The 144,179-nt window shown below is 39.8% G+C and overlaps 3 protein-coding genes, 1 long non-coding RNA gene and 1 pseudogene across 6 annotated transcripts; 2 read left to right on the top strand and 3 right to left on the bottom strand.

Moving 5' to 3' along the window:
• Window positions 1-6,314: 6,314 nt before the first annotated feature.
• On the bottom strand, window positions 6,315-26,728 carry C1D (C1D nuclear receptor corepressor). 2 transcript variants are annotated; one of them, XM_015112509.3, is made up of 6 exons: window positions 26,674-26,728; window positions 16,665-16,741; window positions 10,985-11,131; window positions 10,148-10,214; window positions 9,790-9,845; window positions 6,315-7,167 (listed from the first exon to the last, which is right to left on the bottom strand). In XM_015112509.3, the coding sequence occupies exons 3-6, from the start codon at window positions 11,120-11,122 to the stop codon at window positions 7,003-7,005; spliced, it is 426 nt and encodes a 141-aa protein (XP_014967995.1). In that variant the 5' UTR covers window positions 11,123-11,131; window positions 16,665-16,741; window positions 26,674-26,728; the 3' UTR covers window positions 6,315-7,002.
• A 27,048-nt stretch (window positions 26,729-53,776) lies between these two features.
• On the bottom strand, window positions 53,777-60,948 carry LOC106992995 (uncharacterized). Its single transcript, XR_003722136.2, has 2 exons — window positions 60,784-60,948; window positions 53,777-59,868 (listed from the first exon to the last, which is right to left on the bottom strand). It is a non-coding gene; the product is annotated as an uncharacterized LOC106992995 (long non-coding RNA).
• Window positions 60,949-82,313: 21,365 nt separating this feature from the next.
• On the top strand, window positions 82,314-82,634 carry LOC114671948 (small integral membrane protein 30 pseudogene; annotated as a pseudogene).
• Window positions 82,635-96,106: 13,472 nt separating this feature from the next.
• Window positions 96,107-123,710, bottom strand: DNAAF10 (dynein axonemal assembly factor 10). 2 transcript variants are annotated; one of them, XM_077958433.1, is made up of 8 exons: window positions 123,669-123,710; window positions 113,888-113,988; window positions 111,091-111,221; window positions 107,896-107,997; window positions 104,980-105,095; window positions 103,556-103,690; window positions 100,950-101,047; window positions 96,107-97,378 (listed from the first exon to the last, which is right to left on the bottom strand). In XM_077958433.1, the coding sequence occupies exons 3-8, from the start codon at window positions 111,200-111,202 to the stop codon at window positions 97,171-97,173; spliced, it is 771 nt and encodes a 256-aa protein (XP_077814559.1). In that variant the 5' UTR covers window positions 111,203-111,221; window positions 113,888-113,988; window positions 123,669-123,710; the 3' UTR covers window positions 96,107-97,170.
• A 118-nt stretch (window positions 123,711-123,828) lies between these two features.
• On the top strand, window positions 123,829-140,925 carry PNO1 (partner of NOB1 homolog). The gene is given in 7 exon segments (NM_001172108.1): window positions 123,829-124,043; window positions 124,282-124,431; window positions 126,708-126,791; window positions 127,300-127,360; window positions 127,584-127,701; window positions 139,443-139,513; window positions 140,818-140,925. Coding segments are annotated over 7 exon segments (759 nt in total). The 5' UTR covers window positions 123,829-123,836; the 3' UTR covers window positions 140,886-140,925.
• Window positions 140,926-144,179: the final 3,254 nt, after the last annotated feature.

The following is a 144,179-nucleotide window of genomic DNA, read 5'->3' as shown; positions in this document are numbered from 1 at the left end:
CTTAAAATTTCAGTAACTAAATAACTCTTATTCACGGGAGTACCTCATTGTCATGCTGCTGCTTTGAATGAATTTTGTTGCTGGTCAGTACAACTTTTTTTCTCTTTCGTTTTATCAAAGAAATTATGTTTATGACAAAAACAAAAACATCCACCATGAGAATCTGATGGGGGATAAAAATAGAAACAGAAAAAAATAGAAAAAAAACGACCTACTTCACTCCTGCTGGTGTGAGGGACTCTCACTTGTAAACCTTTCCTGTCTTTAGTTCTGGTGATAACCTTCCTGACGCTCACCTACATTTGCTGTATCACTAGGATATCCTCTACTAGCTCCCCAGCCTGAAAACTCAGGATTTAATTTATACTCCTTTCTCCCAACTCCTTCCAATTTTTGATAGAAGAATTAAAAAGCATAAATCACCATTACCTTTGAAACTTAAAGAAACGTAAGACCGTATTCATCCACCGGTTTTGTACAGCATCTGTATTTCTCACCACATAAGGATGCCCCTCTAATCTATTCCCTATTTCTAACTCACTTCTGCCTATTCTACCTTCACTTCTATACTGGCAAGGTCAATTTCATTTACTTTCTTGTTTTACCTATAATTTGATTCTAAACGCTGAAAACCAATAAAGCAACATTTACAATTTAAAAAAAAAATAAAACTTAAACTGGGCCCAAACTATTAAGAGTATGAACCCACTTTGACCCTAAATCATTAAGGTTAAGAGTCCACCTCTGAGTTCTCGCTCTTTTTTTTAATAGAGATGGAGTCTCCCTATGTTGCCCAGGCTGGTCTCAAACTCCTAAACTCAAGCAATCCTCCCGCCTTGGCCACCCACAGTGCTGGGATTACAGACATGAGCCACCGCGCCCAGCCTCTGAGTTCTCTAATACCTAACTTACTTTTTTTTTATTTTTTAAGACAGAGTTTTGCTCTTGTTGCCCAGGCTGGAGTGCAATGGCGCAATCTCAGCTCACCGCAACCTCCGCCTCCTGGGTTCAAGCGATTCTCCTGCCTCAGCCTCCCGAGTAGCTGGGATTACGGGCATGCGCCACCATGCCAGGCTACTAATTTTGTCTAATACCTAACTTTAAAGAAAGAAAACTGGGACAGGCGCCGTGGCTCACGCCTCTAATCCCAGCACTTTGGGAAGCTGAGGTGGGTGTATCACTTGAGGTCAGGAGTTTGAGACAAGCCTGGCCAACATGGTGAAACCCCATCTCTACTAAAAATACAAAAATTATAGCTGGACGCGGTGACATGCCTGTAATCCCAGCTACTCAGGAGGCTGAGGCAGGAGAATCGCTTGAACCCGGAAGGCGGAGGTTGCAGCGAGCTGAGATCCCACCGCTGCACTCCAGCTTGGGTGACAGAGTGAGACTCCGTCTTAAAAACCAAAAAAATAAAAAATAAAGAAAACTGAATGCCACACTATACAGTTAAGAATTTATATACACATACAATTTTTTTAAGAAATCTCTTATCTGGATGAATCCAATACGAGATTTTTTAAGTGGTGTGTGCTCATCCAAGAGGACAAATTATACACAACTTCTGGCTGATTTTTTTCAGGATTTTCATTATTTGAACCTGACTGTTGCATTACATTAGGGAAAGATCACATGGCAGATGATGATAATAGGCTTGGTGAAAATCTCCTCTCCATGGAAACCTGACAGGATTTTCTTTAAGTAAATTTCTTCAAGCACGATAAAGATTAAGAGATGGCATACTCAACACTCAATCATAACTGACAATATCTGTCAGAAAGGTCTGAACATTTTGGCTTCAGAAAGAGTATAACAGACCCTTGACATTTCAAGGTGTAAGTTCTAAGATCTTTGCCCAAATTAAAAAGTATTCTTCAATAACTTTACCCAGGTGCCTGGTTTTCTTCAGAATTACACGTTCATCTTGGGCCAAAGATTTTTACACATATTTTCACACCCAGGTTATTAATCTTCTCAATAGTGTCAACTCATCTAATGGCCATTGTGTGTTTCCTAGGGCTGCCGTAACAAAGTATCAATAAGTGGGTGGCTTACACAACAGAAATGTGTGTCTGGCAGTTCTGAAGGCTAGCAGTCCAAAGTCACAGGATCAGCAAAGTTGGTTCCGTCCGAGGATTATGAGAATCTGCTCCAGGCCTCTCACCTAGCTTCTGGTGATTGCTGGCAATCTCTGGTGTTCCTTGGCTTACAGAAGCATAATCCCAACCTCTGCCTTAACCTTCACAGGGTGTTCTCCCTGTGTGCATGTTATTTGTGTCCTAATTTCCCAGTTTTATAAAGGCATATTGGATTAAGATCCACCCTAATGACCTCATCTTTACTAATAACATCTACTATGGCCCTATTTCTAAATAAGGATACATTACGAGGTATTGAGGCTTAGGACTTCCATGTATGAATTTTAGGGGAACACAATTCAAGCCATAGAAGCCATTTATCACATGATAAAAAGTTTGACAACTCCCAACCACTTCAACCATGTTTGGATAACTGCCGAAATCTCCTATACCTAAAACAGAACGTGGTACACAGGAGGAGTTCAATAAATATTTGTTGAATGAATGAGTGAATAAGTGAATCAGGGAAAAAACCACTGTGGATGCTAAGAGGTTAGCCAAGCTAAATCATCAGCTAATGCCTTCCTGCATGGAATTTAGCAGGAATTAAGATTGTGTCTTGGCAAAATTACAAAATAACTGTATACTCCATGGACCTCTAAAAGTCACTCACAAATAGTAAAAATCACAAGTGTTAAAAGTCACAAATGTCAAAACCCACAAAATCCAGCAACTTTTAAATAATTATCTCTTTCTTAAGGGAAAAACAATAAAGTATCAAAACTAGGGAATGCAAATTATTTCTATTTAAATAAGTCAAGGAATTATTAGTGAAATTAAAGGCCACCAAATGAAAAAAATACCAGACACACATTAGAACATGGTCTATAGGCAATCCACTGCTCTAGCACTAAATCAGAGGTGATTCCTTGTTATAATTTTGCTATTTTAATAACTAAAGTTTTTTGAATAAGGTCCAAGACAAATTGTACTCTATAGCAAATTGGGTATAACAAGCTTCTATTCTTTCTACAGTAACACTTTTCAACATAGCATCTCAATAGATAATACCTACATAACAAGAAATTGAAGGCATTCTTTCCTATTCCTCCTAATAATCTCATTCAAATCATATCACTATGACTTGCCTGGGTACTTGGCTTTAAAATATTGTATTACAATAAACTTGAAATTCAAGCTCTGGATAGGTCTACATTCATTTCAGCAGAAACATCTTGAAATGCTGAATTATCATCTTCAATTTTCTTGTCATTTATTGCAGCTGCCAAACTGAAATGGTACACCTTAAAGGCAACACTAAACTGAAAAGCAAATAATAAAAAAGAGTCTCTTAAATGTTTCATTTATAAAAGCTTATTCTTCCCACCATCAAATTTTGTATACTGTCTGAAATGTATCGCTTTACAAAATTGACATCTTGCATGCAGTTATTCTGCTATGATAGATTTGCTAAACTTCAAGGCTTATTGTGGGGAGGGGGAGTAAAAACTAGCATCTCGTTTCAACCTTTTAAGAACAGATTACTAACACAGAGCTGGTTGCTTTAGGTTTCTAGCTGGGCAGGGAGTAGGGAGATATGAAGTTAAAAATTAAACCTCAATTGCCAATAGCTATCACTATAGCTCTCTTTTCTGAACACTTTACTAATCTTTCTGGCTGTGTTAAAAATTACGCCATAATCTCAGACTTCTTGAGGGAATAATAAAAAGTTATGCCATAAATAAGCACTTTAAAAAGGCACATCAAGTCAGAGGGTGGCTATTCCAAAGAGTAGTCTATGGCTGTACCCCCACTTTGATAGGAAAATCAACCTGCAAACCAAAAAACATTCAAACCATTTTCTTGAAATCCCGCTAACAGGTAATATAATAGCAAATTATTCAAATGAAACGTATCTACAGAATTCCATCATAAAATTCTGTATACTTTCCGCCAACATAATTGTTAATGACAACCATAAAATGCTAATATATAAAATAAACAAAATATGGCTTGTATTTCCAAAACTGGAGAGTTTTAGATCAGAATATAGGGAAAGGTAAATGTTTATATTTGTAAATTATATTCACATCACATTGATATAAAATAGGTTGCTACCAAGATCATTCAGGAAAAGAGTCACTGAATTTATCTGAGCAGGTTTTCTAACTATGCTATGAAGGGAGAAAATGAGATGTCAGTGTTTTTTCTTCCCTTTATATACCAAATTTAACTATTACATGAGGCTCAGAGTCACTGTTCACATCTTTCTCAGTTAATGTCACTTTGCAAAGCCAGAATTTCTGGTTATTGAATAAAATTATAATTTTACTGTAAGATAAACTGAGTGATTCCTAAATTCCTATCTTTTTCTCCAGTGACCTACTTAAGAAAAACGTATTTACATTCAATACACTGTCCATTTTTGAAGTCTTTCCTACACTTCTGGTCAATTTTAAATACCTTATTTAGAAATAATGCCAATCCATTTCTAATCGCTAAGTAGAAGGATTCTTTAATCTACAGGGCGTCTTAAAAACTAATCAACCTGACATAACCTCCTAATTCCAGGAATGTAACATAATTCAAGCTTCAATTTTTCACTTAACATACTCTGTTTTACTAAAACGATTTCCCACCTTACAACTATGAACAAGAAAAAAATTGTACTTAAAATAATCTTAAAATGCAAGATCTCATTATTTAGTACAAGATTAATAGACTATAATTCTAATCTTAAAAATATCTATAGATGCAACTTCTCCAACTTGTTAATTCCCAAAGAGATTAATAAAAGATGTAATTAACACCTAAACTTAGAGCAGACTATCATGTGGAACAAACTGTTAACAATAACTGCACCATAGTCAAATAGATCAACCACACACATCATCCTTTATGGTTCTGAATAAGGTTAATGAGCACAATTTGTCATAAAATTTTCCATAACTCTGAAAAACTGAATTGAATAAAAAGACTATTTTTTTCTTAACACCTTATAAAAACAGGATAAAGCCTGTAGTTACCGTCTTTGGAACCTTGCACCTAGCACTGTATCCGGCAATATAAATGTCATTAAGTAGCACTGTATCTGGCAATATAAATGTCATTAAGTATATATGTCAAAAGAATGAACAAACGACAAGCAAATAAGCAACCCAATGCACTACAGCCATTCAGCTCCTTACTATGTGCTAAGTATTTAAAATTATACATAATAAAATGGAATATACTCAAACTTTCATTTCTACTAATAATGAAAGAATTGCTCACTTAAGAATACACAATTTAATAGAATGTAGAGTTGGACTTTCATAAACCAATAACTCAGCTAAAACCAATAACAATTTTCTGCAATTGTATAACATTTTTCATTTAAGCTGTTTTTCTTTTACAAAATTAGAAAATATACAGAAATCCAAATACATTTCTTTGCAGTAACACAAAGACATGTACACTACACTTGATCTTAACAGTAACACATTTCTCATGTAGAAGTTATTTTTTAAAATAGCTAGAAATTTGGAGACAAAGGCAAAAAAAGGAGTAAAATAACTATAAATGTTCATTAATGTTCTTCCACTTCAAAAACTGTCTGACATCAGAGCTAGAAAAGACTTTCTGCGTCTATCAGTGACTTCCTCTTCATGTGTCATAGAAAGAGTTCAACATGCTTTACAAAATCCATTACATTTTAAGACCATTTCCAATATCTGCTATCATAAATCAAGGAATCCATTTATTCAAAGTTACTTATGGAGAATTAATCACACAGAAAATTTTAACAACTCCTTTTTCAAAAATTAAAGTACTTTACTATACTTGGCATTCCTACATATAATGATATGGATTCAAACACTGAAAGCATTAAGGGCATGTAATTAAAATTCATGCACTTAGACATTTAAAAAGAGCTTTACTATGTAGTACTCTCTGTAACTAATACTCCAGAAAAATAAACCACAATATAAACACGATGTAATCTCCTTTGGACTTCTCATCTGCTTAAGTGGCATTATGTAACACAAGACGTTGTTCCAAAACACTTGTATGTACTTGATACAGCCTCAAAAACATGAAATTAAAAAATCTGAAAAAAATGAGATGAAAAAGAACTGTGGACACCATGCATCAGGAACAAAAACTCATGAATTTCTCTATTTGTGGTGACTTCTAAAACCTATCTTCCTAATTTGGAAGGCAAATTTACTCAAAAGATAAAAATACACAGGTCAGTTATACAACATTTTCAGCCTTTATTGAGAGAGTATGGTCATCATGCCAAAACTCATCCATCAACATACAACCTTATTTCCCATCTAAAGTTAATGAGAATGTATTTTATTTTAAATGGGACATAGAGGCAACATGCCAAGAATTAAAGTACAACCATAAAGTTTTAGTTTCACACTTTGAATATCAACAAAGCAGTAATTCCTAAAATCATGAAAACATGATAAAATAACTACAGAAAAAAATGAACATTTAAGTCATTTCATGCTTTCTTAATGTCATATAGTGAAAACAGATGTACCTATAATTTTGGCCTACAGACAGCATACATCATAAGGTCATTATTCATTTAAAATAGTACAAATATTTACAACGAACATTTCACTTAAATTTCACAGCTGCTTATAAAATGGTACTTGCAAGATTGACCTATATAAAGAAATAAGAGTCTCATCAAAAGAGATGGTAAATTATAAATATATAATATATCACAATGTTAAAATCCTCAGTGCAAATCAATAAAGATAACAATCTTTGGAAAGGAAAGTATTTAGCTTTACATATTTACTGTAAATTTACATATTAATTCAATAAGAAATACATTTAAACCTTGTCCTGCCACAGAATTATTTTGTGGAGGGGGAAAAAAAAAGATGTACTTTTTGAATATGTGTACATCAAAACCAAAAAGTTAACTTTTACTTTTTCCTTTATTGGCAACTTTTGATGCATTTCTTGGTTTTGGTTCCCAGAGGGCATTTTTTACAAATCTTGAAGCTGCACCTCTGTCCAGCTTGCCAGCCTTTTTCTTGTCTGTTATTTCCTTGACTCTGTTCATATATACTCTGATTCTTTCCTTAAAGATAAAAAAGAAAGGCAATAGATTTACTAAGCTGTTCACCACCACTAGATTTTACTATGCTGTACACCTCGGTTAAATTCAACATATATGTATTTATTGCCTATTACAGTGCGTGGTGCTAGGAAATGCAAATGAATAGGATAAATATGCTCCCTGCTTGCCTGGAGTTCACAGTTGGAGGGTGGGGAAAGACAGATGTTAAAAAGTCATTTCAGAAGTCTTCTGTTTCCAAAGAGGAAGAATCACACTAAGACATTACTCCACAAATAAACATTGAATTGAAAGCTTCTAGGTGGTTATACATTTTTTAAAATCACCATTAACACAAATCTATATATTAACTGTTTTGAATCTAAAGAAAAAAACCGGAGCTTTCATATACTTGCAAAATACAAACTAAACTATCCTGAAATTTTTCTAAACAGGAAATACATAAGGTAGTACTTAACTATCTTTTCATGCTACCATCTAGTGTAACAATTAGGAAGAATGAAAATACAAATTATTCAATTTTATAATTTTGATTGGTAAACACACGAAATTTTCTACTAAAATACACAGTTGTAATCAGACTTTACAAGATGAGAAACATAATCTGTTGCTGTTCCACTGAATCTTCTGAGACCATTAATCAGCATAAATGGCTCTTATGCTTCAAATGGAGAAATAAAGTTGAGGAGAGCCATAAAATAGCAAAGTAAAAAACTGATCACTGCTTAAAAACAAGCATCATTAAAATAATCAACAGTTACATAAACATATACAGAAAAATGCAGAATCTTATAATGTTTTCATTGTGAAAGACTGGCAACTCGGCTCCACACTCTCTAGTGACGCCCCATTTCTGTCTGAATAAAGGCACAGTGCTTACAATGGTAGATACTAGCTGCAGCACACACACATCAACCCTGCCTTGGGGTCTTTGCCCTGCTTATTCCTCTGCCTAGAAGGATATTTCCTCAATTACCCACACAGTCACTCCCTCTCTTCCTTCTAGTCTACTCAAATGTTAACCTTGTCTTTGAGGCCCTGACTTCAGCATTTAAAACTGCAGTCCTATTAAAGCACTCCAGTCCCCCTTACCCTACTCTTTTTCTTTGTTCCCATAACTTTCCAACATACTACATATTCATATATATTTCTTATTTGTTTATTATGTTTATTGTTTTTCTCCATTAGATACAGTCTGTTGTCTGCCACAAGGGCAGGGATCAGCATTATTCACAGAGGAATCATCTCACTTGGAAATAATGCCTACCTCCCAGTAAGCCCTCAAATATTTGTTGAATGAGTAAACTGACTTTTCCCATTTGTGATATATACGGTAAATAAGTTTCCTATCACACACTAAGTCTGTGATCAATTAGTATCATCTACATAAGGTCAGAAAAGGGGAACAGGTTTATGCATGCTTTTTATTCACCAACCCTTATCTAGAATATTAACGTACTACTTCGTAAAGTAGATTCTGAGGCAGAAAGAAAACAAATGACCTTGTCCTTTCACAAAGACAGTATCAAGTACTCCAAATAACTTCATATTAATGGAAAAAAGAGAAACTGCATGTAAAGTCCATATTATGAAGTTGAAAACAGATACAAGCCATTATTTTCAGATCTGTATATCATATTGCTTTACACTTTTGCTTTAAATATTTTTTCACAATTGTTTTATTTAAAAATAAATTTATTTCCCCCCTGCAAAAACTTTAAAAGAAGGAAATGTCTTAGACTACATGTTGAAAAACTGAACACAACAGATCTGGCTTACTCATTTTTAAAAAATAAATGACCAAGTGCTTTACTAAGTTGTAAATAACATACATATCAATTACCCTAAGACTTGAGAACAAGAATACAATGTCAAGTGTATTTCATATCTATATCTGCCTTATATTTTATAAACACAAAGAATCAATTTATTAATATTCTTATTCATAAAACCAAGTCAAGAAGGTAACCGTAAGTTTGATTTCTAATTTTTCTCTTCAAATTGAATGATTTGATTTAATTTTTGAAGTCAGCAAAAACTCCAAGATACCAGACCTTATATACTGTACTTATACATCTAAATGGAATACAAAGACAAACCTAGAAGATTTATTACAGGTTGTAAATATGTCTAATGCAGAATTACTGGACAGTACACATACAGCTGGTGCCAAAAAAGCTTTTAGCTTTGTTGCTGAACTGGATTCTTTACTGCTGAGAAAATGAATTAATGGAGGAATTGAAAAGGTGGGGGGAGAAACTTTCCCGTCTTTGCTAGTAAATCAACTAGAATATACTTTTAAGAACTGTATAGAAGTTTTTTTCTTTTTTAAAAAGTAGTTCTAGAGATAAACAGGATTTCAAGAATTTATACGAAAAATAATATGTAAGTTATAAATAATTACTAGAATCATAACATTTTCCCATTCTGAGATTTATATAATATATGGAATACCAATTATCTGAAAAAGGTAAGAGAAAAAAAACCTCAAAGATAGTAAGGTCTGGCTCACTTTCATAATTTCAACTCAAATTCTGTTCTCCCTAATTTGTGTGACAAAGGTAGTGTGACAAACTTCAGAAATACAACAGCAAACACATAAAATAAAAAGAAATAAAATCTTACCAATTCCTGTTTTACTGGATGTTCCTTAGGATTAACTCCTTGAGTTGCCAAATAAACTAAAATAGAAAAATTTCATGGAATAAAATGGTGAATGTATTAATTTAAAACATTCCAATTAAAGAAACTAGTTGTTCACAAAAAAAAGGAAAGTCCTACAAACAATTAAACTTTAAATTATTCAATCTCCATGTAATACTAAATCTATGTGTGGCTCACTGGCATCCAGATTTAAAAATAAATATCTATTAAAATTGTTATTAAGTATAATTGTATGTAAATTGTTAGCATTTTAAAAATAAATCATCTTTCACACAATAAGTAATTTGCTTTCTAATGAATTCCAAAGTAACACACATACCCCAAAACATTGAATTTAATGTGTATGCAGAAACCAAATCCACTTTTGCTTGTTCAAGTGGGTCCAACTGTTAAAAAAGAAAAAGAGAGAGGGGGGAAGAGAGAAAGTGAGACAGAAAAAAAATACACAAACTTGGAACACCATCTGATAACATTTTAAACTTTTACCAAGTACAAGGTATCAAAGAATTTTTTTCAATTCATATAATCCAATAACCAAATGATCTGAAAATAATTTGTAAAAAGAAGTTTTCTTAATGAGTGACTTTTGTCCACAAATTTTCACCTTAGGGTATCATCTTTAGTTAGACAAGGAAAGTGTACAACCCAAGAAAAATTCTTTTGAATTATTTTAATTTCGAGAGTTACGATCTGGGTTTTGTATGTCAAAAGTAATTTATCAATATAAACATTGTACATGATGCATTTATGTATAAGAAGCAGGCTAAGATGCTTAGGCAATACCAAAGACAGAAGAAACATAATGAGATTTGTTTTAGACTGTCAAAGTCAATTTACTGTTTTTGTCCTATAGGGTTTCCAGAAACCCTGATCACATCATTGTAATACTTAAAAGGTCAAAGATAGAGTCTGTCAAAAAGAATACTGTGAGTGCTCCTTTTTTTTCCAAAACCAAGTTAAAAACACAGTTAGGAGGTTATTTCCTAAGGCTGGAGTTGTGTTTTGTTTCCCCCCTAAAAATACCCAAACACTAATAAAATTGAAATAAAGGGGAAAAGGGGCATAGGTCATTAATCTGTTTCTTCTTCCACATGTTTCATAAAATAGCATTCTGTTTTATGAAATTCATTTTTAGGAAATTACATTTTTAAAATACCTTCTGCAACAACTCATTTCTAGAAACAGACATCATGGTCTTCAGCATCTCATCCACAGCACCAATGGAATTCTCAAACGCTGACAAATACTCATGAATTTCTACTGGATAGTCTTCATTAATTTCTTCACCTGCCATTATGGCTGACTAGAAAAAATTAAATTCTTTGAGTTCATATTAGAGACAGAGCTTGTTCTTTAGTTTACAAAAAAAAAAAAAAAAATCAATAGGTCATATCATGTATTTCAAAGACACTAAGAGTTAAAACCTGAAGATAAACAAATCTTTTTAGAATTTAATTCTAGATTAAATACATTCCAATTTGTCCCCTTCTTAAGTTTCCTGGGGGGCTGTGGAAGAAGAACCAACCGAAGCCCACTAATGCTATGCACACCAAACTCTCAACATTTTTGTTTTGTTTTGTTTTGAGATGGGGTCTCTCTCTGTCGCCCAGGATAATGCAATCACCACTCAATGCAACTTCTGCCTGCTGGGCCCAAGGGATCCCCCCACCTCAGCCTCCCAGGTTGCTGGACTACAGGCCCATTGCCACCATGCCCAGCTAATTTTTTTGTATTTTTAAAGAACTTTTAAAGAACTAAAGACATGATTACCAAATATGAGATAGCAATAATCAAAATCCTACATTTTAAAAACTGTTGAATTAGCAAAGCAATTAAAGTTTGATAAATAGATCTCCTAATGATTGCTAAAGAAATGGTAAGCAAAGCACTTTTTTAAGAAAAATATGTATTTCAGTCCTTCTAAATATAGGTGTCGATCTGAGAGCATGTTATATTAAACAAAAAAAGTAAAAATATCAGGTCTAAAATATGTATCACAGAAATCATTTTTCATATAATGATTAATATATAAATCATATATATTTATATTCCTTAAGCTTATTTAAAATATTAATAAGAAATCCAAAGAGTCCATAAATCATATAAAGCCCATAAGCAGAAAAGAGGAAACTTGGGGCAAATAAACAATATGGTTTTCATTCGTGCCAGTGCATACTCTGACAGCCCATACTTTAAAAATTCACCTATATCAATGTATTATTAAAGTATCTAAGTCCAAATTTTAGAAGCAATTCTAAGCCATAGGTAACATCTTTAGAATAAAAAAAAAAATTGTATTAACAGAAATACCTCTTTATCACATAGGTAAGGAGAACAGCATGAATGTGTATGACAGCAAATAGCATAGCAGAATGGAAGTAAAGAGACTCGGGCTTTCCGTCTTGATCACCAACTTTGTCACCTGAGATAAATCATCTCTCTCGGCCTCAAATTCCTCATCCATAAAATAAGGCAGTTGGTCTAATGATCTGTAAAGTCCCTTACAGTTCTAAATGTTATGATTACTTTTAAGTTTGAAAAGTACTATTTGAATATTTAGTGACAACATATCAACATTTCTTCTGAATGAGTATATTCCACTAAGACATCTGGTTTCATTAAAAAAATAAAGTGAAGTCTATCTATTACTACTTGAGTTGTGAAGTTACTATCTAACTATTGTGCAACCAGCAATTAAACAAGGCAATAAGAAAACTACACAGAAAAGAATTGATTTCCAATTTCAAAAGGTTAACTGAAAATATGCATTTGCCTCTCATCCCTCCCCAAATCCCTACAATATGACAGAAGAAATATAAAAACATGAAAATAAAAATGCTGGAAACAACAAAAGCACAGATCTACCAGCAGACTTTAACAGTAGAAACTGTGTAAGCTAAAGAGCAAACTGGGCTGGACATGGTGGCTCACGCTGTAATCCCAGCACTTTGGGAGGCTGAGGCGGGCAGATCACCTGAGGTCAGGAGTTCGAGACCAGCCTGGCCAACATGGTGAAATCCCGTCTCTACTAAAAATACAAAAATTAGCCAGGCATGGTGGCGCATGCCTGTACTCCCAGCTACTTGGGAGTCTGAGGCAGGAGAATTGCTTGAACCTTGGAGGCGGAGGTCGCAGTGAGCCAAGACTGTGCCACTACACTCCAGCCTGGGCAACAGAGTTAGACTGTCTCTCAAACCAAAAAAAAAAAAAGAGCAAATGGGATCAGACTGGAAACAGGAAACAAAGCCAAGAAACCTTACAAACAAAAGAGAATGAGAATTTAGAAATATCCCCAAGAACAGAGCCATTAAGAGCTGAAAATAGCTAACCTAATCTCCAGATCTGTGAAAGGACAGCTCCAGCATTTATTGCCTAGATAAAGGTGTAAGTATAGGGATATACTGTAAAGAAGACTTGGTATTTCCTCACTTTATGTAGAATTTTGAGCCAATAAATTTGAAAATGTAAATGAAAAGAATGACATTCTTGGGAAGATATCAATTACCAAAACTAAAAAGAAGTACGTAAAAACCATACAGATCATTAACCACAGAAAAAGAATTACACAGTAGTCAAAGACCTACCCTCCAAAGAGGCTCTAGTCCTAGAAGATTTTATAGGTAATTTCTTTCAAACCTTCAAGAAACAGTTAACTCCTACGGTATTTAGCTGTTTAAGAATATAGAGAAAGATGGAAAACTTTTTTCTTAACATATACAAAAATAAACTCCAAATGAATTAAAAATGTAAATGTATAAACATATTAGATTATATCAAATATTTATATCTAAATGAAACCCAAATGCTATAAAAGGAAATGGCTGACAAACTTAACTACATAAAAACTTTTTTGAAAAGTCATACATGGTAAAAGGATACCATAAGCAAAGTTAAAAGGCAAGAGACAGCTAGGAGAAAGTATCTGACAAAATATCACAAAGAATTAGATAGACTAAATAAACAGTTCCTAGAAAGCAATAAAACAAATTAAAATAATGAAGATATCATCACCTATCAGATTGGCAATAATTTTAAAGATTAAGAATGTTCAGTGTTAGAAAGGTTATACACTGAAAGTGGAATATAAATTGGTACCGGTTTTTAAAATGCACATACCCTTTGACTCAGGAAATCCTTTTAAGAATCTAGCCTATAAAAATCCTTGCACATATGCATATAAATTAAAATGTCCTCCTTAAACTTGTCTCTGAACTTCCTCCAGTTTGTCTTGTATCAAATTGTCCCTTTGCTGGACTACTACCTGTAAGTTTAAATGTTTTATTTCTCCATCTAAGAAAGAAACTAAAAAAAAAGAAAAAAAAGATCTTGACTTTGAGGTGCTTATACTAAGTCTCTAATTCCTCTCCTTCCATCCTTTCTCAAATCTCTTACAAACATATGACCTTACTTTTCTCTCAAAATTATACTTAGCAAGGTCACCCACACTGCCACATGGTTAAATTCAATGGTCAATTCTCAGTTCTCCTTGAGTGACACTGTTGACTCCCTTCTCTTGGTTTCCTTGGTTTCCTTGGTTTCCTTGGTTTCCTTTCTATCTCACTGGCTCCCTTCTTGGTCTCTTAGATGCAGCTTTCTCACATTCTCAGCCCCTTAACCAAGCTTGAAGTGCCCAGAGGCTGTTCCTGACTTTCTTCTCTGATTTACTCCTAGGTGAGCTGAGGGTTTTAAATTGCTTTAGTAAACTGAAGACTCCAACATTTCTTTCTCCAACCCTGACCTCTCCATTGAAATTCATATTTACATTTCCAGCTGCAGAGATACTCAGCTGAATGTAAATATGAAATTCATACAGAGATACTGAGTATCTCTGGTAGGATGTCTAATAAATTCTCGAATGGAACCTGCCCAAAGCCAGATTCCTAACCTTGCCTACTGCGGTTTTCATCATTTCATTTCATGGCAACTCTAACTTTCCAATTGTTCAGTCCCAAAATTTCAGAGTGATCCTTGACTACTCTCTCTCACTTCATCTTTAATACACACCCAGAATCTAACCATGTCCTACCACCTCTACTGCTACTATCCTGGTCCAAACCACCATCAAACCATGCCTGAATGCCCTCCTAAATAGCTTTCTTGCTTCTGGCCAAAGTCTATTATCAAGAATATAGAGAGATCATTCAAAATGTAAATCAGACTATGCCATGCTTCTGCTCAGAAATTTCCAAAGGCTTGTCACCTCATTCGAAATAAGACAAAAATCCTTACAGTGGGCCCGACAAGGTGGCTCATGCCTGTAAACCCAGCACTTTGGGAGGCCGAGGCAGGAGGATAGCTTGAGCCCAGGAGTTCGAGACCAACCTGGGCAACACAGCGAGACCCCAACTCTATTTTTTAAATCAAAAAAAAATAAATATTTACCTTTTAAAAATCCTTACAGTGGGTTCAAAAAGCTCAACACAATTTGCCCTGACTCCCCATCACCTTCTGTGACTTCATCTCCCACTCTCCCTTGCTTATTTCACTCCAGCCACAATAGCCTCATTGTTCTTCCCCCATGACAACAGGCACATGCCTACCTCCCTTTGGACTTCTCTCCTTCCTAGAATACTCTATCCTCTCTTCCTCCCTTACCAACATCTTCAGAGCTTATTATGTTACCTTCACCAGATCTCCACTCAAATGTTACCTATTGGTATCTCTCTCCTAACCACCCCATTTTAAAATGCACACCACTCCTCCTCACTCCCTATCTCCTTCCCCACCTTACATTCCTCTATATCAACTAACATGTATTTATTTGTTGCCAGTCTACCTCCAAAAGGCAACTACATGAGAGCAGGAATTTTTGTGATTTGTTCACAAGCACTGCCTGACAGTCAATAAACATTTGTTGAAATAAACTATAACAAAATATTGGAAATAATCTAGATATTCATCGACAGGGAAACAGTTAAATGAATTACAGCATATTCATCCTTGAGAATATTACATGTCTCATAAAAATAAAGAAGTAAATCTATATATAGTGACACACAATAAGAAGGAAAAAGAGAACAGAGAACATTGTATATAACACATAATGTGCCTAATATATGCCATTTGGCTTTAAAAAAAAAAAAAAAGCTATATACATACATGTAGAAAAAAGTCTGGAGGGAGCATACAAAAAACAGACATTTTCTCTGAAAAGAGACAAGGATTAGGGAATAGGTTCAAAGCAGACTCATTTTTTTTAACTCTTCATTCTTCATTGTTTATATTTTATTTCAAAAAGCACATATTAAATTTTTAATAAAAAACATTTAAATAAAGGCACAATAAAGTATTTTGGCTTTTAACAAATACTGTATGTATTTTTTAAAAACACAAAAGGTCTTTATTTAAATGTGAATTTTTTCATCAAATTTTCCTATTAGAAAACATTTCCTTTCTTCAGAAGAACACAGTAGAGATTTTTCCTGCAATTATTCCCTGTCCCTAAGCCCCAATAAACAAGCAGATATTTGTTGTTAGAAAAGGCAAGGGGGACTAAAAAATAAAGGCTCTTCTATTATGAGAAATTCCTCCTAATTCAAGTGATTTCTACTAACATTTTATATAGGCAGTTGCTGAATATTTATTCCTTCCAAAGAAAAAGCGCAGAAATTTCCCTCCATCCCCTTAGCTACTCTGACCCCAGGATCAAGCAATGACTCTATGGTATCAGCAGCAAACACCTGAATAGCACTGATTATGTGCCAGGCACTATTCTAAGCATTCCACATGCACTTGTTCATCCAAACCTCACAGATGAAGAAACTGAGCCACAATGAAGTTAAAGAACATGCCTAAGGTTGTACATGTTAAAATTTCCAAAGAAGAAAATAACTCACCCAGCTCTGCTCCTCACCCTCCTCCCGGGTTCTATAGGTACTCCTCGCCCTTCCACACACTCCTTCTAAAACACTGGCTGCAGAGGTAGAGACAGACGGAGAGGGCGTGAGAAAACTTGCTTCTCTTCACCACTCAGTAGGGTGTGGCTGAGACTAAGGACCTGGGTTGGGGGGATGCCGCCCAGTAACCCTAACAGCCGTTACTGCCACTCAGTCCCTCTTCTCACTGGTTATACAGAAGCCAAAGTACCGATAGCAGAAAAGAAGAGTGCATAGCATCACATACAGAACTGAAGTCATCAGCTACCTCTTTTCTTCAATTCTCTACTTCAGGGTGGCCAATCCAGGCAGAAACCTGGGAGGCACCCCAAATCCAATCAGTCATGGCAATATGGCTTCCTTAATCTCCTCACACCACAAGCTTTCCTCCATTCTCACTGGCTAGATTATTTCAACAGCCTTTGAGTAGTGTCCCTATTATCAATTTTTCTCCACTCCCAGTTTTAGAATATTACAAAATATGCTTTAAACAGTCTGGTCATGGTACTCCTCTGTTTAAAATTCTGCAACAGTTCCCTACCACATGGAAGATAGTTCCAAACCTCTCAGCATAGATGCAAGGCCCATTATGATGTGGCCCTTGCTTGTCTGCCTAACCTCATCTTTCATGGCTCCCCTCTTTGAATCCTAGAGCTGTGGCCATGATGGCAGTTTTCCAAATGTGCCATGCTCTCTCACTCTCAACTTTGACCTGTGTGACGCTCTAAGCCTGAAACGCCCTTCCAACTCCACTTTGTTCAAATCCTGCTTATCTTTGGAGGTAAAAAATAGGTTTCAGTTTGGCCAATGAAGACTTCTCTGCATGCTCTCCTTCTATGCTCTCTGTCTGGACAAATATAACAACTATAAGCTGTCATGTCACATAAAACACTATCTCTTAATGTATTTTTATTTACTTGACTTCCCTTTTGACTACAAGTTCCTTGAGGGGGGGCTGTGTCATGTTCATGTTGTATCCCCAATGGCTGACACACAAGGTGACTGTATCTCTCAATTTGCCCAAGACAGTTCCACCTTATGCCTGTTGTTTCAGCTTGCCACCAACTCAGCTCCTTTCTTTCTTGTCCCAGTTTGAACAAAAAATTATATGGTTACCCTAAACAACGTAGGTTCTCTGACCCTTATTACCACTTCCCACCCCATTTAGCTAGAGAACAGGAGCATCAGAGGAGTTACCCTTTGCACCAGTCAGGTTTCAACTAGAGAAGCAGAACCAGTAGGAGATACGTATTAACACAGTTATGGCAAGAAACTGGTTTACATACGGCAAGCTATCAAGGAAGGAACTCATGCTGGACCTCTTGGCTACTAGCTGAAACTGCTGTCTACAAGTGGAATTTCTTCTTTTGGGTCAGGGAAACCTCGGCTCTGCTTCTAAAGCCTTTCAACTCATTGAATCAGGCCCACCCAGATTATTTAGAATAATCTCCCTTACTCAATAGATTATGGATTTTAATCATGGCTTCGAAATACTTTCACAGCAACACCTACATTCATGTTTGACTGAGTATCTGTGGGCTACAGCCAAACCAACTTGAAACATTAAAAAGACAATCACAGCCAGGCACCATGGCTCACACCTGTAATTCCAACACTTTGGGAGACTGACAGGAGGATCACTTGAGCCCAAGAGTTCAAGACCCACCTGGGAAACACAGACAGATCCATCTCTAAAACAGAAAATATTTTTAATTAGCTGGGCATGATGGCATGCACCTGTAGTCCTAGCTACTCAGGAGGCTGAGGTGAGAGAATCACTTGAGTCCAGGAGTTCGAGGCTGCAGTAAGCTATAATTACACTACTGCACTCCAGCCTGGGCAACGGAGCAACGCCTGCAGCCCTTTAAAAAAAAAAAAAAAAAAAAAAAAAAAAAAAAAAAAAGACTATTACACTAAGATGTATTCCTGGCATCACAAATATTATTGCTCTGACAATACTTTTCCACAACAAGCTTGTTATTTTGATTATCAGGCTCCCAAGTAACAGAACTAGACTTCAAATTCTAGCTAACAAATGTAGAAGAAATGACAACTTAAAAAAGAATCACGACTTTGCAACCCCTAATGAAATTATAGGTTTAGGCAATGACCACCAATAGATCACTAAAAGTAGGTGAAACACACATATTATGAACCTCCTGATGCAAGCCAATATAACATACACAGCACCATCTGCAAAGCATTTCCAACTCCCAAAAAAGCTGAATCTGAACAATTAGGCCTACAGAGCTAACTTCCATTTTACAGGAAATATAAAGGATAGAGGAACAAATTACCACCACAAGAAAGCAAACAAATATGGAGTGAGAAACACAGTACTCTACAGGACAACTGATCAGGTTTCTATAACAAGTCAATGGCATGAAGCAAAAAAAAATGGGGGAAGAAAGAGGAAGAAGAGATTGAAGAGATTTAAGAGACATAACAACCAAATGAAATACATAGACCTTGTTTGGATCTTGATTCAAATAAACCAAGCATAAAAAGATAGTTCTGTGAGAAAGAAATCTGAACATGGACCAAGTATTAGATGACACCAACAGATTATTGATAATTCTGTCATGTATGATAACAGCAATACAGTTATATAAGAAAATTTCCCCGTCTTTTGAGGATGCACACTGAAGTATAGAGGGGTAAAATTATGTAACATTTTGAATTTGCTTTAAAAAAAAAAAAGTAGCCTCCACGAATTATTACAACTTTGAGAGAAAAGAACCTTATGTGCATTATTTCTATAGTGAAATTAGATGGCTAACCACAAACTAGCTTTTAGAATACAACTCAGTTCATATATAGGGGAATAACTAAAGAGAAGGTGTCATCTAGAATATTTAAGCAGCTCCATTATATCTCATTTCAATTCCAGATATAACTGGGGTGAGGAAGAGGAAGGTTACTGGGTGCTCACTACATCTGTGATAGTTGCTGAACATATAGTCTCAAATGAGGTTTGTATGACTAACACTTCCAACAAAAGGCTGACATTCTGAAGTGTCTATTTATTTCAAGAGTATCACAAATTCCTTTTTTTTTTTTTTTTTTTTGAGGTAGAGTCTTGCTCTCTTGCCCAGGCAGTGGCTCAATCTCAGTTCACTGCGACCTCTGCCTCCCAAGTTCAAGCAATTCTCCTGCCTCAGCCTCCCGAGTAGCTGGGATTACAGGTGCACACCACCATGCCCAGCTAATTTTTGTACTTTTTTAGGAGAGACAGGGTTTCACCATGTTGGCCAGGCTGTCTCGAAATCCCGACCTTGTGATCCGCCCACCTCAGCCTCCCAAACTGCTGGGATTACAGGTGTGAGACACTGATCCCAGCAAATTCCCTTCTTTAAAAAAAAAAAAAAAAAAATCCTAATTTCTTGTATTTTTACCTGTCCCTTAAAAATGTAGGCAAAATAAACAAATAAATAAACACCCAAGAGTAATGCCAAATAAAAAACTAAAAAAAGACATATGCAACACAAAGATTTTTTCAAGCCTCTATGAATCAATTTAACAACAACAAAAAAAAGTACACACAATCGAAAAGAAAAATGGGCAAAGAAAATCAACAGTTCACAAATAATCCAGATGACCAATAAGCATAAAGAAAGCTACTCAACCTTACTGATAATTAAGGAAACATAAATTGCTAGAATATGATGCCATTTTAAAAATTAAAGAGATTAATAGTACTAAAATGGACAAAGGTGAGCTGAGAACAGCCTCCCATTCACTATTAGTCAGGGTATAAATTAGTTTAGCATTTTTGTGGGGCAATCTGCACCATGCTTCAAAATCACCTATGTACACCTCCTTTGACCTAGTAATTTTACTTCTCAAAGTATATTTTAACACAAGATAATGTTTAAGGACTTCCACTGCAATGATCTTTAAAACAGTAAACTTTAAAACAGAACAACCAACACATCCATTATTAGAACCTGGTTAAATAAATTATGGTATGCCCACCTATTAAAATACTCTGCAGTAGTGAAAAGGTACGAGGTACAGCTTAGAAAGATTCCTAAGATATATTAAATGAACAAAAGTTGAAGAACAGCATGTATAATACATCCTATTTATTTATTTATTTGAGATGAAGTTTCGTTTCTGTTGCCCAGGCTGGAGTTCAGTGGTGCGATCTCAACTCACTGCAACCTCCCCTACTGGGTTCAGGTGATTCTCCTGCCTCAGCCTCCCAAGTAGGTGGGATTTCAGGCATCCACCACCATGCCTGGCTACTTTTTTCTTTTTTTTTTTTTTTTGGTATTTTTAGTAGAGATGAGGTTTCACCACGTTGGCCAGGCTGGTCTCAAACTCCTGACCTCAGGTGATCTGCCCGCCTCAGCCTCCCACAGTGCTGGGATTAGAGGTGTGAGCCACCATACCCAGGCCATCCTATTTATTTTGAAGAAAATAAGATATATGAGTATGGAGGCATATTTGTATGGTATATGCATATAAGTTTTCTTAAAGGATCCAAAAGAAGCTGTTAACTGTGGTCACTTCTGGGAAACAAAACGCAAGAAAGTGAGGAAGTACATTTTGTTACACTCTCTGAATTACAAGATATGTAACATAACACTTAAGCTTATAAAAACTTCAATCATCTCAAATTTTGAAATTTACTTTATTCTCAAACATACCAGATAAAAATGTCATTTCCCTCTACTTAGCAGCAACAATTAAACCTACGTTCTTTACCACTATTACATTCAAAGAACCATATAAATGTTTTTTCTACCCCTAAATTGTCTAGCCACCAAGTGGCTATTTTCCTCTATTCTCATGGTAAAAAAGCCTCCTCTGGCCTGCTTGCTACATGGCTAAACATCCCAGTCAACTGGTTTAAAGATGCTTTTGCAAGTTCTCATCTTCTCTTCCTGCCCCCTAGCCAAACATTCTAGCTCTAGGCCTAGTGAACATTCATTCCTAACGAAATTCACAAAAGACATAAATTAATGCTACCCAACCTCAACAGGTCCTCTGTCAGTTGCCTGACAGTTCCTTTATTTATCCCTGATACCTCCTCAGCACTTACTGCACAATGTCATGTAAATGAATAATATTTACTGAGCATTTACCACATGCCAGTCTCTAAGGACTCTCTTATTCAATAGATATTTAATTAGCCTCTATGATAGGCAGCCCTGATGCTTGGAAGATAATAGTAAGCAAAAACTTGCCTGCTCTGTACTTACTGTTTAGTGTGGATGATAGACACTAATCAAAGAATCACGGAAATATAAAATTACAACAGTAATATGAAGAAATAAATTGTGCTATGAGATAGTGGACATGACTTAATCTGAGGGAAGACAGAATGCTTCCTCAAGAAAGCACTCGATGACAGAGACGAGTTAAGCAGACAAAAACTGTAGTGCGGGCGAGGAGAGTTCTCACAACTCTACGACTGGGCACTAAAATTAGCTTCACTTTACAGATGGCACAACAGAAACAGGTCACAGGGCTGGTAAGTGGTAAAGCTCGGCAGAATGGAACTCAAATCGAATGGAGGAGGAGCATCCCCCACAAATCCCATCAGTGGATTTGTGTAGGATGCTCTCTGGACAAAATCTTTTATACAATGTAAAAGGTTTGTTCCTCCCTGAAAGTCTATTCCCGTAACCCTTCCAGCCTTAACTCCCATCTTTACCCTATTCCCCAACGTCACACTCAACTTCTGTTCCTGTCACTAATCCACGTGACCAGAATCTCCAATTTCCTTAGCAATGTTCAGTAGGCCTGGAGCAACGTTACACTCAACTTCTGTTCCTGTCACTACTCCACATGACTAGAATCTCCAACTTCCTTAGCAATGTTCAGTAGGCCTGGAGCTACTGAACATGGGGCATTAGCAAATGGCCACAGAGGAAAGAGGACTGGCAAAAGCATCTTTAAAACAGCTAACTGGGAGATGTGACCATGAAGGAAGGGAACTGAGGTGCTATCATAGCCCTTTCCCTCTACTTGGAATACCCGTGTTCCTCCGTTTTGCATTGCTATGCAGGAATACCTGAGGTTGGGTAATTTAATAACGAAAAGAGGTTAGATTTGGCTCCCAGTTCTGCAGGCTACACAACAAGCACGGTACCAGCATCTGCTTTTGGTGAGATAAAGGGGGAGCAGACATGTGACATGGCGGGAGAAGCGGCAAGAGACAGAAGAGGAGCTTCCATGCTCTTTTAAACAACCAGCACTAGGAGTGAACTAACAGAGTGAGAACTCAACTCATTACCTCAAGGACAAAACCAAGACATTGTCTGCCTCCATGACCCAAATATCTCCCACCGGGCCTACCTCCAACACTGGAAGTCACATTTCAACAAGAGATCTGGAGGAGACACACACCCAAATCATATCAACCTCCTCTTCATAACTGTCTCCATTTTCTTGGCCTATCAATCCTTTAAAACCCACATCAAATGCTCCCTCCTCTATAAAGGTGTCCATACCTCCCAAACAAAGGTAGTCTCTTCTTCCTCTTTGCTCCCAAGTTTCTCTGAATATAACTGTAATACAGTTATCACACTGCTGTGCAACTATATGCTTGACTTAACGTAATGACATATCTATCAATAACACTCCTCAAGTTCTTGATAAATCCAAAGGTGTCAATCCTCACTTCACCCGATCCATCAGCTGCACTACTCTACTCTAAATTCCACAACACCAGACTCAAAATTGTCCTTGTCCCTCACTGGCTGCTCAGGCTGTCTCATTTGGTGGTTATTCCTCATTTTCCTAACTTGTTAATGTTAAAATGCCTAAGGACTCAGGCCTTGTGCCCCTTCTCTTTTCTGCCTACATTTACTCTTTTAACGACTGTCTCTGGTCTCACAACTTTAAATACCATCTGTTCACTGACAACTCTCAAATGTCTGTTTCCAGCAATGACCACTCTGAAGTCCGGAATGAACATACTTAACTGCCTACTCAACATCTCCGCTTAGATGACTAACAGACATTACAAACTTATCACCTCCTTAACTGAACTCCGAATCTTCCCACAAACCTGCCCCTCCCACAGTTTTCTATTTCTCAGTTAACGGCAATTTCATTCTTCTAGTTGCTCAAGCCCCAAACTTTGACAATAACCTTATTCTTACAATTCACTTTCAATCTGTAAGCAATTCTATTGGCTTTTCCTAGAAAATACATCTAAAATTAAACTGCTTCTCCATCTTCACTTCTTTCCAATTAAGATGTTATCATCTCATCTGAACTACAACACCTCCATGATTAGTCTCATGGTTTTCACCTACCCCACCCCACAACAAACTATTCTTAACACAGAAGCCACAGAAGATTCTATTAAAACCTAAGTCAGGCCAGGCGCAGTGGCTGACGCCTGTAATCCCAGCACTTTGGGAGGCCAAGACAGGCAGATCACCTGAGGTCAGAAGTTTAAGACCAGCCTGGCCAACATGGTGAAACCCCATTTCTACTAAAAATACAAAAAAAATTAGCCGGGCGTGGTGACACGTGCCTGTAATCCCAGCTACTTAGGAGGCTGAGGCAGGAGAATCGTTGGAACCCAGGAGGCGGAGGTTGCAGTGAGCTGAGATTGCACCACTGCACTCCAGCCTGGGCAACAGAGCCAGACTCCGAAAGAAAAGAAGTGGGGGGGGTGAGGTGGGGTGGGGCGGGGCGGGGCAGGGCAGGGCAGGAAAGGAAACAAAAGAAAACAAAAGAACAGACAATAAAGTAAAGTAAAACAAAATAAAACATAAAGTAAAATAAAATAAACCTAAGTCAGATCATGTCACTCCTCTGCTCTTACCTTTCCATTGGTTATTTACTCACTGGGCTATTCCTCAAGGTAAGATTCATGTCGAGGTACATTTTGAACACATCACTAACATAATGTCTTGTCATGTATTAGGTATTTAGCAACTATTTGTTAACTAACTAAAACCAACCAAAGTAACCTAAGACCTAATTTTGGAAACTCTTAATATCAGATTACAGTTTGAGCTTACAGATAATAGAAAGTCACCACATGGATCCAAACAAACATATGATCATGTACGTTCTGGGGCTCTTCCCATCTCTACACCAAATAATTATACACAGTTATGAACTAAGCTTGAGAATAAATCCAACATGATTGTGTTTTGGAACTTGAGAGCCACTTGCTGTTGCTGCACCAGAATTCTATCACTCGTAATGAATTACTGGAATGGCTTTTTTGCACTGCATTATCTCAGGAGAAAATAACAATGAAATGTACACACAAGTTCTCAATAAATATTGCTGTCTTGGGCAAACAGTGACTCCATGTTAGTATTGTCTGTGACTCTCCTTCAGTCTCACAGTACAATTCCTGAGTACATACAGACTTCTTCCTTTTCTAAAAAAGATATTAACATCTAAAAATAAATGTATCCAGAAGTCTAATAATAGAGGAGTATATAAATTATGAGGATATTGCTCAAGATTGAGATGAATAACTACATTAGATTAAATTTACTTCTATTCAGTGTTTAATTCAAAGCATTTCCAAAATTACAGCGATCAAGCAGCAAAATTACCTTCCAAAACATATGGAAGTGGCTTATTACAATCACCTCATTTCTTAAATAACAGTATATGGGGTTGCTGCATAGATTAAATAAATAATATAGATAAAAGCCATCAGAACAGGGCCTGGCTCAGCCCTCAATACATTAGATAGTATTTTACCAAAAGTGAAAGTTATCAAATACTCTAATCCATTGTGGACTATGTAGAGCTATGCTTGAAGGGTCAACTGTTTGGAAACAGTAGCTGAGATAATACATATGAAGAGCCATTTGAAAAGGTAAAAGCAGTTAAGAAAAAAAATTGCATTACTTCTGAACTGTGATACATACAACACAGCTAACTGAAGGCAGCTGTAGTATCTTTTGACTGAGAATTTTGTTTTATTTTGAAAAACCATTATTCACACTTATCATTATCTTTCAACAAAACAATGAGTTCTATCATTTCCACTAAACGCAAATACTTCTCTGTACTTCGACAGGGCTAATCTGTTAATTTTGAATCAAAAATACAGGGTTAAATAACTAAAAGTATAATTGGATTGTTTGTAACACAAAGGGTAAGTGCCTGAAGGGATGGATGCCCCATTTTCCATGTGATTATTACACATTGCCTGCCTGTATCAAAACATCTCGTGTACCCCATAAATATATACACCTACTATGTAACCACAAAAATTTTAAATTTAATTTTTTTAAAAATCACGGTTAAGTCTTGGTTCTGTCTACCATCAGACAGTACCAATGGGTTAATAAGTGGATAGCAGACATCTCATTGCGACAAATAAGTCTGTATCAAGCCAAAACTGAATTGTATTCAGCAAACATGAAGACATTAAAGGTATTTTCAAGCAAGTTTTAGTTACACTGAACTTTCCCGGGTCATCAAGAAAAACTGCTCTCTTGGATTACCCACCACAGATTTCAGCTAAAGGTCGAAATTAGCCCACTATCTCAGACGGGCTAATACTGCAGCGGCAGGCAGTCTGTGAATGTGAATGATAAACGGAGCTAACACAGTAAAGTGACTCCCCTAGACGTCCCACTTTAGCCTCTCTCCTTACGCAAGATTTGAAGACAGCTGAAAATTGTGAAGTCATGTTTTTTTTGTTGTTGTTGTTTTTAATTTTTTCGTCTTCCAAGAGTTGAGAAGGGGGTGGTTAACAAACGAAGAAAAAGAGAAAGACCGGAGCAAGAGAGAGAAATGAGGGGCCGGGGTAAGCCAAAGCCTGCAAGCAGCCCCAAAACAAGCGGAAGTGGGGGACCTGCAGCAATGCTGCCCCAGCGAAGAGCTGTGAGACACTGCATTCCTGGAAGGCTATGCAGCCAAACTCCGATTCTCTCAGTCTGCCCAGAGGATTACAGGGGAATCCCAGGAGAGGAAAAGCGGAGTTAAACAGGAGGAGGAGAAAAACTGAAAGTACAACTTTGAAAAATACCTCAGGGCCTTCGACTACAGTCTCCGGAAAGCGGTCGGGCAACGATGACGACAATGACGCGCCGGCTGTGCCCGCGCCGAGGGGCGCTTTCCGATTATCTCACGCTGCTCGCCACGCCCCCGCTCCTTCGCTCTTCTCTAAAGGCAAATCTCGAAATGAGTAGCTCGGGGCCATGTTGTGGGAGAGGATTGCGGCGGCACTCTGGGAACCTTTGTCTACATTTGTACCCGGCCAACACTCAGCCCAAATACAGGTTGAGTGTATTTAACCAGGAAAGAAATCTTAGTTACTGAAACTTTGTATTTTTACTTTCCCGGGAGCTTTTCCAGGGCCCTCACTGTTACTACGCTTTTATTGTCTGCCTCAAGATCAGCGTCTTAGAGCAGCTTCCCAGATTATCCGTGGGGAAGAATGGGTTGTTTTTCCAATCTGTCAGTAAAAGATACTTCTATAATACAGTAAAAATGAATTAGTAGAAAAATGGGGAAAATATGTGCAAAATACAAGCCCAAATTTTTTATTATTAGTTTCAGTAAATGTAAAATTGCATTTCAACGTATGCAATCAGAAGAAACATAATAGAAAATAAAGGCATTAACAGAAACTGTACATATTGTTCGTTGAAAGTTTAGTATAAGCGATTGAGCATTGTCTTAACATTTGTAACTTGTCATTCCATGATCATAATTTGATAAAAATTTATGCCTGAGTTGTCCATATATTAAATGCATGTAAAAGCATTTTGAACAAGCACCATGTATGTAATATTTAAAGTTTGGGGGAGGTCACAAGATGGCCGAATAGGAACAGCTCCAATCTGCAGCTCCCAGTGTGAGTGAGGCAGAAGACAGGTGATTTCTGCATTTCCAACTGAGGTACCAAGTTCATCTCACTAGGGCTTCTCAGACAGTGGGTGGAGCCCACAGAGCAGGGCGGGGCATGACCTCACCTGGGAAGCACAAGGGGTCCGGGAATTCCCTTTCCTGGCAAAGGGAAACCGTGATAGACCATAACTGGAAAATCAGTACACTCCCACCCTAATACTGCATTTTTCCAGCGGTCTTAGCAAACGGCACACCAGGAGATTATATCCCGTGCCAGGATCGGAGGGTCCCACACCCACAGAGCCTTGCTCACTGCTAGCACAGCAGTCTGAGATCGAACTGCAAGGCAGCAGCGAGGCTCAGGGAGGGACATCTGCCATTACTGTGGCTTGAGTAGGTAAACAAAGTGGCTGGGAAGCTGGAACTGGGTGGAGCCCACCGCAGCTCAAGGAAGCCTGCCTGCCTCTGTAGACTCCACCTCTGGGGGTGGGGCATAACTGAAAAAAAGACAGCAGAAACTTCTGCAGACTTAAACGTCCCTATCTGACAGCTTTGAAGAGAGTACTGCTTCTCCCAGCGCGGAGTTTGAGATCTGAGAACGGACAGACTGCCTCCTCAAGTGGGTCCCTGACCCCTGAGTAGCCTAACTGGAGACACCTCTCTGTAGGGGCCAACTAACAATTCATACAGGTGGGTGCCCCTCTGAGATGAAGCTTCCAGGGGAAGGATCAGGCAGCAACATTTGCTGTTCTGCAGCCTCTGCTGGTGATTCCCAGGTAAACAAGGTCTGGAGTGGACCTCCAGCAAACTCCAGCAGACCTGCAGCTGAGGGTCCTGGCTGTTAGAAGGAAAACTAACAAACAGGAAGGACATCCACACCAAAACCCCATCTGTATGTCACCATCATCAAAGACCAAAGGTAGATAAAACCACAAAGATGGGGAGAAATCAGAGCAGAAAAGCTGAAAATTCTAAAAATCAGAGTGTCTCTTCTCCTCCAAAGGAACACAGCTCCTCGCCAGCAATGGAACAAAGCTGGATGGCGAATGACTTTGAAAAGTTGAGAGAAGAAGGCTTCAGATGATCAGTAGTAACAAACTTCTCCGAGCTAAAGGAGGATGTTCAAACCCATCGCAAAGAGCTAAAAACCTGAAGAAAGATTAAACGAATGACTAACTAGAAAAAACAGTGTAGAGAAGTCCTTAAATGACCTGATGGAGCTGAAAACCATGGCACAAGAACTATGTGACACATGCACAAGCTTCAGTAGCCGATTTGATCAAGTGGAAGAAACAGTATCAGTGATTGAAGATCAAATGAATGAAATGAAATGAGAAGTTTAGAGAAAAAAGAATAAAAAGAAATGAACAAAGCCTCCAAGAAATATGGGACTATGTGAAACGACCAAATCTACATCTGATTTGTGTACCTGAAAGTGACGGGGAGAATGGAACCAAGTTGGAAAACACTCTTCAGGACATTATTCAGGAGAACTTCCCCAATCTAGCAAAGCTGGCCAGCATGCAAATTCAGGAAATACAGAGAACACCACAAAGATACTCCTTGAGAAGAGCAACTCCAAGACACATCACTATCAGATTCACCGAAGTTGAAATGAAGGAAAAAATGTTAAGGGCAGCCAGAGAGAAAGGTTGGGTTACCCACAAAGGGAAGCCCATCAGACTAATAGCAGATCTCTCGGCAGAAACTCTACAAACCAGAAGAGAGTGGGGGCCAATATTCAACATTCTTAAAGAAAAGAATTTTCAACCCAGAATATCATATCCACCCAAACTAAGCTTCATAAAGGAAGGAGAAATAAAATCCTTTACAAACAAACAAATGCTGAGAGATTTTGTCACCGCCAGGCCTGCCTTACAAGAGCTCCTGAAGGAAGCACTAAACACAGAAAGGAACAACTGGAACCAGCCACTGCAAAAACATGCCAAATTGTAAAGACCATCAATGCTAGGAAGAAACTGCATCAACTAACAAGCAGAATAACCAGCTAACATCATAATGACAAGATTAAGTTCACACATAACAATATTAGCCTTAAATGTAAACGGGCTAAATGCTCCAATTAAAAGACACAGACTGGCAGTTTGGATAAAGAGTCAGGACCCATCAGGTGCGGTATTCAGGAGACCCATCTCATGTGCAGAGACACACATAGGCTCAAAATAAAGGGATGGAGGAAGATCTACCAAGCAAATGGAAAACAAAAAAAAAGCAGGGGTTGCAATCCTAATCTCTGATAAAACAGACTTTAAACCAACAAAGATCAAAAGAGACAAAGAAGGCCACTACATAATGGTAAATAGATCAGTTCAAATAGAAGAGCTAACTATCCTAAATATATAGGCACCCAATACAGGAGCACCCAGATTCATAAAGCAAGTCCTTAGAGACCTATAAAGAGACTTAGACTCCCACACAATAATACTGGGAAACTTTAACACCCCACTGTCAATATTAGACAGGTCAATGAGACAGAAAGTTAACAAGGATATCCAGGAATTGAACTCAGCTCTGCACCAAGCAGACCTAATAGACATCTACAGAACTCTCCACCCCAAATCAACAGAATATACATTCTTCTCAGCACCACATCACACTTTTTCCAAAACTGACCACATAGTTGGAAGTAAAGCACTCCTCAGCAAATGTAAAAGAACAGAAATTATAACAAACTGTCTCTCAGACCACAGTGCAATCAAACTAGAACTCAGGATTAAGAAACTCACTCAAAACCACACAACTACATGGAAACTGAAAAACCTGCTCCTGGATGACTACTGGGTACATAACAAAATGAAGGCAGAAATAAAGATGTTCTTTGAAACCAATGAGAACAAAGACACAACATATCAGAATCTCTGGGACACATTTAAAGCAGGGTGTAGAGGGAAATTTATAGCACTAAATGCCCACAAGAGAAAGCAGTAATGATCCAAAACTGACCCCCTAACTTCACACTTAAAAGAACTAGTGAAGCAAGAGCAAACAAATTCAAAAGCTAGCAGAAGGTAAGAAATACCTAAGATCAGAGCAGAAATGAAGGAGATAGAGACACAAAAAAACCCTTCAAAAAATCAGTGAATCCAGGAGCTGGGTTTTTGAAAAGATCAACAAAATGGATAGACCGCTATCAAGACTTATAAATAAAAACACAGAGAACAATCAAATAGACGCAATAAAAGATGATAAAGGGGATATCACCACCGATCCCACAGAAATACAAACTACCATCAGAGAATACTATAAACACCTCTATGCAAATAAACTAGAAAGTCTAGAAGAAATGAATAAATTCCTGGACACATACACCCTCTCAAGACTAAACCAGGAAGAAGCTGAATCCCTGAATAGACCAATAACATGTTCTGAAGTTGAGGCAATAATTAATAGCCTACCAACCAAAAAAAAATCCAGGACCAGACGGTTAACAGCCGGATTCTACCAGAGGTACAAAGAGGAGCTGGTACCATTCCTTCTGAAACTATTCCCATCAATAGAAAAAGAGGGAATCCTCCCTAATGCATTTTATGAGGCCAATATCATTCTGACACCAAAGCCTGGCAGAGACACAGCAAAAAAAAAAAAAGAGAATTTTAGACCAATATCCCCGATGAACAATTGATGTTAAAATCCTCAATAAAATACTGGCAAACCAAATCCAACAGCACGTCAAAAAGCTTATCCACCACGATCAAGTTGGCTTGATCCCTGGGATGCAAAGCTGGTTCAACATACAGAAATCAATAAACGTAATTCATCATATAAACAGAACCAAAGACAAAGACCACATGATTATCTCAATAGATGCAGAAAAGGCCTTGGCAAAATTCAACAGCCCTTCATGCTAAAAACTCTCAATAAACTAGGTATTGATGGGATGTATCTCAAAATAATAAGAGCTGTTTATGACAAACCCTCAGCCAATATCATACTGAATGGGCAAAAACTGGAAGCATTCCCTTTGAAAACTGGCACAAGACAGGGATGCCCTTTCTCACCACTCCTATTCAACATAGTGTTGGAAGTTCTGGCCAGGGCAATCAGGCAAGAGAAAGAAATAAAGGGTATTCAATTAGGAAAAGAAGAAGTCAAATTGTCTCTGTTTGCAGATGACATGATTGCATACTTAGAAAACCCCATCGTCTCAGCCCAAAATCTCCTTAAGCTGATAAGCAACTTAAGCAAAGTCTCCAGATACAAAATCAATGTGCAAAAATCACAAGCATTCCTACACACAAATAGCAGACAAACAGACAGCCGAATCATGAGTGAACTCCCATTCACAATTGCTTCAAAGAGAATAAAATACTTAGGAATCCAACTAACAAGGAATGCGAAGGACCGCTTCAAGAAGAATTACAAACCACTGCTCGATGAAATAAAAGAGGACACACAAAAAAGGAAGAACATTCCATGCTCATGGATAGGAAGAATCAATATTGTGAAAATGGCCATACTGCCCAAGGTAATTTATGGATTCAATGCCATCCCCATCAAGCTACCAATGACTTTCTTCACAGAATTGGAAAAAACTACTTTAAAGTTCATATGGCACCAAAAAAGCGCCTGCATTGCCAAGACAATCCTAAGCCAAAAGAACAAAGCTGGAGGCATCACACTACCTGACTTCAAACTATACTACAAGGCTACAGTAACCAAAATAGCATGGTACTGGTACCAAAACAGAGATATGGACCAATGGAACAGAATAGAGCCCCCAGAAATAATACCACACATCTACAACCATCTGATCTTTGACAAACCTGACAAAAACAAGAAATGGGGAAAGGATTCCCTATTTAATAAATGGTGCTGGGAAAACTGGCTAGCCATATGTGGAAAGCTGAAACTGAATCCCTTCCTTACACCTTATACAAAAATTAATTCAAGATGGATTAGAGACTTAAATATTAGACCTAAAACCATAAAAACCCTAGAAGAAAACCTAGGCAATACCATTCAGGCCATAGGCATGGGCAAGGACATCATGACTAAAACACCAAAAGCAATGGCAACAAAAGTAAAAATTGACAAATGGGATCTAATTAAACTAAAGAGCTTCTGAACAGCAAAAGAAATTACCATCAGAGTGAACAGGCAACCTACAGAATGGGAGAAAATTTTTACAATCTAACCGTCTGGCAAAGGGCTAATATCCAGAATCTACAAATAACTTAAACAAATTTACAAGAAAAAATCAACCTCATCAAAAAGTGGGCAAAGGATATGAACAGACACCTCTCAAAAGAAGACATTTATACAGCCAACAGACACATGAAAAAATGCTCATCATCACTAGCCATCAGAGAAATGCAAATCAAAACCACAATGAGATACCATCTCACACCAGTTACAATGGTGATCGTTAAAAAGTCAGGAAACAACACGTGGGAGAGGATGTGGAGAAATAGGAATGCTTTTACACTGTTGGTGGGACTGTAAACTAGTTCAACCATTGTGGAAGACACTGTGGTGATTCCTCAAGGATCTAGAACTAGAAATACCATTTGACCCAGTCATTCCATTACTGGGTATATACCCAAAGGATTATAAATCATGCTGCTATAAAGACACATGCACTTGTATGTTTATTGCAGCACTATTCACAATAGCAAAGACTTGGAACCAACCCAAATGTCCATCAATGATAGACTGGATTAAGAAAATGTGGCACATATACACCATGGAATACTATGCAGCCATAAAAAGTGATGAGTTCATGTCCTTTGTAGGGACATGGACGAAGCTGGAAACCATCATTCTGAGCAAACTGTCACAAGGACAGAAAACCAAACACTGCATGTTCTCACTCATAGGTGGGAACTGAACAATGAAAACACTTATACAAAAGGTGGGGAACATCACACACTGGGGCCTGTTGTGGGGTGGCGGGAGTGGGGAGGGATAGCATTAGGAGATATACCTAATGTAAATGAGGAGTTAATGGGTGCAGCACATCAACATGACACATGTATACATATGTAACAAACTTGCACATTGTGCACATGTACCCTAGAACTTAAAGTATAATAATAAAAAATAAAATAAAATAAAAAATGAAAGAAAGAAGGAAAGAAGAAAGAAAGAAAGAAAGAAAGAAAGAAAGAAAGAAAGAAAGAAAGAAAGAAAGAAAGAAAGAAAGAAAAAGAAAGAAAGAAAGAAGAAAAGAAAAGAAGAAAAAATGGTCATATCTGTAGATCTTCTGATTGGACTTAGAGAAATATAGATTAAAAACAAAAATTAAAAATATGCCCAAGATTTAAACTCAAAGTTATCAATTGTGGTTTTATTGATTAGGTATAAAAATAGAGTTAAGTGCAGTTTAATGATATATAGAGTGGATGCCTTAATAAGCTATGGTTTCATTGATGAGAATCTGTGCAGCCATTCATAATTATTAAAATAAAATAGAACAGCATAAAAGAAAAATCCTATAGTATATTGTTAAAGAAAAGCAAGTTATAAAATACAATGATTTCATTTTGTTTTTTTAAGTATAAATATATCAATGTAAAAAGGTATTTATATTTTATCCTTATCAATATGGTAAATTCCTGGTACTCTAATGAATGACAAAACTATAATTATATCAAGTGTTCACAGAAAATAAGGATTTGCTGGAAAATAATAAAATGTACTACACTTGAAAAAAAAAAAAGAAAGGCAAAGAGCTTTAAATTGCTAATTTACTGGGAAAAATAATTAAGTTTTCACATTCATACCACCATAAAAGAGAAAATATACTTCATGATTTTGTTGAATAATACCTTTCATTTGTATGGTAACTAAACTATTTATTATATATTAAAATCAAGACTGTTATTTGGGCTATTTACTTTTCAATTCTTAAAGTCAGATAATAAAATGAAATATAAACTTCACAATAAAATTTCTAAAAGGCAAAAAAAATAAAGTTTTTAAGTAGCAAATAAGCTCGTTCCTGATGATTGTATAGTTGGATTAAAGACAGTGCTTCTTGCAGAGCTTACAGAGGATAGCATATATTTTAAACATCTCCTCCGTTTTAACACTGTGGTGGGCACCAGTCTCCCATCACTACATTGATAGAAATGAAAGGGAACATTTTAAAGCTGTTTTAGCAAACCAAGGATGTTCATTTTTAACTACAATAAAACAAATCATGTCATATTTTCAGAATTCATATTTAGTCCTTCATCAGTTGCCATTTCCAACAATTTATCCTTTAAAGTTGTCATTATGTTTAAATTGTATTTTGATAAAATAAATCAATTCCAGATTTTAGACATTGTTAGGATCACGATTACTAAACTAAGCTGAAAATATCACAAATTTTAATGTGGTCGTACTGCACATGACTAGTACACAGTTCATATGACATGGGACTCACCATATGAGTTCAGCAACATCCAAACTAATTTATGTCGTATTCAAGATAACCGGTTCACTGATCACCATCGTTTCAGCAATGTACAATTCCTATACAATTCTCTAAGTGATTCTTCTCAATTTCTGCACTCATCTTCTGGAGAGGTAATAACAAATAACTCATGGACACACTTATCCATAGACCATATTTTGAGCAGTGCTGTCCTAAAGAGTTAGGTACAAACTTCACCACAAAGACTAAAGACCTGGGAAGACTTAAATATCACTCAAAATAACTCAGAATCTGACAGCTTATCCTGATAATGAGGCTTTAATGCAAATTGTCACACCTTGTGTCATTTGAGTCCTTCAGGAAGAAAACACTGAAATGGTGTTAGGAGTACAAGAGGTTAGGGGCAGGGGGCACGTCTCTGAAAAATAAAATGTTACTTCTCTGATCCTCAGTTTCCCCTTCTGGAAAATAAAACCAATAATGGTATCTATTTCTTAGGTACTATGAGGATAAAATGAGACAATGTGTTTCAATGTTAATCCTAGTGCAAGGCACAAAGTAAACACTTAATAAACGTTAATAAACATTATGAGTAACAGCAGTAGTGGTATTGTGTTATCACTATAACGGAGGAAATTAGAAACTTCTGATGTCGAATTTCGGAAGTTTGTTAAACCTTAGTGTTCAAATTATGAGCAATGAAATTGACTCCCAAACAATATCAGAGTAAAATATTAGAATTCTTTCTATTTTCTGAGTGATAGCATAAGAAAATCACCATCGTACAGATGTCATAACAATAATTTACTTAGGTGAGACTCATCAATAGATTCTGAAATTATTGTGTTTGATGGGGAACAGGATATTTATACCACCTTAAATCATCACTTTTTTTTTTTTTTTTTTTTTTTTTTTGAGACGGAGTCTTGCTCTGTGGCCCAGGCTGGAGTGCAGTGGCCGGATCTCAGCTCACTGCAAGCTCCGCCTCCCAGGTTTACGCCATTCTCCTGCCTCAGCCTCCCGAGTAGCTGGGACTACAGGCGCCCGCCACCTCGCCCGGCTAGTTTTTTTGTATTTTTTTTTTTTAGTAGAGACGGGGTTTCACCGTGTTAGCCAGGATGGTCTCGATCTCCTGACCTCGTGATCCACCCGTCTCGGCCTCCCAAAGTGCTGGGATTACAGGCTTGAGCCACCGCGCCCGGCCCACATATTATTTTTGAATTAACTTTATAGTAGATAAATCTGCTAGACCTAGAACCAAGTTAACATAGACATAGAACCAAGTTCTAACACAGACATAGAACCAATGAGACATAGAACCAAGTTCTATGTTAACATCACTCATAATGGGGCAAACTGAAGTCATGTGCCTCCTTTTGTGATATGCCAGGAAAGCCTGCAACATTGCTTCCAAACAGCTTCCAAACAGCTACTACCTGAATCTGATCCTCAGGAAATATCAAACACACTCAAATTAAGGAATGATACTTTGTTGTTGTTGTTGTTTTTACAGATGAATCTCACTCTGTCACCCAGGCTGGAGAGCAGTGGCATGATCATAGATCATTACAGCTTACAACTCCTTGACTAAAGCGCTCCTCCATTTTCAGCCTCCCGAGGAGCTGGGACCACAGGGGTGTGCCACCATGCCCAGCTTTTTAAAAAAATTTTTGTTTTTGTTTTTGATTTTTAGAGAGCCGAAGTCTCACTATGTTGCCCAGGCTAGTCTTGAACTCCTGGTACTATGAGTGATCCTCCTGCCTCAGCCTCTCAAAGTGCTGGAACTGCAGGTGTATGCCATCATGGCCAGTTGAATATTCTTTAGACAACAACAACAACAACAACAAAAAAAAAAACTGGAATATATCTCAGAATGTTAATGTCATGAAAGAAAAAAAAAAGGGCTGGAGAACTAGATTTAAAAAGTAAGAGACATGACAGCTAAAGACAATGTGTGGTCCTGGATTGGATCCCAAATCAATAAAAAGAAACTTAATAAATCATATTATTGGAGCAATTGGAGAAAATTGTAGATAGATTGCATATTGAATAATAGTTTCAAATCAGTATTTTCTGAATTTTATCACTGTACTGTGGTATGTTAGAGAATAGTCTTGCTCCTAGGAGATGCAAACTGAAGTATTTAGATTGGTGATAGAGAAGTATTGTCTGCAATTTACTCCCAAGTGGTTCAGAAAAATGTTTAATAGCAATATTAATAATAGTAATAATATGTGGAGAGAGATATCAAATGTGGCAAAATGTTTGGTTCATAATTGGCAAATCTAGGTCAAGAGTATGTCAGAGTTCATTATATTAGGTTGCCATTAAAATGGCCAAAATCTCAATTACTTTTGCGCCAACCTATTATTCTTGCAACTTATCTATAAATTTGAAATACAAAATTAAAAATAAAAAGCATGAGGAGTCAGGAGACGAGAGGCAGAGCGAGCCTCTGCTGACAGGCAGTTGTTTAGCTTTATGGATAGTTTGCGTACAAGACTTCTTCTGGTCTTGGTTTTTTGACTTTGAGGACCTGGGGTGAAAAAAGTGCCACAGGTTACAGCCTGTGCATTCAAAATATTACTTTGCAGAATATTTTCCATGGTCACTCTCCATAATCCTCCCCAATTTTAAAAAAGAAAAGCACAGGCCATACTAATGTTAAGAATTCCAATATCAAGCTTTGTTTCTATATAACATGAATTCAAAGATAACTCTGAATTGGTCTGCATGACCCTGTTGGAAGCATGTACTCATTAACTAATTTCATTTATTAATTGTTGAGCCAAAGCCAAATGTAGCTGAATCACTCTCCCCCACCCTTCTCTGGTTGAGCATTAAGAGTAAATAGGCAAGTGAAAGCTGGTTTAACACTCAACCTCACCTCACCCCATTCCATCTTCTATCCTTGCAGGAGAGCAGGCTTTTCTCACACAGGCAGGAGCTGAGGGATGGAAATCCCTGTATGAAGCCTTAGCCCCACTGAGTGTTATGACCTGCTTATTCAGAAGACAATTGGAAATCCACTCTATCTGATTTGACTTTTCCTCTAAGAAATAGCAAAGTTCCAGAGAACAACAGTTTGGTAGCAAATAAGTTCAACAGAAGTGATTAAAGTTCCATGATATCCTTAGGAAGATAGCCCAATAATGAGAATTGTCTATCTTGAAACCGAGAATGAGAGGAGCAATTGATGCTGTTCCCTCTCTTTGGTTTGTCTAAATAATCTCAATAAAGAGAATGAATGAGTGATATGGTTTGGCTGTGTCCCCACCCAGATCTCATCTTGAATTGTAGCTCCCACAATTCCTACATGTTATGGAAGGTAATTGAATCATGAGGTGGGTCTTTCCCATGCTGTTCTCATGATAGTGAATAAGTCTTATGAGATATGATGGTTTTATAAGGATGAGTTTCCCTGCACAAGCTCTCTCTTTGTCTACTGCCATCCATGTAAGACATGCCTTTTGCCTTCTGCAATGATTGTGGGGCCTCCGCAGCCACGTGGAACTTTGAGTCGATGAAACCTCTTTTTCTTTATAAATCACCCACTCTCAGGTATGTCTTTATCAGCAACATGAAAACAGGCTAATACAATGAGCTTCTTCCTCTTTTTCCTACTTTTTGTTTGTTTGTTTGTTAGTCTGGGTGTTCATGACTATTTGATTCATTTGAAACATTCTGGTGAAGTAGGAAAATTTAAGATAGGTTGTCAGCTCAAAAATTATTCTAAAAACTCTGCAAAGTTGTATTTGTTCACTCATCTTCAACTCTCTGTGCTTTATTTTCCCAAATGGTTTACATCAAAAAGTGGACTAAAGACAAGGTTTCAAAACCTTGCTAGAATTCGCCATTTCAAAAGATAATTGTGAAGAGGCAATGCTTATTTAAGAAATTGGTTTGCCATACTCCTTTAAAAACCCCTTGAAACCTTGCCACATAATAACATCCTTAAAAAAAATCAATGTTTATATGCATAATGAAAATAAATATATTTATTTATTACTCCAAGTAAACTCTTCCTGTAAACTGCATGCAGCTGTGTGCTGTAATTCCAAAACTACCTCCTACCATTCCCACATCAAGAATAACCTGAAGGCCTGGCATGGTGCCTCACACTTGTAATTCCAGCACTTTGGGAGGCCAAGGCAGGCAGATCACCTGAGCTCAGGACATTAAGATCAGCCTGGGCAACATGGCAGAACTCCATCTCTACAAAAAATACAAAAATTAGCAGGGCAGGGTGGCACACACCTGCAGTCCCAGCTACTTGGGCGGGGCATGGGGAGGTGCCTGAAGCAGAAGGATCACTTGAGCTTGGGATGTCAAAGCTGCAATGAACCGTGTTCATGCTACTGCACTCCAAGCCCTGGGCGACAAAGTGAGACCCTGTCTCAAAAAACAAAAACAAACAAACAAGCAAAAAACACCCGAGTTTTCTGGACTGACTCTTAAGGGTATTCAGGGAAAGAGCCTTGATCCAGTTGATCCAGGGTCCAGAGATTGGATCTTACCAAAAGTGTGGGTGTGTGTGATTCAATGAAGTACACTGAACCTATATCAATCTATAAAATCATTGATTCCTGACCTACTAATTATAAGGAAAAGTGAGACTTTTGTTTCTTGTTAGTGAGGAGAGCACCTGGTGGCCATCAAGCTGAACATTATCTGAGGAATTTAGAAGTAATTAGACTTCCCCATTATCTAAAGCAGGCATCTGGTTCCAGGCTTATTTCCCAGAAATTTATAACTAACTAGATTTTCTGTACATCTCCAGAATGTATGCATATAGAAACTCATTGTGCAACCCTTGCTGACATTAAGGCACCAAAATATCTGCAAATGTAATCATTTATCATGACTTACATGGCTAACGTGGTCCCAATTACCCTTATGCTCCCACTTTAAGGTCCATAGGTACCCCTAAGGAAAAATCCACCATGGCGCTCTCAGTCCTCTCTTGCTCAGACAGGCTACTCCACCCTTCTACAGCATTCTTTCTATTTAATAAAACTCCTTTTCAAACCTATACTGTTGTCGATAAATCCTTTATACCAACCTGTGAGTCAACCACTTTCTGATGCCAGGCCTCTGACACCTCGCCTAGCAATTGGGAGAATTGTTAGAGGAAAAAAGAAAAGGAATGTAGTAGTATACCAAAAAGTATAAAAAGGTAAGGTGTTTTAACACTCTCAGTTGATCCTTAGCTACTGCATGTTGCTAAAGATCATTTGGACAATAACTCTTTCTTTCAAACTATTCAACCTGGAAATGTTCCGGAAGTCCTCGGCATATATGAATTTAATTTTCAAATGCTTGAATCTTGTAAATTATTATTATTATTATTATTTAGCAGAGTCTTGCTCTGTCGCCCATGCTGGAGTGCAATGGCGCAATCTCGGCTCCTGCAACCCCTGTCTCCTGGGTTCAGGTGATTCTCCTGCCTCAGCCTCCCGAGGAGTTGGGATTACAGGCATGTGCCACCATACCCAGCAAATTCTTGTATTTTTAGTAGAGAGAGGGTTTCACCATGTTGGCCAGGCTGGTCTCAAACTGTTGACCTCAAGTGATTCACCCACCTTGGCCTCCCAGAGTGCTGTGAGTACAGGTATGAGCCAAATATGTACTATTTCTAAAATATGAATAGAAAACTGTCTTTCAGAGCTACTTAGAAACCTAGATTGCCAACTGGCATCTCCTTTTTATCAGGTTTCTGTTCTTCTCTATGCATCTCATATGTTGTAGCTCTAGAAAAATATACATATTGTTTTGTGTGTGTGTGTGTGTGTGTGTGTGTGTGTGTGTTTGTGTGTGTGTGAACAATGACCCCAAAAAGAAATCTAGCTGCTGGTGCAAGTAATAAAAGTGAAGAGATCAAATGGAAAATGTAATTAAAGGATAAATCTTAGTATGAAAACATGATCTGTAGATAAATCAGAAGATGTAATGTAGAATTCCATATTGGCTAAATGTAAGACATAAATGAGTTCACATATACAGAAGAATTATCTACTGATGATTCTAGCTAGTGCCAAAATGGTTTACCAAATGAATAATTTAACAAAAAAGTTAGTACAATTCTAAATTGCTGTTGAATCCTTTCTAAAATGTCGTGTGTTTCCTATGCAAATTTTCACACCACATATTAACCTTTTTTTTAAAACTCCCACCAGTGTAGGAGTTATAAAACAAATAAAAGGCTGAAGTCAGGGTGGAGGGATTACATTTCTCAGTAGTGTTTTTCCTAAATTTTATGCCAATAATTAGGTGATATATTTTACAAACTTAAAGATTTGAAAATGTTTTCATATGATTTCTTATAAGGCCAGGCTCTACTGAATTTTCAGCATTGTAGGTAAGCTAGGCCACTGTTATGAAAAAGCTAAATAGTTTAAACAAACAGCTCATTGACTGATGGGCTTTCAGCCCTCTCTGTGACTATGTCTTTTGCCATATGACTTTGTCATTCCTTCCATCAGCGGGAAGAGTATATTTTCCCACCCCTTGATTCCAAGTTTGATCATTTCACTTGTTCTGGCCTGTGGGGTAATAGTGGATGTGATATAAGAAAAGGCTTAAAAATGTGGACTTGCCATGTTGTGCTTCTGCCATCCCAGTAAGAAGGATAAGCCCAGCTAGCCCAATGTCCCAGGAGGAGGATGAGGGACCCATGGAACAAACCTGAGTTGTCCAGCCAAGACGAGCCTCAACTCACAGCTGACTCATGGCCCATTCCCTAGGTACATGAGTGAACCCAGCCAAGATCAGCAGGTAGTACAACTTAGCTGAACCCTTCAGGCTCCTGAGAAATAAACATATATTGCTGTATTCACCTGTTCAGGCTGCCATAACAGAATACCACAGGCTGGGTGGTTTAAACGACAGAAATTTGTTTTCTCACAGTTCTCTAGGATAGAAGTTCAAGATCTAGTTTCCATCATGTTGGTTTCTGGTGAGGACTCTTCCTGGCTTGCAGATGGCCACCTTCTCACCATGTCCTTCTCACATGGCCTCTCCTCTGCACATGCACAGAGGAAGTGAGATCTCGGTGCTTCTCTTCCTCTTCTCATAAGGACACCAGTCCTGCTGGATAAGGGCCCCAGCTTTATATCCCATATAACCTCAATTACTTCCTAAAGGCCCTGTCTCCAAATGCAGTCACAATGAGGGTTAGGGTCTCAACATAGGAATTTTGGGGGCACTCAATTCAATCCATAACAATTGTGCACCACACAACAATTTAGTGGTACTAACTGCCACATTCAGTAAAAATATATAATGGAGAAGTGAGTTTGGCTTCTTGGAAAATGTTAATTCTTTAAGACATAATGAGAATATTTTATCAAAGTAAAAAATTTAGATTTGCCTTACTTCCAATATATAAGCTACATATCCACTGGAGCACGTTTCAGAACAGTCTAAAAGTGACATTGTTGAAGTACAAGGAATTATTTCTATAGGATAAGTTTGTTTTCCTTTTTTGAGTATATGTAAGTCCTACTGTGGAATTTATCTTTAAATAATATTATAGATCCTGTATAAAATGAATTTTTTAAATTCTGAAAATAACTGCATTTAGAAGACACAAATATAAAGAAAAAATATCTTACTCAAACTACTCAAGGAACAATATAATATTAATCTTGGTCCAAAAGAACATAAGAATATAATCTTATTAAAATGTCAAAAGATCCTTCTGTTTATTAGTGGAAAAATCCTATCAGTACTTACAATCTTTAAGGACATGCTGTTTTTAGTGAAGTCAAGAGCAAGTCTTTCTTTCACTTTTTAATATGTTAAAAGTCACAGGCTTTTTATAAATTTAACTGTCAACCTTGCTAGCAGTCATTTGTGGCTCATTTCTGTTAGATTTAATTTATCTTTCAATTAGGAAACCAGAGCCATTTATGAATACTCCTGAAATTAATGAAAGACTCTTTTTTTTCTATAATGCTGCATACCTCTTGTTGCACGTTTGTGCAACAAGAGAGTAAAGAACATCTGATAATGCAGTACTATTAGGGTATTCATCTGAGGCTTCTATCATGCATCAAAACTATTTTGCTTTATTAAATTATTTTGTATATCTCAAAGACTGCATATTACAGAGTTCCACTGACTATGCACAAATCAAACTCACTTATTCTTTTCATCCATAGATCCTCATAACATGTTGTTTTACATATTTTAAGAAAGCCCTTCTAACAATTTTTGTCGTTGTCCAAGACAAGTTGATGGAAATCAATTAAAGTTTTTTTACAAATGGGAAGCAAAATTTCACAGTAGTTTGTATAAGAAATGATTTGATTTGTACTCCAATTTGAAAGTTGAAATTGGGCCGGGCGCGGTGGCTCACGCCTGTAATCCCAGCACTTTGGGAGGCCGAGGCGGGCGGATCACAAGGTCAGGAGATCGAGACCACAGTGAAACCTCGTCTCTACTAAAAATACAAAAAATTAGCCGGGCGCGGTTGTGGGCGCCTGTAGTCCCAGCTACTCGGGAGGCTGAGGCAGGAGAATGGCGTGAACCCGGGAGGCGGAGCTTGCAGTGAGCCGAGATCGCGCCACTGCACTCCAGCCTGGGCTGGGGGACAGAGCGAGACTCCGTCTCAAAAAAAAAAAAAAAAAAAAAAAAAAAAAGAAAGTTGAAATTTAAAATATGACTAAAAATGTATCATTCTTTAACAAAGTTCTGGTTATAACTGTAACTCACTAATTATTAAAATAAAGACTGAATCAAATGTTGATTGGGATTTTTGTTACATAAAATTTTTTTTTTTTTTTTTTTTTTTGAGGCGGAGTCTCGCTCTGTCGCCCAGGCTGGAGTGCAGTGGCACGATCTTGGCTCACTGCAACCTCTGTCTCCCAGGTTCAAGCCATTCTCCTGCCTCAGCCTCCTGAGCAGCTGGGACTACAGGCGCCGCCACCACGCCCGGCTAATTTTTTTGTATTTTTAGTGGAGACGGGGTTTCATTGTGTTAGCCAGGGTGGTCTCGATCTCCTGACCTCGTGATCCGCCCGTCTCGGCCTCCCAAAGTGCTGGGATTACAGGCTTGAGCCACCGCGCCCGGCCTTGTTACATAAAATTTTTATGAAAAAATTGTTAGGTGCTAAATGCAATGCCATATTCTGGATTTGATCCTAGAAGAGAAAAAGGACATTCATGGAGAAAAATCAGTGAAATCTGAATAAAATTGGGAGTGTAGTTAATAGTAATATACCAATGTCAGTTTCTTAGTTTTGACAAATGTATCATGGTAATTTAAGATGTTAACATTAGAGAAAACTAGATAAGGGATAGGCAAGAACTATGTATTATCTTTGCACTATAAATCTAAAATTATTTTAAAATAAAATTTACTATAAAATTATTAGATGACCTGATGTGATATCCTTCATTCAGTTTAGCAGCACAGCCATAAAGAGATTCATCTTTGCAGAAATATGTGAAGGCTGTACCAGTTTTCCCAAGAGCCTCTCTTAATCCCTTGAAACACAAATCTTCCTTTCTTGAAGCACATAATCCTTGTCATAATCCTTGTAGATTTTCTCTTCTTTAACAGTAACTGCTCTTGAGTCCGCCATAGCCTCATTGTCTATGACTTTCCATTTCATACATCACTTTGCTCAATTAAATGAAGTCTAACATCCTTTGCAATATTTGTGATTGCACTTTGTAGTCAATATATGCTCCCCACCCCTTCTCATAGCACTTGAAAGGAAAATGCCTGTTGAAAGATGATAGACTCTAGAGTGAAGAGGGGAGAGAAGTTGGAGGGAAGACAAATTTTCTAAGTAGTCTTTTTTTTTTTTTTTTTTTTTTTACAAAATGGCCTATATAACCTTATAACTAGAGGAATGCAGGTAATATTTGGAAGGCAAGGAACTTTATGTTTCTACTTTTCCTATAATGTAAATATATGAAGAATTGAAGAAATAAAGCACCTAATGAGAATTGGCAGCCAATTAAAAAAGAAAAAAGACTCAAGAAAGATGCAAACAAGAGGCACAAACTATGTACAGAGATTTTCTTCCTTCCGTGGAGCACCGTGTCATACGAAAAACTCCCAGAAACAGATGACAAAAATGTCCAACTTTCAATCTTCCCATAGTTATGGTTCCATAGAAGGTAGGGATGTACATAAACCCACACTCAGGTGTAAGGAAGTTCAATACAGGCCCATACCCAGTTATAATGTGATCATCCTGATACCATTACGTTTGTTTTTTCAGGCTATCACAAAAGGGAAGAACACAGAATCCCAGGCTAAAATGCTGGGATTGCAGGCATGAGCCATTATGCTTGGCCCTGGCAATCTTTAAGTGGAGACATTTGTAGTAATTTGTACCATGTACTCTGCTGTGGTACAGTGTATGCTGTGATCTTTATTAATTGGAAAATAAGTAACTATTCATGAAGAGGACCCCATCCTTTGGTAGATCTTCTGAAAAGCTCCTATCCCTAGAGTAAAATAGTTGCATCTGTATACAAGAGATAATGGGTTTGAAAATCTAAATTAACAAAATCGGCTTAATCTCATTGATAACATAGTTAATTCTCTGCACTCAGAAACAAAGTATTTCATGTAAAGAAAAAGTAGAGTGTTCTATGGTTTTATTTGCTTATTTTGCTTTGTTTTATAGGGTTGGTAGTGGAAACTTATTTTTATTAGCAACCATTATTGATGAGTGTTTCTTGAATTCCAAATGAGGGAGAAACCTCTGTTTTTATGTCTTATGTCAATAGCATATTTTATTCCCTTCATATCAGGTAATAAATGATAACTCACTACCTTATTAGTGTTATGTTCACTTCATTCCCCAAGTACCTATTAGCCCTAGGGGCAAAAATCTTGAAAGGATCAAGTCACACTGACTCTCTCCCATAGTGGTCAACATACAACTGCCCTCGGGGACCCTCCCCAGGTTGATTTCTCTCTTACTCACTTTTCACTCTCACTTTTATCAGTGTCCTTGGCCACAGCTGCAGTCATCTAATAGCAATTCAAAGGAGGTGGCATAAAAATATAATGTGCAGATAAATATAGCAGGGAATCCAATCTTTGAGTCCAGATCTGGCACTTCTTTTGTAAACTACTCAACTAGATTTTGAAGTTCTTAAGGTCAGTGACCTCTTTTCTGCCTCTTTCGTGTCTTTTTCTGTGCCTGGTATGTTTCTATAATTCTATATAGTTTTGACTGGTTAGTTGATTGATCAGATTTATTTTTTTGGCTATTATACCAAAAAGGTCTCTAAAATGTATATAAACTAGTTAGTATAAAGAATTCTGACATCATTTTCTGAGCATGAACAAAAATATAGTAGAAATTTTATTATAACACAATTGTTGGCCGGAAGAAACACATCTGTATTTTGAAGGAAAAAGAATATGTTCTGTTCGGCCAGACGTGGTGGATCACGCCTGTAATTCCAGCACTTTGGGAGGCCAAAGCAGGCAGATCACGAGGTCAGGATATTGAGACCATCCTGTCTAACACGGTGAAACCCTGTCTCTACTGAAAAAAATATACATACAAAAAATTAGTTGGGCATGGTGGCAGGTGCCTGTAGTCCCAGCTATTCGGGAGGCTGAGGCAGGAGAATGGTATGAACCCAGGAGGCAGAGCTTGCAGTGAGCCCAGATCGAACCACTGCACTCCAGACTCTCTCCAGGTGACAGAGAGAGACTCCCTCTCAAAAAAAAAAAAAAAAAGAATATGTCCTGTTCAATGAGTACAATTAAATGTAATGTGTAGAGAAACTCAGAAAAAAATATATAATTATCTAAGGTAATTACATTACATTTGAGTGATGTTTTTAAATTCTATTTCTCAAATATTCTATAAAAAATTATATTATATTAAATGTAAGAAATACAAAGGAAGAAGCATGGCAGACACAATTTCGTAGATTAAAAATGTTTCTGCTCCTTCATTACAAAATTTTAGAATGAATAAATATTTCATTTAAAAATAGGTACACAGAGTCTGGGTGTGGTGGCTCACGCCTGTAATCCCAACACTTCGGGAGGCCGAGGCAGGTGGATTGCCTGAGATCAGGAGATGGCAACCAGCCTGGCCAACATAGTGAAACCCCATTGCTATTAAAAATACAATAATTAGCTGGGTGTGGTGGTGTGCACCTGTAATCCCAGCTACTCGGGAGGTTGAGGCAGGAGAATCACTTGAGGTGGAAGTTGCAGTGAGCCAAGATTGCGCCACTGCACTCCAGCCTGGGCAACAGAGTGAGACTCTGTCTCAAAAAAAAAAAAAAAAAGATACACAAAAAAAGTTAGCCTTGAGAAACTTTCCATTGTGAAAGAGGAAGTAAAATTATATTGATTTTTAAAATTGTCATCAGTTTACTGGTAAAGCTATGGCTACTATAGCTTTGGAGGTCTTAAAATAGACTTTGCAAAAGCAATTACAGTCACCATAGTGTTTCAGATAAAGGATCCTTTCTAAATGGGTGGTATTTACTTTATGTCCTTAAATGTAAGCCAATCCCTTGGCCTAGATCAAAATAACATAGCAGGCAGGAAAAACAGGAGAGAATTCCAAAGACTTGTGGCTTAAAAGACAGTGGAACTTGTTGAAATCACCACATGTCTAAGTGCAAACCCCATATCCCTACATTAATTTGTAAACAACTCCTAGAATTGTGTCCCCACAAAAGACGTTGAAGTCCTAACATCCAGTATTTGCGTATGTGACCTTATTTGGAAATAGGGTCTTCACAGAGGTAATCAAGTCAAATGAGGGCATTACGGCAGACTCTAACCCAGTATGACTGGTATTCTTATTAAAAGAGCAAATTCGGACACACAGACAGACATGAATATGGGGCAAATGCCATTGAACATGAAGGCAGAGATTGGGGTGATGATTCTACAAGTGAAAGAACACCAAAGATTGCCAGCAAACCACAGGCTATGAGAAAGGCATGAACAGACTCTCTCACAGCCCTCAGAAAGAACCAACCCTGCTGGCACCTTCATATTAGATTTTGGGCCTTCAGAACTGTGAGACCACACATTTCTGTTGCTTAAGCCAGGGGTCCCCAACTCCTGAAACTGGTCCATGGCCTGTTAGGAACCAAGCTGCACAGCTTCTTCTGTGTTTACAGTCGCTCCTCGTCACTTTCATTACCACCTGAACTCCACCTCCTGTCAGATCAACAGCACATTAGATTCTTATAGGAGCGTGGACCCTGTTGTGAACTGTGCATGCAAGGGATCTAGGTTGCATGCTCCTTATGGGAATCTAATGCCTGATGATCTGTCAATGTCTCCCACCACCCCCAGGCGGGACCATCTAGTTACAGGAAAACAAGCTCAGGGCTCTCACTGATTCTACATTATGGTGAGTTGTGGAATTATCTCATTATATATTACAATGTAATAATGATAGAAATAAAGTACACAATAAATGTAATGCACTTGAACCATCCCAAAACCATCCCCCACCAACCCAGTCCATGGAAAAATTGTCTTCCATGTAACCTGTCCCTGGTGCCAAAAAGGTTGGGGACTGCTGTTATAGACTACACAGGTGACTGAAAGAGGATGTTTAGGCTAAAAACCAGTACGGTGTGTATACACACAAAATGTATTGAAAGCTGAGAATATGTCATGAGGAATCAAGGAGGAAAGTGCTTCAGGTCATCAGATTTTTAAAAAATAGTTTTTTTCAAGATTAATTTACATACAGTAAAATGCATACATTTCAACTGTGCAATTCAATGAGTTTTGACAAACATGTAGACCATCCCAATCAAGCTATAAAACATTTCCCAGAAAGTTCACTTATGCCCTTTCCAGCCAATCCCCTCTACGGCTATGGCTGCCAACCACTACTCTTCTATTACTGTAGGTTGATACTGCCAGTTCTAGAACTTCATGTAAATAGAGTTACACAATATGCACTATTTTGTCTCTCTTCTTTCACACAGAATGATGGGTTTTTTGTTTGTTTGTTTTCTTTATTTTCCAAAACTATTTCTTAGTGTGAACAGCATGATTTTTTTTGAGTGAATAAATGAGTCAAAAAGATATGAACATTCAGATACAAGTCTTTGTGTGAACATATATTTTCCTTTCTCTTTGGTAAATACCTGACAGTAGAATAGCTGGGCCATATGGTAAGTGTATGTTTATTTTTATAAGAAACTGTCAAACTGTTTTCTAAAGTGGCCATACCATTTTATACAACTACTTTTCCTACATTGGCCTTTTACAGGCCAAAGAGTAAATAAACATTTCAGGCTTTGTGGGCCACGTATGGTGTCAGTTACACATCCTTCTTTATTTTACAACCCTTTAAAACTGTAAAAATAATTCTTAACTCAAGTGCCATACAAAAGCAGGCCATGGTTAGACTTGGCTCCAGTGAAAATTATGTATCAAGTCAGGGTTCAACGAGAAAAACAGGACCACCAGAAGATATATATAGAATTAGGGATTTGTTACAAGAGTTTGGCATTATATAATTGTTGGAAGCTGGTTAAAAGTTTTGCTATTTTGTAAGGTTGTTTTCTCTATATCTTGTCCTGGAGTTTGAAATTCACAGGGCAGGCCATCAGGAGGGAAGATGGATGTACAGTGGGGGAGGTTAGGAATAGACTGGACTTTACACACCAGTTGAAGACCATGAGGAGAGACTGACACCTTCGTCAGTTCTTGTTGCCACTGACCTTGGTAGTGTGGGTATCTGACAGAAATCAGAACCTTCAACCACACCCTCACCAACACTTGCCATGGCCAGGTTTAGATTTTAGCCATTGTACTGAGTGTATACTGATATCTCGTTTTGGCTTTAATTTGCATTTCCATGATGACTAATGATGCTGAGAATATTTTCATGTGTTATTGGCTATTTGTAGGTCATCAGATTTTAAGGGTACTTTTCTTTCTTTTCTTTTTCTTTCTTTTTTTTTTTTTTTTTTTTTTTTTTTGATAAAGCAATATGAGGTCAAGAATAGCTCTACATGGCTGGGTATAGTGGCTCACACCTGTAATCACAGTGCTTTGGGAGGCTGAGCCTGGCAAATTGTTTGAACTCAGGAGGTCAAGACCAGCTTGGGCTACATAGCAAAACACAGTCTCTACAAAAAAAATTAAAAATTAGCCCAGTGTTGTTGGGCACCTGTAGTCCCAGCTACTTGGGAGGCTGAGGCAGAAGGATCACTTGAGCCTGGGAGGTTGAGGCTGCAATGAGCCGAGATTGAAACACCGCACTGTAGCCTGGGAGACAGAGCAAGACCCTGTCTCAAAAAAAAATAAGTAAGTAAAAATAGAGGAGCTCTATAGCTTATTTCAAAAAGCTACTTAGCATTTGGAACCTTAGTTAGCTTTGAGATTGCTAGACTGACAGTTAAACACCTGAGCAATGTCATCAGGTAGGCCTGGGTCAAACCCTGACCCTGCTGCCTCCTGGCTGTGTGATCTTGGGCCGGTTTCTTAACTTCTCTCAGCTTCAGCTTCCAAACATATAAAACAATACCTACTCCATGGATTGATTATGAAGCATGAATGAGATAAGATCAATTTACTATTTGGGGATTCACATAGTATGTTCACATAGATATCACAATCCTTTACAGCCTGGTACAGAGTAGATGTTCAATCAATGGTAGCACATTGTTCTGTGTCTGAATTTTAAACTTCCACCATGGGGATTGTGGAGAGACATTTAAGAAGGGAAAGACAGTTGTCTTTCCAAAAATGCTGTAGCTGTGGTAGTACACATTGTTATGCTTTCTTTTATTCCTTTTCTTCCTTCTGGATTCAGTGTCCTTCATGAAGTACATCCTTTAGAAGCTCTTTCAGAGAGGGTTTGTGAATGGCACACTCTCAAAGCCTTTATTTGAAAGTGTCTTCATTACACTCTGTCATACGAGAGTGAGGACATAATAAAGACCCTTTTACATTTTTATTCTATATCATACCGTGATTCCAAGAAGAGACTCAGCTCATTAAAAATGACTGCTTTAGCTTCAGGAAACCACATATGTTTTAGTTAGGTGAAGCAAGTACTTTTAATTGTTGTTGTCACTGTCATTTATACCCTTTTAAGTGGATCTACCATCTCAAAAAATGGATTTGTTCAAATTTGTGTTAAGGAAATTCATCCTTAGTAAGCAAATATTGAATAATGATGGAAAATATGTCCTGTATGCTAGAAATATTCCCCAGGTTTCAGGTGTCCACTGCCCATCAGAGGCAGCCCTGGGCAAGGTATATTCAGCCTTTGCAGAATAGATGAACTTCTTAGAATACAGCTGACCTGGTTTGTACACCTTATCCATGCAGTGAAACAACTGAGAACACACAAATGCAGTGGTTCTCAAACTCAAGCACGCGCCAGAACACCCGGAGGGCTTGCTGCAACACAGCTTGCCGCCCTGACACCCCAGAGTTTCTGATTCATCAGGTGTGGGGCAGCTTGCTGAGAATTTTCACTTCTGACAGGTTCCCAGGTGACAGTGATGCTGCTGGTTCAGGACAACACTTTGAGAGCCAAAGATCTATGGTATTTAAATAAACCAGGGCCATCTATGCTGATCATCAGAATTTAACAGACCTAAGTTTTTTCGTTTCAGGATGTAGATAAGTTCTCTCCCTGATATTGATCACTACTAAAAATAATGGAGGAAATGTTTCCAGTAGGAAAAATCATTGCCTATCTGGAAAATTATTTGAAATCAGTTATTAAAGCTTGAAGATCAACTTACTATTTGGGTTTCACATATTATAAACAATCATAATGAAAATGACACATAGAGCTAACGTTGAATAAGCTACTATAAAACATGTCTTTAAAATGAGACTATAGGCCAAGTGCAGTGGTTTATGCCTGTAATCTCAGCACTTTAGGAGGCTGAGGCATGCAAATTGCTTGAACTAAGTTCAAGACTAGCCTGGGCAACACGGTGAAACCTTGCCTCTACAAAAAAAAAAAAAAATTAGCCAAGCATGGTGGCTCATGCCTGTAGTCCTGTAGTCCCAGCTACTAGGGAGGCTGATGTGGGAGGATCACTTGAGCCCAGGAGGTCCAGAAGTTGCAATGAGCTGAGATCTGCCACTGCACTCCAGCCTGGGCAACAGAGCCAGACCCTGTCTCAAAAAAAAAGAAAAAAGAGAGAGAGAGAGAGAGATTATATAAATAAGTCAATCTTACTCATTTATCCTTGTTTGGAATAAATATTCTGGGCTATAGTGGAACCTCAGGCCTGAATAGGTTAAAAATATAAATTAACACATTTAAACAGAATTTTTTTTATATTCTCATACTCTTTGTCCCTGTCTTTACTTTTCTTATCATGGTGCACCTTTTGTTTTCTGCTCTTTCCCTTTTGGCTCCACTTTACCAAACACTTCCAATGTTTGTTTCCTTTTCTAGAGTTTGATATGTAGTACTACATACCAAATAAACAAACAAGATAGACTTCTTAAAGAAATCTGTTTCAAACAGCCAGACTTACTGGGTTGAATGAAGTTCTTGTGTCCTGTGCATGGATCTGAGTAACTTTTCCAATCTAATGCTATTAAGATGTCAAGTGGAAATGGCTTCTCCATCCCACCCCATCTTAATGAGATCCTGATCCTCCGTGCTTATCTAATAGTGTGTATCACACAAAGCTAGGTTGTATGTGTTTAGCTTACACATTCATTCAAAGGGGAATAGTGAAGTCATTGGAGCAGGGCTGGGCTATGAAAAGATCAATTCCTTGTGTTTAAAGGAGCACAGAAATTACATTGATTTGCTGGCTCAAACTCTGGCAATTGGATTTTACCACTGTCACGGCAAACTTATGGAAGCTTAATATATGTTTTAGGAGAAGAGTCATTGTAAACACAACACCTTACTTCCTTTACATAGTTGATGTCTATCCCGTGAGTTGATTTATTTTATGAAACTCGCATCAGTATGGTTTGTCAGACCCAAACAACTAAGTTTTACAGAACCGTGTTTGAACCCAGCCATCTCAGTTTGCAGGGACTGGGGGGATGCAGGTTATTCTAATGAATCTAGCACATGTGGGTGCTAAGGCATCACTTCTGATGGTAATAATCCATTTCTACAGGGCTCTCAGCCCCCACCAAAGGACATGCCATTTGTGTGAAACTCAGAGCCCTTAAATAACAAAGGCATCTTCTACCCCGGGGTTAGCCAAACTGAGCGCTCAAGGTTCACAAGCGTTCTCTCAGAGCAGGTGACTCCTGTCATCCTGTTGCCTGTCATAAGTATACTGCTGTCTTATCTCCTCACAAAGCTTTTAACCTTATTTTGGTTTCTCTGTGGTGCTCTTCACCAGAATTGATAGGGTTAGAATTTCAGCTGCCTCACTTCTCTCTTGTAAGGTAGGGCTGATAACACAAACCACCCCAGGTGACCGTGTAGAGTAACGAGGTAATGAATGAAAGCACCCAGACCTACGCCCTGTTCATGGCTCCATAACTGTTGTGCAAACGTGAATATCACCCCCCACTTTGATTTTCTACCGATACCGAGAGAGAAGAAAAAAGTGAGTTCATTATAACAAGCAACCTCTAACTCATTTCTTATAGCCCAATATTTTTTGTGTTAGCTGCTTGAAATAGCTGCCCACCACCAACCCAAAAAAATGCTTTTCATAGAAGCATTCTATGAGAACACTGCAAGTGAAATTGTCTGTTCAGAAGGTGCTGGCTTACTACATATGTTAATGAATGTTTTCTATCCTATGAACCTAATCTCAATCAGAGACCTGAGCAGAAGATGCAACTTCAGGCGCAGACCTCTGGGAGCCCTGAGATGGTCCAGATTCTGTTTAAATGGTTTGTCTTAAAGAGTTAGAGGTAAAGATGACACTCTCCCGGATTTCTTTACATAAACAAAAATATAGGACAGTGGAGTAAGAGGTTTTCAAAACATTTTTATTATAAAAAAATTCAAATACACACAAAAGCAAACAACATAGTACAATGGAGGGGGTTGTTTTAAAAAACCTGAAGTTATATTGCAATGCAGGGAGTAGAATGATAAAAAGAAAATATTTAAACACTATGTTTATGCCTTCCATGATGAATAGCTTATTTAAGTAATTATATGTTTCTATTCAAATTGTTATATGACACTCTCTTATCAGCAGTGACTAGCACAAACCACAGTAAGATATACATGTGGCCTAGACTTTATGTATGACTAAGAGCAAAGTTTTATGAAATGATTCTTAGTATTTGCAGTGCTCTCTTGATTTATTCACTGACTTCTTCATTTGTTCAGTATCTATTCGTAAGATTAAATAAAATAGGTGTTATAACATTTGTTTAGAGAACATGAATATAGAAAAGAGAATACACACCCCATTTAGTGTCAATTTTCCATCCATTCTTTCTGAAGATCTAACTAAAATTTTCCAGGGGACATAATTTCTTTTCTGCCATAGAACAAAAGGTAGCCCACAAATCTAATATTCATGTGGACAGTTTATTTCAAAGGAACTTCTAAGCATTTTCATCATCATTTTGTGAATAGGAAAACCTAGAAACATGTAACTTATATTCTATGTCCTGTCTTTGGTCGAAATGCATAATCCCAAAGGCAGGGCAGGACTTGTACCCCAGGGCAACACTCTTTCCACTTCATACTCAACACTGGCCTACCCTGGTGGATTTGAATTTTCCACTGCAAGGTAATTACGGCCTTGCACATCCAAGCAGCTCAGAAAAATCCTAAATCTGAAACAATCAAGTGTACTTTTTGCTTAAGCATTAGGCAGACTTCCATTCACCTCTGTACCGAGAGAGAGAGGGGAGAGAGAGAGAAAGAGAGAAAGAGAGAGAGAGAGAGAGAGAGAGAGAGAGAGAACATTTGGATATGCCTAGCTTTGGTAATATAAATTAAATTAGAATTATTCTTTATCTACCCATCTAACACTTTTTCCCTTCCTCTTTTTTCTTAAGAAATAAACACAAACTAGCTCATCAAGATAGTAATGACTATTTGGTTTAAAAGAAGCAGCCCATGTTTGATGTTGCTTTGTTTCTAACAGAATTAAAAAAGAAAAACTAAACTCAAACCCTATAATTCAGCCCAACCTGCTGCTATTCTTTGATGAAAGCGTTTTTAAAATAACAGATAGGAAGCTGAGATTTGCACTGAGATAAAGATAGCTAGCATAGATCAAAAGCAATCGTACATAAGTCAGTTAGATTCAGTGATCAGATGTGGTAAGTGGCTGGTCCCATATCTAGTTGCTTTATGTACAACCACATTTACTGAATGCAGGCACTCTAATAGACTAGACACTCACAGATGGAAATTAATGGAAGGCAATCTATAATGGTTAGGCTGTTTGTTCTGGTATAGATCCAAGACTACATTTCTCCTAATTAGTAATATTACCATAATTTTTTATAACTGTCTATGCTTCCCTGCACAGAATAGTAAACTATCTTTGAAAGTTTTATCTAGCATTTCTGAGGGGGTCAGCATTATCTTGTAAGTACTCTATATCCCACATACATAAACTTAGAATTTAGACATAGACAATTTCCCAAGCCTATTAGAAGGAAAAATATTTTAAATCCTCCCCTTAAAAAATCTATCTAAGGCATTTTTTTTGTGGGGAAGGGTGCAAGTAATATAAAATAATGTCAATATCAATAGGGCCCAGAAGAGAATGCTAAATTGGTTTTGAGGTGAAGTGGGATCGTGGAGAGGAGAGAATGAGAAGTAATGGTTTACTTGGTAAGTAAAATGGAAGAGTCATAACAGTGGTTATTTTTCTGGAAGGCTGAATTGCAACAGAAACGTGTTGATAAAGATCACAGTTAATGCCACATGTTTCTTTGGGATGCCAGCCATACATTACCACTCATAATGAAGATGATCTTGGATAATCAAAGCCAGGCTATAAATCACAGAGATTAAAAACCCATATTAGGGAATTTCCATGCAGCTCAATATGGGGGTTGCTTCCTTACTTAATATATTAATGAAGTCTAAAATTCTAGAGCTGAATCTTCTCACTTACTTTCACCAGACTTGAACACCCCTCATTTGTAATAATCAAGCCAAATTACCTTTTAGCTAAAATGGTGTTCTACCATGGATGATCCAACAGGCCAGGGCTAGTGTGAAGCAGCTGAGGCACTTACCCCGAGCACAAAATGTAAGGTAGGGAGTGCCCACAGCTTCAGTAATCAAGATAAATAACATTTTAACTTCCCTACCATAATCCTATCTCTGTTGAATCCTGTCTTTACTTAAAATTTTGATAGCTTGTACACCATGGATATTTTTGCATTAAATTTGAGTTTCTAAATATTCTTTTTCTTGATTACTGAGGTGTGGGGCACTCTTTCAAATTTTGTTCCCTGAAGCAGGTGCTTCACGTGGTCCATAGTAGTCCTGGGCCAATAACCTTATTCTTCTATTTACATCACTTCAGATTCAAAAAGTTATTTCTTACGTCTAGCCCAGAGTTTCCCAGCCTCAGCACTTTTGACATTTGGGGCCAGATAATTCTTTAGTTACAGGGGTGTCCTGTGTATGACAGGATATTCAGCAGCAACCCTGGCATCTCCCCACTCAATGCCAGTAGCAATGCCGGATGTCTCCCCACTCCCACAGTTGTAATGGTTAGATCAAAAATGTCTCCACATATTGCCAAATCGTCCCCAGTCGAGAACCACTGATCAAACCAACATCCCTCATGCTGCAACCACCCCATTTCTTCCCATTGCTTTTCTAAGAGAGACAGGAAGCAGCTTTTCTTCATCTTCTAAATAACAACCCCATGAGATTCTTTGCTTTGTAGAGTATGTGTTTACTTTATAATCTGATTAGAGTGATGATAATTACATTAGCATGTCTAGACTTCCTAAGGTCAAACCTTTGGCCTCTGTAAAGTTTATTCCTGTCTAATATCTGACATCTCAGTAGGCCACTTGACCATCTGAAGCAGTGGCCTCTCCCGCAATTCAGAAATGTCTTGTGATCATAACCCCCTGTCAAACTGTAAACTCAACTCCTTCACTGCATTATGCCACAGGGATTAGTTACCCCCAACAACATTTTACTCCCTTCAAAGTGAATTTCATCTTGGAATTTATCAGTAACCTTTATGTAAACCATCATATTTTCTTCCATCTCAGAAGCTAAGGCTCTAATGAGTCAGCTTATATTAAATAATTCAGCAGTTCCATCCAACTTCCTCTGTGATCTTAGTTTTTTAACTACTACAATTTCAGGAAGCCATTTTGCCTACAATGAGCCAGAAAGGTATTTAGCATTTTTCTTTCTGATCATTCAAAGGAAAAATTTATTATGAAATTTATAAAGCCCAGAGTCAGATTACACTGGAAGGTAAAAGTCCATTTTTGGACACGAGTTTTGTAAGAATATACTAAAAAGTCCTATAACCATCCATGCAAATTGCCAAATGAATCATAAGTAAGTAGTCAGATGGATAAACTAGAAATTGTTCCTGATGATACACAATCTGTCACATTCACCCTCTGCTCTGTTGAACATTCACAACATTCTGGTTACTTATGTGTTTTTTTCTTCCAGGTAAGAATGATGTATGTGAGAGTCTTATATTCAAGATAATAAGTTTGGATATTATACCAGTCAGAGTTGTTTACTGCAAGCAACAGAAAATAACCCTACCTGATTTCAGCAGAGAAAAGCATGTGTTGCTGTGTTGTTGAACAGCTCAGGGCATTTCAACAGTGTTGAAACCAGGCTTAGAAAAGGAGGCCAGACAAGGGCAGCTAGGCAGCAGGTGGACAACTAAAATCACACCACCTAACCCATCTAATGCGGAAACAACCGTCGCTCCCCTCACACTGAACATACATACCATAGGCTGACTAGCAGCCACACACACAGGACTTTGAACGCTGCTGCACCTCTGTGCCTCTGGATTTCCTGCTGTCTCTGTCTCTATGTGTGACCAGCTCCCAGTTCAAAGGCAATAGTAGGTGCATCCATTTAGTCAAGCCTGGGTCTCATACCTGTATCCTAGCTGCAAGGGAGACTTAAAAATGTCTGGAGTTTTCAGCTCCTACAGTGGGAGTCAAGCAGCTAAAAAAAGAGAGACAGTTTCCACTGAGATGCAATAAACAGAGATAATTAATAATAACAGATGAAGTCTTGGGCTCTGGAGTTAGACTGTCTGAATTTGAATCGATGCTATGTGACCTATGTGACCTTGGATAAATCACTTCAACCCTTCCTTGTTTCTATTTTCTCACTTCTAAAATAGAGACAATACCATTATCTGCATTAGAAACCGTTGTTTGTATTTAAAACATCCATGTAAAATTTCTTAGCACAGTACATGGCACATAGTAAATATTAATGCTTCTATATTTCTGTGTGTGTGTGTGTGTGTTTAAATGAACACATGTTTATACCAACACACAACATTGATAGCAGAGACAGAGCTTCTCTACTCCCACTCTCTTTCCCTTTTATAAACACCTACCAAATACTGAGAGAGTACCGCATATCTCAGACGTTCATTTAGTTTAATGCTAGGCAAGGCAACTCGATTTAACTTTGGTCTCCTCCCTTAAAGCATACATGATCTAGCAGAGAGACACCAAGGATGAAATAATTATAATTCTACATATGTTATAATAAAAGCAAAAGTTCAGAGAAAGGTAAGATTAATTTTATCTAGAGAGCTAGAAAAATCAAATAAAAGGAACCCGAAAGGGAAAGCAAAGAATAGATAATAAGAATTTTCCAGAGAATAAAGAGAGATGGTTGTCCACCAAGCAGTGAGAATACTCCCAGCACAGCGGTATAAAAGCAGGGTGTCTGGGAATGGGGAAGCATTCAGAAAGACAAGAGCATGGGTTGATGGGAAAGTAAAAAGATGAATTGAGAAAGATCAGGGCCAGATTGTCAAAACCCTCTGGGGTCACAGTGGTTATCCTGTCACCTGCTAACATGCATGCTAGCAAAACTGCTAGGAACTGACCCAAGACCCTAGCAATGTGCCACATTATTGGCATCAATATCTTCATATCTTATTTGTTCTTTTTAAATTCATTATTCAGAAGTTAAATCCCAGGTATTAAGGTTGGCCTAAACAAAACAGTGGAAGAGGTAAAGTTTGTCCTGCTCCTTCGTTGGGTCTTCCTTTCCCCCTTAACCTCCATCCCAGCTTCCCAGTGCCATCTGAAAGCCTCTGGCTGTGCATCACACCCATTGCAATGCTGCCAAAGCTTTAGGCCCTCATGCGTATTGCCAGCTCCAGATCCTCCCATTCTTATTCCTCCACCAATACACCAGAGCCCTGATTTCTGTCTAGCTGACAAGACTGAGAATGGGCTAAACAGATAAACCAGACTTAACTTCCGTTCCTGTCAGTGGCCCTCTTAATAACACAGTATCCTGATAGCGACAGTGGCCTCCCCAGAACAGCTCCCCAACCTCAGTTTCTGTCAGTTGCTACACCTACATCTTCCCCAACCTCTCCACCTCCCTATGCCCACCCTGCCACAGTTAGAACACATGCTCTAATATGGACAAAATAATTCTTGTAGACCACAAAATAAGAATGCCTAAAAGCAGGATTGCTCCAGAAAATCTGAGGCTAGCCATTGCTTCCTGGTTTCTTCTCAGGAACCCAAATCTGCTCTTCCCTCTGGACCAGAATCTGATCTCAAGTTCTCTAAGACCATCAACTCGGGACTAGGAGCCCAGTAGCTCCAGCATCTGCGTGACCGGAAATGGGATGATGTGGCCACTTGCTGGAGATGTTTCAGCACATTGATTGCAAAGCCCAATGAGTTTCTTTCAGGTTTTGTTTCAGCTGCCAAGAGCCCAGGGCCTCAAGCCTTGTGAGCAGCTCCAGGAATCTCAGGGAATCGAGAAGAGATCCAGGGCACTGGCATTGGCAAAGATGTTGCTGGTGTGGCCGGGTGTGGTGCTGAACTGGCTTGGAGGGTGCAGCCCATTAGGAAGAGCTGTGGCTGGAAGGAGTCTGCACATAAGGGACAGGTAAAAATGAGCAATTATATTTGAGACAGATCCATTCATTCCATGGCAATGTATTTTTTTCACATGCTTTTCTTTTTACAGCAAGCAAAAGCACATGAAGGCAGTGACTATGAAGTCAGTCAAATTGAATTGACTCAGTTTTTCTCAAGTCTTCAAGCATGAAGCATTGCAAACCTTCGAGTGTACACTGGGGAAAGAAAGGAAAAAAAAAAAAGGACTTCACGGCGAAAACTAAGGAAAAGCCTGTGAAAAGAAAACGGCAAGATAAAGCAACACGATTTCAAATCTTAATCTCCTGAAATGGTGGTTCTAAAGCTGCACTTTCCACACTTCTAAGTGAGACTCTTCAAAACTCCGTGTCGAATCATGTTATAACCTTGCTTCTTATCTGTCTGCGATGGCTTTCAAGGGCCAGTAATTCCCCACATGCGGCAGAAAAGTTCACAGTAGAGATCTGCGCGCTTGGCTAAGCTTCCCGCCTTGCTTTTTGTGGAGCGCTGGTGGAGGACAGAGCTTTGTTTCTTTCAGAACTAATGCAACTGCCAAGGACACAGGCTAGAAGCAAACCCAATCACTCACTTGGACACATACTCCACAGGACAACAACTTAATATTAGACTCTCTGCTTTTGTCTAGTAAAACACATGGCCAGGTAGAATGCCCCTGCAATTTTTTAAATTAAAAACTAGCAAACGAGACCACAACTACGGGGGAGACTTTTTTGTTGCCCTCTTGCCAGACACCCTCCCTTGCCCCATCACCAGAGATGACCTGGAGTCTTGGGCGCTGCCTGCTGGGGTGACAGCGGTGCTGGCGGCTGAGGAAAGAAGAGTCATGGAAATCTTAAACTGCAGAGAGACGACGTCATCTGCCATAGGAAGGGTGGAGGCCAACTCACCGTCTCTTTCTCTACCTGCCTACTGGCCCTTGGACTGGCCTGAGGATTTGCACAGGAAGAGGCAGGCGTGAAGAGCTCTGAACAGCATTCCCTGCATCAGGAGCCATAAATGCAAGTGTCAGCCAGGGTCTGGCAGGTAACATCAGCAAGTAAAATGGGTGAGGTCTAAGAAAAGAAAAGGAAGGAAGACATTATCTACTATGTTATTTGTTTTTGTTTTTTAATAAAGACTGTTTTATTTCTTTTAAAAAAAGATTAAGATGGCCGATGCAGGTGGATGACTTGAGGTCAGGAGTTCGAGACCAGCCTGAGCAATATGGTGAAACCCTATCTCTACTAAAAATGCAAAAATTAGCCAGGCGTGGAGGTGGGCACCTGTAATCCCAGCTACTCGGGAGCCGCAGCAGAACTGCTTGAACCCAGGAGGCAGAGGTTGCAATGGGCCAAGATTGTACCACTGCGCTCCAGCCTGGGAGACAGAGCGAGACTCCACCTCAAAAATAAATAAATAAATAAATAATAATAATAATAATTAAAACAGAGATGACATTCCAAAACAAAAACAAAATTAATTCCTCTTGGCAAGCTGATATACTTTCTTGTATTAGGCACGAGATCTATTGTTCCCATTTTCCCTTGACTTCCAAGAGGCTCAACCTATATTTTGTGCTTCCCTTTGATTTTTTTGGACACAGCTGTCTTTCTCTAATTCCCACCTGTCTCCTCTCCCAATGTACACACACACTTTATACACACATGCATCATATGCACACATATATATGCCACATACACATATAAGAGCATCATACGCTCTTCTATTTTTACCTCTGGCATTTTTCCCTTTATCGGAAGTTTTATCACAAATCCTTATGACAGCATGCAGTGTAGAGTAATAAATTAATAAAACGATGCTTTCTACACTCAGGAGGCTGATGTTTCCAATTCTTTAACCAGACTACCATACCATTAGGTGCCAAGGAATCCAGACAACATAGAAACACAGACCAGATTCCACCCTTGGTTCCTACAGTGGTGTGGAGGACAAAACCTACAGGATTCTGCCCACTCTTGGGTGAACAAAGTCCAAAACAGAAGAATCCAGAGCCCTATTTTTTAGCCACCTTGAAGCACCTTCTCTTGTTCCTCCCACTCTCTCTCTCTCTCACACACACACACACACACGCACACATACACACACACACACAGACACACATACCTGGTAGTCTACACAGATGTGGCATAGATAACGGAAGTATGATACTAGTTTAAACATTCCAGAGTTCTTAATTCCTTACTATCAAGTCCTGTATTAATATGTGCCAAATTGGCCAGGCATGGTGGCTCACACTTGTAATCCCAGTGCTTTGGGAGACTGAGGCAGGAGGATCATTTGAGCCCAGGAGTTGGAGATCAGCCTAGGCAACATAGCAAAACCACCATTTCTCCAAAAAAAAAAAAAAAAAAAACTTAATTAGCCAGGCATGGTGATGCATGCCTGTAGTCCTCACTACTTGGGAGGCTGAGGAAGGAAGACCACTTGAGCTCAGGAGTTCAAGACTATAGTGAGCTGTAATCATGCCACTGCACTCCAGCCTAGGCAACAGAGAAAAACATTGTCTCTAAAACACACACACACAAACACAGACACACACACACACACACACACACACACACACACACACACACACATATATATATATATATATATATATATATATCTGCCAATGTCTTATTTTTTATTTTCTTCTGTTTTAGGTTTTTGGTTTTGTTTTGGAGATGGAGTCTCACTGTCACCCAGGCTGGAATACAGTGGCGTGATTTCATCTCACTGCAACCTCCGCCTCCTGGGTTCAATGGATTCTCCTGCCTCAGCCTCCTGAGTAGCTGGGATTATAAGTGCCTGCCAACACGCCTGGCTAATTTTTGTACTTTTAGTAGAAATGGGGTTTTACCATGTTGGCCAGGCTGGTTCGCACTCCTGACCTCAAATGATCCACCTGCCTCTGCCTCCCAAAGTGCTGGGATTACAGGCGTGAGCCACTGCACCTGACCCGTTTTAGGTATTTCCATGTAAAACTCTGTACCAAATGTCCAAACTCAATGGAAAGGACCATTAAATTAATTCCAAATTCTAACTCCAAAAGTATTCTAATTTTTAAAACATCCTGTTATTTTCATTTTAAGGATTCAAAGGATTTCTCTTTGGAAATTTTTTGCTTTTGTTTCTGTTTTCACTATTTTCTCCGTCTGCAAGCCAAAATTATGAATAGAGATGATATACATTAGGAAGGAGCTATAGATTCAAAATTAATCTCCACCAAAGTTAATTCCTGCATAAATTAAGCTGAATGTGTTTTTTCAACACCATGAATCAAGTTTAATAGCTATAAATAAAACATGAACTTGAGTTTCCTCATTTATAACTTCAAATCCATGATACTTCAGCACAGAAGGGGCAACGTTTTCTTTTTTCTTCTTTTTTAGAGCTCTGAGGCTAGTCATCTCAGAGATTGTAGTAAATATTGTTGGTTCAAATAAATTCCTCTCTATGGCTGAAAAAGCTAATACTAAGAAGTCCACAGAAAAATTATCTCTGCATTCCTTTGTATGCTTATGCGAAACATCATGACTCTCCTTTTAGGACCAGCAAACCGGTAGAAAAATTGCCAGAGATTTGAGCTTTGGGGATTGGGAAGGCTGTTCTGCTGCACCAAGTGCATGGCCAGTTGTTGGCCTCAAGTTACTCTATGGCTATAATTAAACCCTGAACTGGTATTAAAACAGGATGTCAGGGTGACCCTGTTGAGACCTAACCTGTAGTAGGCGCTGTGGTGCACCCCCACCCCGTTTGCTTGGCCCAGTGCACCCTCCCCAGCTGTGTGAATGTCTAGTGTCAACACACTTACCAGGGAAATTATGCCCTGCCCCACCCTCCCACCAAGGCCAAGGCAGCCCACAGCCAATAAGAGCACAAGAGGCCAACCCCCTTGCCTCCATTTTGTCTTGAGGTTTATACTCCATAACTGCATTGTTTAATGTGGTAACCATTAGCCATACTGACTATTTAAATTTACATTTAATTTAATTAAACATTTAGACCCTCAGTTATACTAGCCACATTGTAAGTGCTCAATGGCCATAGGTAGCCAGTGACAACTCTACTGAACAGTGCAGATTCTACAGAACATTTCCATCATCACGGTAAGTTCTAATGGCCAGCACTGCTTTAGTGTCTACCCCTATGGATCAGACCAATGTGAGGCTTCCCCTGAAGCAACGTCCTTGCTCAGCTCTTTCCCTCTCCCTATCCAGCTTTCATACCGCCCCCTTTAAGTTTTTTAATTCTGTTTCTTTTTTTTTTTTTTTTTTTTTGAGACAGAGTCTCACTTAGTCGCCCAGGCTGGAGTGCAGTGGCGCGATCTCGGCTCACTGCAAGCTCCGCCTCCCGGGTTCACGCCATTCTCCTGCCTCAGCCTCCCGAGTAGCTGGGACTACAGGCGCCCGCCGCCTCGCCCGGCTAATTTTTTGCATTTTTAGTAGAGACGGGGTTTCACAGTGTTAGCCAGGATGGTCTCGATCTCCTGACCTTGTGATCCGCCCGCCTCGGCCTCCCAAAGTGCTGGGATTACAGGCGTGAGCCACCGCGCCCGGCACTCCCTCAATAAATCTTCTGCATTTGAATCCCTGTTGTGGACGCTGCTTCTAGGGAATTCTATCCAAGATACCATCTCTATTGCTTTCAGCTTATTGTGAACCAAAGGGTAAGCATTTATGCATGGATGCCTTGGATTTCCTTACTCTAGAGATAAAGTGTAGTCATGTTTTCTGCAGTTTGGCTTGAAGCATCAGTGAGCCTAAATTTCATAAAAGGAAAGGGGTTCTGAGATCATAATGAAGTAGTTTCATTTCCCCACCGGAGCGGAAGTGACTGAGGGCTGCAAGTCTCTGCAAGAAGCTGGGTCCTGTGCTCCACTTGCATGCAATGGCCAGATGGGGGCACTAGCTGAGGCGTGCTGGGAAAGCCGACGGTAAGAGCTATGGGTGTGAAAGCAGAATACATGGTCCGCAGTGGGAGACAAGCTATTGACGATGTGGCCAACAAGGACTAAGCAGTAGGCCACCACCCCATTTGTATCTAGAGGTAAGTTATGCTCTAATGACAGAGGGAAGGGAGCCCCAATACTAATACTGAATAACCAGGCTGCTGAGTGGACTTCCAGAACTGGATAAAATGTGTTATAAACACACAAGTGTAGCCATCAAGGAAATGCAAATCAAAACCACAAGGAGATTTCACTTTACACCCATGAGGATGGCTATGCTCAAGAGGAAAAAAACAAATGTTGGTGAGCATGTGGATAAACTGGAACCCTCGAGCATTGCTTGTAGGAATGTAAAATGGTGCAATCACTTTGAAAAACAGTCCAACAGTTCCTCAACAAACTACCCATAGAGTTACCATATGACCTAGCGATTCCACTCCTAGGCATGTACCCAAAAGAAATGAAACATATGAAATGATACAAAAAAAAAAGTGTGTAGGTGAATGTTCATAGCAGCATTGTTCATAATAGCCACACAGTAGAAAAAAAACAAAAGTCCATCAACTGGTGAATGCATAAATAAAATGTGGTATACCGACAAAATATTATGCAACGACAAAAAAGAATGGAGTATTGACATGTGCTACAACATCAACAAACCGTGAAAGGACACAACATGAATGGATCTTGAAATGTCAAAAATAGATAAATCTATGGAGACATAAAGTTGATTAGTGGCTGCCAGCGGCTGGGGAGGTTTGGAGGAAGTGTGGAGTGACAGATAATGAGTTACAAAGTTTCTTTTTGGGGTGATGACAGTGTTCTAAATGTGATTGTAGGGATGGTTGCACAACTCTGAAAATACTAAAAAAACACTTTAAATGGGTGAATTGTATGGGATGTGAATTACATCTCAATAAAGCTGTTAGAAACACACACACACAGACACACACAAGCAATGTGAGTTTTTTGCACCGTAGCTGTGTGACAAAATCATTTACATTGCAATGTTTGTTTATCTTTAAATTTATACCTGGGGACCCCTCCTGTACTTTTTCAGATGAGCCTGTGACTCAGGCTAAATGACTGGCAATGGCACAATAACCTCTCAATTTCTTGAACATGTTCTATTTTATCTTTGTCTTCTGAAGTAACTGGTCAGATAAATATTAAATCAGAAGTATTGTCTGATGAATGGATCACCAACAGCTTCACGCAAGGAATGTAAAAGCTAATGTGAAAATAAGGGCATGCCACATTCATCCTCAAACAGGAACACATACTGGGAAGATTATGAAATTTAATAGTCTCAATATAAACTTTCTCATCCTAAACAGGAGAATAGATGTTAAATAGAGAAAATCAATGTATTCCCTGTTCTGACCTAAGTCTTCCCTTTGAGTCTTCAAATAAGTAGGTTTTCCCTTCCCAAATAGTCCAACCTGGAACTGTCCAATAGAAATAAAATGCAAGCCACCTATGTAATTTTAAATTTTCTGAAAGTCACATTTTAAAAAATCCAAATAAAGGTGTGAAATTAATTTTAAGAGTATATTTTATTTAACCAAATAGATCCAAAATATTAACAATTCAACACGCAACCAATATAAAAAAGTATTGAGGCATTACTTTTTTTAGTATTAAGTCTTCAAAATCCTGTTTGTAGTTTACACTTATAATAGACCTCAACTTAAACTACATTTCAAGTGCTTGTGGTTGCTGTATTGGACAGCACAGTTCCAACTACTACCTTAAACTTAAAATCTATGCATCAGTCTGCCTGGCACGGTGGTTCACGCCTGTAATCCCAGCACTTTGGGGACTGAGGTGGGCGGATCACCTGAGGTCAGGAGTTTGAGACCAGCCCGGCCAACATGGTGAAACCCTGTCTCTACTAAAAATACAAAAAAAAAAAAAAAAAAAAAAAAAAAAAGCTAGGCATGGTGCCGGGCACCTATAATCCCAGCTACTCGGGAGACTGAGGCAGGAGAATCACTTGAACCCAGGAGGCAGAGGTTGCAGTGAGCTGAGATCATGCCATTGTACTCCAGCCTGGGCAACAAAACTGAAACTCTGTCTCAAAAAAAAAAAAAAAAAAAATCTATCCATCAGTCAGTAGACCAGTGATTATTTTCAGTGATCAAGTATAGATAAGTTGGTCTTCCAGGGCCTCATCTAAAACTACCTGAACCCTAATATCCCTTTAAGCTAAAAAATTCTGAAGCTCTGGGATTTCTCATTCTAAAATCTCCTCCAGCATATCTAACCAGTCTGATTTTCAGTCATGCCTCCTACCAATCAACCAAGATTTGAAATACTTTTGTATGTGTTTGGGCCTGTGCAAAAATTGGCCCATTTTCAGATGATGTGGTCCATGTGCAAATTGAGGAATGAGACAGGTCGAGGAAAAGAGAATATTTTGGTTCATGGCTTCAGGATAATTAAATCAATTTTTAAACCATGTTTTATTTAGTCTAAAAGCGATCAGTTTTACCTACATGTGTGCAAAATGTAATAATATATCCATACAATATTAAGTAAATACAAACATACAGGCCAGGCGTGGTGGCTCACACCTGTAATCCCAGCACTTTGGGAGGCTGAGGCGGGCAGATCACCTGAGGTCAGGAGTTCAAAACCAGCCTGGCCAACATGGTGAAACCCCATCTCTACTAAATATACAAAACTTAGCTGGGTGTGGTGGCAGGTGCCTGTAATCCCAGCGACTCGGGAGGCTGAGGCAGGAGAATCACTTGAACCCAGGAGGCAGAGGTTGCAGTGAGCCGAGATAGCGCTGCTGCACTCTGCCTGGGCGACAGAGGGAAACTCTGCTTGACCCTGGGAAGCAGAGGTTGCAGTGAGCTGAGATGGTGCCACTGCACTCCAATTTGAGTTACAGAGAGACTTCATAAAACTAACAAACATGCACACAAGGATATTCATTGCTGTGCTTTTTATTATAGTAAAATATTATAAATTAATTAAATGTTCACCCAAAGACAGTTGCTTTTTTTTTTTTTTTAAATCAGTGAGGCAGTTCCAGACTAAGGTTGAAAGATCCCCAAGATATTTTGTAAAGTGAAAAAAGCTAGATCCAGGACAATGGATATCTTTCTGTGTATGAGGAAAAGAATGTGTTTTTATAACATATTTTATCCAGTTCTGAGCCAATTTCTTACAATTTCTTATAATAAATTTATACACACACACGCACACATTTAGCTATTGATTGTTTTTCTAGAGAACCCTGACTAACATAGGTAGTTCATACAAAAGCCCATCACACAGTGGTGTTAACAAGTGCTCAATAAATGTTATGTGGTTCTGTGGTTAAGGCTAGCTTCTTGTAACCTCAGGCATTCCTTGGCTTGTACATTCATCGCTCCAATCTTCCATCTTTACATGGGTATTTTCTGCCTGTGTGTCTTCACATTATCTTCCTTCTGTGCATGTCTATCTCTATGTCTGAATTTCCCTTTTTTATGAGGACATCAGTCATGTTGAATAGGGCCTAGCCTAATTCTCTCATTTTAAATGGACTGCCCTTTTTCTATTAAGATGCATGACCCTATTTCCAAGCAGTTACCACATTCTGAGGTGACTGTGGGTTTGAAGTTCAACATCTATTTAGGGGGACACAAATCAATCTATTACATGATCCAATGACAGCATCCAGGGAAGACAAAAACCTGAGAAAGCGTTGGGAGCCAGCAGCTACGGACAGAAGAACTACATTAGTCATGATGCTATAGATTGCATTTCATTAGAGAGTTAAGGGTTTGGCGGGGAATAGAGGCAGCTAGATATGAGCATCTCCTTTCATCTTTGTTTCTAGCCAAGGAAACCAACTGCAATTCTGAAGAACACAAAGAGAAGCACTCCAAAACATACTGCAAAATGCCTGTTCCCTAAGGCCAATGCAGTTGGCCTGTGCTGTACTGAAACTAAAATGAAAATAAAAAGTAGGAGAAAACGCAACTTTGTACTTATTTTTCTCCAGTCCCAAGGGTGTAATGAAAACAGATACTTTCAGCTCAAGATTTTGCTGCCAGGATTCTAGCCGGATTTGTCACAATGCCCTAGCCAACTATACATTCATTATTTATTGGGAATCCAAGTTCCAAAGGAGGCATTTTCACAACCCATTCAGATCCCATCAGCATCCAAATCTTCCTAGAGGGATATTTGTTGATTTTATTTCATCCAGTTGAGTATCCTGGTTGGAGCCCTTAAGTATGCATCGCTTAGATATTACTCACTCAGAGTTTCATTAAGGACCAAAGAAAGCCATCCAAACACATTCTGAAGCAATAGCCAGATCTGCTGAGCCTAAAGCAAGGAAAATTCTGGCTTTTTGTGCTTAGGAGTCTCTTCTTGGCAACCATCTTTAAAGACAGAGCATCTTTTAATGGTCTGTCAGACAAGCCCTGGATGCTGTTCATGTTTAGATTTGTGAGATTACTTGTGAAGTGGGATTGGAGGGAAGAAAGTAAAGCTGAAGGCAAAAAAGGTGAGATGCACCGGGGAGGTGACGGTGGAGATGAGTAGATTGACACCCTGACAGATGGTAATCAATGGCCTTGATTACACACAATGACCACTGTGAGGGTAAATTCAGAAGTAATAATAATAATAATAATTTCTCCTTACATTTACTGAACACTTACTAAGTGTTCTGAGTATTATTTTATATAAGCCTCATAATAACTATGAAGTGGGAACTACTATTGCTCCCATTTTAAGGATGAGAATACTGAGACTTAAAAAGATGAAGTGATTTACCCAAGGTTGCACAACCACTTAAGTAGTAGTGCCCGGACTGAAAATCAGACACTCCTACTTGGAAGCCAGCCTCACAACTCCCACTATTTATTCTTTTGTATGTAATACTTGATATATACACAATGTATATATAAGACACATATGTTATTGTCTTAGTCTGTTTTGTGTTGCTATAAAAGAATACCTAAGGCTGAGTACAAGAAGCATGGCACTGGCACCTGCTTGGCTTCTGGTGAAAGCCTTGGACTGCTTCCACTTATGGCAGAAGGTGAAAGGGATCCAGCATGTGCAGAGATCACACGGAAAAACAGGAGGAAGCAATGGCCAGGCTGAAGGGAGTGCAGGGAGGAGAGGTGCCAGGCTCTTTTTAACAACCAGCTCTCTTGGAAACTAATGGAGTGAGAGCTCACTCACTCTCAAGGGAGGGCATTAACCTTTTTATGAGAGAGCCACCCCTATGACCCAAACACTTCCCATTAGGCCCCACCTCTCAACAGTACCACACTGGGCATGAGGTTTGGTGGGGACAAACAAACCATATCTAAACCATAGCAGTTATACAGCATCGTAATAACATGAACACCCATGAACCTATCATGCAACTTAAGAGCTGTCACTCTTTGTCTGATACCTTTGAAGTGACCTGTGTGCCTCTACTCATCCCCTCTCCTCTCGACCCCTAGCAGGATCCATCATTTTGAATTTTGTGTGTATCATTCTCTTGGTTTTATAAAATAGCTTTACCAAATAGGTAAATATCCTTAACATTTTAGTTTTAGTTTGCTTTTTGAGCTTCTATAAAATGGGGTCAATCTTCTATACACAATTCTGTGACTTACCTTTTTTTTTAACTCAATGTTTTTTACCTAAAATTTGTCAATGTGGTATCAGTTAGCTATACTTTGATCCTTTTCACAGAGTCCATTTGTATAAATAGACCACAATTTATTTATACATTCTCCCATTGAGGAGCATTTGGGTTATTTCCAGTTTTTGCTGTTACAAGCAATGATGCTATAAACATTCTTGAACTTGCTAATGGGTGCACATGTGCAAGAATTTCCCTGGGGTATTGCATGGTGGTAAAGCATGCTTAATTTTATGAGATAATGTCAAATTATTTTCCAAAGTGCTTATACCCATTTACACTCTTCAGTCATGTTTTAAGAGTCCTTCTTGCTCCACATACTCACCAACAATAGATATTGTCAGGCTTTCTAGTGTTTGCTAAGTTAGTGGGAGTAAAATGATATCTCCTTTGGTTACAATTTGTATTTGTACATTATTATTGTTACTATAAGTCATATCCAGACAATATTTGTTTGCATTTACCTCAGTTTAACCCTCATGTTTACTGGGTATTTCTGAAACTGGCCCAATATCCCCATATAACTGATGCTTATAGTCTTTGGATAGACATAGAAATTGACCCTCTTGGTCTTTAAGCTTGAAATTTACATTTGTCTTATCTGAGTTCCTTTCTCAGGAAACTGATCCTCAGGCCTCCTAGACAGTATCAAGGAAATGAAACTTACCAGATCACCACATCCATACAATAAGACACCAGACCCCTCATCTGTCATGATTGCTTCCTTCCTTCTCCCTAATTCCAGTTTTCCTACACATAGTTACATTTCTTCCCTGCTATATAAATCCCTAATTTTAGTCAGTTGAGAAGACAGATTTAAGACTTACCTCCCCTTCTCCTTGGCTACAGCACCTTGATGAAGCTTTCTTCCCTGGCAGTGTTTGTTGTCTCAGTGATTGGCTTTCTGTGCAGTGAGCAACAGGACCCAGACCGAACCCCTAGCATTTCAGTAACATTTCTGTTCCTCATTTTTGCTTATATTGCTGAACTTCCTAATGGGATAATTATTCTTCTTCCTGAATTACATCCTTTAGAACTTCATTTAATTAAGAATCATTGGTTGTAAATTATCTCATTCTTTGCTACTCTAAAGATGTCTTTATTTAGCCCCTTTTCCTGGGAAAGTACTTTTCTTGGAACACAGTATGTTAATCAGTTGGAAGATATTATTCTGTTGTTGTCTAGTTTCCCTTGTCAAGGAGTCTCCTGTCAGCCAACTTGTTTTTATTTTGTAGGTGATCTTTTTCTCTGGCTATTTTTAAGATCTTCTTTTCGCCTTCAGTATTTTGTTCTATTATAAAAAAATGTGCCTAGGTGTGGAATTTTAGTTTGCTTAGTATATGTTGGTCTTCCTATAGCTGTGGATTCATTGCTGTCATCTTATTTGGAAAATTATAATCCATGATATGTCAAATATTATCTCTCCTCTACTTGTTCATTTTATCCTTTGTATTGCTTAACTTCTTTGCCATACTTTTTATCTCCCTATGCCCTTATCTAGCACTAACAATAATTTATCCTACTTTTTTTGATAGCTCACCAATTTTCTTGTCAGCTATTTCAAATCTGTTGTTTAATCAATCCTTTGTGTTATTAATATCTAGGTTATGGCTGGGTGTGGTGGCTCATACCTGTAATCCCAGCACTTTGAGAGGCCAAGGCAGGCGGATCACTTGAGCCCAGGAGTTTGAACCTAGCCTGGGCAAGATGGCAAAACCTCATCTCTACAAAAAATAAAAAAAAAAAGTTAGCCAGGTGTGGTAGTGTGTGCCTGTGGTCCCAACTAGGAAGGCTAGGGTGGGAGGATCCCTTGAGCCCAAGAGTTCAAGGCAGCAGAGAGCTGTGTTCACATCACTGCACTCCAGCCTGGGTGACAAAGTGAGACAGCTGTGATCACATCACTGCACTCCAGCCTGGGTGACAAAATGAGACCTCGTCTCTATTTTTTTTAATTACACAAATTATATATATATATATATATATTTATATATATATATATATAATTATATATAGAGAGAGAGAGAGACAGAGAGAGAGGTTATAATTTTTCATTTCTTCATTTTATTTCAAATCATAAAATGAATGCCATTTCTGATTTTCCAGGTCACTTTATAATCTCTTCCATGCATATTTTCTAAGTAAATTTTTTTATCTTTAAATTTTCTTTAAAATGCTAGGTATCTAATAATTACAATATCTGACATCTGTGGAGTATGGGTCTATATCTGTTTTTAGTTTCAGCTGACACTCAATATGTATTCATTTCCTAGTGATTTCTATACAAATTATGATCAAATTGGTAACTTAAGACAACACAAACTTATTATCATATAGTTTGGGGTCAGAAGTCCAAAAGCACTGAGCTAAAGTCAAGGCTGATTCTTTTGGAGACTGTAGGAATGATGTTCCCTTGCCTTTTCTAGCTTCTAGGGGCTTCCATCATTCCGTGGCCTATGACCCCTTCCTTACATCATTCCATCCTCCAACCTCTTGCATCTTTCTTTCTTTCTTTCTTTCTTTCTTTCTTTCTTTCTTTCTTTCTTTCTTTCTTTCTTTCTTTCTTTCCTTCTTTCTTTCTTTCTTTCTTTCTTCCTTTCTTTCCTTTCTTTCTTTCTTTTTCTTTCTTTCTTTTCTCTTTTTCTTTCTTTTCTTTCTCTTTCTTTCTCTCTTTTTCTTTCTTTTCTCTTTCTTTCTTTTTCTTTCTTTCTTTTCTTTCTTTCTCTTTCTTTCTCTTTCTTTCTTTCTTCCTTTCTTCCTTTTTCTTTCTTTCCTTTTGTAAAATGAAATGAGGTCTTGCTATGTTGCCTAGGTTGGTCTTGAACTCCTGAGCTCCCACCTCAGTCTCCCAAAGTGCTGGGATTACAGGCACTAGCCACCACACCCAGCCAACATCCTCTGCTTCTGTAGTCACACTTTCCTCTGCCTTCCTCTTGTAAGGACACTTACACAAGTGTGATAATACAGAATAATCTCTTCACTGCAAGATCCTTAATCACATCTGCAAGGTCCTTTTTGCCATGTAAGGTGATACTAACAGTGCAATGTTGACAGGTTCCCTTACCAGGTTACTTAAAAGTATATGCCCGCTGCCTGAACCCTGAAGGCCAGATAGTAAGCCATGGCCATGGTACCCAGCTGAGGAGCAGGTGTCCCTGAGAGCCTAAACATCCCAGGGAGTATGTGAGAACCTACCAAAGAAAACAGTACCATCACATAAACACAGCAGGCAAAGGGCCCGAAAATTAGCTTAAAAACAGCTTAGAGAAGGGAGGTGGTACAGATCTCTAGAGCTGTGCTGCTGCCACTCAGGAGTGCCCTGACCAATATGTCTCAATAAACTCATCTACTTGACAAGCGGGACTTCTCTAAATCATTCTTTGGTCTTTCCGCACCTTCCCAACTTGGGAGGGAAGGATGTTACAGTCTCAAGTTTTTCTCTTAATACACAGGATCCAGGGCTTAGGACTGAAATATTTGGGGGTGCCATTTTTTAGCTCATTACATACTCACTGTGTCAGAGACTCAGTTGACAGCAAGTATCCATTCCCCAACTCCCTTGCTAGTAATGAAAACACTAATTTTTAGTCAAGTTTGCTGTTGGCCAGTTAAAACTCCCTAGTTTTTGTTCACATCAAGACGTGATCATTGTGGTTAAATTTTTGACAATAAATTTTAAGTGGCAGTACTGTGTGCAACCTTCAGAATGTATTTTTTTTAAATAGGCATGCCCTTCATCCTTTTCCTTTCACAACCGGCCTGGAATGTGAGCATCTGGAGCTCTGGCTGCCATCTTGGGTCACAAGAACAAGAAGCATAACATAGATTTGGGAGGATCCATGAACTGTAAAGAAACAGGTCCCTGATGAATTTTTGATGAATCTGTCCTGGACACCTACCTCATGACGTCTTTTAGATAAAAACAAACTGTGTGTGTCTAAGCCACCATTATTTGTTCTGCTGTGTGAGGCTAAACTTAGTCCTAACTCATACCATCATTATGTCTTTTGTTTCTTTGTATATTGGGGGATTTTTTCATTGTAATTATCCATTTGGTTTCACATAATCTATAGGAATCCTGAAAACCTGAATTAATGACACCTTCCTCCAAAAGGGATTTGAATGTATGTATTTCTGGAATTACATATGCTAACAACAGGGGACAGCGTTAGCCTTCTTAATTAGGGCACAGGGCCTGGCAGCAGCCTCAGAGCTTAGCTTTCAATCCCTCATTTGTGGCTGACATTGGCATTTCTCCTCCAAGTTTTGCAGTTTGTTTACCATGCAATGCTAGCTTTAGCTTACTATGCATGTTTGCATGTTGTTGTTCTATTTTGTTTTGTTGACATTGGAAAGTTCCCTTTGTTTCTTGTAAGAGCTCAATGTATTTTTAAAAACATGTTATAATCTGATTGTATTGTCATTGTAGTGGAATACGACTTCAGAGGCTTGTTCACCATTCACCCAGAAGCAGCACTGATGCCCCTCCCATGCCAGTTTCACCATTAAATGTGTTATGAAGGGTTTATGTCTGATTGACCCATCCAAGACTTTGATGCAAGCTTGGTACAAGCAGAGCTCTTCTGAAAACAAGCTTGTTAACACTTTCTGTATGTGGTAACAATTCACTCCTTTATTTGTATTGGGGATTCGGTTTGCACTCATTACTATTATTTTCTTTTAGAGTGTCTGGGACCTCTTTCAAATAACACGAGTTCATTCCTCTGCCTGCAAAGATTCCGACCCCTCCCCAGGGATGTGTGTAACAAAAGTCTACTAAGGGAAATATACTATTATTCTGCAACTTGCTTTTTTAATTAATAATATGTAATTTGGCCTTTCAGTACCTATAATCACCTCACTCTTCCTTCATAGCTGAATAGTATTCCGTGGTACGTACCACAATTTATTAAACAATTTTACCATTGATAGGCCCTTAGGTTGTTTCCAATATTTTGATATTATTAATACTGCTGTGCTATAATAAGCATATATATACTTGTATATGTGCATATTTGTGAGTAAATTTATAGAAAGGCTCTGTAGAAGATAAACTTACTGGTTCAAGGGGTATGAATATTTAACGTTTTGATGGATGTTGCCAATTTGTCTCCCGCAAAAGCCATGCTAACGTAATGTGTTTGTGACAGAGACTACTAATGCCAACTTAATATTAATTTTCCCGAATTCTATACTGAAAGAATCCCTGTTTTGTTTCAGAGTGGTGGTGTGCCTGGCCAAAGGCAACATCTCACAGCCTCACTCTGAGCTAAGTGTGGTCACAGGACTAACTTCTGTCCGCTGAACTATGAATGAAAGTGTGTGGGGCATGCTGAAGTGCCACTTACTGGAAGATGTGCCACTTTCCGCCCTTCTACCTTTATTCCTTCTTCAAACCTTCTCAGTGGTTTGATGGCAAAGTCCTTACAGTCATCATGAATCATGTAATCATATTGAGGATAGGGGTAGCGGAGAAGAAAGAATGGAGGCTGAATCATGGAGAGCCACCATGCAACTTTAGACTACCTACAGCTTGACTTTCATTATATGAGAGAATTAACCCATTATCTTCCACGTCTTTGCTACGTGCAGGTAAATGCTACTCCTAAATCACACAGCGCCCCTTTCAATCACGTAAACAATACACCAGTCCCACTGAGTACTTGCTGTGGTCCCCATCATGTGCTGTGGACTGTCACCGCAGTGTCCTTGCCCACTACCACAGTGGCTGTCCTTTCTACATGGGTCAGTGCAACCAGGTAGGTGGCCTTGTACATTGACTCCTCATCCTTTCTTTCCCAACTGGTGACCTCAGTCCACAGGACTAGTAGAACAAACTTTAAATTTTCATTTTTGGCTCAGATCATCTAGGAAAATCAGTCTACACAAATACACGAACACACACACACAGAGACACACACACACACACACCCAGTACATACAGAGAACCAAATGACTTTTCAGAATCCACAAATCTTCCCATACTTGAAGCAATCCTTACTTCAGTCTGAAGAGTTTTCCAAAATAACCCTTCAGCCCCTTTTAAGAGAAGGCCTATCTAATGAAAAATGTAACCGTTGTATGGAATAAAAAATTGCAGACTTAATAATTCAAAACTGCTACTAAATCAATGTACTGCTTGTTGGTTTGTCAATACAGCTTTCTCAATTAGACAATTTTATTACAGTGATGAATACCAATGGCATAATTGAGAGACTGCTGTTCTAAATTATGGTCTGTTTAGCCTAACAATCCATATTTGCTACTGAATAAATGTGATGACTATAGCCTTCTGAAGATGAATGGTCCTCTACTGGCAGCTGACCTGTCCCTGGTGACGACTGGGCAGGAATGATTCTCATCATATTCCTTCATGGGATCCTTCTGGCTGACCATTGTAATGGCACTTCGCCTCCCTTCCCAGTGCCCTCTCCTACACCAGGAACACCTACCCTGCTGGTGATGGGTGTTGTAGATAGTGCCTTTCAAGTAAGTTCCGAGTTCCACACCAAATCCCACTTTTCCTGGTAAATAAAAACAGCACGAGGTGAGGCACATGGGCTTTTTTCCCCAGCACTTAGGGAGATCAAGGCAGGAGGATCGCTTGAGGCCAGGAGTAATAGAGCCTGGGCCGGGTGCGGTGGCTAACATCTGTAATTCCAGCACTTTGGCAGGCTGAGATGGGTGGATCACCTGGGGTCAGGGGTTCAAGACTAGGCTGGCTAACATGGCAAAACCCGTCTCTACTAAAAATACAAAAATTAGTCAGGTGTGGTGATGCGTGCCTGTAGTCCCAGCTACTTGGGAGGCTGAGGCAGGAGAATCGCTTGAACCTGAGAGGAGGAGGTTGCAGTGAACCAAGATTGCACCATTGTATTCCAGCCTGGGTAACAGAGTGAGGCTCTGTCTCAAAAAGAAAAAACAAAAAACAAAAAAAAACAGAACCTGGTTTCCTTATCAGCAGAATGAGGATAATAATCTCTACTTTCTAGAGTTGTAATAATTACATTATAAGTGTATGTACGTTCCTCTGACACATAGCGGATACTCAGAAAAGGTTACTTGACTTTGAATCTATCAAACATATGGATACAGCAAGCCCTATTCCTCAAGGAAGAAGCAGGAGCCTCCACTTCTCCATGACAACATTGTGTTATTGCTTTCCTCCTCACCCTTATCAGAAGTACCTGCTTTGGGGCCCACGAATGTCAGTGGGCAGCATTTTTGCTTCTTCCCTGACTTTGTTGTAGTCTCTTAGCTTCCAAGTCTTCCATGTTCAATGCCAAAATGGGCTCACCTGCATTTAAGCGAATGACAAAGCACCAGAAGGCAGACAATTTGACTTCTTTCCTTTTTTTATGCCCCCAAGGCATGGGCAGGCAAGGTCCGAGTTGTCTCTGGTTGCCCTCCCTACCCACCCTTCCTGACACACTTCTGGGCCTCTCCTTGGAACCTCCACAGAGGACAATTCAATTTAGCTCATAAAGGTGGGGCAGGGCAACCAATTCATCTTGCTTTTCCTGGGAATTTCTGTTTTTCATACTAAAAGGCCAGCAGCATCCCAGGACAGATGGTCACCCGAGGTGGGGGGCACCACGGGCATGTGGATCTGAACGGTTTCTTTTGGGGGGCTTTGCCTATTGGGTGTTGAGCAGGCCTTGTGAATCAGTGCCTGACCCTCTGGGTTTCCACTGCCTTCCGTCTTGACTTCAGAGACTCCTCCCTAAGGACCAGCACCAGGGTCACCGCCTGTGGTCTCACTAGGCCTTGTAAATAACAGTCCAGCCAGAGGGAGCAGCGCTTCTCAGCGTGCCCTTTCCTCACGGCAGATTGGCCGTTAGATGTGAGCTGCACTACTTAACAATCCCCATTTTCCCCTCACTTTCCCAGGTTGCTCATAACAGAACCATGAGGAGAGGGAGGTCCTGGGGCCCCAAACTGAAGCCTGGTCTCCCTGCTGGTAACTAATGAGAGCCTCCGAGGGCTGAGGCCCGCATTTGTTACTGTGTTGACTCTTTTGTGAGGTATTTATCCTTTGGTAACATATGCCCTCATACATATATATATACACACACAATTTTTTTTAAGGTATAGTCTCGCTCTGTCTCCCAGGCTGGAGTGCAGAGGTGTGATCTCGGCTCACTGCAACCTCCACCTCCTGAGTTCAAGCAATTCTCCTGCCTCAGCCTCCTGAGTAGCTGGGACTACAGGCGTGCGCTAACACACCCGGCTAACTTTTGTATTTTTAGTAGAGACAGGGTTTCACCCTGTTAGCCAGACTGGTCTTGATCTCCTAACCTCATGATCCACCCACCTCTGCCTCCCAAAGTGCTGGGATTACAAGTATGAGCCACCACACCTGGCCTATGCCCTCATATTTAACATCAAATAGTTACTCAGTACCCACACTAGCTGCCCAGCATGGCACCATGGGGCATATTCCCCTGCCCTTGAGGAGTCCCTTGTCTGTGTTCCTACGTCCTCTTCAGGGTTCTGTGACATCCATCCTAGGCACTTTATTTCTCATACACTTGCTCTGGCTGGGCGCCATGGCTCATGACTGTAATCCCAACACTTTGGGAGGCCAAGGCAGGAGGATTGCTTGAGTCCAGGAGTTCAACACCAGCCTGGGCAACATAGGGAGATCCTGTCTATACAAAAAATAAAAAATTAGCTGTGCATGGTGGCGCATGTCTGTAGTGCCAGCTACTCAGGAGGCTGAGGTGGAAGGATTGCTTCAGCCTAAGAGGTGTTGCAGTGAGCCATGTTTGCACCACTGCACTCCAGCCTGGGCGACAGAGTGAGACCCTGTCTCAAAAAACAAAATAAGGCCAGACGTGGTGACTCATGCCTGTAATCCCAACACTTTGGGAGGCTGAGGCGGGTGGATCACTTGAGGTCAGGAGTTCGAGACCAGCCTGGCCAACATGGTGAAATCCCATCTCTACTAAAAATACGGGGGGGGGGGGGGGGCGGAAATAGCTGCATGTAGTGGCATGCACCTGTAGTCCCAGCTACTCGGGAGGCTGAGGCAGGATAATTGCTTGAAGCCGGGAGGCAGAGGTTGCAGTGAGTGGAGATCAAGTCACTGCACTCCAGCCTGTGTGACAGAGCAAGACTCCATCTCAAAAAACAAAACAAAATAAACACACACATGTACTTGCTCTAAGTGTTCTTTCTTGTCTGATCAGGCTAGTCTCCTCTTAACAATGGCTCTTGAGATTTGCAGGAGGCTCTGTCTCTTCAGAGAGCCTATGCAGACCTTACCCTGTTTGATTGGCAGACTCTCTATCGCCCATTTTTCAGGTTACAGGTAGAGGCCTGCAAAGGTTGAATGACTTGTCCAAAGATCTAGAGCTCATGAAGAGCTGGGCTGGGACTGAGTCCTCCAAAGGCATCTGCTGTTCTTGCCTGCCCAGTGTCAGTTCCCCTTCTCATGGTGGCAGCCTGACTTTGCTGTGGGAACTACCTCAATACCCTCTCTGTTGTTTGAAATTTGTGGGCTGATGATTGGGCCTGAATAATGAGAGCACCCATCCTCCCTGACAGTCACAATTAGCTCAAGGATGGGCTGGTGACCCAGCCAGGCCCATGAGCCTCAATCCCAAGGCCTTTGCAGGAACCGATGGAGGGAAAATTGTTCTCTGCCCACTGGGGTTGCTCAGCTGGGATGATATACACCCAGTCATTTTTGCCACCGTGGAGGGAAAGCCTGCCTGAGAATACAGTCAACCTAGAGGAAAGAGATCCAAGACTCTAACAGACACTGCCCTGGAAGCATGATTTGAGCTTTTTGTGTTTCATTCAGCCATGCCAGAAGGTAATTTATCCCTGCACTTCATGGTTTCACACCTCCTCTTTTTGTATTAACTCAATGTGAGTTGGGTTCCTGTGTCTTGAAGCCAAAAAGTCATTACTGACACAATCACAGCCTCTTTCTCTGTGATCAGCGTCTCTCTTTCTCCCAACATGCCACATGCACTCCCATCATCAACATCTTCACTCCAAGTGATCTCCCCTGGCCTGTCCCACCATCCCTCCACCCCAGGCCAAGGCTTCTTCCCCCTCTGTCCAGCCTTCCTTAGCTTCCACGTCCTGCACTGCTCTGCCCCCTTCTTGATTTCTGTATATGTTGGAACCACACAATTTAACACTTAATGCCACAGTTGTTGGCTCTTGTTTCCATATGTTGCTCTTGTCTCTTTGATTAAGTTTTAAGTTCTTCAAAATCAGAGATTGTGTCCCATCCTTCTACAGATCCTGAAGCAATGTTGGGAAATAGTAACTAAATTTGTGTTGAGCACATCCTGTGCACCAGACACAAGCCTAAGACCACTATGTGCACTAATCATTAAATCCTCACAACAAACCTGTGAGGTAAGTATGATCATTACCCCTATTTTACAGATGAGGAAATCAAGGCATAAAAAGGTTGAGGAACTTCCTCAACAGGCTAGGAAGTGGTAGAATTAGGATTTTAACTCAGGCATTCTGGGCTTCAGAGCCCAGACTTAATTATTACACTACACAGCTTCTTAATCCATCTTTGATAAATATCAATTGATTGAACATACAGAATTGCAGAGTTACACCAAACCTAAAGCAGTAGGTGGTAGCCTCTAGGGAGTCACTCTGATCATCTGAAAGGTTTTGTACCCTTCTAGAAATTGCATGTGCATACACACACACACACACACACACCACACACACACACACACGCACCCCTGACAGAAGGAAGAGTGGTAACTAGAAGCCCTGATTCTGGGGCTGCTTTGCTGTCTTCACCCCAACTTCAGTCCTTTGTCATGATTAGGTATTGGGAAGAGCATGAGAAAGGTGTTGTCTTCACTCTCCAAAAGCTTAACTTCAGAGTAAGGCTAGAAGCTGACCTGAGCAGCAAAGAAATTTGCTTTCAATGCCTCCTGCCTCCCTATTCTGTAGCATTCACAGGGCAGTAAGCATTCACCATGTCTGTCTGCCCAGCATCCACTTCCCTCACTCTCATGACAGTGCTTTGATTTCCCTTTGGGGGACCAGCATTCCCCCATTGCGTGCAATGATATTGGACAGTCAACCAAGTGTCCACCCTCCCCTGGCCAAGGAGTAAGTACATGACCCACAAGAGCCACCTGGCCTCTGCCCTGGGAATTTGAGCAGTACAAGGAGGAAATTCAGTTGGAGGTAATTCAAAGACGTAGAGCGTGAGTGCCCATCTGCCACACCGAACTCCTGAGTTTCTTTGCTTTCTTTCCTGTCCAAAACCTGATTCTCGAGCTTTCTCCTCAGTTCCACATGCTACCCGAGGTGGCTTTATAAATGCCAACCTGGCAGGGTTGAATTACATTTCCCAGAATTCGCTTTCCTGTATGTTTCCAGTTAGGGTGGGCCATGCAGAAGCTCCTGGTGTGAGATTTGCAGGGTGGAAGTGAAGCGGCAGCAGTTTTTGTAGCTTGCACACCTTGTCACTTTCCACTGGCTCACCGCGTCAGCAGGAGGCAGGGGCTGGGCCTGTAGCTGCTCTACCCTTCTCAGGATCCTCCTTCAGCTTTCCCGACTTCTGAGCCAGACAGGTCCGCTGAGCTCTGTGATGAAGGATCCTGACTCCTGCAGGAGACCCATGCCACCCAAATCAGAGGCGCGGTTTCAGTCCCTCCTCATGGTCTCCAGCGGGTGGTTTCCAGCTTGTTCTTGTTCACCGCATCTCTCTGACCCAGCTGCCTGCCCTGCGGACTGCAAGTTCAGCATCAGACCCGAGGGCAAGAGCCTTACAGAGACTGCGTCAGCAGCTCCCACTGATGGGTAAGATCAAATCCTGGTAAGAAGTCCCTAGTGCTGATTCCTGTTACGCTGCTTCCTGGAAGGCAGTGCCATGTGGAACCTCTAAACTACAGCATTCGGAGCTCCAGGAAGGGAAAATTTCAAGTCAAATAGAATTCTATACACCATGTCTTTGGAACCTTCAGCCCTCAAGATTCCAACATCATGACCTCAGTTTCAACACAGTTGTCCTTAGTTCTCATGTCATGCCTTTGATGCTGCCTGTTGTCGAAGCAGTAGAAGCCAACGATGCAATCACTCTCTTGATAGGTGTGGTTCTCAGCATTACAGGCATCTATGCTTGCTTGAAGGTATATGAAGAAAAGAGATATGGACAGATGTGACTTTGAAGGGCTTACTGAATCAAACCTCACCCTGAAAACCTTTGTGCTATTGAGGCTAAACCTGAGCTTTGGTGTCTGACAGTTTCCAAGAATCAGTAAATAAGGGAGTTTTACATTCTTCATTGTTTCCATGAAATGGGAACAAACAGATACATATATAAAAATTTAAAAAAAATTTTCTTTACAACAAATAATGTGCAGAAAAAATGCAGCCTATAATTTGTATTTGCTGTTTAGAAAGGAAGCCAAAGAAGTAAGATGGCTGAAATTGACACAAGTAATATTTCATAGTTTTAGACTTCTCAAAGCATGTGAAATAGGAAGAAGGAAGTTCTTGCCCAGAATCTTAGGAAACCATCACTGTTCAGTTATAATCGCTGCCTCCTGATTCGTTGAGGAGTCTTCTCTCCATATTTTTATTAGATTTTTGTTTTGTTGTCTTTCGAGGTAATATTGTATTTAGATATCAGATAGTCAGCCAAAAAGGGAAACTTCTACCTCTGGGGAAAAAAATGTTTAGAAAAATGTATTTAAGGGCTATGCACGGTGGCTCACGCCTGTAATCCCAGCACTTTGGGAAGCTGAGGCGGGCAGATCACGAGGTCACGAGATTGAGATCATCCTGGTTAACACGATGAAACCCCGTCTCTACTAAAAACACACACACACAAAAAAATTAGCCGAGCGTGGTGGCAGGCGCCTGTAGTACCAGCTACACAGAAGGCTGAGGGAGGAGAATGGCTTGAACCTGGGAGGCGGAGGTTGCAGTGAGCCGGGATCGTGCCACTGCACTCCAGCCTGGGTAACAGAGCGAGACTCCGTCCCAAAAAAAAAAAAGAAAAATGTATTCAGTGTATCTAATATTGAAATGAAATGCAGAAAAGATTTAATATTAAAAAAAAAAAAAAACAAAAAACACTATAGGCTGGGCACAGTGGCTCATGCCTGTAATCCCGGCACTTTGGGAAGCCAAGGCGGGTGGATCACGAGCTCAGGAGTTCAAGACCATCCTGGCCAACATGGTGAAAACCCGTCTCTACTAAAAATACAATAATTAGCTGGGCATGGTGGCATACACCTGTAATCCCAGCTACTCGGGAGGCTAAGGCAGGAGAATTGCTTGAACTGGGACCCGGATCTGGGAGGTGGAACTTGCAGTGAGCCGAGATTGTACCACTGCACCACTCTAGCCTGGGCTACAGAGCAAGACTCCGTCTCAAAAAATAAAAATAAAAAAATAAAAATAAATAATTTAAAAAAACAGAAAAAAACGCTATAGACATTGACATAGAAAAGAGATTTAATGTTAAGAAAACAACTTTATATTAACTGAGTAACATCCTCCTGATGAGAAGTACTATAGTAAATACCCATTATGTTATTAAAAAAAAAAAAAAGAAAGAGGCCGGTTGCGGTGGCTCACACCTGTAATCCCAGCACTTTGGGCAGCCAAGGTGGGTGGATCACTTGAGGTCAGGAGTTTGAGACCAGCCTGGCCAACATGGTGAAACCCCATCTCTACTAAAAATACAAAAATTAGCCAGGGGTGCTGGCACATGCCTGTAATCACAGCTACTTGGGAGGCTGAGGCAGGAGAATTGCTTGAACCTGGGAGGTGGAGGTTGCAGTGAGCCAAGATGGCGCCATTACATTTCAGCCTGGGTGAAGAAGCAAGACTCTGCCTAAAAAAAAAAAAAAAAAAAGAAAGAAAGAAAAGAAAAAGAAATCCCTAGTGCTTTGCTTCTCTAATTGATCCCTGACTAATTTACTACCCTAAATCTTCCTAAGAGTCCTCTTTCATGTAAGTTATTCAGAGTCTATTTCTGTTGCTTGCAGCCAAAAAATTCCAACTGTACACATTCCATAATATATAAGAAAATACTTACAAATTATAAAGCACCACATACACGCATGTTCCAATTACATTTGTTAGTACAGACTATGCTGGAAAGATGAAGTCTTGGATCAGACAGACAGATTCAAAACCGAATGCTGCCAGGTCATAGTTGCATGTCTTTGGACAGTTACTTACTTTTACTGAGCCTGTTTCGCCTCTTTAAAAATTTTTACAAGTGAGTAGCTAGTAGTTAGGATTAGGTGTCTGCTATGGTTTAGATATGGTTGGTTTGTCACCACCAAAGCTCATGTTGCAATTTGAGCCCTGATGCGGTGCTGTTGGGGTATTGGGTCCAGTGGGAAGTGTCTGGGTGATAGCGGTGGATCCCTCATAAATGGCTTGGTGCTCTCCCAGTAGTGAGCTCTGTCTCTTGTGAGACTGAATTAGTTCTCATGCGGATGGAATCATTCCCCTGAGAGTGGGTTGTTATAAAGTCAGAGCCCTTCGGCTTTCCCTCTCTTCTCGTGTGTCTGCTTCCCCTTTGACCTTCTCCACCATCTTGGGAGGCAGCATGAATAAGGGCCCTCACAAGAAAGCAGGGCTGTGTCCTCGAACTTCTCAGCCAGCAGCACTACGAGCTAAATAAACGTCTTTCTTTTATAAATTATCCAGCCTCAGGTATTCTTTTACAGCATCACAAAATGGAGGAAGACAGTCATCCACGCATACAAGGCAAAGCCTAACCTCTCATTGGCTTAAACAAGAAACAAGTATTTTTGTCTATTGTCAAAGTTGTCAAGGTAAACAGCCTAGGGCAGGTATGGTGGCTCCCAAATCACCAGCGACAGACTCCTTATGCTTCTGTTTTTACCCCTCTGGACGATAGGCCCATCTTCATGCTCCACAGTGTCCACACCTTGCTGATAGGGAGACTGGGAAATATAGTCTTTATTCTGTGCTGTGATTAAAATGGGCTCCTGTTGTTGAGGTGGGAGGGGAGAGTGGACATGGGGAGGCAACCTGCTGCTCTGCTGCCACGGAGACAGTAACAGGCTGTGGCGAGAGTGTGGAAATCCCTTCCCTCTCCTCCCCTTTCAGGCTCCTGTGCTTTCTCCCTGTTCTCCCCAGCACCCTCCCGAATGCCGACATTCACTGTGACAACAGTTTGTGATAGGACTTTCATCCTTAAGCCCAAGTAGCAAAATAAATGGAAAAAGTGCTCTGACAACCTCCACTTCTATACAAAAATGGTGAGGTTAAGAGTTTATTATCATGCCTGTAATCCCAGCACTTTGGGAGGCCAAGGCAGGTGGATCACCTGAGGTTAGGAATTCAAGACCAGCCTGGCCAACATGGTGAAACCCCATCTCTACTAAAAATACAAAAATTAGCCGGACATGGTGGCTCACGCCTGTAATCCCGGCTACTCGAGAGGCTGAGGCAGAAGCATCACTTGAACCGGGGTGGTGGAGGTTGGAGTGAGCTGAGATCATGCCACTGCACTCCAGCCTGGGCAACACAGTGACTGCATCTCAAAACAATAACAACAAACGATAGCACTTACCCCAGAGTTTTGTGGTGGGGATTTAAAAATATAACATATGAGAAACAATATAGTGAGCACTCCACAAATATTAGCAGCTATTATTACTACTCTTATTGTCAACAGTATCATGTTCAAAAGGTGATCCTGATCAAGACTCTAGAGACAGGCCACTGGTTTCCCTCTGAGTTTACTCTTCACTGCCTTCTTTTTCTTTTCCCTTTTTTTGGAGATGGAGTCTCACTCTGTCACCCGGGCCGGAATGCAGTGGTGTGATCTCGGCTCACTGCAACCTCTGCCTCCCAGGTTCAAGCGATTCTCCTGCCTCAGCCTCCTGAGTAGCTGGGACTACAGGCATGTGCCACCACATGCAGCTAATTTTTTGTATTTTTAGTAGAGATAGGGTTTCACCATGTTGGCCAGGCTGGTCTCAAACTCCTGGCCTCAAGTGATCCACCTGCCTTGGCCTCCCAAAGTGATGGGATTACAGGCGTGAGCCACCGCGCCTGGCATACACTGCTTTCTTTAGCTTCCATAACCTCAACAGTGAGCAAGAAAATAAGGCTTCTGACATTCTTCCTAGGAAGCTTCATGGAGCAGATTATAAAACATGCCCTAAATGGCCCATAGTGGATTCGTGGGGACTGTGGCCATCAGGACTCCCCTAGCTGAGGCTTCTCTGTCTGTTTTCTTAGGGCCCGTTAGCCTACGAGCTCTTAGGAGTGCAGGGAGACCCTCTCTTTCCCCCTGGGTGGTAACAAAATTTCCCCTGGTCCCTCGTTCCTGAGCCCTAGTTCAGTCCCTGTGCTGTGCTGGCCAGGTCAGTGCTCAACAGGATTCCAAACCTGTTGGCTGCAAGCACAGACTCCCTCTGAGTGTGAATGTTATCTCTCACCAGATAAGGCAGGTGCTCAGCCCAGATCAAACACTTGTTTATCTACAGGGTGGTGAGAGCCAAAACTCTGCTTCTGTTTCTCCCTGGGGGTTTATTTGCTTACCCTTATCACCTCTGAGCAGTGGTGTTGTTTGCATCGAGTTCTCGGTTTCTGGCTTGTTAAATTGAGAGGCACCCCAGCTTCTTGGAGGGATTGGAGTGTTGAGCGACTCCTCAGGGAGGTGCAGGAGGACAGCACTGGATGACGGGTCAGGAGATGAGGGTCTGGGTCCAGTCTTCAAATGCAGAAATTGAGAGCAGAGTTCTCGAAGGCCTCTTCCAGCACTGATGTTTTCTGACTATGAAAGCGTTCGGCGTGATAAAGAAGAAAAGTTGAAGACTTAAAAGGAGGAAGTGTGAGTGTCTTCAGCCTCCTGTGTGAGGGAGAACTGTGAGTCTCTTTTGACCACAGTTTATTTTGTGTTGCTTCTTTTAGCTGCATGGTCCATAAGCCAAAGGTGAGCAGGTGGAGGGCTGCTACTCACTAACTTGGTAGTGCAGAAATGGCTTTTAAAAACAGTGGCTATATGGCTGGGCACGGTGGTTCATGCCTGTAATCCAAGCCAGGCAGATCACCTGAGGTCGGGAGTTCGAGACCAGTCTGACCAACACAGAGAAATCCCGTCTCTACTAAAAATGCAAAATTAGCCGGGCATGGTGGCGGATGCCTGTAATCCCAGCTACTCAGGAGGCTGAGGCAGGAGAATTGCTTGAACCTGGGAGGCAGAGGTTGCATTGAGCCGAGATTGTGCCATTGCACTCCAGCCTGGGCAACAAGAGCAAAACTCCGTCTCAAAAAAAAAAAAAAAAAGTAGCTATGTCCCACGTGAATCTGGAAAGCAAAGAAGATGAGGAGAAATTCTAAAATTCCTGCAGGAAGTTTAGTGATGGTATAAAGAAGTCCTTACTCTGAGAAATACTTCATTAAAATCAGAACTTACAGAATAAATGGTTGGTGGAAGATAGAGGCATGTACTATTTACTTTACAAAATAGTTCCTCACTTTATAAAAAGCCAAATATTTTCTCTTGGAAGTCAGCCTTGTGATGCTACCAGTAAGACTGAATCTATAATAAAGCTAACGATCCAACTTTTGGTTAAAAAACCCATTCTGCAAAAACAAGCATAGGCATGCTATGCAGTGCTGTTATATACGAAGTGGGTTTTTTTCATAAACACAATCACATTTTTTATTAGAAGACATTTCTGTAAGATAATGTCTTTCTCAAGGTCCAATTTGGCTTGCGTGCCTCCTGGGAATTTAAAAAAGTACAGATTTTTCCAGCCGCATTTGAAAGACAAATTCCGTGTCCTTGTGATGAAAGGTCTGCAATGCCCACACCTCCCACAAGGGGGCAGCGCACCACTGGGTCTTCAGTTACAAGGACGGCCTGGGATTCCGAACGCGCGGCTGGAGGAGGGCCTCCTTCACAGAGGAAGAAAATCCACTGCAAGTCGAGAAGAGGCGGACCTGATGTACCACGACATAATTGAATTTCATGTCTCACGAACTCTGTGTATTTGCCAGAAGCTTTTGGGCTGTTCTCATTCAAAAAAGGATGAAATCATTTTGTGTGTTGAACAGTCCTTAGACATTCCCAGAAAAAAAAAAAATTATTTTTCATGTATATATACAAAGTGTATCCCGCTAAATCACAAGCAAAAGTGATTTTAAGCAGGTACCAAGACACGCCGGATCATAAAGACACTGTTCTCCCTTCAAGCTCCTTTGGTGAGTTTATGGACACACATGAGGTAAGCTGCGCCGTTCATGTTCTACTGCGTGTGACTTTGTACTGACCTTGAGTGGAAAAGGTATTTGGGATTCGAAAAAAGTTATTATTAAGTAAAAATAAATTCGCAAGAAAAGAAATGTAGTATGAAAGATCCATTTGAGTGTTTAGGGGGAGTTTTCCTTTCCTATTTTTATACTGGGCTGGGCTTGCATTGATGCACATAAAGGATAATAAAAGTAACTTAAAAAAACCAAGGGATTCCACGGTGTCTGGTTTACAACAGCTGATGGAGAAGATACAATTGCCAAAAGGGAGTATTGGGTGCCAGGACCCAGCTCTGGCCTAAAGAAGCACGCATTGGTCGCGCCCTAGTTGTCACCTCATGGGAGGAGCAGCCAGGAAGGCTGTGTTTGACGGCTCTGTCAGGCCACAGCAGAATCCAGCTACCCCTCCCAACATCCATTTCCCTGCTTCCTCAGTACCAGAACTCCCAAACGCTGGCCGGGTATATGATTGCACACAATCAGGTTTATTCTTCTCAGTCTCACTGTGATAGGTGTGAACACAGGACCAAATCATGATCAATGGATACAAGCAAAAGTGTTCTTCAAAGTGGCAAGATGTTCTTTTTCTTACTTTTCCTACTTTTCTGCTGTCTGGAATGTGGATGTGATGGTTCAACTGGAACAGGCACACTGTTCCATGAGAATGGCGGGGGAAGAAGACACAGGGCGGCAGGTCCCTGGTCACTGTGGAGCCACTAGAGCAGCCCAGACTGCTTACCTAGATTTTGATGAGAGACATAAAAAAAAAAAATGTATATTTTGGGTTTTCAGTTACTTGCAGCTCAACCTAACCCTAATCAATAACAATGCCTTCAGAAAACAGGCCAGGGGTTAAGATGGACTTTTTTTTCTAATTACTTATCATTTTAATCACCAATCAACATTTTCATTTATTTATTTATTTATTTATTTATTTATTTATTTGTTTGTTTGTTTTTGAGACAGGGTCTCTCATTTTGCTCAGACTGGAGTGCAGTGGCATGGTCACCACTCACTGCAGCTTCAACCTCCTGGGCTCAAGTGATCCTCCTGCCTCAGCCTCCCAAGCAGCTGGGACTATAAGCTGTGGTACCACACCCAGCTACATTTTTAAAAAAAATTTTCTGTAGAGACAAGTGTCTCACTATGTTGCCCAGGCTGGTCTTGAACTCCTGGCCTCCCAAAGTGCTAGGATTACAAGCATAAGCCACTGTGCCTGGCCCAACATTTATTAAATGTTGTATAAAGGGGCCAGGGGCAGTGGCTCATGCTTATAATTCCAGCACTTTGGGAGGCCAAGGCAGGCAGATCACTTGAGGTGAGGAGTTTGAGACTAGCCTGGCCAACATGGCAAAACCCCATCCCTACTAAAAATAAAAAAATTAGCTGCGCGTGGTGGCACATGCCTGTAATCCCAGCTACTTGGGAGCCTGAGGTGGGAGAAGTGCTTGAACCCAGGAGGCAGAGGTTGCGGTGAGCTGAGATCACGCCACTGCACTCTTCCTGGGTGACACAGTGAGACTCAATCTCAATTAAAATTTAAAAAAAAAAGTGTTGTATAAAGGGTATTGCTGAGTGATCTGGTTTTAAGTTGGCTTAGGGATAGAGCTGGATCAGAACACCATAAGCAAAGCTCAGTTGTTAAAGAATCCTTCATAAAATTGATCCATGACTATATAAATGCAGCTGTATTTGGTCACAGCCCTTTTACCTAGAATCTCCTCTTATGCTCTAAGTTAAAAACACAAAGTCAAAATCCTGTTCCTTCATTCAAGCTTGATGTTTGATATAAAATATACAAAACCTATGGACAACTGCATTCATGGCCATGGCACTGTGAGGATAATCTGCATCTGCTTCCTCTGTGCTATTCTACTAACAACCATTTTTCTGGTTCTGGAGTTGAGGACAAGGGTTTAGCCTCTAGATCCCTACACAGTGACAAAGATTCACAGAGTTTTCATACTGCCACTTGTTCATCCTAAACCTGGTAGGGAAAACGGATGGTTAAAGAATTTCTCACCACTCCAGGCAATATGCAGGTACTTAGGGTGGAATAACAGAGGACATTGTTCTAGCAGCTCTGAGTCCTCAGCTGGTTGGACATGGGACAGGACTTCTGTCAGCAGGTCCTGATAAGTCTGAGGGCAGCATGGGCTCAGTGCCCCCAAGCTCTCAGAAGAGCAGCATTAGGCCCCATTTTATTGGGACGGCGGGGTATGGCCCTGAGAATGGTGCCTAGCAGTCTAGTCTCATCCAAAGCAGGGAGGTGGGGCTCCACAACACACTGAGAGTGGCCAGACATTCAGAGATAGAGGCTTCCTGGGTAAGTGTAACCAACCCGCCTTTTAAAAAGCATAGCTAGCAGATGCCGACGGCGCCAGGAGCCCAGTACTACCAGCCATGGTCAACTCCACCGTGTTCTTCAAAATCGCCATTGACGGTGAGCCCTTGGGTCGCATCTCCATCGAGCTGTTTGCAGACAATATTTCAAAGACAGCAGAAAACTTCTGTGCTCTCAGCACTGGAGAGAAAAGATTTGGGTATAAGGGTTCCTGCTTTCACAGAATTATTCCAGGGTCTATGTGTCAGGGTGGTGACTTCACACACCATAATGGCACCGGTCCATCTATGGGGAGAAATTTGATGACGAGAACTTCATCCTAGAACACAGAGGTTCTGGCATCTTGTCCATAGCAAATGCTGGGCCCAACACAGACGGTTCCCAGTTTTTCATCTGTACTGCCAAGACTGAGTGGTTGGATGGCGAGCATGTGGTCTTTGGCAAGGTGAAAGAAGGCATGAAGATTGTGGAGGCCATGGAGCGCTCTCGGTCCAGGAACGGCAAGACCAGCAAGATCACCATTGTTGACTGTGGACATCTCTAATCAGTGTGATTCATGTTTTGTCTTAACCACCAGACCATTCCTTCTGTAGCTCAGGAGAGCACCCTTCCACCCCACTTGCTCATAGTATCCTAGAATCTTTGTGCTCTTGCTGCAGTTCCATGCTTTCCTTATTCCCTTCCATGCCTTCCTTATTCCCTTCCATGCCTAGCTGGATGAATTGCAGAGTTAAGTTTATGATTATGAAATAAAAACTAAATAATAACAACAGCAACAAAAACATAGCTAAAAGCCAATTGCCCACATATTTTTCAAACGAGCCATAGCACCTGATTGCAGACTGCTATGTTATAATCAGGTTGCACAAGCCAGCTTCATATCTGAAGCCTGCATGTCTCACTTACTTTAGAGGACAGTCTGGTGGTCAAAAAAAAAAAAAAAAAAAAAAGTCATTACAAAGTAGCATTTCCCTGGAAGGTTCCCCGCCACCCCCATGAGAATTATTTCAGAAATCCCTTACTAAAACAGTCTACAATTTACCACCACACCTAGCAAAGTTAAAGAATGGAAACATATTTGCAGTAAAAAGTGCACAATAGCCTACAGCTTCATGGTTCTGAGACTGGTTTTTTTTTTTAGGCTTCACTAAGGCCTGGATGCATTATTCTAAATACTGTCAACACCTGTCTCTAATTCCACTCCCACAGAAAGACTTCAAAACAATTACACAGAATCTCAGATAAATGGACATGAAGAAGGTTCTCAGTTGGCAAACCTAGGCATTTTGGCACCTAAGGGTTCATCCCTCACTACATATGAATGAAGCGCCATTTTGGTTTTTGCATCAGTTTGGTTTATATGGTCTAGTGCTGGAGAGCCTCATCATTTCCTGGCATACAGAAACACAAAGCCACGGGCTGGGGGAGAGGGGTGTCCAGTGACTCCTGGTCCAGGAGGCTACCTGTTTTTCACTCTCTAGATTCAGGAGAGTAAATACTTTTTATCTCACTTGCCAGCAGTTGGTAGTGGCTCCTAGGAGAGTGTCATAAAGCTTGTGAGGCTCAGGGAGAATGAGTGGCATGATTGATTAGTCGTGTCTGCAACAAATTAGGGGCAGGGAGGGGTGTATGTAGATGGGTGGAATAGGAGTATCTGCATTTGAAGCAATGCATTTCATCAATTTGAATGAGAACATCCTTCTGTCCAATTCATGCATCTTTGAAATTAGGATGAATCTTATAATCACTGCACCAGATTGTCTTTTCTAAAACTAGCCACAGTATTTCAAAGTCTCACATGCTTTTTTTTTTTCTTGAGACAGGGTCTCACTCTGTCGCACAGGCTGGAGTCCAGTGGCATGATCTCAGCTCACTACACACCTTCACCTCCCAGGTTCAAGCAATTCTCCCACCTCAGCCTCCCAAGTAACTGGGATTACAGGGGTGTACGACCACGCCCAGCTAATTTTTGTATTTTTAGTGGAGACGGGGTTTCACCATGTTGGCCAGACTGGTCTCAAACTTCTGACCTCAGGTGATCCACCTGCCCTGGCATTCCAAAGTGCTGAGATTCCAGGCATGAGCCACCACAACCAGCTCACATGCTTTTTCGGAACCTAGTCAAGACCCCATCAAAAAGTAGAATTTACTTCATCTCCACAAAAAATTTTAAAAATGTAGCTGGGCGTGGCAGCACACACCTGTAGTCCCAGCTACTCTGGTAGCTGAGGTGGGAGGATTCCTTAAGCCCAGGTCGAGGCTGCAGTGAGCTATGATGGTGCCACTGCACTCCAGCCTGGGCAGCATAGCAACAGAGTAAGACCTTGTCTGTCTCTCTCTCTCTCTCTCTCTCTCTCTCTCTCTCTCTCTCACACACACACACACACAGAAAAAGGAAGTAGAATTTATGTCCTCTGCCCTTGAACTTGGGATAGGAGGTTGTGATTGCCTCAACTAATAGAGTGTGGCAAAGTGATGCTAAGTAAATTATGAAGCTAGGTCATTAATAAAACAAGATAGCTTCTGCCTGGTGTTTTCCTGGGATGCTCACCCTTGGAAACTGGCCACCATGCTCAGAAACCCTATGCCACATGGTGAGCTCTGCCCCTGCTTCTCAGATCTGGTTGAGGTCCCAGCTAACAGCCAGCACCAACCTGCAAGTAGTATGAGTGAGTGCTATCTTGGAAGCAGGTCCACTAGCCTTTAGTAGAGCTGCCTGCCTCACGCTATCTGGAGCACAGATGAGGCTTCCTTGCTGAACCCTGCCCAAATCAGACTCCTAAGCAAAATAAATGATCGTTAGTATTATAAGATATGAAGGTCTGCAGTGGTTTGTTATACAGCAATAGACAACTGAAATAATCGTGGTCAGCCAGGCTGCAGTCTTGACAGTTGTCACTGCCTGCATGTATGTATACACAAAAACATGTTGAAGAAGTGTAAGTAAATTGAAAGAAAACCCCGAAGGCAATAGTGGAACATGTTTTAAAGAAATGCTACATACCAACATTTTTATGCACAAACGACAATATTATTATTTTTTTTTTTTTTTGAGACGGAGTCTCGCTCTGTCGCCCAGGCTGGAGTGCAGCGGCCAGATCTTAGCTCACTGCAAGCTCCGCCTCCCGGGTTTACGCCATTCTCCTGCCTCAGCCTCCCATGTAGCTGGGACTACAGGCGCCCGCCACCTCGCCCGGCTAGTTTTTTGTATTTTTTAGTAGAGATGGGGTTTCACCGTGTTAGCCAGGATGGTCTTGATCTCCTGACCTCGTGATCCGCCCGTCTCAGCCTCCCAAAGTGCTGGGATTACAGGCTTGAGCCACCGCACCCGGCACAAACGACAATATTATAAGGAAAACCATGAACACTGATGGCTCTGAATTCAAAAAGTGATTTAGAAGAATTAAACTCTGAATATGAAGGAATCCGAGGAATAGCATACCAAATTTATTTTGTATAAATTTTCCTCTATTTTAATTTTTTTATTTCCATAAGTTTGGGGGAAACAAGTGGTATTTGGGTACATGAGTAAGTTATTTAGTGGTGATTTGTGAGATTTTGGTGCGCCCATCACCTGAGCAGTATACACTGAACCTGATTTGTAGTCTCTTATCCCTCATCCCCTTCCCATCTTTCCCCAAGTCCCCAAAGCCCATTGTGTCATTCTTATGCCTCTGCATCCTCATAGCTTAGCTCCCACTTAGGAGAAATGCAATGTTTGGTTTTCCATTCCTGAGTTACTTTACTTAGGATAATAGTCTCCTGTATATATTTTTCTTTTTAAGGATGCACACAAGTGATACATAATGGAAAAAAACCATGTGTAAATAAAAAGAACACTCAATTAATATAAAGCAAACAGTAAGTGATAAAAAAAAAAACCATTTTATCATAGTTTCATCATATCAGCCTAGCATCAGTGGTATCAATGATATCTTAGATTTAATGAAATACAGGTGTTTATTGTTGTTGACTCTATTATATTACCAAATACAAGTGTCCTAGGAGAGATTTCCACAAATTTTCCATTTTTTCTTTGCAAATTAAGAAAAAGCAGATATAAACTTTTTAAAAGTTCAATTTAATTTTTACTTTCATAATTATATCCCATTGTTCTATAAAACATTGGGGCTGGGTGCGGTGGCTCACACCTGTAATCCCAACACTTTGGGAGGCTAAGGTGGGCGGATCATGAGGTCAGGAGTTCAAGACCAGCCTGGCCAACATGGCGAAACCCCATCTCTACTAAATATACAAAAATTAGCAGGACATGGTGGCACATGCCTGTAATCCCAGCTACTCGGGAGACTGAGGCAGGAGAATTGCTTGAACCCAGGAGGCAGAGGTGGCAGTAAGCCAAGATCGTGACATTGCACTCCCGCCTGGGCGACAGAGCAAGACTCCGTCTCAAAAAAAAAAAAAAAATGGAAACAACAACAAAAAAAATGCTTAATTTTCTCAACTTAATATTCCAAACAAGTGACTCTCCATGATCACTTGAAATCACATACATTTTACATATTATGAATGTTTTAGTTGGCTCAGTTTTCTTGAATGGCATAGCATCAGTGGTATCGATGACATCTTAGATTTCATAAAATACAGGTATTTATTGTTGTTGACTCTATTACCAAATACAAGTGTTCTAAGAAAGACTTCTGCGAAGTTTCCTTTTTTTCATTGCAAATTTAAAAAAAAACCTGCAGATATAAGCTTTTTTAAAGTTCAATTTAATTTTTATCTTCATAATTATATCCACAGCATTATTCTATAAAACACTGGGAAACTAAAAAAAAAAAAAAAAAACTTAATTTTCTTAATATTTCAAATAAGTGACTCTCCATGATCCCCTGAAATCACATATATTTCACATATTATGAATGTTTTAGGTGGCTGCATTCTCTTCAATGGAGGCAGGGGAGGGTAGGCTTAATGAAAGTGTGATAAAGTCAATAATTCCAAAGGCTTAAAGATAAGGTGAACATTAAAGAAACAAAGTGAATTAACTACTAATTAAGCATTTATAAAGCAAAATGATGTGACAATGTTAACTTTATTACTACTGTTAAGGTAACAGAATCAAAGCTTCCGTAGATGTCAAAAACAAGTTTATTCATAAAATGCATTTTTAAAGTATGACCAAAAATAAGACTACAAAACCCCTACAATCTTGTACATTTCACCACCACTTACCACAGTCAATAACCAAAAGTCTCACCAATTCAATTCCTGTATTTTAAGTAAAAAAGAGCTTTATAAATCATAGCATTTTGTTTTATGAATTAAATTGCTGAAAATAGTTACCCAAATCTAGACCAACCGTGCCATTTTGAGAGAGAGAGAGAGAGAGAGAGAGAGAGAGAGAGAGAGATTTTTTTAAGACAGAGTCTCATTCTGTCGCCAGGGCTGGAGCACAGTGGTGCGATCTCGGCTCACTGCAACCTCCACCTCCCGGAGTAGCTGGGATTACAGGCGCCCGCCACTATGCCCAGCTAATTTTTTGTATTTTTAGTAGAGATAGGGTTTCATCATGTTGGCCAGGCTGGTCTCGAATTACTGACCTCGTGATTCGCCCGCCTAAGCCTCCCAAAGTGCTGGAATTACAGGCGTGAGCTACCATGCCTGGCCCACCATTTTGATATTTTATACAATAATATTATGTCCAGAAACTGACACTGAAATCTCTCAAAATGTATTTCTGAAGGTTAATTCCGTTTTTCCAAGGCAAACTCTTTTAAACCAAAGGAAATGATTCCCACCACAACACTATAGACACTAAAACATAACACAAGCATAAAGATAAAATATGGAACTTCACGGACACAGAACAAATCTGAAATATGTTTAATTATAGACAACTATTGACTTAGAAATGGAAGGGAGAAGAAAAGCACTGGCCCTGGAGACAGTTTACTCGGTGCTTCTGATATCCACGCGCAGCAGCAAGCAAGTCGGCAAACACGCCCCAGGAGAGGCTGGAGGCTGGCCCAGGGGCTTGTGTCTGGGGGCTTTTGTCATCAGCCAAATCCAGCTTTGTTCAATGAGGGTCAGAGGATTCCAGAACCTATCTTAAATTCTGTGAGTCCAAAGTCTTGAAGTCAAATTTTATGGAGTTTCGTAACGATTAGTACTCTCACCGTTTGGTCAAATGAACTACAGACGCAAAGACCCCTTTTATCTGGACTCCAATCCAAACTTGAAATGGGCTGGGTGGACAACATAACATTCTGCAGAAGGCTTACAGAACCTGCGACTCCCATTTCTATTCCCTCAGAATCTTTCTTTGACCGCTGAATAGGGTATTCACTGAAAACAAGATCAAAGTAAGAGCGCATAAATCTTAGCTTTCACCATTTTATTTCTACACATACACTTCCATGACTCTATTTCTCAGTTGGTTACTGGGACTAATAAATACTTACAGAATCTTTCTAATACTGAGTTGTTTGCAAATAAAGAGATAATTTCAACCTCAATCCTATCCTCAAAACATGTCATAAAAAGGGTTTTTAGCTCTACTAAAAACTTCTAAAAGTCATTTCTGTTCAACATTTATCTATGTTTTCTCTTTTAATATGAAAGTTCTAGGTTGATCTAGGATTCTTTAATACATTTACTTGGTGCTTTTGATAATCTTTGATTTATTGTAATTTTCCTCCAGATTTAGATTGCTGGATATCACAGGCAAACAATGTGCAAAGGCAATGGCTGTGAGTAACATTTGCAGAACTTCATCTAAACACTTCCAGAATGAAAAACATGCCAGCTGCTAACCCCCAAGCTCCATTACACAGACCCAAGCCTAAGGACCTTTTGCATACCACTTCTATGGGAAGGCGTCACAGAGTGGAGATGTTAGACCTAAATGTAATTGTTTCCAACAAGAAAAAAGTGATTCTGAGAACATTTGATTTTTTTCAGCTGAAAATATAAATTGATATGGTAAGAGAAGCAGAAGGTTAAAGTCATAAATCCCATCTGGTCTAGACTGGAAAAGGGGAAAGAAAACACTCCTCCCCAGTGGAGATGTGCTCCTGATAAAACACAGAAGCATCACTCCTCAGACGGCCGTTTAAAACCTACTAGTATCAATTATGACAGCACCTTTATTTCATAAATGCTGGCAAAGGCCAAGAACGTAAGAAGCACAAAGCCAATCAGGAGCAAAATGGAAATGGAAGAAGAATCTACAGGTAGATGATCTACTATTTTCTCTTCCTCTCAAACCCTACAAATCATTTTGATGAAAAGAAATAAAACATTCAGATGAATACACGGTTTAAATACAGACGTCTTTCACGTATCTCTTGGCAAAGGCTGCAGTTATTTAGTATTCAAAAGATAACATAAAGATTTTTTAAAACCTTCCATATTACCTGTTGAAGTTTTAAAAGAATATGTGTATGTGATTCAAATAATACTCAAAAAAAAAAAAACAGCATGTTGAAGTTATTCAAAAAACAAGTCATGAATAACTAGATGATTTCTTCTAGGAGCTGTTGGTTCAGCGGCCAATAAATATTTACAATTTAATTGCATTACTACCAAGACAGACTGGCAAATGAAAATAAAGCTAAATATCATTGTACTTAAACCAATTCCCTTTGCTGGTACAATACTTGACAGTAAAACTCCAAACCGATTTGAAGATTAGACTGCACATCTGTTCTGGTTAAGTGTAAAGTTTACATTGCACTAAACTTCAAATTTGCATACAGACCTAACTTTACCGACAGAACGAAATCCACTGTAGTAAAAACTTCCAGCTGCAAAAGTGTTTGTGTGTCTTATGGAATACAAATCCACGTGTGGATTACAAAGAAAACTGCAACTATTTCTTCAAGTAAGCAGCCTAAAGATTTGGTCACCAAGTAAAATAGTGACGTGCCACCACATGGCTTCACTAAGGGGACTGGCAGAGCCTAACGTGGGGAGGAGACCGGGGTGGAAGAATCAGGGAAGAACAACGGGCAAAGGTGCTAGAAGAAGGGTAAGTAGCAAGTGATCGGTCTACCCCACATTCTCCCAGAACGCCTCAAACTTTTCCTCTGCTTTTCACTCACAGAAACCATACTGTTTGTTTGTTTTTTGAGACAGAAAAAGTCTCTGTTACTCTGTCTCACTCTGTCTCCCAGGCTGGAGTGCAGTGGTGTGATCTCAACTCATTGAGACCTCCACCTCCCAGATTCAGGCAACTCTCGTGCCTCAGCCTCCCAAGTAGCTGGGATTACAGACGTGTGCCACCACGCCCAGCTAATTCTTGTATTTTTCGTAGAGACACAGTTTTGCCATAACCATACTGTTTTGATCTAAAGCGTTCACCCTGGCCAGGCGCGGTGGCTCATGCCTGTAATCCCAGTACTTTGGGAGGCCGAGGCGGGTGGATCACCTGAGGTCAGGAGTTCGGGACCAGCCTGGCCAACATGGTGAAACCCGTCTCTACTAAAAATATAAAAATTAGCTGGGCATGGTAGTGGGCACCTGTAATCCCAGCTAATCAGGAGACTGAGGCAGGAGAAGCCCTTGAACCTGGAGGTGGAGGCTGCGGTGAGATGAGATCATGCCACTACACTCCAGCCTGGGCAACAGAGCAAGACTCTGTCAGAAAATATAAAATAAAGCATTCACTCTGGTTTTTTGTCAGCGGTATCCCTGCACACAGTACTTAAACAAGTACTTTCCAACTGTAGCCCTGTTTTTCAGAACCCCTTCCAGCTTCTCAAAGGAGCTAATAGAGAAGAATTTTATAAATGTGAAAGTCCCAGATATATTGAGGATGGTGTTTTTCTTCTTACATTATTAATGAAACTTTATTTTCGAAAGATCCTTCATTTATAGGCTTGCTATTTTTTCCAAGTGATGTTTAAGAAAGATATAATTTTTCCCCTCCAAGTACATATTGCTTAGCTAAGAAAGTATTCAGAAATACCATTAACTCACAATTTTTATCAGATCTTTAATTTTTGTTTTGTTTTGCTTTTTCTCCTTTTCACAGGCCAACCCTGAGCAAGTATATCAGACCTTTTAAATGATCTAGTATCTACGATGTTAGCGCCCTTGGGATTCAGAGAGTAGCATGCACAGTAAAGCATTCACCGTAACTCACCCAGCCTAGATATGCAGAAAGCAAACTCAGTGATAAGGTCTTTCCTGAAGACCAGTCAGGAGCCTCAGGCTCTGTTGGGGTCTATCACAATGATGTTATCTAAATTTAGGCAAGGAACCCTTTCCCCATCTCTTAGAGGCAGTGAGTGTTCTAATCACTTCAAGATAATATCTGATAAAAGTCTTGGGCCGGCCGGGCGCGGTGGCTCAAGCCTGTAATCCCAGCACTTTGGGAGGCCGAGACAGGCGGATCACGAGGTCAGGAGATCGAGACCATCCTGGCTAACACGGTGAAACCCCGTCTCTACTAAAAAATACAAAAAACTAGCCTGGCGCGGTGGCGGGCGCCTGTAGTCCCAGTTACTCGGGAGGCTGAGGCAGGAGAATGGCGTGAACCCGGGAGGTGGAGCTTGCAGTGAGCTGAGATCCGGCCACTGCACTCCAGCCTGGGCAACAGAGCGAGACTCCATCTCAAAAAATAAAAATAAAAATAAATAAAGTCTTGGGCCAACTTTTACATACTTAGAAGACACAACTAAAATTATAAATAGACTTAATGTATCAAAAGAAGATTAGTGTACACTTTACTAAATGTAAAGTGTATTCATACAAAATGCTTAGAAAACAAGTTATGTAATACCATGAAATTTTAAATCATATCAAAATGAACTAAGTCAAAGCAGGGAAAAAAAAAAGACAAAAAAGTTCAATCTAATCCTACTTTACACCCACAGGTAACTTTAAAAGGAGCAGTGTGCACTGGCAGACTTACTACTTCCAGAGGTGAAGGCCGCCGGCGCCTCCAGCTGTCAGAAAGAGCTCCCTGTTCTGCGGCAGGTGTCGGACCTGCCACACAGTAGATTTATGAGCCTAAACAGAACAAGAGGCACACAACTGGTTTATATGCTAAATGGTGCCCTGGAAGAGAAACTCTGCAAATAAAGAACTTTTACTACTATAATTTCAACGGTTATAAAAGTAATTAAGGTTATTTTCTGGCACGCTTCTTTATAATGGCTACAGAGATTTATAGGAGCACATAAGAAATTAGAAAAAGCATCATTTTTCTTTATTGCTTTATGAAACAAAGTTCTACTGCATTTTTTAAAAGACAGGTATTAAATTTAAAGTCCATTTAAGTTTACAGTACCAAATACATTATGCATAGATTTTACATATGTAAATACCTCTAGTTCATTCTGAGGGGGAAAACACTCAAAATATAAAAATATATACTTTTGTTTATATATACAAAAAATGTGGACTGAATTTTTAAAAATGCACTTTGGTTCTGAGAACAGTTTGAAGTTCACAGCAAAACTCAGCAATAAGTATAGCGTTCTTATAGACTGAATTTTAACTAAAATTTATAGACTGAATTTTAACTAACAGCTCCCAGAGCCTCATTTTCAATGTATTGCCATTGACCTGTCCAGTCTTCAAAATACGGACCACGAGGACTTATAGACAATGTTTATGGTCATAATAAGCTAAGGTCTTTATCATTCACATTAGACTAAAGACTAAAAACCAGCAGCTGGAAGGTTAACAGTTTGTTAGCACCTCAATAGCAACCCGTAAATCCATCCTGGCAATACTGCATTAACTGGGGGGAATTTAGGGGAGAGAGAGAGACAGAGGGAGGGAGAGAAAGGAGGTGGGAGGGAATGAATGAATGCTGCTTTATAGAAGCAGTGGGGCTGGCTATTGTGGAACACCACATTTTAGTGAGTGATTAGTCTTGACCTTTGATTTCAATAGTCTTTTGGGAGAATTACCATTAGCTGATAAAGACTCATATCTCAAAACACATATTTTAAGTGTGTAACGGTCTCCCAGTGATTAGGTTCAAGCTGTTGAAACATTTTATTTTGTAGCTTAAACTTCTCTTCTTCTTCAGGAAGTTGAGAAAAACACAAAAAGCAAGAGGGGAAATGACCTCTTAAAATATACCAGAGTCATCTATTTGGCAGATTTAGCAATTACTGGGTTAACTAAATATAAGTTTAAAAAACTGGGCCAGGTATAGTGGCTCACGCCTATAATCTCAGCACTTTGGGAGGCTGAGGTGGATCAGTTGAGGTCAGGTTTCAAGTCCAGACTGGGCAACACAGCAAGACTCTGTCTCTATGAAAAAAAAAAAATTTCTAATTAGCCAGATGCGGTGGCGTGTGCCTATACTCCCAGCAACTTGGGAGGCTGAGGCAGGAGGATCACTTGAGCCCAGGACTGCAGTGAGCCATCATCATGCCACTGCACACCAGCCTGGGTAAGAGGGCAAGATTCTGTCTCCAAAAAAAAAAAGAAAAAACAAAAAAGCCAAACAAACAAAATAAAAAACTGGAGATGACACTATTATTTACAGATAATGATATATGTGTTGCAAATTATACATGTAACAGTTTAGTAAAGTGATCTATGTTGTTGATAGATATTTAATATATTCTGAAATGACAAAAGCAAACCAATACTTTATAATTATCTTGTTAAGAATTTTGTTTTCATAAGGCAGTGACAATAATTTACATACAATAATAATAATGAAACAAAATAGGAAGGTTCAAGAAATCCTAACTGAATCCACAGGAGAGAGAGAAGCAAGGAAGCAAATTCTTACTTCATGAGCAACTTGTATATTTTAATCTTACAGAAACAAGGAATCCGTAATTGATATTTCTTTCCTTTTATACTTTAGGAAGCTCAAATCACATTTCCAATCCATTTCTTGTGAATGACAGGACCTTTTTGCATGAATTTTCTGTAATCCCCCCAGTCCAGAAACTATCCTTTTTTTAAACCAGTGTTTTTCTTTTGCCCTGCTTTCCTCATCTATTGGTCTAATGCTGTAATACCATATTTCCCTCTCAGCTACCTCAAATGCAAGGCAAAGTTAAGTAAGTAAATAAAATATTTTTGAACATCTACTATAATCACAGTACTCAGTGCTTTCAATAATTTCATTTAATATAGCAAACTGGAATATAAAATAAAATGTAATGACATCATGTACATATAGTTATATTTTGAAAAATATATAACCAGGTATTAGCACAAGTATTATATATTTATTAGGAAACACGAGGATGGGTTTTGTTGATCAAATTCCTATTATCAGCTAGGTTTCTTCTAATTGCTCCTAAACTACAAAATAAGATTCCTACCTAACTGAGATCTTTATTATAATCAAGAAGTCTAAAGTTGATAAACTTTGGGGAAGTACTCTTTGCACAGAAAAACTTGTCAAGATCTCACAGGAATATATCAAAAATAGCTCCCCTCACATAAAGACCTGGAAGAAACCTTGGTGACTAATTCTACTTATCAGTCTAAGCCAAGCTATCATTCTTCTTCATATAAAGACATTTCCCTCATATTTACCTTTTCTGAAACAGAGGCAAAACCTTTGGTTGGATGCTGTGTTCTCATGTCAAAAACATGGAACTTTCCTTCCAGAGATGTGGCTACTAACTTATTCATACTTATGTCTTTTCTGTCAAACTCCAAGCTACATACCTGAAAACAGAGAATATTTATTATTGGTAGTCTCACCAGTATTAACTCAGGAGGCTCTCTTAAACTAAGTAAAACAGCTTTAAAATGGTCAGATAATGTGAAAGCACTCCAACAATCATTTTCTCTTTTAACTTTTACCATAAAAATTTTTTTCCAGCCGGGCGTGGTGGCTCATGCCTGTAATCCTAACACGTTGGGAAGCCAAGGCAGGTGGATCATGAGGTCAGGAGATCAAGACCAGCCTGGCCAACATGGTGAAACCCTGTCTCTACTAAAAATACAAAAATTAGGTGGGCATGGTGGCGTGTGCCTGTAGTCCCAGCTACTTGGGAGGCTGAGGCAGGAGAATCGCTTGAACCTGGGAGGCGGAGGTTACAGTGAGCTGATATCACGCCCTTGCACTCTAGCCTGGGTGACAGAGTAAGACTCCATCTCAAAAAAAAATTCTTTTTTTTTGGCCAGGCATGGTGGCTCACACCTGTAATCCCAGCACTTTGGGAGGCTGAGGAGGGCGGATCACGAGGTCAGGAGATTGAGACCATCCTGGCTAACACGGTGAAACCCCATTTCTACTAAAAAATATGAAAAATTAGCCGGGCGTGGTGACAGGCACCTGTAGTCTCAGCTACTTGGGAGGCTGAGGCAGGAGAATGGCGTGAACCTGGGAGGCAGAGCTTGCAGTGAGCCAAGATCGCGCCACTGCATTCTAGCCTAGGCAACAGAGCAAGACTCTATCTCAAAAAAAAAAGAAAAAACCATTTTTTTTTTCCATTAGTAAGATCAACAAAACGATCTTGGGTTCCCATGCTCAGTGAATGCCTTTGGGGAATCATTATTTAACTTTTTATGTTATTTAACAGTTAAGTAAAGGCTGACAGTAGAAAACAGGAGGAAACCACATTCTTTGCTAAAGGTGTACAACTGAGGAACCAAAAATCTGAGCTGGGGAGGTGACTACTATTTCAGGCTTTTTGTATTGGCATAAAAAGGCCTTTTACTTGCTTATTTTGAAATCTTACTACATGGGCCACAGCGGTCTGCAGACAGGCTGAAGGGGCTGGTGACTCCCCCAACATTGTACATACCACATGTGGGTGTGAGCTCATTTTCTGAAGAGAGGATTCAGGATTTTCATTAGATTCTCAAACGAGTTTGGCCCCAAAAAGTTAAGAACCATTGGCAGAGGGGTTGACTGAGATGAGTTACTAGAGGTGTCTTCCTTTTGTAGTAATTCAGAGGTGAATGGAAACATGCGCAGAGAAACCAAAAAGCATCAGAATATACTTTACCCCATTTTTGATGTTTGTCTCCCACCGTAATGCCATATTTCTGAGATCAAATAGTTTGATATCCCCATTGTCATAACCAGCACAAACAACACGTTCTTCTTGATTATAAGCATTGCCTGGAAATCAAAATATAACATTTCACATCCTTATAAATGCATTCTTATAAAGGTTGCTTAAAAAAATCTTATGAAACTATACATATAGCTTATACTAAATCAGATTTTAAAAATCACACTGGATAGAATCCCACCTTATCAATCCTGACAGGACATCAAGATTATTAATGTGGTTTCCATTAGTTTTTTGGTTTGTTTAAATCTCTCATAAGAGTTTGGATATTTGTCCCCCCAAATCTCATGCTGATGTAAGATCCTCAATGTCGGAGGTGGGGCCTGATGGGAGGTGCTGGGTCATGGGGCTGGATCCCTCGTGAATGGCTCAGTGCAGTCTTTGTGGTAATGAGTTTTCACTCTTCTAGTTCATGAGAGGTCTGGTTGTTCAAGAGTCTGGCGCCTCCCTCCTCCCCTCTCTCTTGCTCCCTCTCTCGCCATGTGACACGCCTGCTCCCCTTTTGCCTTCTGCCATGAGCAGACACTTCCGAGGTCTCACCAGAAGCAGATACTGGCACCATGCTTCTTGTATAATCTTGCAGAACCATGAGCCAAATAAACCTCTTTTCTTTATAAACTACCCAGTTTCAGGTATTCCTTTATAGCAATAAAGAAATTCAATGCAAAACGGACTAATATAAGCTCATTCACTGTAATTCCATACTGAAAGGATATGTGAAAACGTTTATTGAATTCAATTTAAAGAAAATGCTTTATAGGAGATGGAGACCATCCTGGCTAACACAGTGAAACCCCATCTCTACTTAAAAAAAAAAAAGTTAGCTGGGCGTGATGGCGGGCGCCTGTAGTCCCAGCTGCTCGGGATGCTAAGGCAGGAGAATGGCGTGAACCTGGGAGGCGGAGGTTGCAGTGAGCCGAGATCCCACCACTGCACTCTAGCCTGGGCGACAGAGCAAGACTCTGTCTCAAAAAAAAAAAAAAAAAAAAAAAAAAAGCTTTATACTATATCTGCAAAGGCTAGCAGGCCAACTATAAGTCAAACACAAAGGGGTCTCGGAGAATAAACACAGTTATACTTCTGTTGCTTTCTTGGCAGTAACTATATTTGAACGTAAACAGAAATTTTAAAACTAATTTATCTTGAAAAATGCTGTTCTGGTGTGATCCCATCTTTACAAGGAAATCTGAAAATAAGCTGTAGCACACTGTAACATATTTTAGTAGTGTGGATGATCATACCTGAAGTAAGTTTATAATCTGTAGTTAAACTCATCCTCCTGGAATTCAAGGATTTTTTTCCAAGTACCTCTTGCTGAGGAAAGAGTGTTAAGTGAGAAGGAGGCCCCTGTCACTGTGCTAGGCTCTCTGGGCATCCTGTCCCCAAGCTTTCGTTCTCTACTGCCTCTAACTTCGTTTTTCTCATAAACTCCAGCCCTGCGTTTCCACTGTGGGCCCCACCTAGATGGTACGCCATCATCTTAAACTCATGATGTCCCAAAATGACCTTACCATTTTCCTTTACAAATTATCCCACTCCTTGTATAATAACATCATTCACCCCACAATCAGCCTGAAAACTCAGTCATCTTGGACATAATCCTTTTCTTTGTTCTTCATATCCAAAAAAATTCCCCAATTCTATGTATTCTGCATAATATTATCTTCCAAATCATCCACTCTGCTCCCTTCTCAGTGCTTGTAACTTAGGTCTTCCCTGGAATACTGCAAAGAGCTCTTGAACTCATATTCTCTGTGCCACCCATCACTCCTGCTAAATACCATTAGTTCATTGTCCTAAAGCTCAGATTTCATCTCCTCCTTGCAAAAACCGTCAAAAACTTAGAATGATCTTCAGGCCATCCTAACACCTCTGGCCATTGTCCTGAGCCATCTCTAAGGATATTCCTACTATTATTCTCTTCTACCATCAGCCCTCCCTATCCATGGGTTCTGCATCTATAGGCAACCAACCATGGATTGAAAATATTTGGAAAAAAATTCGCATCTACACTAAAAATGTACAGACTTCTTGGGCTTGTCATTATTCCCTAAACAATACAACAATGATTGACGCAACATTTATATCATATTAGGTATTATAAGTAATCTAGAGGTGATTTAAAGTATACGGGAGGATGTGTTAAACCATTCATGAGAACTCTGCCCCCATTAATCTCCTCCCATGAGGCCCTACCTCCAACACTGGGGATTACAATTCAACATGAGATTTGGTGGGGACATAGATCCAAACCATATCAAAGGGCAAATGTCAATTAGTCTTACAAAATCAATATTCATTTTAAGTAAATTAATAAAGGAACAAAGTTATCAAAATTTATAAGAAATAACTTTGCAATGGCAAACTATTTTCTGGAAAATAAACATACTCTGTACACAGTGTAATGTATGATTTGTTAGGTTACCGTTTGCATCTGAGGCTTGGTTTATAGCCTTTAATGGTGTCTGATTTTAAATTAGGTCACTATTATCTAATTAAACAGAAACACATATTAATAAGCACAATTCTCAGCACTTTACATGTAATTAACTCATTGAATCTTCATGACGACACAACTAAGTAAATTCTATTATTAATTCCATTTTATAAATGCAACAACCAAGGAACAGATAACTTTGGTAACTTGCTCCAGGCCACACAGCCAATATACTTATTGCAGGTGAGAATTCAAATCCAGGATCCAGAGGCTGACATTAACCACCATGTATATTTGCCTCAGTAAATAATCCACAAAACAGACTATAAAGAGACTAGTGTGAAATTTCTTGCAGGATCGTGCTTTTTACCATCTGATCATTCAAATGCAAGAATTCTTCAATAATTTACCAAATGCCACAGTCCAACAGTCTCTCTTGTTTTCTCCTTGTACAGGTTCCATATTAGCAACAGGATCATCTTTTTGCCTTGGGTCCCACACCTTCACAGTTCCTGCCATGCATAAAAGTAAGTTGGCAAAGATTCAAAAGTGAATGATCATGTTTCTTTTCTACATTGTTCTTCTATGGCTTCCTATGTACATGGCAATATGACAGATGTTATGACATCTGAAAATATCCACATTGTTCTCACTTCTAATTGGGTAAGTTTTATTTAATATCAGAGATATCACCCATATGTGACTATCTGGCTTGGTTTCCAAATTAATAGACACACAGAAAAGCCAACAAGTGTTCCTAAGTTATCTACAAGTGATGACTGACAAGGCAAATGTGAATGTTACATAATTCAAATCATGAGCCTAAAACAAATGTGTTATTTATTAGAGAAAATACCAGGGTTGTTTTCATTTTTACTTTTTTCCTTACTACCCATTTAACCATCGGCATGAATACACTCTAATTTTGAATTAATGGTTTCTTATGTTGTGAGTTCTAGACTACTATTTCTTTTCTTTTTTTTGAGATGGAGTCTCACTCTGTCACCCAGGAGTGCAATGGCATGATCTTGGCTCACTGCAACCTCTGCCTCCCAGGTGCAAGCGATTCTCTATCCTCAGTCTCCCGAGTAGCTGGGACTACAGGCGCCTACCACCATGCCCAGCTAAATTTTGTATTTTTTTTAGTAGATATGGGGTTTTGCCATGTTGGCCAGGCTGGTCTCAAACTCCTGACCTCAGGTGATCCACCTGCCTCGGCCTCCCAAAGTGCTGAGATTACAGGCATGAGCCACTGTGCCTGGTCTAGAATACTATTTCATATACAATTAAGTTTAATTTTCCTGTGGCAATAGTGAAGAGGAAAATGTTAAATAAAACTAACAAATCCTCAATTTAATTTCAACCCCCTCGTTTTAATTCATGTTATGGGACTACTTACTAAAATAGTGTCACTACCTACAAGAAATGCAAATGCATGTAATAAAATGGCTAAAAGGCAAGTACCTGAGAGAGAATAAGAAAAGGGCAAAAAAAAAAAAATCCTTAAAAGGAAAATAACTCAGGAAAGGTGGAGGTACAACATTAGATTTACCTCCAGGGATAAAATAAAGATCATTAAGAGGCTGCTTGACTTTAATATTTATTTATTTAGAGACAGGGTCTTGCTCTGTCACCCAGGATGGAGTGCAGTCATGCGATCATGGTTCACTGCAGCCTCGACCTCCTGGCTCCAAGTGATCCTCCTACCTCAGCCTCCCAAGTAGCTGGGACTATACCACCATGCCTGGCTAATTTTTAAAGTTTTTGTAAAGATGGCATCTCCCTATGTTGCCCAAGCTGGTTTCGAGTGATCTTCCCACCTCAGCCTCCCAAGTGCTGGGATTACAGAGATGAGCCACTGCACTCAGCAAAAGCCTGTTTTAAAAACAAAACAAAACAAAACAAAAAACCCATATATAGAGATAAGAGATTATCTTTCTCTACCGGATTTATACACATTGATAAGATTTATAGTAAGTTTGCAAAAGATAAATGAGCAAAGAACACAGAGTATTCATAAAACAAAATTAACTAGTAAATATAGAAAAAAACACAAATTGGAAAGGAATACCATTTTGTTTACAAAATAAGATAGAAAAAAAGAAAATCAACGCTAACAGGGTAGACTTGAAATCTACCTCATCTACTGTAGCTGACTATAAATAAGTACTTTGGAACGCTTGTCAGTAAATTTTAAACTTTTTTTTTTTTTTTTTGAGACGGAGTCCCACTCTGTTGCCCAGGCTAGAGTGCAGTGGTGCGATCTCAGCTCACTTCAACCTCCCACTGCCAGGTTCAAGCAAAACTTGTGCCTCAGCCTCCTGAGTAGCTGGGATTACAGATGTGTGCCACCACACTGGCTAATTTTTCTATTTCAGTAGAGACAGGGTTTCGCTACATTGCCCACACTGGTCTCAAACTCCTGGTCTCAAGTTATCCGTCCGCTTCGGCCTCCCAAAGTTGTGGGATTATAGGCATGAACGACTGTACCTGGCCCAATACATTTTTTTAAAAATCATAAAATAAAATATGTTTATTCCAAAAGAGTTACACATATGACAATACTCATTTACTCATTATTTTTAAGCCACTGTCATAAGACAACAAAAAAAGCAAACTGAAGGCTTATAGGGGAATGGTTAAGTATGGCCATATGATGGAATATTATATAGTCATTAAAATGATAACTGTGCATATGACACAGCAATATGTGCATATGACAAAACATTAAATGAAAAAAGTTTCTAAGATACAAATTCATATTCACACTTATAACTATGCAAAATTATATATAAGACCTAAAAGAAAAAGAAAAATTTAATGGTTGTGGTAGTGTGGTAGACTGAATATTATTTTTTCCCTCTATACTCAATATTGCTTTTATGAGTAAAAAAAAATAAGTGATTTCCAAAACACAGCTGCTCTTGAGTACCTATTAGAAAATTATATCGCACTTTTCTTTTAAAGCAATTTCCTCATGGTCTTGAGCAGTCATTAAACAACTAGGCAAATCAATTATAATAGGTACCAAATTTCTCGTGTACCCCTCGTGAAGCAAAAACATTTCTGACTCTATTAAAGTCATGCAGTACCACTTTGGACACCAAAAGACCTGGCCCTTCCTTGTTGGTCACTGCAGGGTGGAAGAGCTGAGCTGGTGCCTTTGGAACTCTCCAGTGGATGGATCACAGAACTTCAGTTTTCAACCAACTGTCAATATGACAATTTTCACAAGTACTAATTCTGCCTTTTAAAAAAAGAAAATGAAAAGCTGCCACCCACATTATATCGTCAGCTGCCTCAAAAGCCTGTAAAGACATTTTAAATCCTTCAGGGTTCAGAGGAAACCATCATTGTTAGTAGCTGAACCGGCTCAACACTAAAATAGTGGTAAGAAGTGCTATGAATCTATCTCCAAATACCCAAAAGTCTGAAACAATCAAGAGAGAAGCAATCAAACTTGCCTGTTAAAAAAGTAGCAGCAAGACTGTTAGATTTAGGGAGTCAAGGTAACTGAAGGGGATTTTTACTCAGAGAGGACGTACTGCTGCATAGAGATTTCCATTAAAATAAATACACAAAATACATAGAATACATGGACTCACCATCTCGGCTGCCGGTCACAATTTCAGGTGCTCCTTCTCCAATTCCTAGTCCACCTACGCCATCTATGGCATTTATAATTTCTTTATGGCCCTTTACAGAATATACTGGCATCTCTGGAGCTTCTAAATTCCTAAACAACAAACACAGCTTTTTACACCACATGTCCCAAACATTTAAGTCTGCTACTGAAATTCAAAAATACATATTACAGTTAGATTTTTTTTTTTGTATAGAAATTAAGGTTTTGCTATGAAGATGGTTTATACTTTTATTTACACTTCTGAAATTTTCTCTCCATTTAGCTTCTTTCAAGTCCCCAATGAGAACTGTCATCATTCAACTTGAAATTCCAATCCTGAGCTCACTATACGTAGTGTTCAAAGACGATCTCTCCAAGACCCCCACAGATGAATTACCAGGTATGCTTGTTGATAAACGTGGATTCAAGGGCTTCTCCTCAAACATAAGGAATCAGGATCTCAGATGGGTCCCCAAAACAATGACTGTGGTACACTGAAGTCTGAAAAAATACTGCTTCAAATATACAGTAAAGCTCAGGGAGGTCAAGGCTGCAGTGAGCTGAGATCATGCCACTGCCCTCCTGCCTGGGTGACAGAGCAAGACCCTGTTTCAGGAAAAAAAAAAAGAAAGAAAAAGAAAAGAAAAGAAAAAACCACCATGTATCTGAGGACCTGGCTCTCAGGACAATTTTTTTCAATTCTGGGTTTTAGTGGCTGTTACAAAAATATGCGAAGTGAACAGAAGATGGACACCATTAGCTGGCCTTACTAAATCATCATACTCATTAGAATTCTTCCAAAGTAGGCCTCAGTAGTTGGATCTTATGACCTTTTTAAAGGATAAAATATGAGTAGTGTTTACTTTGTACACATTTCTTCCTTTATAAGGTACTATTTTCCCACTGAAGTCCACACTGATTTTCATCTACTGACATATTTTTCAGTGTGTCATCGTACAACAATATGTATTACTGAAAGACAGGCTGAAGTTCGTCTAATAGGTCAATTCACAGAAAGGCATTCAGGAAAGTATTGATTACCACAGTTGCACTACTGGGCAATGAATGGCTTGACTAGGTGATCCTCACACATTCCTTTTCTTGCCCATCTCCATTTCTTCCCTTCTTTTGCTTTTCTACTGGAACTTCTATTTATATTTCTCTTAATAATTTAGTTTTCAATAACTTACGGATATTTAAAATGAATGTGGCTATTCATGAAATATACTCCCAATTTATTATTGGGCCAAGATTTATTAGTAAAACCTTACTAATAAAAAATTTGTGGCCAGGTGCAGTGGTTCATGCCTGTAATCCCACGACTTTGGGAGGCCAAGGTGAGTAGATCACCTGAGGTCAGGAGTTTGAGACCAGCCTGGCCAACATGGCAAAACCCTGTCTCTACTAAAAACGCAAAAAATTGTCAGGCATGGTGGTGGGTACCTGTAATCCTAGCTACTCGGGAGGCTGAGGCAGGAGAATCACTTGAACCCGGGAGGTGGACGTTGCAGTGAGCCGAGATCGCATCACTACGCTCCAGCCTAGGCAACAGAGCGAGACTACATCTCAAAAACAAGAAAAATGTTTTGAGATATTTCAACCTAGTTTAGAAATTACATTTACCATCATTATGAACTAATCAAGAGATTAAACAAGATTGTGGTTCTACTTGAAATGACTGTTTTACTACTTTATAGACTTTAAAACATTATTTTTTAACATGAAATTATAAGATTTATCAATGAAAGTAAGTTGGTAATATCTGTACTATACTAGGAAACTATATTAGAAAGATGGTCAATGGTACTATTTAATATTTTGAATACTCTTGTGTTGAAATATATTTATTTTTTAAAATAGCATTCAAACTTGCCCCTCTCCCAGTATCTCTCAAAGCATATGACAAAGCATCTAAGAACTAACGAATACATGCTAATTTAATTATTAAGGAGTTAAAGCAAGGAGAAATTAAAATAGTTTCATTTTGTTTAATGTTATGATTCTAAGACAGATAAATATGTTAAAGTAATGTAATTATAAAGTAGCAGGTTCTGAGACTCAAGAAAGGTCATGTTAGAAAACATGATGCAGGAAAGATAGTTTTTCTAGAACACTCTAGAACTTTCTCCATAATATTTTAGAACACTGCTGTATACTATAAATGATTACAATAATAGATTTTCCTGCAAAGTAATTAAAAAGGAATTTCAATTCATTCCACTCTAAATAAGAAACAACTCTAGGTAAAATATGAAAAAGGCATTTGGCAGAATTGTGATTTTGCCCATTCAAAACAAGTTTATTTTGATTTGTTCAACAGATATGCTTCTAAAAAGTTGTGCTTAGATGTTAAAGCTTGAAAAAACAAACATTCTGCAGTGCTAAATCTATTGCTGAAATATAAATAATTAATACCTACTTTTTCAATGTTATTCATGTGCATTTTTATATACTGTATTTTTAAAGTTGGAGGGGGAATAGACCTTTATTTACAAATACATGGCATTAAATGCTAGCACCAAACAGTGTGTGTGAAAATAAGCATTGATAATATTATCCAAAATATCTAAAGAAAAATAGGTTAGTATTTTTAAATGGATTTTGAATATTAAATCTAGAAATATGTATTAAGAGAAAATTCTCATATTTTTATAGTTAAAATGGAACATATAAAGGAAGATTTTAAAATTAAAATTCTCTCTTTCAGAGAAAGAGTAATGAAACTATCAAATAAATTGCCTGTCTCATCTGTCTGAATACTGACTAAATCATCTTACCATATATGAAGGTTTCCACCAAAATCTCCAGTAGCTAAATATCTCTGCTGTAAAGATGTTGCACCAAATGTTCCACATTTAATAGGTTTGGCCTTTTCAATCTTGATAGAAAGGAGGAAGACAGGATGTATTATTTATGTAAGCAGATATTTATAATCTATTAATATCATATTTACGGCTCTATTATGGCATTTAAATAAGACAATATAAAAGGCAATTAAAACATCTTCTGATGAAAATAATCATATACTTTTTCCTTTAGTCATTTTTCTTTAAAGTATGTAACTGTCAAAAAGAAAAAGTGTTAATTTGCCTTTCCTCTCCTCTCACTAATGAGACATTCAAATGCTGACAGCTCTGCAATCTCTATTGCAGATATGAAAGTTTCAGCATTTCATGTGATATTCTTTAAGATCCTCAACAGAAATGAGAACATAATGAAGATATTATCTTTCCAGATGGTTATGGGAACAAAAATGTTACATTTCTCTTATAGTTTTCCCTGCAGAACCCTATAAACTAAAGATGTTTATGTCCCACTTTCTCTGGGGCCTTTTCAATGCAGAGAGATTTATAAACCTGTGTGTATCAAGCCACTACTATTGGTATGGATCAGCCAATCTTTTGAGGTTTCTTTACTTTAAAAGGCTACTGCTCCAAGTATCATATATAATCACATTAGTAAAACAATCATATACAAATATATTATTTAAGGTATGGGGCTTATGGAAATCAGGTGAAGAAGACTATGTAGCCAAAAAGGTCCTTGGAAAGGATCTAATACAATACTCTCCTGTCATAAAAGGAGACCAAAGCATATGGCTTTAGAGATTCGCCCACTCATACAACATTCAACATTTAATGGTTGCTACCACATGCAAGTCACTGAACTAGGCAAAAAAGGATACAAAGATGAATGAGATTGGCCAGTGCCTCAAAAAGCTAACAACTCAAATATCAGTTCCCATCTGGTTCCTCCAAAATATACATATTCATTATACTACTCCTACACCTCCCTGGGTCTTCCATTCACCTTCTTTTACTTCCTGATGTTTCTGATTTCTCCACGGCCCCTCCCGCCGCCAACTCTACCTGCCCAGGTCACTAAAGTCCCTCCTACAGTCTAACTGCTTTTCCTGCTGCCTTGGCTCCTGAGATCTCTGCAATCTGGAATTAGATGAGGCCACTGATGTCTGTCCCACACCACACTCTTGCCATATAACACTTCCCACTGACTGTCAGCCTCAATGGGGCAAAACTATCCCTCTTGGTCTCTAACAATTTTTACATTTTAAAATCCTTAATGTTTATAAAAGTAATACCTGCTCCCTATAAAAATTCAAACAAAACAAAAGGATGGAAGGAAAAAGTGGGTCCCTTTAACACTTTCCAGAAGTAATCCCCATCCTTCTAGATCTTCTACGTATTTACAAACACACACGCGTTTGTTTCAATACAAGGCAAATCACAGTACACTGTCGTTTGATTTGTTTCACACAATACATCTAGATAAACTTTATTCCTTTTGCAGGGTTCTCCAGTTTCCAGGACATCTCCCCTTGTAACTCTTCAGTTTTCATGCCTCCCAGGTTGGCCTGTTTCAAATAATTTTAAAAATAATTTCCCTGCCACTTTCAGTGTTTATCCAGGCATTTCCATATAGGTATACATACCAATTTCCACGAATAAAATAAAAGTCACTTAACACAAACTATAACAACTTTTTTCTCTGATTCAGAAGATACCATTACATGGCATAGGGCTTTGGAAACTCCCAGACTGTTGAACTTTCCTACTATTTGTGATCTGGATAAATTGGAGTTACTATGGCCAAGTCTAAAAGCATTCATACCCTCCTCAGAATTGTCTAGTAAATGAAATCAGTCATCTACGGTAACGTCTGTAAAAGACCCTATTGATGAGAAGCACAGAACCACGGAATGTTTCTCTTTTTAATGCACAAGTGGTCTGAGATGGCATCAGTTATTCACTGCACCAGAAAGTTAATACTCGTTTATTCCCATTTTCCCCCAATTTTATGAAAAAGAGTATCTTAAAATGGGGCAACACAGAGGATCAAAATTTTGTCAACTTAACAACACACACAGTTTCTAACTCCAATTTATGTTTTCCTCACCTTTCCCTTCTCCTCAAAGTACCTAAAAATATATTAATAGTGCTGGCCAGGCGTGGTGGCTCACGCCTGTAATCCCAGCACTTTGGGAGGCCGAAGCGGGCGGATCACGAGGTCAGGAGATCGAGACCATCCTGGCTAACATGGTGAAAACCCGTCTCTACTAAAAATACAAAAAACTAGCCAGGCGCAGTGGCGGGCGCCTGCAGTCCCAGCTACACAGGAGGCTGAGGCAGGAGAATGGCATGAACCCAGGAGGCGGAGCTTGCAGTGAGATCGCGCCACTGCAGTCCAGCCTGGGCAACAGAGCGAGACTCTGTAAAAAAAAAAAAAAAAAAAAATATATATATATATATACACACACATATATATATATACACACATATATGTAAAATAGTGCTAAAGCACTTAATCACTATTAGGGCATGATTTCTATGGTGAAATTAATTCAGAGTTCCAACCTACACCAACTGATGAAACAGCTATCCACCTCTCCCTCCCCTTGGTCTCACACTGAACCTGGGTCTTGGCAGCTCTAAGTCATTGATAATGGCTTCCATGTTCTGAGGCAGAGGGTGGAAGCAGACCCTCTGAGGTAAGAAGCTGGTAGTCCTGATGCACAGCAATGTGGTTCCAGGAGACAGGGGATTAGAAGCTGTGGAGAGCTTGCATCATCTATTGACCCAATTCTCTGGCAACATTTTTCTCAGAGAAGCACTGGGAAGACTGGTCACCCATTTTCTTCCCCCCAACCAGCTAAAGCATTCTGCTTCCCAGAATTCCACTACTATCCCCTGAAACCTCTGATGAGGGTTTCTGTGCTTCCTAGGCCATGGAAGAGGTAAAAACTAACCTACACTCTTTGGTCCCTACAGTCTTCTAAAATTTTACGGTTGGTAATACAAAACTGGAAGCAAAAACTTTCCTCCCTGTTATTCTTTTACTTAACTTTCACTTTTAGACTCTGTAGACCAGAGAATCTCAACCTATACTCCTGGAACACACTGATCTTCTGTTACTAACATAATACATTAATTAGAAAATTCGCCAAGAACAAAAGCCGATGGATGTGTTTTTTTCAAATTTTAAAGTTTAAAAAAAAATAATTTTCTTAGCTTGCCTGGTAGAAAATACTAGCAAATGAACACCAGTTAAAAAAACTTGGACCATGCGCAATGGCTCATGCCTGTAATCTCAGCACTTTGGGAGGCCAAGGAGGATGGATCACTTGAGGTCAGGAGTTCAAGACCAGCCTGGCCAAAATGGCGAAACCCCATCTCTACTAAAAATACAAAAATTCGCCAGGCGTGGTGGTGGACACCTGTAATCCCAGCTACTGGGGAGGCTGAGGCAGGAGAACTGCTTGAACCCAGAGGGCGGAGGTTGCAGTAAGCCAAGAGCGCACCACCACTCTCCAGCCTGGGCGACGGAGAGAGATTCCGTTTCAAAAAATAAATAAAATAAAATAAAACAAATTAATAAAAATAAAAAACCTTGGAAGTGAAGACTTAAAAACTGTGTGGTTACTTGCTATGTAAAAATCAGAATATCTATATATAGAGAGAGTCAGATTTTTCTGCTGAAAATCTTTTCCCTGTGCAAAGATGGAACTGACTACTCCAATATTTTATGGTGTTCCAAAAACAGCACTGCAATGTACAGATTCTTTGACACCTGCACAAAAATATTTTATTCACGCAATTATGTCCCCCTTTCTAAAATGTGAGCACCATGAGAGCAGAGCCTTGCCTAATTTTTTTAACGCATAGCAGGCACTCAACATTTGTTGAATGAAGGTATAAGTGACCATCCATGAATCTCTCAGCCCTGAGACTAGGGACAGACAAACCAGGGCTGGAGTTCACTTTCTTTGTTCTCTCTTTTCTCCTACCATACTTTCACATGCCAGGGTTCTGACAAACTGTTCAGTTTCTGGTGTCATTGACATGCAATCATGAAAATAGCGTCCATCTATTACCTACATATCAGATACGTTTTAGATATTCTTCCAGTCTAGACCATCCCTTTTCTAATATATAGAACACTGCAAACTAAGTGTTCAGAACACCACTTTCAAGATGACAAAACAGGTTCAGAGGACTGAGTGACTTGCCTAAGGTCCCAAGAGCCAGGTAGAACCCAGGCTTTTTCTTTTAAACTAGGCTGCCTCCAGGTTTATATGCAAATCGATTAAATAAACATTTTATTATTGGAGTCCTCATTCTGTAAACCTGAGAGCTATTGGAAGTATCAAAGGAATGTTCCAATCTTGATTGCTGAGGTAAATGGTACAATGGCATGAATTAAACCTACTTTCAGATCTCTGTCCTTTGGTTTTTACCTTCATTCATGTCTTTACAAGATATAAATATAAGATATTATGCTTCCCTCATGTTCTTTGTTCTTTTCTTATATTAAAGAAACACAAAGATATTTATAGACACTAGTGGTCTGTTGTGTAAGAACCAAATTAAACTCAAATTGTACATCTTGAACATATTAAACGTATTAAAACTGATCAATTGTGTGCACTGAGGACTGCACTTTGCTCAGAAGGGCTGAGCTCTGTTGGCAAACGGACTTACAAAGTAGGCATATTTCCTCTTTCCTCAGACATTTATGGAAATAATAATAATAGCTAAATTAACAGGACAAAGGTGAAGCTAATTTTTCATAGTTCACAAAAGGGTTCCCTCTTTGCCCCGATAGATAGTTTATCTACGGAAAAGAAAAGATGAAAATAAGTTAGTGGTAAATCAAAATTTTTCTTGCTAGAAAACTAACTGGCAAAAAAAAAAAAAAAAAAGTTCTATCTTGCAAAAATTGTTCAACAAAGAAAATCTGGATATACTAACAATTTTTGCTATATGATACTGAAAATGGCCATCAATGATGGTCATAATTGACCTAGCTGTTCGTTTTCTTGCTATAATAAGAAGTTAAAATGATTAAAGAAGCTCAAGATCAATAATTTCTGTGTGAGCTATTTTTGTTCTGCATGTGGGTGGGTCTAGTACAGCTTGTCAGTACTTCCTCCTCCACATCCTGGCAATACTTAATTAACATTAAAAGATCTAGCCAACCAAATGCTAACAAGCAGTAAATTCAGTAGCACAGGGACTAAAAAAGCAGAATTTTATTAGCTTATTGCTTTTTTTTTAATATAAACATCTACAACTGTGATTCCATTTTTCAGGGCCATCCCTAGTCCATATGGTATCTTTGTGCCAATTAGAAAAAAGTTGCCCTTTACAGGCTGATGAAGCCTCACACATGTAAGCCTTAATGAAAGAAAAAGAGCGTATAACTCCCATTTGAGCACTCAGCCAGACACCTTTGTGTGGTGCAAAAAACTGCTCAACGGAACATGGAGGCCCTGCCCTCCATTCCTTATCTATCCTTTTACAACTAAGATAAAGAAGACTTCGACAAAGACTGATATGCTTCCTTTACATCTTTTTTTCTTAGATGCACGCGCTTTGCAAGCTCCAAGTCAGTGATAAATTTTAAAAAAAAAAAAGAAAGATGCATGAGCTTTGGAGCACATGACTTAGGGGTAGCTCTACAATGACAAATCAAGTCTGTTTCCTAATATTATAATAAGTGACCCATCTAGTTCAATGGTTCTCAGCCCTGGGACTCATTAGAATCACCTCGCAGAAGTTTTAAAAAATTCTGATTTCTAAACCTTATTTAGATGCAATAAAGACGTACCACTGCGTCAGAATTTCTAGGGGTGGGACCAAGGCACAAATGTTTTAAAACACACACACATACACACAAGCCACAAAATGCACTCAAATGATCCTGATGCACAGTAAGGAGTGGGAGTTACTGGAACAGTATTTAACCTATATTTTTAATCTTTTTTCCATTGCACCAGAGCAGCCAAATACAATGTAAGTTCTTTTTTGTTTTGGTTTGGTTTTTAGACAGAGTCTTCCTCTGTTGCCAGGCTGGAGTGCAACGGCGGATCTCGGCTCACTGCAACTTCCGCCTCCCGGGTTCAAGTGATTCTCATGCCTCAGCCTCCTGAGTAGCTGGGATTACAGGCACGCACCACCACACCTAGCTAATTTTTGTATTTTTAGTAGAGATGGGGTTTCACCATGTTGGCCAGGATGGTCTCGCTCTCCTGACCTTGTGATCCACCCGCCTCAGCCTCCCTTAGTGCTGGGATTACAGGCGTGAGCACCACACCTGGCCCACTGTACGTTCTAAAAGGTATTTCTGTATTAGTTGTACCCTCTTTTTGGACAGACAGTAGGCTCTTTAGAAGAAAGGACTCAACTTTTAAATATCTTTGGTCCTTGTTAAACACAGTACCTTGAAATAGTGTGTTCTCAGATCTAATTCATGGTAGAAAAAAAGATCTAAAGGATCCAGGTGAAAATACACTTAGTAGTTATTCCTGGCATTGAGATTATGGGTGATATTTTCTTCATTTTCCTATTTTCTAAATGTTCTATCATGAATACATATTACTTTTCCTGCAAAAGAAAATTATCTTTTTAAAATTTGCTGAAACTCCCCAGAGTCGCTACGAAAGACAAAGTACTCTATTCCACTTGATGGAGTAAGTGTAGTTTTGAAATACGTACAAATCATATATTTTCATTTTATTATTTTTTGAGACAGAGTCTCTCTCTGTCACCCAGGGCGGAGTGCAGTGGTGCGAACATGGTAGCCTTGACCTCCTGGGCTCAAGAGATCCTCCCACCACAGCCTCCCAAGTAGCTGGGACTACAAGCTCGCATCACTATGCCCAGCTAATTTTTGTATTCTTTTTTATACAAAAAGTAGAGACAGGGTTTCGCCATGTTGCCCAGGTTGGTCTTGAATTCCTGGGCTCAAGCAATCCACCCCTCTGCCTCTCAAAGTGTTGAGATTGCAGGCGTTAGCCACTGCACCAGGCCTGTTCTTATTTTAAAAAGTCACAAGTCTGAGCCCTGATTCTGCCACTGCACTCCATCCTAGGCAAGAGTGAGACCCTCTCTCAAAAAAAAGAAAAAAGAAAAAAGAAAAACAATCATGTCCCATTTTTCTTTGAAAAAGGAATAAATGGCCAGGCGCGATGGCTCATCTCTGTAATCCCAGCACTTTGGGAGGCCGAGCTGAGTGGATCACCTGAGGTCAGAGTTCGAGACCAGCCTGACCAACATGGTGAAACCCCATCTCCACTAAAAATACAAAACAATTAGCTGGGCATGGTGGCAGGCACCTGTAATCCCAGCTACTAGGGAGGCTGAGGCAGGAGAATCACTTGAACCTGGGAGGCAGAGGTTGCAGTGAGCCAAGATCACGCCACTGCACTCAAGCTTGGGTGACAGATCAAGACTCCGTCTTAAAAAAAAAAAAAGAAAAAGAAAAAGAAAGAGAAAAGAAAAAGGAATAAATCCTTTAAATGCCTTTTTTTTTTAATGGTGGTTCACACCTGATCCAGCACTTTGGGAGGCAGAGGTGGGAGGATGGTTTGAGCCCAGGAGTTCCAGGCTGCAATGAGCTATGACAGTACCACTGCACTCCAGACTGGGACAGAGCTACGCCATCTCTAAACAACAACAACAAAAAACAAAAACAACCCAAAATGCAATGTAAAGAAATTTTCCTTTGTGTAGAAATCAGGAAGGGCATCATACATTAGATAATCTGAACTGGACATTAGAATAGCAACAGGTAGCCAGGCTTGGTGGCTCACGCCTGTAATCCCAGTATTATGGGAGGCCGAGGCAGGCAGACTGCTTGAGCCCAGGAGTCGGAGACCAGCCTGGGCAGCATGGCAAAAGCCAATCTCTACCAAAAAAAAAAAAAAAAAAAAGTACAAAATAATTAGGTGTGGTGGCACACACCTGTAGTCCTAGCTACTTGGGAGGCTGGGGTGGGAGGATTCCTTGAGCTGAGAAGGCGAAGGTTGCAGCGACAGTGAGCTGTGTTTGCACCACAGCACTCCGGGCTGGGTGACAGATTGAGACCCTGTCTCCAAAAAAAAAAAAAAAAGCCACTGGTTACTGGAAGCTAAATGATGAACAATATAAGGAAAGGTAGAAAAGAATAAGCCATGTTTCATGTTTGTCATTCAGGGAAATTTAAAGCGGAATGGGGTCTTACATACTTTTTATTCCAGGCGTAACAGTCCAAATTGTATCCATCCTTTATCTACCAGTTTAATCCCTACCTCCTTCAAGCCGATTTTCTCCATAGATTTTGATCCCCAGAGTTCTTAACCTACCCTGCACTTGTAGTCTATTACAACTCTGATCTGACTACGACTGATCTTTTTTTTTTCAGGTAACCGAAATCAAGACTTTTTAAAAACGATAAACAGCTACAAAATGCTAGTTACTATCATTATTCTCTAATTCTTTCACTAGTAATCTTCAAAAAAAAAACAAAAACAAAAAGTTGTAAACCTAATCTTTCCACACCCTGCTTAAATCCTTTCAATCGTGTCCCGTTTTTCTTAGAAAAAAGGCATAAATTCCTTTGAATGTCCTACAGATCTTGCAATGTCTGGTTCCTGCTTATCCCTCTAGTTTCTTAAGAGGATAAACTTCTTCCCATCACTGAGCTTCTGCATGTGCAGAAGCCCTGGAAACCGTGTCCTTTACTCCTAGTTTGGCCTAGTTAGCTCCCGCACATACCAAAATCTGTTTTCACTCATCCCAAACCTGTTTTCACTCTCACTGAACCGTAACCGTGTTCCTTTGTGTGAGACGACTCATCTCGGTTTGTACTTATGTATCGTTGCTTTGATTATTGAACTGAGTATCTCTCCCACGAGAAAACAAACTCCATGAGATCGGGGACATTGCCATTCACATGCCTAGGAATACCAGGCACTCAATTGATACCTGCCGAATGTGTTAGGTTGCCTCTTCCAACCACACTGCAGGCATTCTGGCGCCCGCTTTGGCTGGACTGCACTCGGGGTGGCAGGAGGGTTGGGCGCGGAGGAACTACCCCGCGGATGAGAAAGAGGTTTTAAATGGGAAACATTCCTCAGTCGGCGGTCAGCTTCTCTGGTCTCGCGCGGCTCAAGCCATGCTTTGGGGGACGCTGGACGAAGGCTCTGGCAAAGAGGAATGCAGACCCCAGGATCCGCACTCGCCCCCAACGGCAGTCCGGATCGTCGACCCGGCACCCACCTCTCGAAGCAGCTTCAGGTCCCCGTGCTGGATCTCGTACAGCTGAATGACGCCGGTGCCCCGTGCGAAGTTGCCCATGGTCACAAATTTGGCGCTGCAGGGCACCCATTTACAGTCAAACACCGTGTAGTTGAAGCCCTTCTGGATATGGGCGATGATCTGAGGCTTCTCGAAGGCCGACATGGTGCAGCCGATTTCAGTTCTGACAACCGCCACACCCAAAGCCCCCCAAAACACTAACCTGGAAACCAGACTCCAAACATTGGCAATTTGTCCCTCCCGCTTTCCGTATTCTGCCCCAGATACCCTAAGAAGTTGGCTGTAGTTATCTCTAGATAATGCCAGATGCGCTCTGGCGATCGCACAGAATGTTCCTTCACAACAGCACAAATTTCTTTATTGCCTTTACCCACTGCCTTTCGCACACATACATATTAGAGATTATAAAATGCTTGAGCTCGGAGTTGCACGGCTAGAGTGAGACCATGAGCATCAGGCATACCTTAGGACAGCCGAAATCCCGTTTTCCCCCGGCCCCAAATCCTGCAGGTCCCCGGCCTGTGACGTTTTAGGAAAGGGGCGGAGCTGCGGGGTTAGTTGACGGAGGCTGGGTCCTGCGCGGTGCAGCAGGGCACGTGTTTCAGCCGGAAGCGCCTTAAGATTCCGGGGGATGGAATCCGAAATGGAAGCGCAGAGCGCCGGGGCAGAGGAGGGCTTTACCCAGGTCACCCGTAAGGGTGGCCGGCGGGCGAAGAAACGACAGGCTGAACAGCTGTCCGCAGCGGGAGAGGGCGGGGATGCGGGCCGGATGGACACAGAGGAGGCCAGGCCGGCGAAGAGGCCCGTCTTCCCACCCCTCTGTGGGGACGGGCTCCTGGTATGTGGCTAGGACCCTAGGACAGCAACCAGGCAGGGGCCAGACGCGGATCAAGCCGGTGGCCTCTGGGGAATGTTGAAGCTGCGGTGGGGCTGTTCTGCCGCGATGCTCAGAGAGAAGTGATTCTCTGAAGTGTAACTAGTTCAGTTAAAGGAAGCCCTTTATGGATCAGATGTTATTTTACAACTCCATCACCATCCCTCCATAGCCTTTTGAGTTGTGTGTTCTTTTATTACAGAGTGGAAAAGAAGAAACAAGGAAAATTCCAGTCCCAGCTAACAGATACACACCGTTGAAAGAAAACTGGATGAAGATATTTACTCCTATTGTGGAACATTTGGGACTTCAGATACGCTTTAACTTGAAATCAAGGAATGTAGAAATCAGGGTAAGGAAAATCTCAACCATTTCCCAATACACCAGGCTTTCTCTCCTACAGAGATGGAAAGGCGTGAGTAGACTTTAGTTAATGGGACTTATTGTGTTGAATAGTTTTTGTCCAGTTTAAAAACTTACCATATTGAGTTTGAACTTCCCAAATGCCTTAAAAATCTGCGTTTGATACAAATATTAATTGAATTTGTAAATTAGTTCTGAGATCATACCAAAATACTGTCTATGCTTCTGTGTATCTTTTGTAATGTTCTGTGTCAAATTCAGAAAAGGTCGAGTAAAGAGATTGTCATAAACAGAAGTAAGTAAATAATGAACATAAGTACTTGCTGCTTTACAAGAAGTGTATACAGTCAGCGTCGGGGATATGTTCTGGGATATGTTTTGTAAGATGACTTAGTCCTTGTGCGAAGAGTGTATTTACACAAACCTAGATGGTATGTGTATATTTATGTATTTTTTCATATGGAAAACCAAATGTTCCAGCACCATTACTGAGTATCAGTCATTTCATCTACTTGACCTGCATTGCCAGTGTCCAGTGCCATATATCAGATTTCTGTATATTTTCCATTATACTGTTATGAGACCACCATGGTATGAGCAGTTGGTCATTGATCAAAATGTCATTATGCAGTGCATGACTGTGTTTTAATGGTGCTTTTTTGATAAAACTGTATTATTTTGATAAGAAACATACGCACATATGTGTGTGTGTGTATTTTTTTTTTAATTTTACGCTTTCGCCCAAGCTGGCGTGCAGTGGCACGCTCTCGGCTCACTGTTAACAGGCGCCCGCTACCACACCTGGCTAATTTTTGCATTTTTAGTAGAGACTGGGTTTTAGCATGTTGGCCAGGCTGGTCTTGAACTCCTGACCTCAGGTGATCCGCCCATCTCAGCCTCCCAAAGTGCTGGGATTACAGGCGTGAGCTGCCCTGCCCGGCCTATATATGTGTATTTTAAATTCTATGCTGTCAATCCAGGAACTAGACATTTAAAATTAATTTACTTTGGGCTTTCTGTTCTGGGTGCCAGTTTCATACCAGAATGTACATTTTTCAGTCATATCTTCAGTGCCTAAACTTTTCATGGGCTTTACTGTCCTATTTATTGCAGGATAATCACTTTGGATTCCACTAACATTTATTGATGCTGCCATATACCAGACACATAGTGGTATTACAACATGCTCTACATCATTTAGTCTTCAGGATATTCCCATCTTAAAGATGTGAGGAAACTTGGCCATAGTCATCAGGCTAATAAGGGAAACTTCCTATTATACTAGTAGGGAACACTCAGGATCTTCTCCTCTGACCTCCTTATTTTACTGATGAGAAAACTCAAGACCTAAAGTAACTAGGAGACTTGTCTAAGGTCACATGTAGGATTGGAACTAGGGTCTAGTTCTAAATGGGAAAGCCCCGGGGACTTTGCCATTACACAAGCCCATATGGTTTTAAATTTGTTGAGTACATGGTCTCCTCAACTAGATTGTGAATATGCATGGTACAGTGGAGATAACAATTTTGAAATCAGACCTGTGTTTGAATCTTAGCATTTTTGCTTTTTAGTACTTTAGTTTCCTCACATGCAAAGGTAGTCATATGACTTAACATTCAAAGTTGTTGTGAGGGTTAGAGTTATGGTGTGTAAAGCATGTTATTTATAGTGCATGTTATTTACAGTGTGTGTTATTTACAGTGGTAGGCATTTTATGAATAACAGTTATTTCTGCATTTCTCAAAGTTTGAGAACAGGTTCAGTGCTTCAGTCATTCTTTATTTCCCCAGTCAGCGGGTGCAGGTAGTTAGGCCTGGAGCTATTGGTTTAAGAAACATCAGCATGTAATTGATAACTAAGAAGATTAAGTCAGGAATCCCAGGGAAGACTGCCTTGAGAGAGAAGAGAAGAGGACAAGCTTGGGCATTGAAGGGATGGACAGAAGGTAGAGGTTCTTCAGAATGCAAGAAATTGGGTTGTGCCAGAGGAGTCTTGCTGTTAACCCCAAAATCTGATCATATAGTGTGGTTAGTTATTTGACACTCTTTGGGTGAAACAGCCAAGCTTTGGAGCTGGAAAGGTTTTGTTTTGCCAATAAAATATAGCACTTACCCAACCAGAACCTGTGTCATACAGAATATATTAGGGAAAGGTGGTGGTGAAGGAAATTCTCTGATAATGGGAAAGGACATTTCTAGTATTTCGTTAAGACATTTTCTGTTTGAGTCTCAACGGTATTTTGTACCCTTTTTTGTTTTTTAACAGACTTGTAAAGAAACCAAAGATGTTAGTGCTCTGACAAAAGCAGCTGATTTTGTGAAAGCTTTTATTCTAGGCTTTCAGGTGGAGGTGAGTAATTCTATGATATCTAAAATGGGGACTTGAAAAATACTCAATGTGAACATCTCAATGGATTAGGCATTTAAAAAAAAAAAAAAAAAAAAAAGGCCAGGCGCAGTGGCTCACACCTGTAATCCCAGCACTCTGGAAGGCCGAGGCAGGTGGATCACTTGAGGCCAGGAGTTCGAAACCAGCCTGGCCAACATGGCGATGCCCTCCGTCTCTACTAAAATTACAAAAAAATTAGCCGGGTGTGGTGGCACAAGCCTGTGGTCCCAGCTACTCGGGAGTCTGAGGTGGGACAATCACTTGAACCTGGGCGGCAGAGGTTGCAGTGAGCCAAGATCACGCCACTGCACTCCAGCCTGGGCGACAGTGTAAGACTATGTCTCCAAAAAAAAAAAAAAAGCTTTCTAGCTCAAGAGTTTGTGGATTTTCGTTCCATAGTGCTTTGCGCTTTACTCTTTTTCAGGTGTGCAAACGGAAGGGGCTTCACAGTGTTTGTTTTATATTATAGGATGCACTTGCCCTCATCAGGTTGGATGACCTCTTCCTAGAGTCTTTTGAAATTACAGATGGTGAGTGTGTGGTGGTCTGTGCTCTTGTGTCGCTGACTTTGTATTGTGATGTGACTCTCAGTTTTCTAATAGCATCAATTGAGCTGTATTTTTAGCAACTTTTTAATATGTATATATACATTTTGTGTCATTTAGAGAAATTTAGTTTATAATTAAACTTCATGTGGAAGTGGGTGGTGCACTAGAATGGCTTGCCTCCTGAGATGTTGCGTTTCTTGTTTAGTTAAACCCCTAAAGGGAGACCATCTATCCAGGGCAATAGGAAGAATCGCTGGCAAAGGAGGAAAAACCAAATTCACCATAGAGAATGTGACACGGACGCGGATAGTTTTGGCTGATGTGTAAGTATCTGATCTTGAGAAAATTATTGTCATAATTTATATTTGATCTTTTAAGAAAGTCGTAACAGTTGTATTTCATGTATAATGTTGCTGCTAAATCTTTGTCAGTACAGATGCTCCTCATAAACCCATTGTAAATTGAAAATATCAGAAGTCTAAAGTGCATTTAATATACCTGACTTGTGGAACATTATAGCTTAGCCTAGCCTATCATAAACGTGGTCAGAACACACATTAGCCTACAGTTGGGCAAAGTCATCCAACACAAATTCTACTTTGTGACAGAGTGTTGAATATTGAATACTGTACTAAAAATGAAAAACAGAATGGTTGTATGTGTACTTGAAGTAGAGCGTTCTGAATGTGTATCAGCTTTGCACCCTTGTAAAGTTGAAAAATCCCAGTTCAAACCATGTTAAGTTGGGAATCATCTGTATACTTTTGGGTGAATAGCCACCAACTTTGAAAGAGGCTTAAGTTGAGAAAATTTCAGAAATTGTGTATTTTCTCATTTAACAATGAGGAAATGTTACAAATGCTATTAAAAGAAATTATTATTACAGATGAAGATTTACATAGTATCTCGGGTTGGGCGCAGTGGCTCACGCCTGCAATCCCAGCACTTTGGGAGGCCGAGGTGGGTGGATCACCTAAGGTCAGGAGTTCGAGACCAGTCTGGCCAACATGGTGAAACCCCATCTCTACTAAAAATACAAAAATTAGCTGGGCGTGGTGGCGTACACCTGTAGTCCCATCTACTCGGGAGGCTGAGGCAGGATAATTACTTGAACCTGGGAGGAGGAGGAGGTTGCAGTGAGCCGAGATCGTGCCACTGCACTCCAGCCTGGGTGACAGAGCAAGACTCTGTCTCAAATAAATAAATACATACATACATACATACTCAAGGGAATCTATTAAATTAGTAGGGGAGAACAAGCAATCAGTATTTTGGATGCCCTTGTGAGTCTTTAGAAATATATATATCTATTTTATATATATGTTAAGGCCTTTTATAAAGCGAGGGGAATATCGTACATTAGGCAAAACTAGAGAGCAGTTATATGTGAACATAAATAAGATGATAGGAGCTTAAAATAAAGGTGCCAGAAGTGAAGCTGGGATTACCCCTGTCTGAGGTTGAAGCTGCCCAGGCTGGGGATCTTACTGGCAGATGGCTCAGAGATTATGTAATGCTGTGAAGTTGGGAAACTGAACAGTTGACTGAGAGGAGGAGGGTTCTGCCTGCGACTCAATCATGAAATAATTTCATTTAATATCTCAGTTTTACTCTAAACTGAAGGACTCCTTATTATATAAAATCTAAATTTTATATATTCTTTACACTTTAAGGATAACTATAGTACTGTGTTGGTGGCCCTCTTTACCTGAAGCCAGGAATATAATTTTATTTTTTGATCTTTATGGATTGAGTCTAGATTCAGAAATATGGAGGCTTGGGAGAAGCTATTCAAAAATGTGGAAATGCACACCATATGTAAAACTATGGCCAAGCATGGTGGCTCACGTCTGTAATCCCAGCACTTTGGAAGGCTGAGGCAGGTGGATGGCTTGATCTCAGGAGTTTGAGACTAGCCTGGGCAACATGGTGAAACCCCTTCTCTAAAAAAAAAATACAGAAATTAGCCAGGTGCGGCGGCCCACACCTGTAGTCCCAGCTACCTGGGAGGCCGAAGTGGGAGGATCGCCTGAGCCCAGAAGGTGAAGCTGCATTGAGCCGCGGTCATGCCACTGTACTCAACCGTTGGCGACAGAGTGAGACTCTAACAAAATAAAAAGAAAAATACCACATATAGTCTGGGCACAGTGGATTATGCCTATAATCCCAGCACTTTGGGAGGCCAAGGTGGGAGGAAGGATTGCTTGAGCCCCGAAGTTCAAGACCAGTCTGGGCAACATAGGGAGATCCCATCTCTACAAAAAAATACAAAAATTAGGCAGGCGTGATTGTGCACACCTGTAGCCCTAGCTACTCAGGAGGTTCAGGTGGGAGGATTGCTTGAACCCAGGATGTCAAGGCCACAGTGAACCATGATGGCACCCCTGCACTCTAGCCTGGGTGACAGAGTGAAACCCTGTTTCCAAAAAATAAATAAATTTTAAAAAATCCATATATAGATGCTCCTCACCGTATGGTGGGGTTATATCCAGATAAACCTGTTGTAAATTAAAGATCTCATAAGTCAGAAGTTCATTTGATATCATAGGATACTACTCTTTGAAAATTGAAGAGCATTCTGAATGCATATCACTTTGGCACAATTATAAAGTCAAAAAAAAAATCTTCAGTTAAGTCATGGACTGGCTGAGTAGCCCTGAAAGCTTTCATGAATTTAGAAATCCATGGCCTGCCGCGATGGCTCACATCTGTCATCCTAGCACTTTGGGAGGTCGAGGCAGGCGTATCACCTGAGGTCAGGAGTTCAAAACCAGCCTGGCCAACATGGTGAAATACAAAAAAACTAGCCTGGCATGGTGGCACATGCCTGTAATCCCAGTTACTTGGGAGACTGAGGCAGGAGAATTGCTTGAACCTGGGAGGCATAGACTGCAGTGAGCCAAAATCGCGCCACTGCATTCCAGCCTGGGCAACAGACTCCGTCTCGAGGAAAAAAAAAAAAAAAAAAAGGCCAGTGTGGTGCCTCACATCTGTAATTTCAGCACTTTGGGAGGCTGAGGTGGGTGGATCACCTGAGGTCAGGAGTTCAAAACCAGCCTGGGCGACAGACTCTATCTCAAAAAAAAATAAATAAATAAATTTAGAAATCTAAAACTGTAACTGATTTGCCAATGAAATTATATAGTTAGTCTGTCATTAAGTTTATTACTGGTAAATTTATAAGTATATTTATAAGTGTTAACCTAAAATTTACTAGTTAAACCAACTTTTTAAAAGTTTATTGTGGCATAATTTACATACAATAAAATTCTCCTGTTTTGAGTATCCAGTTCAATGAGTTTTTGGCAAATGTTGTGTATTGTAGTCCCATGACACTCATACAGTTCTGTTACCCTGAAAGTTCCCTCGTGCATGTTTGTGGTCAATTGCCTGCCCCCACCCTGTTCCAGGACAACCACTCCTCTAATTTCTGTCACTCTTTATTTTACATTTTCTAGAAATTGATATAAATGGAAATATATGGTATGTAGGCTTTGGTGTGTGACTTCTCTTAATTAGCATGTTATTTTGAATTTCTCCATTTTGTTGGGTGTATCAGTAGTTCCTTTTTATTGGCAAGTACTATTTCATTGCACAGGTATACTCTTGACCCTTCAATATTGCAGGGATTAGGGATGCCGAACCCCCAACATGGTTGAAAATCCATGTATGACTTGACTCTCCCAAAACTTAACTACTCCTGCTTTTGGCTGGAAGCTATTCCAATAACAAATAGTTGATAAACATATATTTTGTATGTTTTACGTATTATATACTGTACTCTTTCATAAAGTAAGCTAGGGAAAAGAAAATGTTAAGAAAATTATAAGGAAGAGAAAATCTATTTACTATTCATTAAGTGGAAGTGGATTATCATAAAGGTCTTCATCCTTGTCTTCATGGTGAATAAGCTGAGGAGGAGGAAGAAGGGTTAATCTTGCTGTCTCATGGGTGGCGGAGGTGGAAGACGTTGAAGGGGAGGCAGGAGAGGCAAGCGTACTCTGGAACTTTACAGAAATACATTGTAATTTCTGACTTTTTTGTGCTTTCCTTCTCTAAAAATGTTTCTGTAGGGTACCAGTCTTCCTCCACAGTTTGTTTAGTTTTAGTGCCCACATCATAAAAGGGTCTGTGTCATAAAAGATGTCAAAAGCATCTTGAATAATCAGAAACCTTCTGCCAAATTGCCTAATGTCACCTTGTTTTCTGACACTGCTGCTTCTACATCATCTTTCCTTATCACCCAACACTGCTTCAGAAGCACTCACCTCCATCAGGTCGTCTTCTGTTAATTCCTCTGGCATAGTGTCTGTTAGCTCTTGGTTTCTCCGAGATCTGTATCTTGAAACCCTTCACCCCTGATTTCTGGCCATATCCGCAGTCTCTTTCATGATTTCTTGTTTGGCTCTGTCGTAGATCCTGTACTGTTATGCAAAACCTCTGGACATGGTTTTCTTCAGCAGGAATTTATAGTTGCAAGCGTGAGGCTTTCACAGCTCTTTCCATAATAGTGACAGCGTCTTCAGTGGTTATAGTACTTCCAGACTATGATGTTCTTTCCATCGAGTTCTCTTCCATAGCATTGACACTGTTTTCCATAGAGCACTGTATGTGATGAACCTTAAAGATCTTTATGACTACCTGTTCTGGAGGCTGAATTAGAGCGTGTTTAGGTGCAAGGAGACCACGTTGTTGCCTTTCAGTGTTGAACTCATGGGGTTCTGGGTGGCTGGGACATTGTTCAATAGCAAAAGAACTTTAAAAGGCATTCCTTACTGGCAAGATACTTCCCGACTTCAGGGACAAGGCATTGATGGAATCAATCCAGAAAAGAGCTCTCCTTGTGCAAGCCATCCAGACGACAGGCCTCTGGCGTTACCTTTTCCCTTCAAGGATCAGGGTTAGCAGCTTTATAGATAAGAGCAGTCCTGATCATAAACCTGACTGCATTTGCACAAAACAGTAAAGTTAGCCTAGCCCTTCCTGCCTTAAATCCTGGTGTTTGCTTCTCTTCTTTACTAATAATTGCCCTTTGTGACATTTTTTTCCAGAACAGGACATTTTTCATCTGCACAAAAAACCTGTTCAGGCAGATACTATTTCTCCTCAATGATTTTCTTAATGGCGTCTGGGAACTTGTCTGCTGCCCTTTGGTGAGCAGAAGCTGCTTCTCCTGTTATCCTGACATTTTTAAAGCCACCTCTTTCTAACATTATCAAACCATCCTTTGCTGGCATTAAGTTCTCCAGCTTTAGATCCTTCACTTTCCTTTTGCTGTAAGTTGTCATATAATGACTTAATTTTTTCTCCATCATATTAGAGTCTGTAGATATGTCTTTCTTAGAACAATCCTGCACCCACATAAAAGCTGCATTTCCAATTTGAGATTGTCAACAAAAGAATCACAAGATCTATAAATTTGGAGAGGAAACTTTATTTCTTATAAAGGGTTGCATTCTGCAGGGTGGCCATTCTGACAGGCTGGGAAGTATACCCTTCAGCAGAGACCAAAAGCAGGCACTTTGAAGGAGGAAAGAATGAGACAGGAATTTATGCTGAATGGGTTGGCCAGTATACTTATTTAACAGGTTATAGGAGGAGCTATGAATATAAGAGGGGTTGTAATGCTTGTATACTGAATAAATGTAACATACGACCCCTGGTTGCTTTGTGGGGGAGATTTAACATTTAAAATATGTGACAGTTAGGTCCTGTACGTTACAAGATGAAGTAGGGACAAGGAGGTGAAGACTGAATGCACTGCCTATGGAAGCTGGTAGAACCAGTCCATGGTCAGTGATCTCTTATCAGGAGAATGTTACTGGGATCAGTCTCTTGTCCAATCAAAGCTGTAGTTACGGTTTGTGGAACAGAGTGTGGGAACAGGGAAGCTGGGGTCAATCTGTATCTAACTATTGGTGAGCTGTAATTGTTTTAATATTGTTTATCATAAGGCCAGTGCTTGTTAAGCTGCTAGAGAAAAAAATATCCTGTGGCAGTTAGAATGTCATTTACTCTTTTTTTTTTCTTTTATTTATTTATTTATTTTTTATTATTATTATACTTTAAGTTCTAGGGTACACGTGCATAACGTGCAGGTTTGTTATATATGTATACTTGTGCCATTTTGCTGTGCTGCACCCATCAACTCGTCAGCACCCATCAACTCGTCATTTACATCAGGTATAACTCCCAGTGCAATCCCTCCCTCCTCCCCCCTCCCCATGATAGGCCCCGGTGTGTGATGTTCCCCTTCCCGAGTCCAAGTGATCTCATTGTTCAGTTCCCACCTATGAGTGAGAACATGCAGTGTTTGGTTTTCTGTTCTTGTGATAGTTTGCTAAGAATGATGGTTTCCAGCTGCATCCATGTCCCTACAAAGGACACGAACTCATCCTTTTTTATGGCTGCATAGTATTCCATGGTGTATATGTGCCACATTTTCTTAATCCAGTCTGTCACTGATGGACATTTGGGTTGATTCCAAGTCTTTGCTATTGTGAATAGTGCTGCAATAAACATACGTGTGCATGTGTCTTTATAGCAGCATAATTTATAATCCTTTGGGTATATACCCAGTAATGGGATGGCTGGGTCGTATGGTACATCTAGTTCTAGATCCTTGAGGAATCGCCATACTGTTTTCCATAATGGTTGAACTAGTTTACAATCCCACCAACAGTGTAAAAGTGTTCCTATTTCTCCACATCCTCTCCAGCACCTGTTGTTTCCTGACTTTTTAATGATCGCCATTCTAACTGGTGTGAGATGGTATCTCATTGTGGTTTTGATTTGCATTTCTCTGATGGCCAGTGATGATGAGCATTTTTTCATGTGTCTGTTGGCTGTATGAATACCACACATCTACAGCCATCTGATCTTTGACAAACCTGAGAGAAACAAGAAATGGGGAAAGGATTCCCTATTTAATAAATGGTGCTGGGAAAATTGGCTAGCCATAAGTAGAAAGCTGAAACTGGATCCTTTCCTTACTCCTTATACGAAAATTAATTCAAGATGGATTAGAGACTTAAATGTTAGACCTAATACCATAAAAATCCTAGAGGAAAACCTAGGTAGTACCATTCAGGACATAGGCATGGGCAAAGACTTCATGTCTAAAACACCAAAAGCAATGGCAGCAAAAGCCAGAATTGACAAATGAGATCTCATTAAACTAAAGAGCTTCTGCACAGCAAAAGAAACTACCCTAAGAGTGAACAGGCAACCTACAGAATGGGAGAAAATTTTTGCAATCTACTCATCTGACAAAGGGCTAATATCCAGAACCTACAAAGAACTCAAACAAATTTACAAGAAAAAAACAACCCCATCAAAAAGTGGGCAAAGGATATGAACAGACATTTCTCAAAAGAAGACAGTCATTTACTCTTTAAGTGTAGGGTGTGTGACAACCCTTGCCCGGGTGGTCTTAGGTCTTGTTTACAATTTGGTGTCTTATTGCCATAGTCTGTTCTGTCTTGCCTGGGGGCCTAGGGGAAGATAAAGGGGTATTTGGCAAAACTGCAGGTGTTGTCACATCTGCTGTTGTAGCTGCAGTGACACCTCCATGAATTTTTTCTTTTTTTACAATGGGTCCTATGGTATAGTCATTTATCTTGAAGTGGCGGGCAGCTGCAGCTGCAGGCCTCAGTCAACAGTACATGTCAAGCAATTCAGCTTTTCTTTTTTTTTTTTTTTTTTTTTTTTTTGAGATGGAATCTCCCTCTCTCGCCAAGGCTGGAGTGCAATGGTGCAATATCGGCTCACTGCAACCTCTGCCTCCTGGGTTCAATGGATTCTCCTGCCTCAGCCTCCCAAGTAGCTGCGACTATAGGCGTGTGCCATCATGCCTGGCTAAATTTTTTGTATTTTTAGTAGAGACGGGGTTTCGCTGTGTTAGCCAGGATGGTCTCAATCTCCTGACCTCATGATCCACCCGCCTCAGCCTCCCAAAGTGCTGGGATTACAGGCGTGAGCCATCGCACTTGGCCAGTTCAGCTTTTTCTTGAGGTGTCACGACTTTTCTGTGCTTCTTTGGAGCACTCCCAACATCACGAGTGGCACTTTGTGTGGGGTCCACGTTGTGTAGGTCACATGGTCTCAAAGCTTGCAGTATGCACTAAGTTTAAAAATAGGCAAGAACTGTGAGAGATCACTTTCTACTGTGAGAGACAATTTATTGGAGAGTCAAAACTGCTCATGGGAGATGATCAGCATCACATGGCATTCTAAGTGGATACTTGCAACACCTGAGCTCACCACAAGAGCAGTAGGTGGAAGCTGTGAAATTGTCGTACAGTATGCACTACAGATAATTTTATGGAGTTATGATTTAATACTGCATCTTTGCATTTGTTTCCGTTTCTGTTGACTACAAATGGCACCATACATGGCTTGTGTTTGTGTGTGTAAGTTTTGATTGATTTTAACTTTTTTTATGGTAGTAAATAAGATAGACTAGTATCTACATATAATTTATGCATTCATGACATAGCTTTTCTAATTTTTTTTTTTTTTTTTTTTTTTACATTTCTACAATACTCAGCTCCTCTCTGGGTTTTTTTCAAGTCTCTAAAATATCTTCCAATATATGTGTTGAAAAAAGTTTGTGTGTAACGACCCGTGCAGTTCAAATCTATTATTCAAAAGTCAGCTGTATTATATTTTGTTTGTTCAGTCACAGTAGATGGACATTTGGGTTGTTTTCAGTTTGTGGTTGTTATGAATAATGTCGCTACTGAATTACTTACGTCTTTTGTGTTTTCTTACAAACTAAATTACAGACTACTTGAAATTAAGAGATGTACTATCTCTTGCTTTTGCTATAGACAGGCTAGTTGGAAATCCACGTTTAAAAGTTTATATTAATTATAATAAAGCTGTAAGATGGGCTGTTATGTACCTATAAAAGTTATTTTTGATGAGTTGCTAATAACCTGATAAAATACAGTATAATGCGAGCCAGATAGAAAACTAAAAACAATTGGTTCCAGGTATATTTAATATAGCAGATGGGAAATGATGTTTCCTCTGTGTCTTGAAGCCTCCATTCCTTTCCAACTGTTGCCCCATTACTTTGGTTCTTTCTGCAGCAAAACTACTCCCACTTTATCTATTCTTTTCGTCTTTATTTCCTCATCTGTCATGCTCTGTTTTAAATAATTTTAATCAAAGTTAAACATACACATAGTTTTAAAAAGCCAAAAATTGGCCGGGCGCTGTGGCTCACGCCTGTAATCCCAGCACTTTGAGAGGCCGAGGCAGGCGGATCACGAGGTCAGGAGATCGAGACCATCCTGGCTAACACTGTGAAACCCCGTCTCTACTAAAAGTACAAAGAATTAGCCAGGTGTGGTAGCGGGAGCCTGTAGTCCCAGCTGCTCGGGAGGCTGAGGCAGGAGGATGGCATGAACCTGGGAGGCAGAGCTTGCAGTGAGCTGAGATCACTCCACTGCACTCCAGCCTGGGCGACAGAGTGAGACTCTGTCTCAAAAAAGAAAAAAACCAAAAATGTCTGCTGCCTACCTCCATTTCACCCTTTTCAGGGGAACCAATTTCAACTCTTTTAGCTTATCTTAAAAAATTATTTACCTCTGTATTTCCAGATATTTTGTTCATACAGTTCATATACAGTTTTATTTTTCAGATTCACTATTGACATTCTACCATCAAAGATGAAGGTTTAGCTGTCTTTCACTCCCTTACTTCCACCACGTACACTCAGCCTTTCTGACACTCCGATTTATTCTTCTTTGTCCTCCTGATGGTCCCCTTGTGGTTTTTGTTAGATAATGTTCAGTATTACCTGAAAACAAATCAGTGCTCAGTGTACTTATAGCTGAGCCAGGTGAAGAACCAGGTGAAATACTGTGACTGCCTTATCTTTGTTTTGCAGCATTGTTTTCACTTAAGGAAGTAACTCTTTTGTGTCTATCTCCTTTCTTCTCTTTCATCCTACTAATTCAGTAAGAAGCTATACGTTGTATCTCCTCTTGATGTATTTGAATGCATCTAATATTTGAGAAATCTCTCCTGGAGAGGTCTATTCCCCAAACGCCCCCCTGCTCTCTGCCTGCATTCTGGCTGCACAGCCATCATCCTGGGTTCCCTGTCCCCTGCCTCTTGGAGTCTCTTTCCCGGAGTTCTGCTTCTTGATATTCCCGCTGCTGATTCAGGCAGCAGTTGACTTGGGTCTGCACAGTCAGTTCCGTCTCCTCCATCTGCTTTACACCTTTCTGGACTTTGCTACTGTTATCACTCTCTTCTTCCTTTTGGGCTTATATCTTTATTGTCATTTTAGTGGAGTTTGGGGAGGAGCATTTGTAAATGTTTGTTTTGTTCATCTGCAGGTGGCTGGAGAAAGAGCATTACAGAGGAAGGGGAAAGCACAAAGATCTTAAGTCGAGGGCACATCTGGCAGTGAGCGAGGAGGCTTGGCCAAGGACGAAAGGGAGAGAGTGGAGAGTGATAGATGAGGTCAAAAATAATAGGGCCTTGAGGTCCTCATAAGGACTTTGGCTTTTACTCTGAGTGAATAGAAAGTCATTGGATGATTGTGAGCAGAGGAAGGAGGTGGGATATGAGGGGGCGAGGGGCAGTGAAGGTGGGTAGGATCCATAGATGGGAGGTCCTGGGGTGGGAGTGAAGGATTATTTGTGTTGATAGGAGCTGGAATGACAGAAAGTGGTGGAGGGAGAGTTGGATGTTTGAAATCGAAATTATAGGGGGTTGCAGTTTTTGGTAATGACTAAGTCCAGGGTGTGACCATGGATGTAAGAGGCTGGAGTAGGGTGGACAATACCCCGTGTTGGCATAAAGAGTGTATCAAGGACCTCAGAGGCTGGCATGTTGGGATTATCATCTTCGTGGGTATTGACATGATCGAGCATGGAGATGGGAATAGCAAGAGAAAGACAGCAAGCCAGGAGCTGACGTCTTCACAGGTGATCTGCAGGGGCAGCTGAGGACCCCAGCCAGGCAGGGTGGGGGGTGATGTGGCCTGAGAGCGGATCCAAAGCCAAAGGGTTTTCAGGGAGGTAGGAGGGAGAGCATGTGGTCTGGATGTGGCATGAAGGCACCTGCTCCTCCCCAGGCCCCAGAGGTACCTGGTTTGTGGAGGAAAAACGCAACCATTTGAGATCTGGCCTTAGTTAAAGCCAGAAGGTGAAGGGAATATTAACAGGGGTTGAAGATACAGAAGCTTTAGCTGATAACTGTTGTACAGGGCACAGTGAAAACAGTTTGGAAGATGGACTCAAAAAGGCAAATTTGTCATTCGGTAAAGAATGCCTATTAAAAGGGTCTAAATGATCCTCAGAGCCCTGAAGAAATTTAGATAATCTTTAGAAAACTTTGCAGTTGAAAACCAATTATGTTGACATTGAGTACAGTGTTGCATTTATGGGTTTTCAGTAACCAGCTCAGCCAGTGTGTCGTCTTGGGCAGGCTTTTTGATTTCTTATAAACTTCTTTCCTCATCTGTAAAACAGGAAGGTCATGTGAGGATTAAATGAGGGCATGTATAGAAAGCCCTGGCACATAAAGCATTCATGGGATGGGAGCCATCATTAACGAATAATCTTCACAAACTTTACTTTTTCAAAAAATTGTCTTTTCTAATAATTTTTTATTGGTATACAATTTATATATCATAAAATGCACCCTTTTAAAAAGTGGTTTTTAGTATATTTGTGGAGTTGTGCAGCCATAACTATCACTGCCCTCGTTAAAGAATCTGACTCAAATGTGATTTTCCAGCATTTTTGGAGTACAGGACTTAGGCAAGAAAGTGCTTTTTTGTTTACAATGTCTTTTTTTTTTTTTTTTTTTAAGAGAGGGTTTTGGTCACTCAGGTTGGCATGCTGGCACTCTACAGGCACGTGCTACTACACCCAGCTGTTGAATTTTTTTTGTAGAGATGGGGGTCTCATTATGCTGTCCAGGCTTGTCTCAAACTCCTGGCCACAAACCATCTACCTGCCTTGGCCTCCCAAAGTGCTGGGATTACAGGTGTGAGTCATTGCATCCCAGCCACTAATTTGTCTCATTTTATTTCTTTCAGGAAAGTTCACATCCTTGGCTCCTTCCAAAACATCAAGATGGCAAGAACTGCCATTTGCAACCTAATCTTGGGTAATAGCAGTTTCTTTCTTTGGTGTTTTCTCTGGGAGGGATAGGGAGTTAATTGCGGAAGTCAAAACTACATTTGCAAAGCAATTTGGGGTAATATTAAAGTTAGCAAGTAGAAACCCTTGGGAGTTGGCAAAGGTGGGCCTAGAGAAGGAAGTAGAATTTTTTTTTTTTTTTTTAGCCTGAGTCTCACTGTGTTGCCTAGGTTGGAGTGCAGTGGCGTGATCTTGGCTCACTGCAACCTCTGCCTCCCAAGTTCAAGCGATTCTCCTGCCTCAGACTCTTGAGTAGCTGAGACTAAAGGTGTATGCCACCACGCCCGGCTAATTTTTGTATTTTTAGTAGAGACGGGGTTTCACCATATTGGCCAGGCTGGTGTGGGACTCCTGACCTTGTGATCCGCCCACTTCAGCCTCCCAGAGTGCTGGGATTACAGGTGTGAGCCACTGCACCCAGCCAGAAGTAGAAATATTTTTGCTTAGATTCCATTTGTCTGCAAGAGAAGAGAAAGTGTTTATTGGGTAATATTGCTTAAATCTTTGCTGCCTTCCTGATAAGGTGCAGAGAAAAACCATTCCAGAATAGCAGGGAACATCACATTTTAGGTTCAACCAAGGAGGAGCTGCTGAACAGCTTCAGTTAATTTAATTGATCCACTTAACCCATTTTTTGATCCTGCAGCACAGTCAGTTACCTTCTGATAAGAGTTACAGGATCTTAGCGGCTTGCTCAGAAAATTGGGATTCTCTGGTTCCCAGGCCTCAGTGATTGGCTTCTTTTTGAAATATTTTAACAACACAGTGCCTTTCACTCTTAGAAGTTTAAAATATTTTTTGGAGAATATTTGGGTATTATTTCCTGTAAGGTTTTTTTTTTTTTTGGTAATTTCAAGAAAATGTCTCTGTTCTTTCTAGGGTTCTAGACCCTTTTTCATGTCACAGTCTGCCCTCTGTGTCTGCAAGGTCCACATCTGTGGACTGAACCAATGGCAGATCAGATACTCAGAAAAATACATATAAAAATACGGCAAATTAAAAATAATACAAATTTTAAAACACAATACAGTATTAACTATTTACATAGCATTTACATTGTATTAGGTATTATAAATAATCTAGAGATGATTCAAAGTATATGGGAGGATGTGTGTAGTTAATGTGCATATTTTTTATATAAGAGACTTGAGCATTCAAGGATTGTGGTGTCTGTGGGAGTCCTGAAACCAGTCTTCCTTAGACACTGAGGGGCGACTGTAGGCTCTATAAATGTGAGTCTATTTGTGTAAATACTTTTTTCCCCCTTTGCAGGAAATCCTCCTTCCAAGGTTTATGGCAATATTCGAGCTGTGGCTAGCAGATCAGCAGATCGATTCTGATTTCAAGTCAGAGACTTTTTATCTTGCCTTTGGACTCTGGAGAAAAATACTTTATGAGGGGTCGGTCACAAGAAACCACCTGAAGAATTTCAGTCATTTGAAGCCTCTGTCCCTTCTTCCATTCTCAGCCAGAAGCATAAACAGAAAAGAAAGATTTAAGAGTATTCACACTCAACAGGTTTTAGAATAATTTAAATATCAAAAATTGATTCTATTATACTTACACATTAGGTATAATTTATCATTTATCTGAAATTACATGTAGCAGATTACATAGTCTGTAATCCTCAGAGGGAAACTTCTTTAAACAAGAAGTTAAAACAGCTCTATATGAATAAGTTTAAACAGCTGTATATGAATTTATACTTTTATATTTATAAATTTATAACTTCATAAAAATTTATAAACATTTCTTCTTTATAATTGTAATTTAATAGATTATCTCAGAAAAACCTCTCTGAATGATAACCCTTCCTTACTACTGGGTGATGTGTAAATATTTGTTGGGGGACAGGGTCTCACTTTGTCACCCAGGCTGGAGTTCAGTGGTGCGATCTCAGCTTACTGCAGCCTCTACTTCCTGGGTTCAAGTGATCCTCCTGCCTCAGCCTCCCTAGTAGGTGGGACTACAGGTGTCCACCACCATGCTTGGCTAATATTTTGTATTTTTGGTAGAGATGGGGTTTCACCATGTTGACCAGGCTGGTCTCGAACTCCTGACCTCAAATGATCCATCCACCTCGGCCTCCCAAAGTGCTGGGATTACAGGCATAAGCCACTGTGCCTGGCCTTGATGTGTGAATATTTGAGAGGTCATAAGCAGTGGTTTTGGCTATACTGTACTACACCGTATACATCAGTAAGAGCTCATCTTGGAACCCGTTTTGCAGTTTTAAAAATTAAAGACCTACATCACAGGGTTGATGTGAAGAAAGTTTTATTTTTCAAATGAGTATTTAATGAAAGTATACATAACCAGTGTTGGGTATACAGATGCTTCTCAACTTACGATGGGTTTATGTCCAGATAAGCCCATTGTGAGTTGAAAATACCAAACGTCGAACATCACAGCTTAGCCTACCTTAAAAGTGCTCCGAACACTACATTAGCCTACACTTGGGCAAAATCGTCTAATACAGAGCCTATTTTTTAATAAAGTATGTTGAATGTCTCACATAATTTTTGAAGATTACATTGAAAGTGAAAAACAGAATGGTTGGGTACTTGAAGTACAGCTTCTACTGAATGAGTAATTCTAAAGTTGAAAAATAGAACCATCATAAAGTCTGTTTCCTCTAGTAAAGGTGAGATAAATGTTTTTTCCCACCCAAAAAACTATATAAATTCGGATTAGCTCATTTCTGCGTGTTTAAATAGTATGATTATACATTATAAACTGGAAGGAACTTTATTAAATGTGACTTTGATACTTCTTTTGTGTATCTCTAAAACCCTTGATGAAAACATGTAAACTTCAGTGATGGGAGTATTAGAAAGTTCATGTAGGAACTAAAAGAAAAATTGTTACGCTTATTTCCTTTATATCAGTTACATATGCCACTGTTCTAAGCTAGTTTGTACAGTACGTGGGATTGGATATACTTAAATGTTTTTAAAAATGTCATTCATTCATTAATGCTTTTTTTTGCAAAATACTCAACTGGGAATCCAACTGGAAATTGCTGAGTATGTCCCACCTCAAATTTTTTTATCCTCTGGCAATAGCAGCATGGAGCAAGGATGTGTACAATGGTATCAGATCCTTTTACTCATACCTTTTTGAAAAAGAGATTTGGGACTTTTTAAATTCTGGAGTCTGTACAGGTTTCCAGAGGTACTTTCCTGGGGAATGGGTCCATGCCTGTAATCAAGTTTTCCAAGCACTTGGACTGAATGGAACCATTGCTAGGTGACCATAAATGTTTTGAATCGACTTTGAAGGAACGGAGCAGGCAGGAAGTTAAAAGCATCATTTCAACTGGGAAAATATGGGTTATCTGTATTAAAGGGAAATAATGTTTTGGTATTATCCAAATTACTTCCTTTTGAAGATTTCCTATGTAATTACAACTGTCAGTAATACAAGAGAGCAAATATATTTCCCTAGCAGCTGCTAAAATTTGGAATGCTGAACTTCGGTTTAAGGACTGCTTTGGACCCCCCTACTTAGTTAAGTGTTCGTATCTCCTGTTCCCCAAAAGTAGTAGTACTACTACTTGGGGCTTTTGAAAAGGGAGAGAAAATGTTAGGGGGAACCCAACTAATAATTCTTGGGATGGGAAAGTATGAAGACGGACTAGAGGTAATAAATTTGACCATCATACTGGCTTCCAGGTTCTTAACCTGGATCAAATAATTTCATTAAACCCTTCTCTAAGGCCAAGACCCTAAATCTAATACTTCCAACCTTACCTGTTTCTATGGCACTTGTCCCTCTATGTTGTAATTATTGTGTCTGCCTGCCACCCTAAGGCTACTTACGATTTTGGATACTCAGTATCTGGTATGATTTCCTGACATACACTTTACATATGTATTCATTGATACATTGCCTGGGGGATGGGCCTGAGAGAATAGCATTTTCTTAGGTATTCGTGGCTGACAAGGGAGACCCATGGGGTTTCCTCCCAGTCACTCGCTCCGTAAGATTTGGGCTGCACCTCTCATGCCACCTAGAACTAGGATGGTATGTATGAAAGCTCATGCTCCTTGGATATTCATCTTGTCTACTTTTAAGACTGTTAGAAGTAGGTTAAAAAAAGGGCTGGGTGCGGTGGCTTAAGCCTGTAATCCCAACACTGGGAGGCCAACGTGGGAGGACTGCTTGAGCCCAGTTTGAGACCAGCCAGGCAAAATGACAACACCCTGTCTTAACAAAACAAAACAAAAACAGCCAGGCACTGGCATGCATCTGTGGTTCCAGCTACTCTGGAGGCTGAAGTGGGCGACTGCTTGACCTCAGGAGACAGACTGCAGTAAGCCTTAATCATGCCACTGCACTCCAGCCCAGATGAACAACAAAAGATCCTGTCTCAAAAAAACAAAAACAAAAACAAAAAAGGGAGCGGGGCGAGGGGGGGGGGGGTGGGGGCTTGGGGCTTAAATTCATCTACTTGCTTAGACTTAACCTTTATTCCTGGGATGTTTTAACAAGTCACATAACCCATTGTAACTAGTGCACATCTGGCGATACAGGTATTCTGGATATAAAATGTCCCCAACTTCTCTGGGCCAGGGATGTCATTTGCGGGAGCATCTCAAGTGCCTATTACAGTGATGGACATGTAGGGGCTG

Source organism: Macaca mulatta, chromosome 13, assembly GCF_049350105.2.
Source record: "Macaca mulatta isolate MMU2019108-1 chromosome 13, T2T-MMU8v2.0, whole genome shotgun sequence".
Taxonomy (NCBI): domain Eukaryota; kingdom Metazoa; phylum Chordata; class Mammalia; order Primates; family Cercopithecidae; genus Macaca; species Macaca mulatta.
This window is presented reverse-complemented; position numbering and strand designations above follow the sequence as displayed.

Excerpts from the sequence above, each read along its gene's own strand:
- C1D (XM_015112509.3), bottom strand. The coding sequence starts at position 11,122 with ATGGCAGGTGAAGAAATTAATGAAGACTATCCAGTAGAAATTCATGAG. Across the intron at positions 10,215-10,984 it reads GAAATGAGTTGTTGCAGAAG|TTGGACCCACTTGAACAAGC; the intron begins GTATTTTAAAAA and ends CTTTTTTAACAG. Across the intron at positions 9,846-10,147 it reads ATTAAATTCAATGTTTTGGG|TTTATTTGGCAACTCAAGGA; the intron begins GTATGTGTGTTA and ends TTTCTATTTTAG.
- DNAAF10 (XM_077958433.1), bottom strand. The coding sequence starts at position 111,202 with ATGCCAGTATATTCTGTAAAGGGCCATAAAGAAATTATAAATGCCATA. Across the intron at positions 101,048-103,555 it reads TTGCCTCTGTTTCAGAAAAG|GCTCATAAATCTACTGTGTG; the intron begins GTAAATATGAGG and ends TGTTCTGTTTAG. Across the intron at positions 97,379-100,949 it reads GGCCTTCACCTCTGGAAGTA|TGAATACCCTATTCAGCGGT; the intron begins GTAAGTCTGCCA and ends TCTTGTTTTCAG.